Source organism: Arctopsyche grandis, chromosome 6 (genome assembly GCF_051622035.1).
Source record: "Arctopsyche grandis isolate Sample6627 chromosome 6, ASM5162203v2, whole genome shotgun sequence".
In the NCBI taxonomy this organism is placed as follows: Eukaryota; Metazoa; Arthropoda; class Insecta; order Trichoptera; family Hydropsychidae; genus Arctopsyche; species Arctopsyche grandis.
Window position 1 is genome coordinate 1,947,480 of NC_135360.1, and position 140,197 is coordinate 2,087,676.

General features: G+C 32.9%; 2 protein-coding genes across 2 annotated transcripts; both read left to right on the forward strand.

Annotated features, from left to right (window-relative positions):
- The first annotated feature begins 19,044 nt into the window (after positions 1-19,044).
- On the forward strand, positions 19,045-83,625 carry LOC143913794 (RYamide receptor-like). Its single transcript, XM_077433794.1, has 6 exons — positions 19,045-19,643; positions 59,239-59,437; positions 78,154-78,222; positions 80,044-80,202; positions 81,958-82,045; positions 83,159-83,625. Exons 1-6 carry the CDS (start codon positions 19,045-19,047, stop codon positions 83,623-83,625), a joined length of 1,581 nt encoding a protein of 526 aa, XP_077289920.1.
- A 36,663-nt stretch (positions 83,626-120,288) lies between these two features.
- Positions 120,289-128,846, forward strand: LOC143913687 (uncharacterized). Its single transcript, XM_077433648.1, has 2 exons — positions 120,289-120,536; positions 126,128-128,846. The coding sequence occupies exons 1-2, from the start codon at positions 120,431-120,433 to the stop codon at positions 126,607-126,609; spliced, it is 588 nt and encodes a 195-aa protein (XP_077289774.1). The 5' UTR covers positions 120,289-120,430; the 3' UTR covers positions 126,610-128,846.
- The last annotated feature ends 11,351 nt before the right edge of the window (positions 128,847-140,197 follow it).

Here is a 140,197-nt window from a genome sequence, read left to right on the forward strand (position 1 = left end):
ATATTAAGTTTCAGATTGATACGTTTAGGGGTGTGGACAGAGTTGTGGCGACAACATTTTTGACCTTTCTAAAAGGAAAAAATGCCACTTCCGGTTTATAAAATTTAATAATTTTTTTTTATTTTCATCACATTAATACAAGAATTACACTTGAATTTTTTCGTGAAGATCACACATGTTTAAGAGGTCGAAAAAAATAGTGGAATAAAAATTGAACAAGAGTAAACTGCCACTTTCGGTAGACGGATGCTTACCAAATTTTATACATAACTTTATATTAAGCTTAAACTGATAGATATGAAATTTCAGTTCAATAAAATAAAAGGTTTCTGAGAAAAACATAAAAAAACCTCGATTCTCTAGAGTAAAAGTACTATTTCCGGTTCAGATAAAAATATTAGGTTATAAAATTTGTAATTTCTAATACATGTAAAAAAATTTCAGTTCGATTCAGTTAGCGGCTTGGGAGATAATTTAATTCAAAAACTTAAAAAAAAGGTTGCCAGGATACATATAGTGAAAAAATAGTTTTTGTATCCCTTTTTTGGATGACGTCACTATCCATACCTACATACATATATACCATTATATAAATTATACATTCTTAATAGTGTATATCTACATATGTGTACATATGTACCTTTCGGGGCTAGTAAACTCGTAAATGGAAATTTCTGCATGACATTCAAAACATGATGACGAGTTTGCTAGCCCCAGTCAATATAAATTTATGCATGTGCATAAACTTACCTAGAATAGTGTTAATGTTTATGTCAACTCACTAATTTTTTTCTTGCATTTGCTTACAAAAAAAAAAAACACTGTAACTATACACATACATAACACTGTTCGACAAATGACGACTTTTTTTTGGTTATGCCCAGTACATGCCCAGTAAATACGAATCTGATAATAAAAAATGTTGATTTGCTCGAGATTCGGAGATATATGCGTTTTTTAAATGGCGCAATTTTTCTATATCTTCGTGTTGTTCGGTCGACGTCGGAAAATCTGTCAATTTCCAGTTCAAAATGAATATTGCAATCTATAGTCGGGTATTTTATCTTCCATTTGTAGTACTTTTCAACTTTCAAATCTCTCTAAGTAGTCATCCAGTTCAAATCAAAAGTCAAAAGTACGTATTTTCACTTGGGATTTTTTCCCACTGTTATTACTATTTTATATTGAGTATTTTCAATTGAAACATGTTTATTTGGATAGTTATTATTTTGTTTTCGTTTAAAAGAGTTAATTGGATGTGTGCATAATTTTAAATTGGTAAAATTTCGAGCTAAAAGCTCGTACTAGTGTTTACTCGTATTTACACGAATCTGAATTGAATATCTACGAATCTCGAGTCAATCAACATTTTTTATTGCCAGATTTGTGTTTACTGGGCATAGTTCTATAAGAAAAGTCATATCTCGTCTCTGAACCATTTTTCGTGTCGAAAAGTGTAATTAAAACGAAATATAAATTATTTCATACTACCTACTAAAATTGAGTAAATAAATTCCGCGATTCATTCACTCAGTTAATAAAAGCAGAAAACGGATAAAATGAAAGCATTGATTTGATGTTCAAAAGATTTTATTTGAATTGAAAAATATTTTTCAATAAGCATCGGCGTCTAATTATTCAAATTAAAAAAAATGGATTTTTCTTTATATACCGACTCGTAATAGGGTCAAAGTACATACATATAACAAAAATTGGTTCCGTTATTCTGTATATATTTTATTTAAAAAATATATATATACATATATTTATACATATGTATATATGTACCTATATATGTGTGTACATACATATATATTAATACGAATATTTTTTTCACGTACATATCTTCTAAGCTTTCTACAGCGTCGGCTTATTTTAATGGTTTATTTAACACGGGCGATGGGAAAGCTTTATATTTATAATACGAAATCCTCAGACATTCGGAAATATATTTTTTTAACATATAAATATTATATTTCTCTATTGGTAATTTGAAAGGCGTGTACGTATAAAACACGAAAAACCACTGTGAGATTTATACATAATTGAAAATTACGAGACGAGTGCTCGTTATGATGACGAGTACGTTTCGCAATCATTTAATTTTACATGCGGGTGGAAAAGATTATTTTAGAAATAAAATCAAACATGTTTTTTCATTTTTTCAGTGCCTTTTATACGTAATATATGTATACTATACTCGTTTTTTTTCATAATTTTCTTCTCCTGTAGCACGTACCAATTTGTTGGTTTCGTCGCCTGTCGCAAGGGGCATTAAGCTTCTTAACCAGATTTCTGTGAAAATAAGCTGATTGTTTAGTTCTAGATCGTAACATCTATTTTTGTATTTTTTTATACATAGGGGTTCCAAAAAACCACCCAAAAGAAAAAGCCGGTTCACCGGCTTTCACCGGTTTCAGAAAATTAAGTTTTAAATTTTTATATCGAAAAAGAAAATTGTAAATAAATATATAAATTGTAATAAATTACATTGAGTTAAAAAAATTATGAACTTTCTTAAGATCATTATTAATTATTATTAATACAAATACTACAAATAATAAAATTTGTATTATGCATATATCACAGCCGTAAAATGGTAGATCCTGAATACGCACAAATAATTAAATGATTTAAATAAGCTACTATCAAGAATATATTAAAAAAATAACGTCTTACCTCGTAGGAAAACTGTAATCGTGGAATCGTGAATAAGTACACTCCTGAGATGAATTTGTGTTCGAAAACGTAATGAATTTTTCCATCTATCAAAGTTATTTTACACATCTGTTTTAGCTTACAACGACAACGAATTCTTACTTACGATAGCGTTTTCTATACTTTTATACCTGAACACGCAAAAACTACAAATTATGGAAAACCCAATTTGCCGAATTTTTGAAAGGCCTCGTGTAGGTTATTGAAGCTACTTTCAATAATATTTTATTGGTTTATGACCTGGTCTTTGTCCATTGCTAAATCTCAAAACCACCGCTAAGTGCTGTACCTTTTTTTGTTTCATTGAAATATACGGCTATTCCCGAAGAAAGTTTGGATGTACACATTTATTTTGATCTTTCATAGAAATTTGAAATTCATAATTGTTAGTTTTGAGGACAAAAACATTAATCAAAGAAAACCTTAAAAAGCCGGTTGATCGAGCCAAAAAATCCGGTTTTTGGTTTTTTGAAAGATGGTCAAAAAGCCGGCTTTTTGGTTTCGGATTTAACCAGCTTGGAAGCCCTATTTTATACACACATTGACGACTTGATACTACTATTTAATGTCACTATGGAAAAATTGTAAAATCTATTATACACTAACTGAACCCGGCATGTGTTGCAATGCCACAGTAACGCATGCAATTCCCGTTCCCGTTCCCGTTTCAAGTGATAGTTGGAGCTCTACTAACGTCTTTTCAACGCCCTGTCTTCATAAACCAACTGGTAACGTGGTTACCAACGAACACATTTCCTTGACTACACAATGGCGCTTCAAACTTTCGCGTCGGTAAAATCGTAATTACGAATATTATAATTAAGAGGTTTTTTCACAGTAAGCTTCCCGGACATGCATACAACAAATCGCGAAAGTTCCATCGTAATCGATTGAGTGGTTAAAGAGCCTATACGAGACAGACAAACAGACATTAATTTTTATATACATATATATATATATGTAGATTATAAAAGGACAAATAGGCAAAATGTGCGCAAACTAGGTACATAACATACATATGTATATATGTATGTACATATGGGCAAAGGTCAATTGGGCGCAAAACTTGAGACACTTTGAGAATCTCTGCATTTTGCAACGACGCGGTCGCGATATGTGGAATATTTGAATTTTCGATGCAACAAATACTTTTATTTTCACAGTGCTTTCAAAGTTTAAAAAAAATCGATTCTTAAATCATGTATATACATGTAAGTCATAGAATATATTCAAACGAAATGAAAAGCTCAAAAAATTTTTTTTTATATAGCACTAAGAAATACCCAAGTGTTAGAATTGTTAGTAAAAATTGGTTTAATTATAAACAAAATTTTTGTTTTTAAACTATTGTATATGTATGTACATATATGTATACATGTGCTCTTTCAAGTCAATTGACGTCACCATTTTCGAAAACGGAAATCATTTAATATAGAACGCAATAAAGCGATCGTTAATTACTTGCCTGGGATGTGGCGCTGTGTTCTTGAAACCAGAGAGAGCAGTTTAAATACAATATTTAAGCAAAACCTTACTGGTCATATAAACGATATTTTGCTTCACGTAAAATTGTCAAAAATCAAGCTTTCAGATACAATTATAATCTCGTGTTCGATCATAAAATATCTACTTAACAAAACTTCCCCTATAGCCTTAAACATCACCCGTTATATCGACCGAATACATATTTTAATAAATATCTATCCCGTCAAAGATGGGTCGAAAGGGGTTTGATATTTTTTACAAGAATTTTTCTATATATTGATATGAAATATCTACATTATATATTTTATATGAGGTAAATCAATCTTTTTTTTTTAAGAATTTTCTCATAACAATACGAATTTCCTAAAAGGTATTATAATGTTACATGTTTCAATTTGGAACTAAACTCCTATATATTATGTATTCGAACTCCCCTTGGTTGTATTACTTCATTAAATTGTCGATAAAAGTATAATATATCACTTTTTTTAACCATATCTTCATGTTTTCGTTATTGACATTTTCAAAGCTTTGTAAATTTACCACTAGCCTCAAACTCGTTAAAATCCAATTAATCTCGTTTTACATCAGGAAAATTTTTAGTCTGCACAATAGAACGGATATTACTGGCTTTATATATATTTTTTTTAACAAAATCGACAAGCGATGGAATAAAGCCAACGATGGAGGCACATTGTTAAAAAACTTCGTTGTTATTTATATGAATACTAAATTTTTTAAATTGTTGTCCTTTTTTGGATGATCTATGTATGTATATTAAGTTATTTATTATTGTGGTTGAAAAACGATTGTTTTGTTTCCGTAATATCATAGTATATATGTAATATACTCGTGGTTTTACCCGGCTTCGCTCTCGTTATTTATTATATAAACCGATTAAACATGGTTAATCTGATATTAAAATTAATTTGTATTTAATTAAAGAATGGAAATAAAATAATATTTAATGATAGCCAATCAGTAATGAATGGTTTTTTTTATATAAAAGTGAACCGGAACTGAAAAAATAATCCTGATCCAGAACTGAAACAGGAATCTGGATCTGGAACCGGAACTGAAAAAGAAATTGGGATCTGAAACTGAAACAGGAATCCGGATTTAGAACTGATAAAGGATTCCGGATCCGGAACTGAAAAAGGAATCGGGATACGGAACTGAAACAGGAATCCGGATCAGGAACTGAAAAATATAATGTATTTTAACTCACACATGACATGTCATATTTTGGTAAGCTTCTGCCTAACACCGAGAGGCGTCGGGTTCGATCCCATGAGCTGACCTCGATTGAAAAGATCTGTAGTGCTGCTGGTTAGACCTGGATATTTGCGACTTCAGGTCGATCGCTTCCTATCAGAGTTTGTCAATTTTGTCTGATTTCATTGTTGAAACGGTTCGCGATTGGCTGAAAACCTTCCTACCTACTACGTATGTCACCACTGTTTGAGTATGATTAATTTAAAATAAAATTTATGTACAATTCATAGATGTCTCGTTAATTTGCGAGTTTTCAGTAAATACTTAATTGTTTGTAATTGGCCAGTTGGTGATAAAATAAATAAATAAATACGTGACAAACAACCCAGGACCGAGGTCAGTTCTCTCACATTAAATTTATTTTTATAACGATTAATTCCAATGGTTATACTCATTTGATGTATTTCAACTTTGTATAAAAAACTTAAAGTTTCCATAATTAAATGCTTATTATTACAAATAGAAAAATAGAAAAATGATAAAGTAACTAGTGTGACTAGGCCCGGTTGAGCTCTATTACGGTAACGATATTTGATTAATATAATACTTAAAATGAAATATAATTAATGTATGCAAAGATAAGGCAGTCATACACGGACAGTCTACATACATATGTACATATAGATAATCGAGAGTATACTGTATTTACACATCAAAGGATATTTAACGATGCATGATACATTGTTGTCACATACACGCGTATTTGGCTTTTAGTAAATATGTGAATGCATGTATACATATGTATAATATAATACAAATGATAGCATAATGTATTGTATGGTATCTCCTCGTATATACTAAAAGACAAATTACATATGATTAAGTGTTCGTCATGAGAATACACGTGTCTTTGATAAAGGAAAGGTCTCTTACACAGTCGTATTTCATTGGCCAAATTATAATAAACAAATTGGATACAGAACATACATATGTACACATGTATGTATAGAGTGATCCAATATAATAGATCAAAAGTTTTTCTCAAATAAAATACATATTATATTACTGAACATCGTAAATGTTTATTGTGTTTGAAAGTTCGATTTTTGCCAATCGCATGTGGAATGCAAAATCGTTCATTGCATTAATATGACCATCGTGGTTATTCATGTTTGATGACTTTTTGTAATATACATACATAAATACGTACCTGGAATTCGGTAATGGCATTTGGCCATAATTATCGGTAATGAATGCCCTAATATGTACTTTTTTTTTTTCAATTAATCATGTACATTTTTTTCAATTAACAGATTGCTCCAAAGCAGTGAATGTGCTAAACAGATTAAGAATCTAAATTATATAATACATATATTATTTAATACATAATTAAACATACAAACAAATCGAAAACACACCTGACATCTATGTTCAGACATTATAAACATTGTAAATATTTATATTTCAATAATCATCCATAGAGGCATCTATGGAGAAAATCTGGCGAAACCTAAGAGATAATTAATAACTCAAGGTTTTTCGCAATATAGCATGTGCATAGAATGATATATTGTTTCCAATTAGGGCTAAAACAAACATGCTCATGAACTCCCCCCTCTCGAGAGCTGTTTGACTCCTCAACTTACTGGCACATTCCTTGGATCTCTTCAATGCCAGTTATTTTGAGTTGGTTGAACACATCTTACATAGCACGATATAATTATCTTTATTATTTACTTGTTTTTACATATTTCATATTACATATTTCTTATTTACTTTTAATTTTGTTTATTATTTTTGTTATTCTTGTTTTATGTATACTAGTATTGAAACTACAGTGACGCTTTGGGGCTACTTGTCAAGTCTCTGTTGTATTGATTTTTAAAATAAAATAAAAAAATATATGTATGTATTATATAGTAAAGATTTTAGATCATCCTTTACATATACATATGTATGTAACTAAAATCCGTATAAATGCTTCATTAGATGATAAAAAGTCTATTGTTATATTATTGAATGTAATACACTTACGAACGCAATAATTTGAAAAGTTACTATTGTATTACAAATATGGATATCTATACATATGCAGTAGTATTATATTGTGTTGGGCTTTTGTGAGCTTATTTCATAAACTTTAAGCGCGAGTAAATATAAAGGGAAGGAAAGAAAAGCCTTAAAAGTGACGGAATCACAATTTAGCTACTTTGAAAAATTGCCAAAGTTTTTCGTCGACTTCTCGAGTCACGCGCAACATGAAAAAGATTCCCAATTTACATACTTCATCGAATTGTGTCATAAATAATAAAACGATCGATAAGATATAAACAACAGATAAGATTTAAGGAAAATTACATTAACATTTTCTCCAATATGCCAGGTACAAATTAATGTGCTAATTGGGGAAACACGCGAGTCATGAAATATGTTGGGTTATTAGATCCTAGGACGACTCTTTTCGATGTTTCGTAAATCCTCAATGTTATCATAACCAAAATAATTTACAAATAAAAACATTCGGATCAAAATAATAACAAAGACTGGATCTTTGGATCTTTTTTACAAGGTTTTTATAAGTTTCACTTCGCCAATTGGTGTGACGAACTTCCTACATTCTTCCGATCGCTTTGAAACTTTGCCATTTTGCGAGGTTCGGCCACCGATAGAGATTTCAATTGCTTCCGCTGGTTCGGTGGTGAAATATAATCGTAATAAACACATTGAAGAATCCAAAAATTTTGGAGAACGTGAAAGCTCATCTACTGTCTCATCCACATTTAAACGCCTATAAAATTGTTTAAACGCCTATAACTTTTCATTTTCTCACTATATCTTATAATAATTATAATAATAATAACTTTTATTCCAGACGATAGGGAGAATAGTGCAATCCCCATCACCCATATAAATAATATGGTGTCCAGTCAAAACCGCGTGGTCAATAAGCGCCCCGACATAAGCGCGCCGACGTTACTGCGCCGCGACAAAACCGCGAGAGCCAAAACCGCGACAGGCATAACCGCGCGCCGACAAAACGGTGACAGACATAACCACGCACCGACAAAACCGCGCCAGTAAAAACCACTCGACGACAAAACAGCGCAGGAATCCGCTAACAGATGCAAGTTGCGCTCGCGCGTTATCTCGGTAGTTTCACAATTTATATTCAGACTTATCAAGTCAACAGTTTTTATAGTTATTTTTAATGTCGGGGCGCTTATTGACCGCGCTAAAAAGTCGGGGTATGCAAATTTTAAAATTTAAAAAAATAAATAATAAATTTGCATTATACATATGTATTTAGGCTCTCTTTATCTCTCCTTACATTTTCACTTTACTAATAGGTTTAATTTTATTAATATTATTTTTATTATATATGTACATATATACCAGGAAGGCCTAACAGGTAAACTCCAGTGCACCTTCCTGGCCTATTACAAACAATGCAGCACATTTAATACATTAATCTCTGAATTTCGAGACTGAAAAACTCGAAATCAACGAGACATCTATGAATTTTAAACCTGTACATAAATCTTATCGTACATACAATAATCATACTCAAATAGTGGTGACATAGTAGGAAGGATGGTTTTAGCCAATTACAAGCAGGAACCGTTTCAACAATGAAATCAAAAAAATTGGCCAGGAGAAGCTCGACCTGGTATCACATATATACAAGTCTGACCAGCAGCATTACAGATATAGTCAGAATAAATTCTTTTCAATCGAGGTCTACTCATTATTAGCCCAGTTACACCAATCTGAATTGAATTAATAGGGATAATATATTAAATTGTCTTTATATGAGAATTAAATAAAATTCTATTTAGAAAAATCAAATTTCGACTATTCTTATGGATTAATAACAAAAATTTATTTTATCGAGAAAAGCCAGTTATCAATAGAATTTTTGTTATTAATTGGAGTGGAATTTCATTTAATTGTCATATAAAGACGATTTTATATATTATCCCTATTAATTCAATTAAGATTCGTGTAAATACGAGTAAATTTACGAGTACGAGCTTTTAGCTCGCAATTTTAACAATTTTACCGATTTAAAATTCAGCACACTTCCAACTAACTCTCTTAAACGAAAACAAAAAATAGTGTGGCCAGAACACTATCTCAATAAACATTTTTCAATAGAAAATACTCAATATAAAATAGTATTAACAGTGGGAAAAAATCCCAAGTAAAAATACGTACTTTTGACTTTTGATTTCAACTGGACGACTACTTAGAGAGATTTGAAAGCTGAAAAGTATTACAAATGAAAGATAAAATACCCGACTATAGATTCCAATATTCATTTTGAACAGGAAACTGTACATATTTTGAGACATCGACCGAGCAACACCAAGATATAGAAAAATCGCGCGATTTAAAAAACGCATAAATCTCCGAATCTCGAGCCAATCAACTTTTTTTATTACCAGATTCGTGTTCACTGGGCATAGATCTATGTATAATAAAAGTCATATCTCGTCTCTGAACCAAAAAAAAGTCGAACAGTGTTATTTACATACAAACATACATAAATATTAAATAATAAAAAAAAAATTATTAAAAAGGCACACTTGAATGCGGAACGAACGAGATACATATGTATATGATAATAATATATTATTACATGTATAAATATCGTACGAACGTTTGATATGCGATCCGTAAATAATTTTCAGCTCTTTAAACCTATTAATAATATAATATAATATTTAAAGTATTATAAGTATGTGTTAAACATATTGTGTTAGTGAATGCTTTTGACAGGCTAACGACGCGACGCGACGCGACGCATGAATGTATAAAATTACAAAGGATCTCTTTATTAAGTACATATAATATTATACGTAGGTACGCGACTAATATGTTAAAGGTGATGTGCAAAAATTAAAATACAAATATGTAACAGGTGTATGAACATATGTATAGGCATATACATTACATCGAACGAGATCCAATTAGCGCTTGCTTTGGTGACTTCGTAAAACCTATAAGGATACTTGTCTAAGTTAATTCATTAAAACCGCGCACTTTTCATTCCTTTTTTTACTTTATCTATGTACGTAGTAACAGTAGATGAAGTTTTGTGATCAAGCGAAAATTTGAACTCGATATTTTGACTGATTCGAACTCAGAATCGATCACTGATCACGTTTTAATTATCTAGAAAAAATGTGTGTGTATTTTGGGGATTTTTTGAACACCGTTAGTCCTATCAAACTGAAACTTAGTATCGGTCACTGAAATTTTTATCGATATGACGTAAATTTTTTTCAAATTTTTAAGTTGACCGGAAATGGTACCTCCCCTTATAGGTGTCCTCTTTTTTTTAAGTTTTTGAAATCAATTATTTCCCAAACCGCTAATTGAATCAAACTGAATTTTTTTATTATGTAATAGAAATTATAAATTTTATACTCCAATATTTTTTAAATATTTTTACCTGAACCAGAAGTAGTACTTTTACTCTAGAGAATCGAAGTTAATTATATTTTTCTCAGAAACCTTTTAGTTTATTGAACTGAAATTTCATATCTAAAAGTTTAAGCTTCATATCAAGTTATTTATAAAATTTGGTAAGTATCCGTCAACCGGAAGTGGAAGTTTACTCTTGTTCGATTTTTCTTCCACTATTTTTTTCGACCCCTTAAACATGTCTGCTCTTCACGAAAAAATGCAAGTATTATTCTTTTATCAATGTGATGAAAATAAAAAAAAATCATTAAATTTTATAAACCTGAAGTGGGATTTTTTCCTCTTAAAAAAGTCAAAAATGTTGTGAGCCCACGGTTTTTTCCACACCCCTGAACGTATCAATATGAAAATTTATATTTGTATTCTTTATGTACTAACTTAGAGCTGATAAGCTTTTGGTCATAATTCGTAAACCGAAAGTGGTATTTTTTTTTTTAACAATATTTCATTATTTTATTTCGACCTTTCAAATTATTTCTGTTTTCTTGATATTTATTGTGTATAATACGGAAGTAGAACTTTTGTCTTGTGCATGTTTCCATACATTTGCGCTCAATTTGTATCGAAAATGCTCTATGTACATATGTTCAATTATCGAATTTGTTTTTTGACATTCTGATATTCTTCAAAAACATAGATAAAGTCATGGGTTGGCCACATCCGAATTTTTTCATTTTCATACCGAGTTTCAGATTTGATTTATTTATTACGGGACACTTTTTGCGTATCTACATATATATGAAAGTGTAAGCGTACATATGTAAATGTAAGCGTACCTACACGCAGATGGTTGGTTTCCTTTTCCTTACATCTAATTTGACAAACAAATTGCAATGTCAAATATAGTTGAAATTGATAGACGAACGCAAATGGAAAAAAAAACGCCACAAAATATCAAATTTACATTATAATTTGATCTAACCTTTATTTTTTATTTCTATCCTTTCATATGTTATTATTATGTTATTGTATACTCGTACATCATCTTTCTTCTTACATTAGTATCTATACATATAAGGGATTGCAACTTATCGTCAAATTTCATAAACTGGTAAACGGCAAATGAAAAAAAATCGTGGATTAGATATCTGTATGTGGTTACTTTTCCTAAAAACGTAAACCTACATAGATTGAATCGTAAATAATTAAAAATAAATCTCAGGTGAAAAATGTCCTATAAATGCATCAAATTAAATTCGTACGCGACGCGAAAGTTTGAAGCGCCATTGTGTAGTCGAGGTAATGTGTTCGTTGGTAACCACGTTACCAGTTGGTTTATGACATGGCTTTGAAGAGATACGATTTGAGCTCCAACCATCACTTGAATCGGAAACAGGAATTGCATGCCTTATTCTGGCATTGCAACGCATGTCGGGTTCAGCTAGTCTATAATGAAATGTATATGTTATATGTGTACACCTTTTGCTGAATTTGATGACAAAGCATTCCAAATCTCTCATTTTTTAACCTGTTTGCTTCTGTCTAGTTTTATTTTATATACAACCGAAGATTCGTTCTTACTCTTGCGTGTATTTTCTTAGAATTTCAACAACAGAATACAACTTCATGAGGCATGAAAGTCAATAAAAACTCACGACCGAATAAATTAACATTAATGGCACGGCACTATCGCAATGAAACAAAATGATATAATAAAGACTCTTACATCGGTTCCAAGCTTTCGGTTCCAGGCACTTTGAGGATTATATAGGTAATTCGCACCTCCCGCATACAATGTGTTAAATTTCCACTTGCTGGTTTGGAAGGAAATGATAAAGCGATTGAAAGTGTGTATGAAATATACTAGACATATATTTCATACTCAAAATCAATCGCTTTATATACATATCTACATTTAAATATATAAGTATATAATATAATAATGTATAAATATATAAGAAATTTCAGTGCCACTTTAGTATGCGGTCTACTTTCACATATCCACTTTAGTATGCGATCTCACTGTCTCAGTTCTCGCGTATTACAGTGATACTGAATAATACCGACCCTAACAATCTAATCTTAAATTAATAGGGCCAACCCTAACTTAACCTAACCTAACCTGAGCCTTAAATAAATATGTTTTTTTTGTGAAAATACAGATGAAATTAAACTTATCTTAGCAGCCAACACCTATTTATTTAAGGGTCAGGTTAGGTTAGGTTAAGTTAGGATTGGCCCTATTAATTTAAAATCAGGTTGTTAGGTCGGTATTTTCTTCACTGCTGACGATGCTTCGACAATATTATGGGGTGGCAGGAAAAAACAAAAATTATAATAAACAGGTCGTAGATTGCATGCTAAAGTAGCACCGAAATTTCGATGTAAAATTAATAAAATGCTTAATAATAAATTAGGTCAGACTGCCTAATTTCACAAATCTCAAAGTTTAAAATTTCAAAGGGAGTCATGCAATCAGTACCATAATATAATTGACTTTCTCTCTTAAGAAGAAGTGTCAAAAAGTTTCGCTTGAATCTATGTACTTCTGCTCGTTTTGATGGAAATATTTCATTGAGTTCAAATATTCAATTTTCCTTTGAAACTTTCCGCATAAAAATACAGTCAACAGTGATATTGTCAATATAACGTACATCCAAAGTCGATTTCAAATAAAATACGCGTGATAGATTTTAGATTGGCATCAGATAAATATGTAATTCGGCTATACTAAATGTACGTACAATGTACATATTTAGTATGCACGCATGTTTATTTATGAGAAGATTTTATGACGCGTGTTTATATCAAAGAATGATATCTAAATTAAAAGCGTAAAAACAAGGGATTGTAATTAAAAGACGGGGCGAGGGTTGTAACGATTATTTCCCCGCTTCTTTGCGCGCGCTCTTCGCGTTTGGCGAAAATTTGAATTTTTATTGCACACCAAAAATTAAACATCGAAATTTTATTACACGTACCATAGTATATAATAAAATTCACCGTAAAAATAGATTTAACGAGTGACACGTACTCGTACTTACAAATTGCATTACATTCCTTATCGCGTGAAATGTCTAGTTGTCGTGCAAATATTTACATTGCGAAATCACACACACGTATAGCCGGGAATAATCCGTTCTCTCGTCTTAGGGGAAAAACAATAAATTAAATTGTATACCTACGAAATCGTATAAACACACACACGTAAGATTGAAAGCCTACAAAACGTGATATCTCGTCATTCAATCTGTTTTCCCTCTTAAGAAATTATATTATATATCATATATCATTTTGTGTCGAATTCAAGCTGACTTTCATACGTATATAAACGAGCTATTTCATGTGTGTGTGTTTTTTTTTACTTCATCTTGAAAAGTGTGTAGTGATTTTGATGAAATGTCTATTTATGGTTTAAATTTCGATTGAAATCGGTCTCTTTTTTTTATTACTCTATGAAAGATAAGTCTACCTAGAGTTACCAAGTGTCATGGACAAAAAAAAGAGAACTTTTAACAAAAAAATATTTATTTTCTACAATTTTCTTTATAATTGTACCTGTTATCATTAAAGTGAAATAAGTCATTTAAGTTACCAAAAATACCAGTATTTTACAAGGTTATCGTGAAATTCCACCAGTACAGGAAATATTATATCTTTAAGGCTAAGAGTCATATTTTTTTTCTACACACACATACCAGGAAGGCCTCACAGGCAACCCCAATGCGCCTTCTCGGCCTAGTACAAATATTGCAGAATTTTTTACTCATTATACAAGTCACTGATTTACGTGACACTGAAAAACTCGCAAATCAATGAGACATCTATTAAATTGTACACAAACTTATTTATTGCACACTAATCAAACACAAATATTGATGACATATTGTATATAGGAAGGATTTTTAGCCAATTTTTACCGGGAACCGTTTCAACAATGAAATCAGAGAAAAATGGCAAACTCTGATAGGAAACGATCAACCTGGAGTCACAAATCCAGGTCTGACCAGCAGCATACTCTGAAAAATTCATTTTTCACTCGAGGTCAGCTCATGGGATCGAACCCGGCACCTCACGACGCTAAGTAGAAGCTTAACAACCGAGCTATGCTGCTGGCTATATAATAGAATCTATGATATATATGTATGTAATATATGTACATGTATCAAAATAATTTTTAACCCTCCCTCACTGAAATGGGGTATGCAAGTGCCCCAATTTTTACGTTTTTCGTAATAACTATGTGGTTTTCAAAGCTATATACACCCTCTATGAGATTGAAGAACCCTGTTCGCAGGACCATGTTTGGAATTGTAACAGGATTATGTTCGGGATCCAGAATGTTGTAATGAAGTCTTCTCTCTCTCTCTTTGTCTTACATTTATTGTAATTTAAAATACACTTTCCTTTATTGCGCTATAAGACTGCCGTGCGTATGAGTCGGTCTCGAGTGACTTTTTTCACGTGTCCAACTGACTGTGCGTGAGCATTGCAACTTAAAGAGCATTACATTGAATGGAAGGGGAAATAGGTCGTAACAGTTATAAACACAAGTCTGTCCACACCCTATATTTCTTGTATTCCTAGAATGAACTACAAGAAATGTATTTTAATAGATTATGTTTGATTTAGAAAAAGGGTACATCGTAAACAGATACAATAAAACATTTCTACTTTCCAAAGTATGATTTAAAGGCGGTAGCGATAAGTCATGTTTTTGAATGTTCGCTTGCATATTATTGTTGATCGATGAATCAATGCGAGAGAAAGAGACGGCTATATTTTCGTAAGCTATTGTTTTCGTCGCTTTTGGCGCGTGGCTATTGAGTCATGCAGTCGGCCTTACCTATGTGCGTTTGCATGTCGATGGTTGTCGTTATTTTTTAATACAAAAATAGTCTAAAACATACTATATGACTAAAACTTTTTTATGTTGATGTATAAAATGATTAATAAGATTAACCAATTTGTATTGAGAAAAGCTATAATTTGATTTAAAAATACTGGGGTCTTACTCAACCCCAGTTCGGGACACTCGTTCGATCTCGACGCTCCGTCCTTCAAAGGTTAAAAAGAGACCTGTTGGCAACCTTAAGTCTACCAAGCAAACAATATTAAATGAGAATGAAATTTAGACTTTTTTGTTCGAGCTATTTAGAAACTATTCACACTAAGTAACTTAAATATGACATAAAATGAATGTGAATTAAAGCCAAAATATGGAACCGTTAAAATTAACTGCATATCTGACCGCAGTGCTGAATACCGAATGTTGTAATTTGCAATTATTGATTGTGTATTGAAAGCGACGCAACTGGGCGCTTAAAATACGGCCACTAATTAGGACCAATAATTTGTTTAATTAATTACAATTTGCGTTTTGAATGGATGAACTAATATTCACATTATACTGACGCTGTACAATTATAGAATTTGTACATATGTATATGTATGTAACAGTAAAACAAAATTAATATCGATATAAAAGGTAGTTGAGAAGCAAGTGGGTAGTAAAGGTCGCCTAATATCTAATTAGGATGTTTCGTTTTTCCATAATTTAAAATAGAAAATTTGCGAATAGCCCACAAACTCTAAATATAGACGTTCCAATTAGCAGAATTCGATTTTGGGAATAATAGCAATTAAATTTGAGCTCCACGCTTACCCTTCTCATTAGTGGTTATTAGCTTATCCTTCTCATTTTATTGACATTATTTTCGTGCAGTTTCAATTGATACATATTTGTATTTATTGATTTTAGCAGGGCTTCAAAATTTACCGATTCCAACTTGGACAATTTTAAATTCAGATTTCGACTTCTCTTGCAAACGTATAGAATCGTTAGAAATAAAATAATATCGATAAAAAATTAAGGAATTAGACCGCTAAAGATTGACGTATAACCCAATTTATTGAATTATTGGTAATTAAATACATAGGTATAGGTAAATAAAATGAATTTCAGAGAGTTAAAATGTGAATAAAAAAGTATAAAATGGAGGAAACAGTACTAAATACGTACAATTCATCGATTTCATGTATGTATATGTTGGAGTCGGTTGATTTTTTACGACTCCGACTCCCTTGAAATGCTCCGACCCTGCGACTCTTTAGTTGAAAAAATATTTTTGTTAATATATGTAAATTATAGTATACTAGTGCTTTTACCCGGCTTCGCTCGGTATTTTTAATATAAACCACTTAAACATGGCTCATGTAATAGTAAACATTTTATTTAATTTATTTGAATAGTTTTATTTTATTTAAATTTCTTTGAAAATTCGTTTGTTTTTTTATTAAATTTATTATTGAGTCACGGATTTAACTAACCAAAAAAATATACATACATACAAAGTCTCTTTCGAAATTATATATTAAAAGAAGATGTACATATATTACATATGATTTTTAATAATATAATATGCGGTGCTCACTGTACATGGAACATTATATTTTTATTTTTGTCTCACTGTACTGCTTTCTTGTTTATATATTATTCTGTATGTTTGCCAATTTAAATAAATAAAATAAAATAAAATAAATAAAAATTATATACTCACATATGTTTATATTTTTAAGCCACTACATACATATATACATATTTACGTATGTATAACGTTGAAATTTTTACAATTTTTTGGCATCAGAGGTTCTATAAAAGTGTCCTGTAGCCGCACTTAATTTTCTTCGATATGATTTAAAACTAAATCTATTTTTTTATTTTACTATATTAGAATGTATATTCAATGCAAAATGCATACCCTCAATGTACATTTAAGATATTTTTGTAAATGATAAAAAACATGTCTAAACACAAGTACTTAATAAGTCAATTTATTTATATAATTTTTTTATTTTTTATTATGTTGTAGAAGAATATTTATGCTCGTGATTAAATTCAAAGTGCAATCAGTTGCTAAGCTACTTCATAACTATGAAGGTACATAGTTTAGTTTCGGTCGTCCATTATTCCGGTTATATTATACTACATATGTTCCCGGAAGAATACACTGAATAGTGGCGCAGTTTCGAGAAATCCTAATTTTCAAAGGTGCTCAAGAAGAACTTACGCAATAGGATTCCACAAATAAAAAGGGTTAGCACCCTCGTATAACATACAAATACCACTTGACGCTTTTTTGTGGAATTCTATTGAGTTAGTCCTTCTTTGAATGTTTGGATGTCTCAAGAGTGCGGTTCTCTTGAGTGCATTTATCCGATCATCAATAATATGAAAAGTGTTTGCATATATGTACATATGTATGTACAATTCTGATATCGGCTATCTTCATTAAAATTATGTTGATCAAAACTTTTTTTTGTTTGAAATACATACATACATATGTACTATACATAGTGAAACGGTATTTTTACTAAGAAGATTCAGGTGATACTTTAGTATACGGTCTACCTTCACATATATACTTTAGTATGCGATCTACCTTCACGTCTTTACTTTAATATGCAGTCTCACTATCTCAGTTCTTGCGTGTGACACTGAGACTGAATAATACCGACCCTGACAACCTAATCTTAAATGAATAGGGCCAACCTAACCTATCCTGACCCTTAAATTAAGTGTTGGCTGTTAAGATATGTTTTTTTTTCTGAAAATATTGATGAAATAATACCGACAGCGTATATGCGTCAGCAGCGAAGAAAAAACCGACCCTAACAACTTATCTTAAATTAATAGGGCCAACCCTAACTTAACCTAACCTAACCTGACCCTTAAGTAAATATGTAGATGTTGGCTGCTAATATATCTTTTATTTCATCAATATTTTCACAAAAAAAACATTTCTTATCAACCAACACCTATTTATTTAAGGGTCAGGATAGGTTAGGTTAAGTTAAGGTTGGCCCTATTCATTTAAGATTTTATTAAGAGATATGTATCTGCGGACGATATTTTTATAGAAATGCTTCGTCAACATTATGGTGCGGCAGGAAAAAACAAAAATTGTAATAAACATTTCATAAAAGTAGTGGACTGCGATTCAAAGGTAGATCGAATGCTAAGGTAGACCGCATACTATAGTAGCACCAAGATTCATTTGTTTTTTCATGTAAAAAATAAAATTTGTATCGTTCGTTTAAAATATCAATAGTGTTTTGGATTGTAATGAATGAAATGGTGTTTCCAGATTGAAAAAATAGGTTGATTTGCAATGAAACGCAAGGGGAGAAAGTGAAAAGATGGAGGAAGAAGAGGCATTAGTCGAAATGGAGGGATGTCACAACTGCTCATGGAACGATGGGAATTCAACGGAGGGGGGGAGCTACTATGACTGCTCGGACCAATCGGCCGGCCCTGGAATCCTCAGCTCTCCATATTTCCAATCGCTGGTGACCATCATGTACTCGGCCATCTTTTTCGTGGCGCTCATCGGAAACGGGGCCGTCTGTTTCATAGTGAGGGCTTTCCCTCGGATGAGGACCGTGACCAACTACTTCATAGCCAACCTGGCCCTCGGGGACATCCTCATGTCCGTGTTCTGCGTGCCCTTCACCTTCGTGCCCCAGCTGGTGCTGAACCACTGGCCGTTCGGATCCGTGCTCTGCAGACTCGTCAACTACTCTCAAATCGTGTCCGTGCTGGTGTCGGCCTACACTTTGGTGGCTCTGGCCGCAGATCGCTACAGAGCCATCACTTCTCCGCTCAGACCAAGGCTGACCAAGCCCAAGGCCAAAGCTGCGATCGCTGCTGTCTGGGGTGGAGCTCTAGCCACAGCTCTGCCCACCTCCTTGGTCTCGGCTTTGGATGCTCCCACTGAATGGCACGTCATTTGTAATAAGTAAGTACATAAATACACACATACAATGTTTAATCATATTATATTTAGCTCTTTGAGATCATTTTTATTTTTTTTATTCTGTGAATGTGTGTGTGTGTGTGTGTGTGTGTGTGTGTGTGTGCGTGCATTCGCACGGCACATTTCAGGTATTATTTCTTAACGCATGCGCGCTTTATGTGTCCATGCGTTGTTGTTTATTTTGTACTTGGTTATGTACAGTGTGGTTTTTTTTATGCGTTGCCTTGTTTTTTTTTATGCCAAAATGCGTTCATCAGTAGCATGTGGTGTGTCTATCGAGGCCAGACCTTGTAATTGTGACTCCAGGTCGATCATTTCCTTTCAGAATTTGCCAATTTATCTGATTCTCATTAAAACGGTTCCAACAAATTGGCAACTTTACCCATTTTATCGCAAATATCGAGTTTTCAGCAATCTCAAATTTCAGCAGTTGCAAATTTACAAATTTGACCATAGATATCTCTGTGGATGTTAATTGATATGTATTTATTTTGTACTAGCTTTATTACCCGGTTTCGCTCGGCATTTGTAATATAAACCGCTTAAACATGAAACTCTTTCGTTTTTTTATTAAATTGACTGTCACGAACAAACAAACTCAGTAAGTCTCGTATAAAAAATTATATGTACACCCCCAGGGTCTGCGCCCCCTAGGGGGGCGAAGCCCTAGGACTTCGCCCTCGGCGCCTACACCCCCGGAACTTCGAACCCTTTGAATCGGAAATGTGTTCAAATTATTTGTTCGATGACGTCAGAACAATAAACTGTTGACGAAAAATACGTAGGTACATAAATACATACATATACGAACAAACTTTAGTGTTTTATATAGTAGATTATATAATACTACCAATACTTGTATCAAATGTACAATGTTTCTGGCAATAATAATCGATAAGAATCGCAATTTTAAATTTTGCATATTTTAGAAAGGTTCATAATAAGACTTTTCGACCGATCAGAATCGAAATTTCGCTACAAAGTGAAATCAAATTTGCTCACTGCAAAGACTTTTCAATGAAATATATGAACATACGTGTATAACTTTTCAATGAAATATAAATGCATATTCGTATAGCAAATTTTCTCGTGCACCTCTTTTGCATCGCTCCAGTGTGCACAGAAATGTTTACTTGGCTTTGAATTATCCTTATAAAACATTCGATACTGCTTTCTATAAAATTTAATGAGTTTCCTCTGAACTCTCTTAATTTTAAATATTTTTAATGTACCTCTCATAAAAATTTCAATCTAAAAATAAACACTTTCGTTATTTTTCAAAAATAAATAAACACTTTGTTGGTCAATGTGGTTAATGAACAACGGTTACAATTATACGAGTTATTGTCGATTCTACAATGTTTTGACCGTTAAAATTTTCATTGCGAATTAATGAAAAGGCCTCGCTGTAAGCTTCTACGTCCGTTATCCGAAAGTCATTAAGAGGGAAATTAAAAAATGAGAAAAGCCTTACAAAGGAAAACAACTTGAAAGGATTTGTGTTTTCTTTTTTTTTTTTCGCTTCGCAACAAATTGCCAAAGCGATCGGAATAATTATTATTGAACGGAAACTTTCACATTTTCCATCAGGAAACGTCGTTTTTATTTTTCCACCATTTCTGCACATAAAAAACAAAAGTTTCGAATGCCGCTGATCCTATCTCTCCATTTGGAATTTGAATGCATGAAGGATGAGCAAAATTCATTTACACTTTGAAACTGTTTGCTTTTTGTTCTTGAATTATACCGCATATAGCGGTTTGAATCATTGTTCCGTTTGAAATAGATATCTCGCAAATCCTATCTCTTATTTACAATACATATGGGAAACTCTCAAAAAGTCCCTGGAAAGTGGTTATAATTCGCCAACAGAATACAATGGTATGTTTATAATTAACTTTACGAAGTGGAGTATTCGAAAGTTGGGGTAAAAAACCTTCTATTCCGAAACCCGTCTGCGGTCTAAATTACAGTAGATAGTATGCAAAATTTTATTGCTCTATTATGTATGTACATATATCATGTACGTATATTGAAAACGATAGAATTACATTTTTTTTACGCCCACATTTTTACCGATTCGTACTCAGTATCAATCATTGATCAAATTTTCATATTTTTTAGTACATGTACATATATGTTGATATGTAAAATTTTAAATTGGATAGTCTCCTACTCTAGTCGACCGGCTATGGCGCAAAAATCCGCACCTCCAGCTTTACATGTTTGTGCCTTAAGGCTCGTGCAAAGTGAAACGTTTTATACTGTCAAACAACTAGAATTTTAACATACTTTTATTATAGTATGTAGTTTGAACTGCAACGATACTTAAACACTTCATCGCCATATGCGCATCGGTGCGCGCTCCTTCGTATTTAAGGTTATGACTTGAAATTAATTTTGGTTTTTTCTCAGCGACATCTAAAAATACCCTGTGATACTAATGAAATTGTAAAAAGTCAATACTTTTAGTTCTTCTTCTTCTTCTTGTTAATGCCTTGTCCGCATCCAGACGTTGGCGACCACCTCGTCAATTATTTGAAGATATCCGCATCGGTCTTCAGCGGCTTGGAACAGCTCTTTGGCGCTCATATCGGTCCACATGCGCATGTTTCGAAGCCAAGATAACTTTAATATCTTTAATATCTTTTTGGTCCACGGAATCTTCAGCATACATCTCAAAAGCTTCGATACGGCTGATCATCTTGGTCTTCATAGTCCACGTCTCACATCCGTGTAGTAATACTGTCCAGAAGTATGTAGCTCTTCGCGAATCTCAACCGCGTATGAAGATTGAGATGCTTGTTTGTAAGCGCTGCCTTCATTTTAATAAATGCTGTTCTAGCCATCTCGATACGGATTCTTAGATATTCATCTGGGTCCATCTCTTCATTCAACCAGGTATCCAGGTATTTGAATCTTTTTACTCTTTCTATCACCTCTCCATCCAACGTAAGATCACCTGTGTCTGTTTGCATTCTATCTACTATCATTTTTAGTTAGTTTGTGATATATTCAAGAGGTAGTGTCAAGGGTTGGCAATAAACACATATAATAAAATAATCGAATCGGTTTCTACAAATGCGTGGCGATTAAGTGGTTAAATCGTTTGATTGTATGCAAAAGCATATACTTAATTATAAAATCCCCCCCCCCCCCCCACAACAAGAAACGTAATAAATTAAATTTTGCATGTGCTGTTTGCTCGAGTTCAATTTATAAAGGGAGATTTATGTATCAATTGGTGGAATTTATTTCAAATCCATTTAAACCAAAGTACATATGTAACTGGAATCATTGTGGGAATTATTTGTCGGCACATTTACCGAGCATAATATTAAGTAAAACGTCTTAACAAGCTTATACATATGTATGTATAAAAATAATATAGTAAAAATGTATTTATAGCCAATGTTTGTTTTCAAATTTCAAGCTCATGAATGGAATTTATGAACGGCTTCTATTCGACGGCCGTCGCTTGAAGTATTTCGTGCGGAAAAATCAAAAGGTTTTCCCACCTCTCGGAAAAGCAAATCATTTTGATTTATGAATATCTTCCATTGGTGCTCGCGATTAATTAATTTTCAATGAATGCGTTGAAAATATCTAATAATGTGCTCGTCGTGTGAAACGTTTCGTGCAGATTAAATTGGAAAATTGTTTTCGTGGAAATGGAGAGCGCATCTCGAATTACCGAGGCTATTTGCTCAATCTGTCGAATAAATCATCGAGTACTTTTAACCATCGATGCTTTCGTTGTTTTGCGTGTAAATACCCGAACCCACTCACCACACAAATATAATACAATGCATACATACATATATAATAACAAATAAATGCTTTAAATCGATCGATAAAACGCAAAATAAAATGGGTTCGATTTGACTGTGCGTTGAGAAAAATACTTTGTATCTTTAAAAAATTTTTTGTGCATTAAAAATTTGCATTATTTTCGGTGCATTAAACGATCTCGTATTGTGCATCGAATAAAATATTTTGGCATTATAAAGTGACCATTAAAAATATTAAATGATCATTCGAAAAAATAGATTTTAGCTTTGGAATAGATACAAAAAGCGGCAACGTTGTAGTATACCGCTATTGACAACAGTCAACTGTCAAAAGTGTTTTTTGTTTACGTATTACGTATGAATATGAATGATGATATCAGGTCATAGAGTCGAAGCTAAGGTCGTAGTTGTCGAAGGTCGCAAGCCGAAGAGTAAAAAAGAATGAATCCAGTAGATAGAAGCGTTGGTCGTTGTCGGTTTCGTATTTTGGTCATTGTAATACACATTTAAGTAGCAAACATCCGCTTTTTAAGTAGGAAATTTTTTTTCAATGATCGAAACAAAGTTTCTATTGCAATTTGAATCCATCATTTAGCATTAAATGCACACATTTTTGTTGTAATGTACAGAAACTTTTTTTTAAGTACAAATTTTTTTTAAATTCACATTTATTTTATAAAATGGACGTTCATATTGTTCCCAAGTAAAACAAATCGAAATTTGTTGAATTCAGCCACGAATTTTGACGGGGTGTTTTCAATATTGTTGTCATGCACACATACCGCTTTGTTTGGCGACGGGAGGGTAAATGTTTGCGAAATGTATGGCGAATACTATTCCAATTGAAATTGTGGAATAATGACACGGCAAAAATTCTGTTTTCACCACACACACACACACATATACTTGGATGATACTTTATAATACAGTTCGAGCACTAAATCTATGATAGAATTCATTTTTGTATAAAAATTTTCATCTTTTCTATCGATACAAACTTCAGGCTTTTTCATTTACTACTATTGCGTAAATTGTATGATTCATTTTTAGCCTTTCACTCATTCTGTTGTTAGAGTGGTGAGCGAGTTTGCATTCAATACAAGCGCGTTCGCAAACAATTTAATAAATATAAAAACGGACGCGATGTGGATACGTGGCTCTGTGGATATGTGGGTATGTGGTAGACGCGTCAAACAATATGAGAATTTAAAAAAAAAAACAAATTTTAGAACAACAGAAGTATGTATAAGTTGTACGAGTACCTAAAGATATAAAATAAATACACGCGAACAAGACGCACAGCCAATTAGAGTGAAGTGGTCCACGTGGACTAAAACCATTGACCAATAGGTGCATTTTAAGCATCCGCTATTTTTATGACGATAATTTATGCGCTTCCATTAAATTCGATGAACGCGACTTAATTAATTTATGCGCATATATTATTTCGAACACGATTTTGCATACGGTTGTTTAATAATAATAATAATAGAGATGCCTAATATAGACATTAAATTATTATTATTAGACTTATTAGTATTATTATTTATTATTATTATTATTTATTATTATTATTATTATTTATTATCAGTAATATTTATATATTTATTTATTTATTTTTTGTTTACTATTTTTCAATACTTTTTTTTTTATTATCTTTATATTATTTATATGGGCGTTGGGGATTGCACTATTCTCCTCATCGTCTGGAATAAAAGCTATTATTATTATTATTATTAATAATTGAGAGCCGAGCGACGTCGGGCCGAGAGACGAGTGACGTTATCGTCAGATGCGCTGCGCGGGACGGACCTTACACTACATATATTTATATATAACATATAACTTGAACCGTTCAAATCAACGGGCAAAACACTAGTTCAGTATAATTAAATATAAGTATTTTTATGATATTTTTGTTCGATATTTTATATTGACATCAAATTAATATCACGTGGGTGACCGACCGAAATATTCATTCCTTTGCAAAAATACCCGTTGATATATACATATGTATATCAACGAGCAAAACACCAGTGTATAATATTAAGTAATCGATCACATAATAGTACATATATAATGAAAGAGAGTTGAATCGAGGCAATGTCGGGAGATTATATTAAACATTTCCTTTCAGCAGTTTCCCGACGTCAGAACCGAATTAAAAAAACTTATTTAATATTTGATGGAACAATACCTATGTACGTGTAAAGCTTCATAATTCGACTATCGATTAATCATCCATCGCTAGGAATGAAAAGTTATGCAAAGGTCCAAAAAACTTTTGTTTCTTACAAGCAACCATAAAACATGTACATACATACATATATATGTACCTATCTTAAGCCAGTGGATAGCGAATTATTCCTTACTAGGTGGCTTCGGAAAGAAATTGTATGAAAAGTATGTTATACTATCTTTATTACCCGGCTTCGCTCGTTATTTGTAATATAAACCGCTTAAACATGATTAATCTAGTAAAAATTTTATTAAATTTATTTGAATAGTTTTATTTTATATAATTTTATTTGAATACTCTTTTGTTTTTTTTTATTAAATTGACTGTCACGAACAAACAAACATATAAAGTAAATCTCTTATAAAAAATTATATGTACATCCCCGGCGTCTGCGCCCCCTAGGGGGCGAAGCCCTAGCGCTTCGCCCTCGGCGGCTATGCCCCCGGGAACTTCAAATCCTTTGAATCGGAAAAAAGCGAATTATTTGTTTGATGACGTCAGAACTGTCGACTGTATTAAAATTAAATTAAAAATGCTCACGGACATTTTTTTGTTTGCGTTCTTTTAATAAAAATTGGCTCGCGAGCGCATTACAAGTATATCTTCGCCTTTATATACATATATATGAATATATCTATTTGTGATATGTATGTATGTATGTATGTAGATAAGAGAGTCGATCGAAGTTAAAATAACAGTGAGTTGAATAAATAATTAGGAGAGTGGCGCCAAAAGTCCTGGGGGCGACTAATTTCGGTGATGTGACGGAAATTAATGTTGTTTGGTGACTTGACGCAAATTTCGAGGTGCCTTACAGAACAACATCTGCCTATCTATCTATCCATCTATCCATCTATCCATCTATCCATCTATGTATATCATATGCTCTCAAACGTCCGCTTTAATGGCACCCCAAGACGAATTTTGCAGATAACATCGCGTTATCTCGATCCATCAAACCTCATCTGGCTTTATTATACCGATGTAGTATACCTCTACCTTACGTATTATTATACATTTTATATACACAAGTGGATACATACATATATATATCATATATTATTTATGGAAGGCGAAAATATTTGCGAAACCGCACCCCCGGTCGAACCTTTTTCACGCTTCCAATTGAGTTTTGTGAAATGTGCCAACGGACATCGAGACCCCTCTCATTTTTCATATAGAGTATTATATTAACTATTTACTTTTTCCTTTTTTTTTTACTTTATCTGTATGTCAAGTGTCAATAGATAAAGTATTATTTACGTGACGAATTTCGACCTTTCGAGATTTTGATACTTACTGATCCATTATTGATCCTTTTCTGGAAAATTCTCCTTGTGTGTGTGTATGTGTATTTTGAGGATAACTCGAGCACTGGCAGCCCTGTCAATTTTAAATTTAGCATTTATTTATTTATTTTATTTATTTATTTATATAATAAACAGAGAGAAACTTACAGCTAAAACCAAGATAATAAAATAAATAGTTCAACATAAGCCAATTAAAAGTTTCTTCAAATAGCATAAAAATAAAAAATGGAACTTGCTATGAAGGCCAATAAAAAAGAAAAAAAATAGCAATACAAAAAGAAAATAGTCACAAATTTGTAAATAAAAGTAGAAATTAATAATAGATTATGGTGTATAACAGTAGAAAATTAATCAAAAAGGATTAAGGTAAAAAAAAAAAACAAAACAAAAAAACGAAATAACGGGTTAAAAAAAAAACAATCTTGCAAATAAGTTCCTAATAGTAATTGAAGTATCGTGAAATAGGTCAATATTCACATCTAAGCCATTGTAAAAATTGCACACTCTGGCGATATAAGAGTTTCGACGATAATTAATTAATAATTTATTATATACTAGTTGTTTTTTCCGGCTTCGCTCAGTGTTTCTAATCTAAAAAATCGAAATTTTAATCGAAAAAATATATACCGAATCGAAACCATATCGAATCGTCATCATAGAAACTTTGATTTGTTTTCGATGTTACAAATTATATATTAGAAATGTCAATTCAGCCAAATTCAGTTTTTTTTCTGTTTATATATGTAGATATTATAATATGTATATACTAGTGGTTTTACCCGGCTTCGCTCGGTATTTGTAATATAAACAGCTTAAACATGACAAAACAATATAATAGTAAACATTAATTTGTTTCTTTATTAAATTTATTTTAATCGAAATAAATTTAATAAAAATTAATAAGTAATAAAAAAAGTAATATTCAACGATATCGATATCGTCGTCATAGAAACTTTTATTTGCTGTCGATGTTCCCTACAAACCTTCCATATATTTATTTTGTTGGGAAAATTAACAGTTATTATTTTAAGAAAAAATATTAGGAATTTTCGCATAGGTAAAAAAAGAAAATTTTAAACATTTAAAATAAAAAATAAAAATAACAAAATAATAAAACGATAACAGTATGATAAAAATAATAAAATAATCAAAAATAATAAAATAATAAATAATAAAAACAATAACATAATAAAAATTCATAATCATAATTATAAATTTTCAATAAAGTTAATCATCGAAAAACAAATTTGCAGTATCAAAAAACAAATTTGCAAATCACTCTAGCTTGTATAGCATTAATATTAAATAAGTCAAAAATAAAAATTGTAGAAATGAGTGTGTTTATGGTGGAGCTTGCACGCCAGACGAATGAGCTTCTTCCATAATTAGAAAATATAATATATTAGGCACGTAAAGAAGCTCATTACATCTGGTCGTTCTATATATGTAGTTACATTAAACCTTACATACAAAGTCTCTTTCAAAATAACATATTGTTGCGTAGGGGTGAGTGGAGGATCCAAGTAAAAGGCCAACAGTCGTTTCACAGCATTTATTGATGATTAAGGAGATACACGCACTGTCACTGCTCAGTCCAGAATGACATGATATCGCCTACGTACCGCCTCATAAAGGGTAGATCGCTCAGGACGTCTAATCTGTTTACCTGTTGTATAGTCACGTATTCGGATATGTATTTCCACGACATTGGGTGTCCCTATACCGATTCTGAGAAATAACTAATAACGGTCATTGTTTAGCATAAATGCACTTAGAGTCCAGATATAATCCTTGGAAGTAAGTGCAAGCATTTAGTCAATCCGATAACAGATATCCGTTGGTCTAAGTGCAATTCGCTCAATCCGCGGCGTACGTAACAATATACATATATTAGATACCAGGTAAACCCCAATGCGCCATCCTAGCCAATTACAAACACTGCAGCATTTTTTATTACATAAATCGCTGAATTTTGAGATGCTGAAGAACAAGAAACTAACTATTAATTAATTCATGGATTAATCCATAGAGACATATATGGATTTAGACTTATAATATTTTTTTACATACTGTGCCGAAATCAAATTCAGATATTGATGACAACGATCGATTTGACCAGCAGCATTAAAGATTAGCACGGGATCGAACCCGATAACCTATCAGTACTTACTACAGGATAGTTTGATGAAGATATGTACATATTTTCAATGACATACAATGGTATAACAATAGAACCGTTCCATAAAAGTATTTTAATAGAATGTTTAAAGTTGAAAACGTTTTCTCGCGATTTTCCTTTTCATTATCTGCAAGTATTTCGGCAATGGAAATTTATTTGAGGAAAAATCTTATATCAAAATTAAGTGGGGACAGTTTTCCCTAATGGTTGGTCCCATTTATGTGTTTGTCCCATTAATAGAATAAATACTCGACTGTCTGTTATACTCGATAAACCGTTTTGTATTAATGCGCACATTTCCCAGATATGAGTGTCCTCACACGTACTGTAATGTAAAATATAAAGCAAAATATTATAGGGAAACTTTTCTAGCAAAATTCTTTTTCGAACATGCATCTCGAATCTAGTTTGATGAAAAATATACAATGCGATGTTTTCATAATGTGGAATGAACGTGTGAATGTTATTTATATAAGGAATAAATTTCGTCTCGAGAAGATATTTCTTACATGACATCGCTTCGTATTTTCCGAAAATAGTAAATGGAAGAAAAGGAAAATATTATGTGGTCTCCAAGTCATTGGAAAACTCAAACAAAACATATTTTCGTATGCATGGTCAAAATAGACATGTGCTGATTCTAAGTTAATACATAAATAAATAGGGTTAAATAATTAAATGTGAACGGTTTAGGACTTTTTATATACATATGTGCATATACATATATGTACATATGTGTATAAAAGAAAACGTTATAAAACAAACCCACCCAGCCATAAATTTTATGACCGCATATTGCCATGCCATATAGACTCGTACATTTGAAAAGTGTTGCGACTTTGAATTGAATTTATATAAATTCATTCTCTTATACATATATGTATTTGTATGTACATATGTAGAAATTATATTTTAAATTCGGGGCTGTGTTTTTTTTTAACTAATCCAAGGAGTCCAGATTAGGGCTTCCAAGCCGGGTTAAACCGAAACGGAAAAACCGGCTTTTTGACAATTTTTCGAAAACCGGATGTTTTGGCTCGATCGACCGGTTTTTTAAGGTTTTCTTTAATAAGCGTTTTTTTCCTCAAAACTAACAATTATGAATTTCAAATTTCTATGAAAGATATAAAAAAAAGTATATATCCAAACTTCCTTCTGGAATAGGCGTATATTTCTTTGAGCAACAATAAAGGTACAGCACTTAGCGGTGGCTTTTAGATTTATTAATGAACGAAGACCAGGTCACAAACCAATAAAATACTATTGGAATTTATTTTCTATATCCTACACAAGGCCTTTCAGAATTTCGGGAAAATGGGTTTTCTATAAAATGTAATTATTACGCGTTCAGGTATAAAAGTATAGAAAACGTTATCGTTAAACGAAAACTTTCTTATGGTATTTTCGTATATTTATTTGAACGACAAAAAAGGTTTTCGAACACAAATTCATCTCGGCAGTGTTCTTATTCACAATTCCACGATCACAGTTTTTCTACCAGGTAAAACATTTTTTTTTTTTTGTAATATTTGTAATAATAATATGTAATAATGATCTTATGGAAGTTCATAATGTTCATAACTCAATTTAATTTATAAGAAATTCCTTTTTGCATAATATAATATGTATATTTACAATTTTTTTTATATAAAAATCTTAATTTTCTGAAACCGGTAAAAGCCGGTCAACCGGCTTTTTACATGTAAAAAAACCGAAAACCGGCTTTTTCTTTTGGGCGGTTTTTTGGAACCCCTACCAAGGAATAATACCCACTTTGTATTAAAAATGTTCTTATATTATTGGGGATATACATAGATACATAAAGTATTAAAATTTTATTCGAATTTATTCAATGACCCTAAAATGAACTGTGCTAGATTTTAACACAGACACATGATTTCAACTTTTTGAATTTATGGCTCGAGTAAATTGAAACGAACGAGTATAATATAATATAAGCAGAAAAGAAAAAGCAATAACCGGTAGTTGTAAAGGTAGCAGTTAGCATTAGCAGAACTCTGTTGAAACTATAATAGTACTTAAATACATGAAAAGTAAATTAGCTACACTAAACTCCCCTTACTGTGATTTATTTTTGTTCATTTTATGAATGGTTTTAATGTACGAACTTTAAATTTGTTTCGGGGAGGTGTTAAAAACTTCTCAATTTATATTCATGTTTCAACACATATTTTACATAAGAAAAATATTAACAATGCTCTACGTTTATCAAATATAAATTTTAGTACGATTTCATTCATCCATTTTTGTTCAAATTTTATATTAATTTATATCATTATCAATATTTTGTCTTAGATAACACTGTTCGACAAATGACGACTTTTTTTTAGTCCAGAGACGAGATATGACTTTTCTTAGAGATCTAAGCCCAGTAAACACGAATATGGTAATAAAAAGTGTTGATTGACTCGAGATTCGGAGATATATGTGTTTTTTAAATCGCGCGATTTTTCTATATCTTGGTGTTGTTCAGTCGATGTCTCAAAATCTGTCAATTTTCTGTTCAAAATGAATATTGGAATCTATAGTCGGGTATTTTATCTTTCATTTGTAGTACTTTTCAGCTTTCAAATCTCTCTATATAGTCGTCCAGTCCTAATCAAAAGTCAAAAGTACGATTTTTTCCCACTGTTAATACTATCTTATATTGAGTATTTTCTATTGAAACATGTTTATTGAGATGGGGCCACACTATTTTTTTTCGTTTCAAAGGTTTAATTGGAAGCGTGCTAAATTGAAATCGGTAAAATTGCGAGCTAAAAACTCGTACTATTATGTACTCGTATTTACACGAATCTGAATTGAATTAATAACTGTTTTATTTTATTTTACATAACCCAATCCTAGACAATTGATTATATACATTGCAGCATTTTGATAACATAAATTGCTGTTTTCGAAAGGCTGAAGACCATGAAATTAACAATTAATTGATTAATGAAATAATCCATAGAGACATAAATCAAATTCAGATATTTGTGACAGCGGGTAGGATGAGTTTTGTCAATTTGAAGAACCGTTTCAACAATGAAAATCAGATAAATTTGGTCTCTGATAAGAAAATAAATAATAAATAACTCTGATAAGAAACGGTCGACTTGCAGTCACAATTATCCAAGTCTGACCAGCAGCATTGAAAATTAGCGTGGGATCGAACCGGGTAACCTCTGGGTTCTACGCATAAACGCAACCACCGAGCCATTCTGCTGGCGTGTACATATAATATGTACATTGGAGTTTATCTGGAAACCGATAGTCGTTAATTAAAGCGGTGAAAAATGTAGCACCATTAGATAAATCGGAAGCACATTAGTTTGGTTGTTCGGTCGTTGTTTGGTTGTGATTTACGGACGGTTTTAATATGATAGGTATTAAGTTGCAAATGAACAGATTTACGTATGCTGTGCAAAGATGGAAACAAATAAATTAGCTCACGGGGTGGGGATAAATCCGCTCAAAGGTTTCCCTAATTTATGAGCTTAATCGAATCGTTAGTCTCAAACAAATCAAATTACTCTGTTCGCCACGATCAACAAGTTGCCATAAAATTCGGTCATTCTCCGACAAAACGACCGCAAACTCAATCAATATTATAATCCATGCTATTTTAACTTGTACACATGTGTACCATATTTACAGCATATTGCAAAATATATCGCTATTCCCCCATGAATTTTGTATGCAATCTTGAAATTGGATGGAAATTCTCCGTATGCTTGAATTGTTGCATTTTTCGTTTACATACAAACTCGCTTTGAACTTTAAAAACAGCATACCTACGCTTCTTCAACTCTCATATATGTACATACATACATACGCATACACATGTTTGTGAAATGTTTTGCAATAAAAATTCACAATATGTACATTCGATAAAAGCATTCAAAATTTTTAAATAATTTATCTCGCCTTCCTCTCGTCTCACATAGTGTGTTTGGGAAAAAACAGAATTTCAGACAAACACTTCGTAAATGGTTTTTATTTATTTAAAAATACATGGGGAAGGTGACAAAGCCGATAGACCAACGGGGTTTGACTTATCTAGTATATAATTTCGAAAGAGATTTTGTAAGGTTTGTTGGGAGCATCAAAGTTTCTATGACGACGATATTGATTCCGCTTTCGATTTCGATTCCGTATCCGGATTACTTTGTCAGTTGCGTTTCCGGATTATTTTATTATTTCCGGATCCTGATGCCTTTTTCAATTCCGGATCCTGCTTGCTCTTTCAGTTCCGGATCCCGATTACTGTTTCAGTTCCGGATCCCAATTACTGTTTCAGTTCCGGATCCCAATTACTGTTTCAGTTCTGGATGTCGATAACTGTTTCAGTTCCGGATCCGGATGACTTTTTCAATTCCGGGTCCCGCTTACTGTTTCAGTTCCGGATCCCGATAAATGTTTCAGTTCCGGATCCCAATTACTGTTTCGGTTCTGGATCTCGATTATTGTTTATGTTCCAGATCCCAATAACTTTTTCAGTTCCAGTTCCGGATGTCTTTTTCAATTCTGGGTCTCGCTTACTGTTTCAATTCCGGATCCCAATTACTGTTTCAATTCAGGATCCGATTACTGTTTCAGTTCCCGATCCTGTTAACTGTTACAGTACCGGATCCGGATGCCTTTTTCCATTCCGGATTACTATTTCAGTTCCGGTTCCGAATTCCTATTCCAGTTCCGGATCAGAATTCCTTTTTCAGTTCCGGATCCTTTTTTAATTCCTTTTTTATATACCTATACAAAAAACAATTCATTGATTGTGTGGGTCCCCCCTAATAGAATAGATATTGAAAAGGAAGAATTACAAAAATCCTTTCAGTTTAAGAAAAACATCTAGCTTGTTTTTAAAAATAGTAAGCTTTTCAGAACTTATTAAATTATTGGTAAGATTATTCTAAGCTGTAACCATTTTGTGAAAAGAAGGAATCTCTGAGTCTGTGAGTGTGACCTCAAAGATAAGTGTTTTGTTGAACGTATCGAGTTTGGACATAGGACATTTGGACATTTTGTTCAATTAATTTACATATACCCAATCATTTTTTCTTATTATATAGGCTTTTAGTCAGCATAATATTTGCACAGTTGGTCTCTTCAGCCAGTGCTCTGTAACCAATGTCCCACGGGGCAATTTTTCCAAGAGAAGAAAAAAATCACAAGTTTTATCTGAAAGTTAAATATACACCGTAATAAAAAAATTTCCTGCAGCTCTTTTTGATTTTGATAATCTATTTTGATTATCAAAAATACTACTAACGCTCTTTCTTAAGAAATGAGTTCAGTTTCATCTGCGAATTATTTTGTGTACATTGCATATTATTTTTGACGTATAAACCAACCTACATACATATAAATAATATATGTATCAATTCTTCAAACATTTGTATTATATGCATATTTATTGTATGTATTCTAATTAAAGAAAATCATCTGCAACGCATGATTTTATGTCATCTATACATGTATGCATATAAAATTGAATGTCTGTCTGTCTCGTATAGGCTCCTAAACCACTCAACCGATTACGATGGAACTTTCAGGATTTGTTGTATGCATGTCCGGGAAGCTTACTATGAAAAAAAAGGGGAAAAACCCTTAATAATAATATTCGTAATTACGATGCGAAAGTTTGAAGCGCCATTGTGTAGTCAAGGAAATGTGTTCGTTGGTAACCACGTTACCAGCTGGGTTATGACGACACGCGTTGAAGAGACGTTAGTTTAACTCTAACCATCACTTGAAACGGGAATTGGAATTGCATGCGTTATTTTGGTATTGCAACTCATGCCGGGTTCATCTAGTAGTACATAAGCAAACTTTCTCCACTAGCCAACTTTTTGCATATATACATATTTCAGTTCAGTAGTCTTTGGATTGGGTAAACTCTAAATCTCGGTGGATCTATTGATGGAAAAGTTTCGGTTATGAATTGAACGCTAACGTGAATTTGTTTTTGTGATAAAAAGTAAGGGACCACTGACCTTAACTTGGTTGGTTGAATATAATAAATTAGCCCCCTAAATGAGTTTTTCCAAAGTTCATACCTATTTAAATCGTTTTTTTTTTCGATCAGGAAAGGGTATGAAGGATAATTTCATCAAAATCATTTTCAGATAGAATTGACGGAAATGAAATAATAAATTGTATACCTATGTATGTAGGATTATAATGATACAGACCGAGAAAAATAAATCACTTTCCGTTGTATTGCATTTTATCAATCTACAATAATAATAAATTGTGAGAATTTTACGCGTTCGCTCACTTCAAATAAATCATCGTCGAGATTCCATCTGAAGCCTCCTCTCTTGGTAAAATAATTCCGAGTAAATTTTTCGGAAAAACCTTTGAGAGCGTGATCGATCTGGAAAATGTATATTTCGCATGGTGCTTTTTTTATTTCGTTAAGTTTTCAAATAAATCTCCATATCAAAGGTTGGAATAAAAACAAAGCGAAAACATTCCGGTTAGGATATTTCTAATAGCCTATTTACAATATTTATTTTGACGTCGAATTTTATTATATATGTACTAGCTGAACCCGGCATGCGTTGCAATGCCACAATAACGCATGCAATTCCCGTTCCCATTCCCGTACTCGTTCCCGTTACCGTTCTCGTTCCCATATGTCGGAAAAACGCTGACAGCGAACACGTTTGAAATTATTCAATTATTTGTTTATTTTACCCCAACAACGCATGTCGCGACTAGGGTTTCTGACCCGGGTCGACCCGGAACAGACATTCCCGGGAATTTACGGAATTTTTACTGTCCCGTGTCCCGGGAATTCTTATCTCGAATCCCGGGACTTGAATTTAAAAAAAAAATCTTGAAAATATACAACATTTTCACGACTGCACGAAGGGAAAGAATAAATCAAATACACAAAGAATCGTAAAATATTCTCAAAGGTTTGTTGTTTAGCAGTAAGTACAGCGCATTCCCTGAACGTGGAAGTTCTTGTAATTCTGTTTTAGGAAAATCTCAATACCGAAGGACTTGAAAATTAAAATCTAAGAAAGAAGAAGACTTAAACTGGTTTTTTTAACACAAATTTTAAATAATTCTATTTTTATATCTAATTAAACAAAATATTCTTAAAATGTTGAAATAAAGCGAATGTATATCCTACGGTGAAACTATTATGAATCGAGAATATCCTTCTTGTATGGAAGACACTCCTTTAGATTCGGATGAAGATGAAAAAATTGTTTGTTTGACGATGAATGAAGAATTAAATAAGGATTTATCAAAGACAAATATACAAAATAACGTAAATAAAAATAGCCTCGACTTTAAAATATACATGCTGACAGGAGAAAAAACCGATAATTAAAAAAAATTGTCTTCGTCCCTTTTAACAATAAAACCAAATTCGACTGAAACTGAAAGAGTTTTTTCCATTGCTGGAAATTTTTGTACCAAATCTAGAAATAAGCTTTCGGACTCTCATTTAAATATTTTATTATTCTTAAGAAGCTACTTTAAATAAGTTAACTTTTATAATTATTTTTTTCCAGTTAATAGATATATTATATATTGTTTACTTTTTTATATTTTGTAAATAAATAATTATTTTTTTTATTAATAAAAAATACATTAAATTGAAAAAAAAAAGTTTTTTTACATGTGTCCCGGAATCCCGGGATTCCCGGAACCGATCCCGGGCTCCGTCCCGTCTCCCGGGAATTGAAAAAGTCCGGGAATACAGAAACCCTAACCGCGACGCGAAAACATTTGAAATTATTGCGTTGTAATGCCACTCATTCCCGTTTTTCCCGTTTCCGTTCCCGCTTTTGGCCGATTTTTTTTCACAGTAATCTTCCCGGACATGCATACAACAAATTCTGAAAGTTCCATCGTAATCGGTTCAGTGGTTTAGGAGCCTATTCGAGACACACAGACAGACAGACAGACAAACATTGATTTTTATATACATAGACTAGTTGTTTTACCCGGCTTCGCTCGGTATTTGTAATATAAACAGCTTAAACATGGCGAAACTAATAGTAAATATTCATTTTTTTTTTTATTAAATTTATTTGAATCGAAAAAAAAATATATTCAACCAATCGAATCGTCATAGAAACTGACTTGTTTTCGATTTCCCACCAACTATAGGTACAAACTTACAAAGTCTCTTTCGAAATTATATATTAGATGTATTATATATTATACCAGAATCCCCCGGCGCCCTTCGCCCCCGGTGCCCCCCGTCCCCCGTTCCCATGTCGTCATGGAAATTTTGACTTGTTTTCGAAGTTCCCAACCATTTTCCAACCAAATATTTACTTACATACAAAGTCTCTTTCGAAATTATATATTATATAGATGAACATATACAATGGCTGGAGAATTATTTTCGATGTGCAATGTGCAAGTGTATTGGGTTCGATTTATTCAACGTTGCGGGGTAGTAACATTTTATAAGCAAACCAAAGGTTTCGCTTTGGTTCTAAATCGTTTTAAGGTAAGACAGGACTTATTACGATATATGGAAAAACCCTTGGGCCAAATATAAACCTACGAGTATGTATGCACAAGAATTGTCAAGTGGATTTTACTCCCGATTTATTTTATTTCATATACGAGTATATATGTATATGTACACACATATAATACGCACGGTTCAATTTGTTTATAAACAAAACAACGAAATAATAAAGGTAAAAAACACCTTTTTACATTTTAGTACATTTTGAGTTTTTCGCAGGGAAAATTTAATAAAGAGATTTTTCACGTTTTTCATTGTACGTGCTAAATAGGTAGGAAAACTTTGCAAACGGTATGCGAGTTAGTTATTCAAGACTTGTTTATATTCGTATATAAAAAAAATGGTTTACAAAATGCATAATTTATTTTCAAATTTGACAGGTACATGTGTACAATAAAAGTAGAATATATATATATATATATATATATATATATATATATATATATATATATATATATATATATATATATATATATATATATATATATATATATATATATATATATATAAGGAAATTTCATGCAATAAGTGTGTTGATTCAGTAAATGTGTGTATATGTACATACGTACACTTACTAGTCGATGTTTACAAATACTAATTTGTTAAGTAAATATATTCACAAGCAATGAAATGTAAACTATAATATTACAATAATATATACTATAATATTACATATATTGTACGCATACTTTCGTATGAGATTTAATAAAAGTAAACAGAAACGAAAATGCTCGGATAGAAATGAACACTTTCACTACATATGTAAGTATTTATGTACATACATGGTGTATTTATTTATGGGAACTAATTATTTGGTGGGTCAAAAATAACTAAAATGATCAGTTAAAAATTAAGATTATTGATCAGTAATTTATTAAATTAGTGATTAGTTAAATAAGCAGCCAACACTTATTTATTTAAGGGTCAGGTTAGGTTAGGTTAAGTTAGGGTTGGTCCTATTCATTTAAGATTAGGTTGTTAGGGTCGGTATTATTCAGTCTCACTGTCATACTCGAGAACTGAGACAGTAAGACTGAAATGAACCTGAACCTGGAGGGGGTCAATATTTGTTTATGAACGATGTTCAAATTGTTAAAGTCTGGGTTTAAACACATATCCGAGAAAAAATCAGTCCAAGTGAAAAAACAAAAATCAGGAAGCCAGTAGAGACATATGTATACGGACAAATTTTGCGGCATTTTTTAATATTAATATATTATGAGATGCTGTTTAATCAAATTTTGCGAGAAATAGGACAGGTTTTCTAATTTCTTTGAACCATTTCAAATGAAATCAGATAAATCGGTAAACTCTAAAAGGAAACAATAGACCCTGGAGTCACATATTCAATGTCTGGCCAACAAAATTTTACTAAGAGAAACATTTTTTTTTATAATTTTATTTTAGTGATCATATTAATTAACTTTTAAATAGAATAGTAGAATTTTATATTTAAATTTAAAACCATCTTTTACTAAAATTAAACTAATTTTCATAAACGTTTGATATTTTTTTCCGGATTCTTCTGTGACATACATACATTAATTATATATATTTTTTACAATATTGAAATTTTTTGCATCGTAGTAGGATCAAATCAGGTTTGACAACGTCACACAAGTTCACGGTAATGGATTGGAAAATCGACGGCAGAGGAATTTTTCATACTTTTTCATATACCTATGTATGTATATATTCGCCGAGTGACTCCCGCGAATAAATATTTTAAGAAAAGTTACATTTATGAATACTTCAACATTTCGCAGAATAAACGAAAGTGTGTATTTTGATCGCAAATTTCAGTCGTATTAAGCAATTTCATAATTAAATTTTAATTTAGGACTTCAAATAATAAACAAAATTTTAATACATTTCGCATATTGCTTCCATTGAAATTTTTTTATGTGTGTTGTGTAAATAGTATATAATTATATAAAATAATATAAATAAACTTGAAATTTATACCTGACCTGAATTTATATCAAAGACAAAATATTGAAGTTGAGAATTGCATGTGTTAAATTAAAATGTTAAAATTTTAAATTAATTCGTCAAGCCTCTGCCGTGGTATCGAACCCGTGACCTCAAAATAGCTTGTTATAGGTATACCTGAGTTCAACGGTCTGAACGACGACGCCAAAGTCGATTCGTGAATTGGCCTTTTTTTTAAACATTAATTGAATTTTTCATTCTCGCCATATAAAAATACACAATTATAATTATATATTTTATTTAGCGAAGTTTTGAACCAATATTTTTTTGTTTTCATGTTAAACAATTAAATATATATTTTTTAATTCAAATTAATTATATATTAATGATATTCGAAAAAGAAAATTAATTTTAATTTTCGCGGGCACGATCAGGTATCGAACCTAGGTACCACAACTCTCGGCGTGAACGCGGCTATCGTCTTCCCCGGGAAACGTGTGCTAAATGCACATCATATATGTATGTAATTTGTTATGTGTAATAATAAATAATATTCAACGTTACGAGGTCAATGACCGTTTGTTTATAATCGGAAAGTATTACATTTTGCAAACTAAACTTTTGTATGCATTTTGTATCTATTTCATTTCCGATTCTCAATTTCTTTTTCAGTTCCGATTCTCAATTCCTGTTTCAGTTCTGAATCCTGATTCTTGTTTCAGTTCGTATTTCCGATCCCTGTTTCAGTTCCGATTCCCGATACCCGATTTCTGTTTCAGTTCCAGTTCCGATTAATTACACTGAGCAACAAAAAATCACGTTTTTGAGTTACCAGAGCGGAGACTAACCAATCTTTACTAAGTTTGACCCACTGAATTTGAATATGATATTGATTTTTGTTCGTGGGTGATCGTTTACGAGATATGAGCGTTTAAAAAAATCCGCGATTTTTACAGTTTTTTGGCTTTTGCGGTCTTTAACTCAAAATTTAGGATTGTCACGCTCAAAGTGAGTATTGGAATCAATAGTCAGATATTTTTCCTATTAATTATTATATTTCATTGCTTTAAAATACTTCTAACTAATTGTCTAGCGAATTTTAAAGGTCAAAAATATATTTTTTTACGGATTTTTTTTCCGTCCTATTTTTCATTTATTTGGCAATTTTTTTATTTCACCACGTTTATAAGGATTGGTTTTCTATCTCAAACTTAGTAAAGATTGGCTAGTCTCCGCTCTGGTATTTTTTTTTTTTTGTTGCTCAGTGTTATTACTATTCGTATTGTAGCTTTTTTTAATCATATCAATTTCTTTCCGAAACCACCCGTTGAATTTTCAACGGGCATAAAACTAGTAAAATATATTGATTATTTAAAATGAATACGTTATTTTATGTATGTAAAACGTCAATTTAGACCTATCGTTTTTCAACAGTCTATAAAATCGTAATTTGAAAATACTTGAACGTAAAAAGAGACAGTGGCGAAAGCCCTAGAGATACGTCATCGTGTCGTCTAATAAATTGATCATTATTTCCTTAATTTAATTGAGGCGAAATACCTACGACGTCTACCTATTATTATTATTAATTAATATAATTCTCGAAGACGAGCATCCTTGAGGGATCGTTGCCAAAAAGATATCGCTTTCCATAATCTATTACGTCGATTCTCCTTTTCGTTTTAAATTAATATTATTATCTTAAGCAATATTCCGGCTGGTGTTTTCAGGCATCCTATATATATATACGTACGTATGTATGTATATGTATGTATGTATGTATACATATAATTGGGTATATGGGTGTGGCGTTGAGTGGAACAAATCCCACTAAGGTAGTTCAAAAAGAAAAACGGACAAGTTGGTCTCGGAGTTGTTGAGGCAGATATTAAATCCGGGCGTTTGCTCTCGTTGTTTTTGCAATTTTCAGCATTCAACGGTTCGCCGACTAAGCTCAAGATTTATTAACGGACGCATGAAAATTGTTTTCATATCAATTATACGCTCTCGGATTATTTTCATTTGTGTAACCTCTCACAATATCGTCTATGTTAACAAAATTTGTATGTTATGCATGTGTGCTATTTTTACTCTATCTACATACATATGTACGTAGTAACAATAGATGAAGTTTTGTGATCATGCAAAAAATTCCAACTCGTGATTTTGACTGATTCCAACTCAGAATCGATCACTGATCACGTTTTCATGATCTAGAAAAAATGCGTGTGTGTGTCTGTGTATTTTGGGGATTTTTACAGACACAGTTAGTCCTATCGATCTGAAACTTAGTATCGGCTACTAAAATCTTTATCGATACGATGTAAATTTTTTTCAAAATTTTAAGTTGACCAAAAATGGTACCTCTCCTTATACATAGATGTCCTCTTTTTCTTAAGTTTTTGAACTGAATCAATATGTAATATAAATTATAAATTTTATGCCCTTATATTTTTTGAATATTTTTACCTGAACCGGAATTAGTACTTACACTAGAGAATCAATATGTTTTTCGCAGAAACCTCTTGGTTTATTGAATTTAAATTTGATATCTACAAGTTTAAGCTTAATGCCAAGTTACATATGTCTAAAATTTGGTAAGCATCCGTCAACCGAAAGTGGCAGTTTGCTCTTGTTCGGATTTTCTTTCACTATTTTTTTCAACCCCTTAAACATGTGTGCTCTTCATGAAAAAATTAAAGTATAATTCTTGTAGTAATATGATGGTAATAAAAAAAATCACTAAATTTAATAAACCGGAAAATTTTCATTATTTTATTTTGACTTTTTAAATTATTTATATTTTCTTGATATTTAATTTCTCGCTCTTATTAAGCGCTCAATTTGTATCGAAAATGCTGTCATAATCGGTATATGGGAACGTGTATTTATGTTTAGTTATCGAATTTTGTTTTGTGACATTCTTCTATTCCTCAAATACATAGATAAAGTCATGAGTTGGTCACAACCGGTTTTTTTACAATAATAAACATAAAATTATACAATGCATATCCCTTATTTCAGCGGCTCCTGGTCTTTTACTCAAGTATGTAGGTACCTATGTATTTCAAAGAACTATAATATAACCTTCATATTATATTATTTATAATTTAAAACCACACCCGGGTCAACACAAAAGTCGGTCTGAAGACCACAAAACAAAATCATTCTTTCTCTGATATACTCTTTATTATATTGATTAATCTAAGATCGACTTAATCAATGTAATTAATCATATGCATAAAGCGTATGAATGAGCATGTTGGGGTTTTAAATACACTGTAATGAATTTTTCGTGACAATTTAAATGAATAAAATATAAATCATTTGCAAATTTTAATCTCACTTAAAGTTTCTAATTTGAGGCTCTATGTAGGCATCTTTGAAACGGAAGACATGTGATTGATTGTTATCATTACAAAGGCTTTACTTTACAACAAGACAGATAGTATTATGGCACGGATACAAACACATTTATTCCGAGTACCTTCTACTTATTTATTTTATATCTTAAATGAAATGAAATTAAATTAAATTTAGACTAGTGCTAGGGGAAGCCTTTTGAACGTTTTGAAATATGTATGTGATTTTGTGTACCTTTATTACCATCATTATTATTATAGAATTTTCCGACTATACTTATATTCGGTCAAGAATAAAACTGATTTTTTTAAGAGAATTACAAGAAATAATTAAAATAAAGTAATTACCGTTAACGAAATCGGGTATGATGATGATGCTGATAATGTTGAAACGATGCTTACACACTAAAGTCTTACAGTAGTCTAAAGCAAAATTGTAAAAATATGTTCACTGTATATGGGTGAAATTCTAATTTTAGCCAAATTTCAGTACGCTGAATCGTTTTCGGTATTTATTTTGATTATTTGCAAAATCCCTTCCATTGTTCGCAGAAGTTCAGAACTCTCAAGTTCTCGAACAAATAAGGTCATATATGAATCATGTACACGCAGAATCAATAACACATACACATTTGGATGTTTTCAATGTATCGATTGAAAATCATTTTGAATTTTTACGTTAATATTCGAAATTTTATTTATTTATTTATTTTTACATATATACCAGGAAGGCCTTACAGGTAACCCCAATGCGCCTTACTGGCCAATTACGAACATTGCAGCATTTTTTTTAATATATTCAAGTCTCTGAATTACGAGACACTGAAAAAATCGCAAATTAATGAGACATGAATTGTACATAAATTTTATTGTGACTTCAAATAGTGGTGACATAGTAGGTAGGAAGGATATTTAACCAATTTTACCGGGAACCGTTTCAACAATGAAATCAGAGAAAATTGACAAACTATGATAGGAAACGATCGACCTGGAGTCGATCGTTTCCTCGACGCTAGACAGAAGCTTAACAACCGAGCTGTGCTGCTAGCTATATATTTATTTTAAATACTCGGATCCCGAATCCGGGTTTTAAGTCATTACCCGGCCGGATCGGGTCCGGGTCGAGTCGAGTCCAGAAACCCTAGCTCGAACGTCCGGAAATGCCCGGGCAATTTTAAAATATAAGCTAACAACCTACAAAGTGAATTTTGAACAATCGAGGTCGACTTTGTATATCAATGATTCATTTGAAAACGACAAATTGATATTGAAAATGGAATATCCGCGATGTATTTGCGTCGGTTTGTTGCGGATGCTGCGTATCGAATATTAAGCGATAAAGTGAATTTTGTCGGGTGCGTTGGCTCGACAAATTGGATGATAATATACTATGTATGTGTATGTATATCTATGTAATATTTACATATGTATGTACGGAGGTAGTTTTTACATAGCGGCATTTAGGGCTCTGCCTCGATACAAATGCTCGTTTGCGTGCATGTGCGAATTTTCAGATTTCCGCTTTCAATAAATGAATATTCAGAAACAAAAGGGGACGATTCTTTTTTCTTTTTCAATTCGCCATATTAGTTGTCACTAACAGGATTCCGGGGACTTGTTCTCTTCACGCTTCTGTTTCATCTTTATATGTATATGTACGTACAAACATACACACTGGCAATATATAAGTAAGTATTTTTTTGTCACAATATATATTAACCAGCAGAATCAGAGAAATGTTATAATAATAGAAGTGCCTTTAAAAATAAATAAATTGTGTCAACAATACGCGGTACGTCTCCATAACTACGCTACAACGCACAGAGTATATTATCAGGGTCATCAGTAGTCACCGGAGCCTGAGGGGGCCGTGTATTGTTCAAAGGTTGTAAATGCATTGTTAAAGGTTTGCCGAACAATGGATAGCACTGTGACTATCCTACCTCTAGTCATCAGATATTCACTACAGAAATAAAAGTTTTATTTTGATAAAAATTCATATATATATATATATATATATATATATATATATATATATATATATATATATATATATATATATATATATATATATATATATATATATATATATATATATATATATATATATATATATATATATATATATATATATATATATATATATATATATATATATATATATATATCATATATATAACGACGGTAATCTGTGTGTGTGTGGGTGTGTGGGTGTGTGTGTGGGTGTGTGTGTGTGTCCTAACTCTCGCCGAACATAATGAACGAATCGATAAAAATCGATTAATTCATTTTTCGACGAGACGACTTTGTCGCGACTCGAACCGATCACCCCAAATAGCCTGAATATGGGTCTAATGAGGTAATGGTCTCGGACATCGTGCCAAATCCAATTTTTCATTTCGCCTTTTTTTTTTAAACATTAATTGAAATATTCCTTCTCGCCATATAAAAATACGTAATTTTAATAATTTAATTTAGCGAGGTTTTGAACCATTTTTTTTCTTTTCATATAAAACAATTAAATATATATTTTTAATTGAAATTATTGAAATTAATTTATATTTTAGCGATATTTGAAAAATAAAATTAATTCCAAAACGCGGGATCGAGCTGGGGTCCCCGCGTTCAGAACATTCACGCTAACCACTTCACTGCCGTCTCGATAGAAAAAATGCTCTAAATTACGTACATAATATTCGATTACCCTTTACAAGTATGGGGAACCAATCATTCGCGTATCTTCGGCTTTCGTCGACAATCGACAATTGACTTCGGCTTTCGTCGACAATCGACAATCGACTTCGGCTTTCGTCGACAATCGACAATCGACTTCGGCTTTCGTCGACAATCGAAAAAAAAATTTTTTTTCATTTTTTTCATTTTTTTCATATTTTTCATTATTTTCATATTTTTCATTATTTTCAGTTTTTACAGTTTTTTTCAGTTTTTTTCATTTTTTTTCATTTTTTTCAAATTTTTCATCTTTTTCATTGTTTCCATTTTTTTCAGTTTTTTTCATATTTTTCATTTTTTTCATATTTTTAATTATTTTAATATTTTTCATTTTTTTCATAATTTTCATTTTTTTCTGCCTTTGTCTTTCCGAAACCAGTCAATTCCATATCTTTAACTTTATTTTTATTCGAGTTTCAATTTCTTTTCGAAATCACCCGTTGAAATCAACGGGCCCTACACTAGTATATATATATATATATATATATATATATATATATATATATATATATATATATATATATATATATATATCGTATAGTTTCAACAAAAATATGTATAATATAAAATAAACGATGTTCATATTAATTAAACTTAAACAATTTGTTATTAATATAATTGAGTATTCTTCGCCACCAAGAGAAATATATTTTAAATTTATTTAAAAATAATTTTTACATTTCTCTGGTGCCACCTCTGAAGTTTTATGTAGATTGCGCGAGTTAAGAGGGCTGTACACCCGAAACCTTAATTTTGATACCGTTCCTTTCTTCGATATATATATTGAGTGTATGTATATGTTGAGTGAATGCGACAATATATATCAATATATATATATTGAGTGAATGCGACAGTTGCGCTTCGACCAGATAAAACGTATTTTAAATTGACAAAATCGAGGTTTCGTATTCTCCTATTTTCTCCTCCAAAACTGGACCAATTTTTAAAAAAATTGTCATCATCGGTATGAGAAAGATACTTTCTGTGCACCTTTCGGCATATTTTTTTTTAAATCGACCGTTAAATAAGCACGCTGGACTCATTTCGTGGGTGTAAAAAAGAGGCGATTTTATAGATGTTTGGCGGCTCCTATAAAAAATAATTAATCAAAAAAATAAAACGATAGATGCACCCCAATGGTGGATTTCCATAGCATATTAAAAAATAATTTCTCTAGTGCCATAATTGAGGAAGGGAGAAGTATAGTACGTTTGTTTGGACAAGGCGCTGCTTTCCAGCCCTCTTAAAGGCTGAAGATAACCCTCTACCATTGTACTCATGTACTCGCAAATTCTTCATTTCTACGACGCCATCATATGACTCCTTCGTTGTCATATGATTAATATAAAGAACAAACGACTAACCAGTAGAGATAAGACACACCTAATTTTATAAATGCACCATTGATTAATGACACACGTATGAATTACTGATTATTGATTACTGACACACATTGATTAATGAATAATACTATTATATCCACCACACCCATGCACTGACTAACCAAGATTGTACAACACGTGTCTTCAACACATTCATTGTTTGCTAAAGAGTATATAAACTCAATATTGTTAGAATTTAAGTCAGTCCGTAATCAACTCTTGTACCGAATATTAAAATAAATTGTTTTTTTATTCAAACCGTTCGTCTGCAATTCTTTATTCGCGCGATGGCCATGAGACTTTTAAAAACTTCCAAACTACGATGTTAATTGAATAATATGTTACTTAAATGATTAATTTACTTATAAAAATGTATCCCATGGTGTTTATTGTGTGTTTTTGAATGCATTGTGCAATTTTTAACTATCTTGCGAGTAATATAAACAAACAATCGGACATACGTTTTGCACCAAGCATCAAATACGACTGCCGGGTAAAGTATTATGAAATGTTCACAGACCTTTGCCACTTGACAACAATACGAAGCCTAAGGCCACTTCTATTATTATAACATTTCTCTGAGTGGAAGGCATACAATGCTTTGAACAGAGTGGTCACGGATACAACCTTACCCATTTTCTCACAAAATCTCGAGTTTTCAGCAATCTCAAATTTGTCTTAATTGTATAAAATTCTGCAAATTTGACAATAAATATCTCTGTGGATGTTAATTGATATGTATTTATATACTTTATATAATATTTGATTCAAATGTACAATATTTCTGGCCAGGGAGGCGCATTGGGGTTTCCTGTTAGGCCTTCTTGGTATAAAATTAAAAATAAAAAAATATAACTAGGCATTTCGTTAATTTTCATTTCAACCACAGTGCCACTACGAGTTGCCTTATACAATTTCAAATATAAAATTATCAGATAAAATTGGCAAACTCTGATAAGAAACGATCGATTTGGAGTCACAAATACCTCCAAATCTAACCAGCAGTATGGTGGATCGAACCCACTGATCACTTGGTGCTAAATATATGTATGTACACGCTACCATTAAGCCGTACTGCATATGATATAGATACATACATATATTGCTTGCAACGATCAACAGATTCAACTGTATTTGCAAGATAGAGAGGAGGTGCGAATTTATAGGAACCGGCACAGCAATTAAGTCGAATAGAGGTGTCATTGCGTACGAAACACACGTGTTTCGTTTATTGCTAACACATGTTAACGATAATCGGTTGATTTGTTGTGATTATAACTAGTTTGTCTCGAGCTTTCTTCGTGACTTGTTGTATACAGTGGCGTACGTTGAATTATTAACCAGAGGATGCTGCCCAAAACACGATCAGTTTATTTTTTTAAATTTTATTTTATTCTTCCAAACATTGTAATATTGATATTTATTAAAATTAAAATGTCTTTGATATGTTTTCGTTTTTGAATAAATATTCAATATTGGTGTGGGTTTTGGGCTCTGAACAATAATTTATTTTTCATTATATGTATTGTAGATGTCCTTTTTAGTACATTTTTAACTAAACAATTGCAATTATTATTAACGACCGCGATAAATCCACTTGCATTGTTACTTTGTCTATTTATATTTAGGGCCATAATAAATAAAAATTTAGGACGTCATAAATAATAAAAGTAAATAACTTGGGATGCAACGTACGAAATATCAATCAACGAATCAACCGAAAGTCCATACATAAAAAAGCGAACCAAGTCCATACATGCAAAGGAGATTTTGCTTCTAGATCAAGTGTCGCGCGAGCGAGACGACTGTAGAGTCGCCTCTCTCATGCGCATACGCAAGAGTGACAGCTCACTTGTGCGCATGCGCATAGGATTTGTAGAGAACTTCAGCATCTATGTAATCAAAAACAAATGAAAAAGAAATAAAACTAAGAAATTCAGAAAACAAACGGTATGAACATATTTTTGACGTAAATTTTAAGGGATGCGCAGCATCCACAGCATCCATGGATGGCACGCTATACATTTTTACATACCTCCTTTACGTTTCACATGGCTTTCGTGTCAGTGGTCATTTTTATCTCTTATCCGATCGTTTTCATACTTTGCCATATTGCTCATTTTGGTCATCAATACACGTTAATGTATCGCTGCCATTACGTTGGAGATAAAATATCGTATACAACGCGTTTTAAACACGCGGAAAGTAAATCTCCCTGACGTTTAATAAGCGTTCGTCCCGTATCTTCCAACCTGTTCGCCTTGATATGGCGATATAAGATTTTAATTGTTTAAACGCCTATAATTCACTCTATATTTTATGAAATTTGCTCTATTGGTTCTCGTTATCTCTAATATATAAATATTTATAGTTTTAACTCTCATATGTATATATAAATTTCAAATTTGGCGTGTAGCTTCTTGTAGGGTAATACACGATATATATTGATTTATGGTCAAATCTGACATTTCACGGCTAAAAGTATATCTCTTCACGGAGTTTTATCTGCGAGATAAGTATTCAATAAGAAGTTATGTTGTATCTAATTGTTAATATGATTTACAATAAGCTTACATACATTTGGTTTTTTAAAATAAACTTATTTATTGATCTATTGTGCGGCAGCCCTAGTGAAAAAAATGTGTCTTTTTACTATGAAATTTTTTGTTGTATCGATTGCGGCTCATCAATTATGTCAGTTAAAAATATTAATATAATTGCATTATTAGTAAAAGTACGCTTTTTTTAAATTGAAAATACGTGGCGCTGAGGTACGCGCTTTCTACAAACGTGTGGCGATTAAGTGGTTAAGTATGTATGTAGGCACGTAGGTACATATGTACATTTATATATGTATATACGTTCAGAGAAATAAGTAATTGAGGGCGTATGTGTGTAGATAGAGATTATCTTTATTGAATTACTTAGCCGAATTCTGTGAAATTCACTCCAGCTCCTTATTAATTACATTAGAATGAAACATCTCGAAAACTAAATTTCATTTGACTGAATTAAACGTCCTCTTCCTGAATTTAAACGCTGCATTATAATATATTATGTAATCTATACGGGTTTTATTCTTTGTTTGACGACTGATTTTTGAATGAAAGGTTTCATTGTCCGCTTAAATTCTAAGTAAGAGCTTTTTTCGAACTTTTCAACACACAAAAAGCTTGCCTCCCCTTAATATTATATATTATAATGAAAGGTTCTTTTGAGGCGAGGCTTATATAAGGAAACCTCACCAGGAAGTAATTTCCATAGCTGATTGACACGGTGACGTGTATGACAACTTGCGTGTTTTTATTTTATTTTTTCTCACACTGGTCGTGAATTGGTCGTTTTATTAAACGGTCATTTTTATTGTTCTATAACAACCAATGACACGCGTGTAGAGTTTCCAATGCGAGTATTCGAATATATTCGGCCTATTTTGAACTATTCGATATGCGAATATTTGGCCAGTTATTCGAATAATATTCGTAAATTTTTTTAATGAAATTTTAATAAAATATTTAAGAAAATTTGAATTTTCTTAACATAATACAATTTTACTTTTAACTCGAAATGTGTAACGCAACAGTGTATTGTGTGAAAGACGTATTAGTCATCGACTCGGAGTCATTTTATTGCCTCAGTGCACTGGATTCGTGGAACTTGACATTGGAGTTCCTCGCTTTAGAAATTGAACTTATCTATTTTACGAAAGAGAACTTATTGCATCGTTTATTTGAAACGGAAACAAAAATACAATCGGAAGGGGGTATGCAATTTTTGTGGATAAGCAGATATATTTCGTTTCATTTATGTGGTTCAAATCAAATTAAATAAATTGAATAAAAACGCGTGCACGTCATAAAAGTACGTTTTTCAAATTCCAAGATAATTCCAAAAGGTTAAAAAAAGGTTTCAAGCACTTGGATAACTTTAAAAAACGAACCATAGCTTTAGATATCCTTCTAAAAACTTTATTAAAAATTAAACCAGTGTCAACTGCTACTGATTGAGTGTTCTCTACAGCAGGAATAATAAACACAAAATTAAGGGCGAGATTAAATTTTGAAACATTTAACGCATTGTTATTTTTTAAATTAAAATAAAGTTTACGAATTTACTTTCCCTTTTTAATATTTGTGGACCAACTCATTTTAATTATTTTGAATTAATATTTCACACTTTTTTCTATTGTTTAATACTATTCGAATATATTCCGATATTCGAATATTTCGAATTTTACTATTCGATAATCGAATAGTTGATTCGAATAGTCGAATAATTGGAAACTCTACACGCGTGCCAAAAACGGGAAACGTTAGTAAATATAATCTCACAAAATGCAAATGAAAAACAGTAGTAATGTATATATAATACACTCTCGAATAATCGAGTTAATATCTTGAATCTCGAATAATCGAGTAACTTGCATAAGCGAGTTCTCGGTAATCTCATTGTTGGCATGTTTTTTAATTTATTTATTTTTAAATAAAAATATGTTGAAAACTGCTTTATGCTATCTACATATATAGTTATATGAGGGACAACTTTAAAATAAAAGGAAAAGAAATGGAGAAATCTAAGATTATCATCCGAATCGTTAGGGAAATCTCCGACGCTCACAATGCATCCATTTCCAGCTATTTTTGAAGCTCAATATACGTATTTTTTCCACTCTGTATTATTTTTATGAGTACATATGTACATACATACAAATTCCTACGTATGTTTTCAATTGAGGAGAAATCTAGATGTCTCAAAGCTACACAATTGGATTATATCCTTAGGTTGAACGTATGTATGTACATAAAGTAAAGAAAGCAACGAGGCGCGTATGTGCTTCTATCTATCGCAGAAATGTAAGCTTTCGTATAAGAAACTTCTTAAAATCCAATTTAGTACATTTTATACTCGTCAGAATACACACATATAAACTTCCGCTATATTTTTATTTTTTATTTTACCTTCCTAGACAATTAATTACAAACATAGCAGCATTTTCATTACATACAAAGAGGCTGAATAACACGAAATTAACAATTAATTAATCCATTGAGACATCTATGGATTTCAGATTTTAGCATAAATTTTATATAATCAAATTCAGATATTTGTACCAGCGGGTATGATGATTTTTGCCAATTTGATGGAGGAACCGTTTCAACAATGAAATCAGATAAGTTGGCAAACTCTGATAGGAAACGATCGACTTGGAGGCACAAATATTCAAGCCTGACCAACAGTATTAAAGATTAGCACGGGATCGAACCCGATCGAACCTCTCGGTGCTAAACATAAATGCAACCACCGAGCCATACAGCTGGCTACATATATACAGAGAAATGTTATAATAATAGAAGTGGCTTTAGGCGTCATATTGTTGTCAAGTGAGGAATATCCACAGTCCTTTTCAAATAATTTTGGCGTCAGTCGTATTTGATGCTTGGTGCTCGACGTAACATATGTCCGATAAAAACTTCTGTTTGTTTATATTACTTGCAAGATGGGCAAGTGCATAGATAAAAATTGCACAATGCATTCAAAAACACACAATAAACAATATGGGATACATTTTTATAAGTAAATTGATCATTTAAGTAACATATTATTCAATTAACATCGTAATTTGATAGTTTTTAAAAGTGTCATGGCGATCGCTCGCCATCTACATAGAATTTCAGGGGTGGCACCAGAGAAATGTAAAAATTATTTTTAAATAAATGTAAAAACATTTCTCTTGGTGGCACCGAATACTCAATTAGATAAATAACCTATTATTTAAGTTTAATTGATATAAACATGGTTAATTTTATATTATACATATTTTTGTTGAAACTATACATTACACGTTAATTTAAAAGTTCCCAAGAACTGACAAATACAAAAAAGTGGATAAAAATAATCCGCCAACTGATGGGCCACCAACGCTCAACACCACCATATACTCAAATTGTAAATAAATCTATATCAAAATAAAACTTTTATTTCTGTAGTGAATATGTGATGACCCTGATTATATTCTGTGCGTTGTAGCGTTGTTATGGAGACGTACCGCGTATTATTGACACAATTTATTTATTCGTAAAGGCACTTATATTATTATAACATTTCTCTGCATATACATACATATATGTATATGTGTACATAAATGCGAATTTTTCGATCGGATTTTTTCCACAGATGGAAGTTTTTTTGTGGTTTGGTCACGTTCAAAGCAAATCTTGGGATTTATCGGCGAGAATACGATTCTGCGAAAGGATGATTGCAATCCTTTTTAGATCTATCTGTATATGTATGTACATACAATGTATTTATTCGTTATAATATATACGAGCATGTCCGTATTTCTATCGTTTAATTTGAATAAAAAAAAGACGACTACTTAGATTTGAATATTCATAAATAGATACATCATATCTGCAATTGACTTTGACGTATCAAATTTGACGTACTTTGTATGTATGAAATTCAATTATAATTAATTATTTACATAACAGTCACTTCCAATTCTAATTTAAATAAATAGTCTATTTGAATATTGATTGACGACTTCTTCGTTACATTATGTATGTAAATACTAATTTGAAAATGAATACAAAGTATGATTTTAATTTAAATGTAGCTAAATTGGTAATGGGTATCATATCATATCACATACATAGTTATGCATAATGAAATAGTATTCATTATTCTGTAGGGGTTTTATCTGCAGGGTACGACGAACGATTTCACTCGAAAATGGATGTTTAACAGTGTTGTTTTCAAACAAAACAAGGTCAAAACCCCAGGGTATTCTTAAAACTCTATCAGACAACTTAGTTTTAAGTGTGTTGAAAAGTTATCACACACCATATAAAATCATTTCAGATATTAGCTCAATAATTATAAAATATACTTGCTATTTTATCGAAAAATAAAAACTGCGTTTCGATAGCCACATAATGTACATATGGTAAAAGAGCTAACTTTAACCTTTTAAATGTGAAAGAATAAATATTATATTCAATACTTAACACACACAAATGCCAAATGCGCGTCGAAACGTCATAGATATTGAACTGACAGTCTGAAGCGTTTTACGTCCAGTTTAGACTGACATTTTTTGTTAAATAAAACAGTATACGTTTGTTCTGAATTATTTAAATTTAATATATACATATGTATATATTATTTAAAAAAATTTTTTTTTTTTAAATTCTATTATCTCACTCTAATCAAATATGTATTTGTCCTTGCACTTTATGTTTTCTATTACCTTACTTTATGTTTTCTAATCGAAAATTTTGACTAACCATCTTTGACAAGTATACATATATAACATACATACATATAACTAAAATTACGGTTTGACAGTATAATGCGAACATAATATAATTTTTTGCTACCGTGGAAGAATATGATTATTTATTTTTATTATGCTTTCAGTCTGTGCAGTATATATAATACAAAAATATGTACATATTCATACGTCATTTAAATATAATATTTTCCGTTAAAAAATTTTATATTTAAAGTATTATATTGTTGCGTATGGTGGTGGGTGGAGGGTCCAAGTAAAAGGTCAAAGTCGTTTCACAGCATTTATTGGTGATTGAGGAGATACACGCAACGCCAGTGCTCCGACCAGAATGCCTTGATATCGCCTAAGTACCCGTTTATAAAGGATAGGTCGCTCGCTGCATCTTCGACGTCCGGTTACTTCCCTATTATTTAGGCGTGTACCCGGATATGTATTCCCACGGCACTCAGTCCCACGCTATCGCTGTTAGTTCTGAGAAGGGACCGGGTGCCGTTATTCAATTAAGTTAAGCCAATTCGGTGGTCATTGTTTAGCCTACTTGCACTTAGCCTGGAGATAATCCTTGAAAAGCAATTATAACGGCGGCTACTTTTAGCATATGCTACAATATTAAGAATGAATCGCCTACATATTAGTTGAACCCAAAAATTAATCCCGTTCCTGTAAAGTTAACGTTTTTACATACCTCCTTTACGTTTCACATGGCTTTCGTGTCAGTGGTCATTTTTATTTATTATCCGATCGTTTTCATACTTTGCCATATTGCTCATTTTGGTCATCAATACACGTTAATGTATCGTCTGCCATTACGTTGGAGATAAAGTAATAATACAACTAATAATAATACAACGCGTTTTAAACACGCGGAAAGTAAATCTCCCTGACGTTTAATAAGCGTTCGTCCCGTATCTTCCAACCTGTTCGCCTTGATATGGCGATATAAGATTTTAATTGTTTAAACGCCTATAATTCACTCTATATTTTATGAAATTTGCTCTATTGGTTCTCGTTATGTCTAATATATAAATATTTATAGTTTTAACTCTCATATGTTTATATAAATTTCAAATTTGGCGTGTAGCTTCTTGTAGGGTAATACACGATATATATTGATTTATGGCCAAAGATGTCAAATCTGACATTTCACGGCTAAAAGTATATCTCTTCACGGAGTTTTATCTGCGAGATAAGTATTCAATAAGAAGTTATGTTGTATCTAATTGTTAATATGATTTACAATAAGCTTACATACATTTAGTTTTTTACAATAAGCTTACATACATACAATTAGTTCAACAGCTACCCATAACCTCAAATTGCATTGTTTATTTCTTCAAAACAAACTTTCTAACCAATACAAGCTACACATGTACACAGATCAAACAGTGATAGGTTTATTTTTAGTTATCAGCTGATTTAATTTATTTAAAGATTACAAACATTAATTATACTAAACACAGTGAAAGCTATTATTGGTCGAATAGTCGCAAATCCTGATCGTTGATTGGACGATGAGTGCTCGTCACCCATTGGTCGACGAACACTGATCAACCATTCTCCAACTTACGATATACATATATTCAACAGTAAAGCACTAAATTAAATTATTTGTATTTTCCGGGAATGTTTTGAACACGCCCCACCCCACCCACTGTATTTAATATAATATATTACAAAATTGAGTCGATTGATATAAAATCGATTATGAATCAAATATACTTTGAAAATGTATTTAATAATATAATAATATTATATGTATACGTAAATAATAATGAAATTGGTTTCATGTGGTTTTGATTGCGTTGAGTGGCGTTTCGCATTTTCATCACCTGTGCCTTATATCATATTATATGAGTACAATGTTTTCAATAATTACGTGTATTATAATAACGACGTCAAAAATAAAATTGATGGAGGTGATTTGATTTGAAGTTGGTGAGACTCCATTAAAGCCCTCGTCGTCGTCACTGCCTCTAATTGGGTTTGCTTCAGAGCCTCCTATATACATATGTTCATATCTATGCATATGTGTATGTACATACATATGTATGTACCTATATGTATTTGATGCATACTCCTTTTTCGCAATTCATCCACGTTCACGTCTCACTTCAGACCCAAATTATATTATCCATTTTTATATTCGAACCGGCAAAAGTATCATGGCAGGATTTTCCATTTATTCAACCCGCGTCATTGTATATTATAAAATATGTGATCTGCTTTTTTTCATTAAATATTTTATTTTCTACAATACATCATTTCTACGTTTGATTATTACTAAATTTTCATATTGATTTAATGCGTAAAATATTTGAAATTAAAATGAAAATGAAAATTTTAAAGCAAGATTATGTTGCGAAAATAGATCCAATTTTTATTTAAGCTTCTTTTCGCAAATTTGTAGTTTCGACGGTAAATTTCTAAAGTTTCCGACAAACTCATAAACTCACAAATCATTAAAAAACGTATCTCACTTCCATTTTCTTTAGACTTTGTTATTAATTTACAACTCTCCTATTAAAATTATCTTTTAAAACAATCTAACAAAAAGCGCTAGTTTATCCATAAAACCAACCATTTTATTTTACGCCATCTATGTATATAACTAAAGACTGCATAGACGTCACCCAGATTTCTAATTTGCAAACTTCAAACGAGTCTTAAACGATATTTTATCTCTTAATTATCTTGTTTAATTGTTATTTTGTTTTTTTTTTTTTTTTTTTTATTATATTTTTGACCATTGTGGCGCTTTATGAATTCCTGTTATGCCACAATGGTCTGTTTAGAATAAATAAATAAATAAATCTCTATCGTAATGGCGGAGGATCCATTTACTTTTATTGATGACCAAAATGAGCAATATGGCAAAGTATGAAAACGATCGAATAAGAGGCAAATCTTTTCCTGAATTGTAATCGTAAGTGAAACGTAAAGGAGGTTTGTAAAAATAGGCAAATCTAAAGTTGTAAATCAATTCTAGCTCCTAATCTTAAGTGCAGAAAAAATGCTTATGTAAATGAAATTTTTCAAGTAAGAATATTACAAGTTGTGAAAAATTACGAAATTTGAATCCTGAAATCTTTAGAAATTAATATATGTACATACTTAACCTTTTTTTTAAAGCAAAATAAGATCAACTCTGTTAAATACATTTTTGAGATTTTATTTTTTTTATACCAGGAAGGCCTAACAGGTAAATCCCAATGCGCCATCCTGACCAAATACAATAATCGATGTTCAATTTTTTATAATAATATTAACAAAGCGTCATAGAGACATTGATAAATTTTTATAAACTTAAATTTTAGGTGCATTTTTTTAAAATATAAATCGTTAAATTTTGAGATGCTGTAAAACTAAATTTTTTTGTGACATATTTATGGACAAATTGGGAGCATTTTTATGCGAACCAATGAAATCCGAGATGCTGAGAACTCGAAAATTGCGAGAAATGGATAATGATTGCCAATTTGTTGAAACCGTTTCAATAAAAATCAGATGAAGTCTCAAACCAGGGTGTGGCCAGCATCAACCAGTGGGATTTGAACCCGTGACCACTATGTTCGAAAGCATATATATGCCAACCAACTAGTCCATGCTGCTGCTTAAGGTGTTAAGATGTGTGAATAAATAGTTATTTTTATCTGAATGAGCGCAATCTGCTGAAATGGTTACGGAAGTAGTAACGAAAAGTATGTGAATGTGTACTGGCTCCATCTCTTTCGCACTAAAAAAAATCTCAGCTAGAGACCCTACGGTAGCCTTCAAATTTTGAAACATGTGTTATATTGATTTATTTATTTTAATACCGCGTGACTTTTTGAAATATTGAAATATTGAAGAAGCTTCTATGTGTTGCAAAATAATAATGCGAAAACAGTCAATTGACACATATGTATGTGTGTATGTACCTTTTGATTGGCAGGTACACTTTTTCACACACCTCTTATGATTTTGAAGCGTGTGTTCACGGCTTGACAAACGTCAGTTCAAATGTATTTTATCGAAGCCATAAATCATTAAAGATTTACTCATGTATACTCCGAGGGACAAATTGACATAAAACACTTGAATCTAGGGGCTCCAAAACACGCCCGAAAGAAAAAGCCGGTTTTCGTTTTTTTTACAAATAAAAAGCCTGTTGACCGGCTTTCACCGGTTTCAGAAAATTAGGATTTTTTTGAAGTTTTAAATTTTTATATCGAAAAAAAAATTCTATATTTTACGCACAAATAATTAAATGATTTAAATCAGCTACTATCAAGAAAAATGACTACAAATTATGGAAAAGCCAATTTGCCGAAATTCTGAAAAGCTTTGTGTAGCTTATTGAAACTACTTTCAATAATATTTTATTGGTTTATGACTTCGTCCATTTCTATATCTTAAAGCCACCGCTAAGTGCCTGACCTTTTTTTTGTTGTTCAAAGAAATTTTGAATCCAATACACATTTTTTTGATCTTTCATACAAATTTGAAATTCGTAATTGTTAGTTTTGAGGAAAAAAACATTAATTACAGGAAACCTTAAAAAGCCGATTGATCGAGCCAAAAAAACCGGTTTTCGGTTTTTTGAAAGATGTTCAAAAAGCCGGTTTTTCGGTTTCCGTCTAAGCCAGTTTGGAAGCCCTAACTTGAATCAATCCAATTGTGGTTGTAGTTTATATGAAATAACAAGTTGGGAAACGTTCTCAATAGTTTGCCGCACATTGAAAAGTACGAGTATAATTCACGAGTTCCTACAACTGTCACACATGTGAAAGTTTGTCGAGACACGCTCCGAATTGTCTGAAACCTATTTTTAACTTTTGTGTTTTTGTTTAATGAAACATTACAGAAGCATATGTCGAGAAATGTGGCCTCACCCGCAGCAGTCGTACTACTATTCGATGGCCCTGATGACTTTGCAGTTTGCTGCACCACTTTCGGTGCTCATCTTCACTTATGCCAGGATTGCTCTCGCAGTTTGGGGTGGCCGCCCCCCGGGAGAAGCTGAAAACTCCAGAGATAGAAGGATGGCCAAGTCAAAGAGAAAGGTAAAAAACCACTTTCCAGTACCTAGCTATTGTTAAGCAATATATGTATGTACGGTGTCCAGTCAAAACCGCTCGGTACATTAGCGCCCCGACATAACCACCCCCACATTACCACCCCAACATTACTACTCCGACATAACCGCCCCAACATTACCGCACTGACATAACCTCCCCACATTACCCCCCCCCCCCCGACAATACCGCCCCGATATTACCGCCCCGACATGACCACCCCAACATTACCGCCCCGACAATACCACCCCGACAATACCACCCCGACAATACCACCCCGATATTACCGCCCCGACATTACCGCCCCGAACACCGCCCCGACATTACCGCCCCGACATTACCGCCCCGACATTACCGCCCCGACATTACCGCCCCGACATTACCGCCCCGACATTACCGCCCCGACATTACCGCCCCGACTTTACCGCCTTGACATTACCGCCCCGACATTACCGCCCCGACATTACCGCCCCGACTTTACCGCCTTGACATTACCGCCCCGACATTACCGCCCCGAAATTACCGCGCCGACATTACCGCCCCGACATTACCGCCCCGACATTACCGCCCCGACATTACCACGCGGTCACAAAACCGCGGAAGACAAAACCGCGCCAGAATATATGAAAAAATTAAAATATCAATTTTGATTTGATTAATATAAATGAATCCATTACCGATTTCAACGTGTTCTGAAACAACGCATCGGGACGCATGTTCTTGTATCCTACAAGCTGTGCAACAACAAAAGAAAAATTTCCACCGCACGCAATATGTATCAGTAATATATAGTTAAGGATTGCAAAAATACCGGAATTTCCGATACCGGTATTATCGAAATAAAAAAGAACGATACCATTATTATCGGTACATTCGGTATTTTTTTTAATTAATTAATTTTTAGTAAAAAAAATTGAAAAGATTTGCGAACTTGAGACACATTTTAAGGGGGGCGCGATACCGAAAATGTTGCCGAACATTGTATTTAACGATATGTAACGGAAAATAGTAAAAATTAAAACATTTTTACATGCGTGTTTCGTGATAAAATAAAGAGAGATCGAAAACAATTTATAAAATAATAACTCGCTCAATATCGCGCATGCAAAATATATATATACACATCGTTTTCGTAGTTTTTAGCCATGGAAATATTGTTTTCGACAAATAAAATGTACGAATATGAAAAAAATCGATACTAACGGTATTTCTTATTTTTAATACCGATATTACCAAAGGCGTATTTTCGGTCAAATACCAAAACTTCCGGTATCGGTACTTTCGGTGTTGCAATCCCTATACTTTATGTTTAACCTAAGTTTATGGAATCAATGTATGTACATACATTGATTTATTTTGATCATACAAAGATTTTATTTTGATCATTCCCAAGAAACTTAAAGTTGAAATTGATATTTTAATTTTTCATTAATTCTGGCGCGGTTTTGTCGCCACGCGCTTTTTAGTGGGGCGGTTTTGTCTCTCGCTATTTTGTCGCCGCGGTTTTATCTCTCGCTTTTGTCTATCGCACAAAATTTCGGCTACCGCAATATACATATGTATACAGGGTGGGGCGGAAGCAATTAGACCAGAATTCCTCAACCGGGTGTATGCGAGAGATCGTTTAAGGGTACACGACAAAAAAGTAACGATAGCGAAAAAACCGACCATTTCGACTCTCATTTCGGCCCCTTCATTATTATTTGACATTATTTTGCCAAACGTTACATTGGACTACTTCTTCGTTTAAAGCTACTTAGGTAAATACATTTTTTTCGTTCGAATTATAAGAAATGTTTCATATATAAAATATTAAATTTTGAGTTATCATAGTTAATTTAATCTGGTAGTTCGTATAGTCAGCAGTATGGCTCACTATGGTTGCGTTTATGTTTATCACCAAAAGATTATTGATTTTGATCCCGGGATAATCTTTAATACTGCTGGTTAGACTTGGATATTTGTGACTCCAAGTCGATCTTTTCTTATCAGAGAGTTTGTCAATTTTATCTGATCATTGTTGAAACGGTTCCTCAAAATTGGCAAAGAAAATAATCCTACCTGCTGTCACAAATCTTCTGTATTTAATGTACATATGTACAATTTTTAAAAATTTATGTACAATTCTAAATCCATAGATTTATTTATTTATTTGTTTATTATTAAATAGCAAATTGCCAATGAATTATTTCACAATTAACAATTTTAAATTAAAACTAACAACTATAATATAACATAGCTAACAAAATTAACAAAACTATAATTAGTAACCGTAAAATAATACAATATGAATCCAAACATAGCATTTTATTAAACTTACATATATGTATACATAATTGCGTCATCTTCCACTTATCTAATATCCATTAACACCCCTCAATAAAGCAACAATGTTACTAGCACCTCTAATGCTCTCAGGAAGGGCATTTTATCATTAATTAATTTTTTAATTCCGCGTTCTTCAGCCTCTCGAAATACAGTGATTTGTGTAATAAAAATGCTGCAGTGTTTGTAATTAATTGTCTAGAAAGGCGTATTGGGGTCTTCCTGTCAAGCCTACCTGGTATATATCTACGTATGTAAAATAAAATAAAATAAAATACATATATACAAAGAATTATGGTAATACACTGTCGGGAAGATCGAGATTCGCATGATATAGAAATATTTAAATGCAAAGATTTATTTCGTGGACTTGTGACAAAGCCCTAGTGACAACGTGAGCGTGCCTTGCAGTGAGTGCTAAATGAGTCTTTCCAAAGTTTTCAAAGACCCTTTCTATTTGAAATCTCAAGCTGGAAACATGGAGATAAAAGTTTTCAATAAAACCGTCAGTCTAGTTTTCAAAATAAAATTTACAAATTATATACATACATATATAAAGACGGTAATCTGTGTGTGTGTGTGTTCGCCGAGTGACTCCCGCGAATTAATATTTTAAGAAAAGTTACATTTATGAATACTTCAACATTTCGCAGAATAAACAAAAGTGTGTATTTTTATCGTAAATTTCAGTCGTATTAAGCAATTTCATAATTAAATTTTTTTTTCAACACTTACATAAATATTTTTGTAACTTCTTCGCTATTATGTCTTGACGAGACGATTGTTAATTTGGGACTTCAAATAATTGTTATAAAATAATATAAATAAACTTGAAATTTACACCTGACCTGAATTTATATCAAAGACAAAATATTGAGGTTGAGGTTTGCATGTAAATGAATCAATAAACAATTATATCATATATATATAAAGACGGTAATCTGTGTGTGTGTGTCCTAACTCTCGCCGAACATAATGAACGAATCGATAAAAATCGATTAATTCATTTTTCGACGAGACGACTTTGTCGCAACTCGAACCGATCACCCCAAATAGCCTGAATATGGATCTAAATTGAGCTAATGGTCTCGGACATCACGCCAAATCCAATTTTTCATTTCGCCTTTTTTTTTTAAACATTAATTGAAATATTCCTTCTCGCCATATAAAAATACGTAATTTTAATAATTTCATTTGGCGAGGTTTTGAACCATTTTTTTTATAGATTTATTTTTAATTAAATTTAAATTTAAATTATTTATATTTTGACGATATTCGAGAAAAAAATTGATTTCATTCACCGCGGGCGCCAGGAATCGAACCTCGGATCCTCCAATCCAAACGCAATGGCCCTCACGAGCTCGCGTCGCACGCCATATCCTCGCCCAGAATACGTGTTGTAAATACACATCATATGTATATGCACGTCATTTGTTATGTGTAATAATAATATTCAACGTAATGAGGTCAATAACCGTTTGTATATAATCGGAAAATATTACATTTTGTTAACGTTAACTTTAAGAATTGAAAATTATTACAAATAAAGAATTGAAAACTATCTATGAGAGTCTACGAAAATAACGGTTCCGGTTCCGGATTTTTTTTTAGTTTTATACGGGTATATAATAATTTTATACCCATGCGATAATATTTCATCGGGCTATTCACTAGTATACGTATAAAGACGCTAATCTGTGTGTGTGTCCTAACGCTAGCCGAACATAATGAATCGATATAAAGCCTAAACTTGGTATAAATTCATTCGTCAACGCTTTGCCGCGGTATCGAACCCGAGACCTCAAAATAGCCTCTTATAGGTATACCTGGGCTCAACGGTCTCAACGACAACGCCAAAGTCGATTCTTGAATTGGCCTTTTTTTTAAACATTAATTGAATTTTTCGTTCTCGCCATATAAAAAGACGCAATTATAATAATTTTATTCAGCGAGGTTTTAAACCATTTTTTTGTTTTCATATTAAACAATTAAAAATATATTTTTTAATTAAAATTAATTATATTTTAACGATATTCGAAAAATAAAATTAATTTAATTTTTCGAAACGAGGCATCGAACCTGGCACCAACAATTCTTACCGCGAGCGCTAAATGCACATCATATATGTATGTAAATTTTATGCGTAATAATAATATTCAACGTTACGAGGTCAATGACCGTTTGTTTATAATCGGAAAGTATTACATTTTGTAAACTTGTTATTAGAGTACGGACCCAAAGCGCGCCGCTCATTGTTCAAAACTTTAAAATTAAATATTATTTTTTTAATTAATTAATCTTATTTTATATTCAAATATCAATATTTGTGTAAATATATACACAATATTTTAATTAAATTTCTAAATATTATAATTTTATTTCGGCAAATATTTAATTTTTATTTTATTTCTAAATATTTAATTTTAGTTCGGCAAACCTTTAACAATGCATTTACAAAATTTGAACAATGAACGGCACCCTGGTTATCCGGGCTTTACTTATTATAATAGCTAAACTTTTGTATGCATTAAATTAAAAATTAGAAAACAGCGGCTTTACAATATTGTCTTCGATCTAACACTTGAATTATTTAGTTTACTTTTAGAATTGCTGTTTCAGTTCCGATTCCGATTAATAATTACTATTCATATTGTAACTTTATTTTAAATCATGTATCAATCCGAAAGCACCCGTTGAAATTTCGACGGCCATAAAACTAGTATCAATATAAATACTGTAACATATTTATTCGTTAAATTTGGTATGGGATATAGTATTAAATTCCAATTCAATTCGTCACAAAATTCCTTGCAAATCGTCCGAGAAATGGTCCCTTATCATGTCATGTCTTGCTTAGGAGATGTTATCTGATTTATCAGCGAGCGATTTCTTTCTATGTGACTATTTGAAGAAGACAGTTTATGGTAATCGACCCAAACTATCCAGCAGGATGGAAATTTAACAGTTTTCAATGATAATGCTTAAGTGATGGAAAATTTACAATGATGTCACGTGGGTGTTTCCCACTAGTCCTGCACTTCATACATAACCATTCTATGAGTAAATACACAAGATACTATTTATAATTACGTGATCTCATATGTAGATGTCCACCATTGTTATTGGCTCGACGTTTGCTTTCTCAGTAAACAACCCTTCAGGACATCACATACATAATATTATATAATGTACGTCTGTATCCACAATATCAAATATTATATAATACGTTCGTGTAATTTTGTTTACATGACGCTTTTACTTGTGGTATTTGTATTGCTATTACAATTTTGACACCAAGTCCGAAAATAGTACGCCTTGATCGATGTAACATTAGTGGATAAGATTTGTGCTGAAAGCCAAACCACTTTGAAAAAGCTTTTAATTTCAGTGAGTTTAAAGAGATACTCCCTAGTGGCGCCTCGTCCTAATGGGTTTTCGGACTGCAGCCCCTCCTCTAAAATTATAAAATATATGTTTAATAATACATATATTTTATTTATTAACGATACTATTTTTATTAGTTGGATGGCCTTTGACAGAATAAATATTACTTACAATATTACCCGTATCCAAAATGGTAATATTGTTAGTAATATTGACTGTTTCGAAGACCCCACTAACTTGAATTACCACCAATAAATTAAAATGTTGCTGTGCTGGCTGTAAAGTATTACTGTGTCTGCTGGAACGCGACACAACCCAGAGAAGCCGTGAAAGAGATTTAGGGCGAAATCACACAGCGCGGGATGTGGTATGTGGAACGTCGACAAGTTCTCCTACATTTTTTAAAACCGTTATCGATCACTGTCAAGCAAGGATAAATACAAGGATACAATTTTACCGAACACACCTTGGGGGTCTTTTTTTTAGACGTTTTGAAAGTACTATAACCTTGTACGCATCCTATGAACGCGACATTTTTTCTATATGTTTAAAACTATGTAAAAAAAACCTACGTCCCACATTCACCGCTGTGAATAATATTAATACTTAAATCAACATGTATGTAAGTGGTCGTACGCCAAAAACTGTGATTATCTTGTCCTGTTATGACATTATTTATGATGACATTTATGGTGACATTTTTTCAGTGCAGCCCTTCCACTAAAAATTGTCACGAGCCGCCACTGGATACTCCACGACTAATTTAAAATTATTGCAAATCATCCGAACGGAAATTAATCACACTCTCCGTACATTTGGCACTTAACTTTTAATTGTGTTTGAATAACCAGATTTAAATTTTGAAAAAAGGCAGCTGTTTGTTTTCGCGGAAAATTGAGCCAATATTTATCACAATCTGCGAGTAATCAGCTTAAAACAGGGGCGTTCACTTAATTTCGGATGGCATTTGTTCCGCAAATAAGTTTTAAATCCTTTAAGCGACTTTTAATGAATTTTAATGTCGCCCTTCTTCTTGGACTTTCACTTCTTATTTATCGACTTTGAAAAGAAACAAATCTGAGAGACTTTGAGCTACAATGAAAATTTATAGCATTTTAAACTCGAGTTTTGTTTACATCGTTTTGACGTGAAACTACAGTCAGGGTACATGTTGAATATATATAAATGGTCAAAAATTGAAACACTCACTAGAGCAGCGTTTCCAAGTGCGACCAATAAATTTTACGTAAAGTTGAAAATTCAAATCTATTTATTTAATTAACATACTTGGGGGAGGCGGCAAAACCGATAGACCCTAAGGGTTTAAATTACACCGTACGAATTCGAATTACAGCGTACTACCAACCATAACAACCTAATCTTAAATAAATAAAACCAACCCTAACATAACCTAACCTAACCTAACCTTAAATAAATAAGCGTTGGCTGCTAAGATATTATAATGTGTTTGCTTCCGCGTATATTCTAGTCCCACGTATGCGGCATCTAAAAAAGCCAAATCAAAATAGATAATGGACCATGTGGAGAGTGGGGATGGAGCAGGAGCAGGGCTGTGACGTGGGGTGGCGCGATTCGTATCGGCAACGCACTATCATCCAACTGTCATAAATTATAATTTCACTGATAGGGGCAGTGAAAATGTAATTGAGAATGATTTCACTGAACTATACCCAGTGAAAATGAAATTGGGTATGATTTCACAGAAACATATTGGGAAGACTATTTCAAACTTTGACCACTCTGTTAGAAAAGAAGGAATCTCCGATCAATTTGTTCGATTTTTCTTTTAAGAGTGACCTCTAATGGTGCTTACGGACTAAACCAACGACGATTTTGGGCCAACTTTTTAACCAGCAGGATAAAACCAGTAGCGTACAAAATATCGAAATAAAAATTATATTTCAAAATTAAAACTATTATTATTATATTAAAATTAAATTCAAATATCAAAATAAAATTATAATCATTATATTAAAATTAAAATTAAATATTGAAAGTTAAAACAGAACATGCCCAATTTAAATAAATTTTCGAGATTGACCTAAAATTAGATCATCAACAATCACATACAGGTAATCCTCGACTTTTGTCTGTCGAAGATGTTTTGTTTTGACGAAGATACGCACTAAGATCGAAAAAAAATCAAAGAATTATTATTTTTACTTCCCCGTAATGCACAGTTACTGAGAATATATCATGTATTAGTATGGATGATCCAGCGATCTTCGCCAATCCGTTGCGTTGTCGGTACATCAATCGAAATTTTTTTAGTATTCAATTGTTTCTCTCGTCGAAATAAATCAAATAATTAAATCCATCTCAGAGGTAAAATTTATCGGATAATGTGTGATTATTAATTTTATTTCGACGAAAGAAAAAAAACCCTTTGACAAATCACCGACGTCCGACACCGACGGTTTTTTTGTTAAATATTTCATCGACGGCCGAATAACAGTAGTATATCGTGACGACTTTTAAGAAATAATAACCAGGTTTTTTTTCGCTCGTAATCAGAGAAATTATAATATTTCTCTGGTTGTAAATGCGTATCTTCGTAATTCAAAACATTGTTGTAATTCAAAACATCAACGATGATCTAATTTTAGCTCAATCTCGCTCTTTAGCTTAATTTTGATATTTAATTTCAATTTTTTAATTTAATTTTTATTTCGATATTTTGTACGCTACTGGTTTTAAAAGTTGGCCCAAAATCGTCGTTGGTTTGGTCCGTACGCAGCATAAGATGAGCGTTGTCATTGAAAATAGGATTTGAGGATTTTATTTATTTGATTTTTACACCTTTTTTTCTTATGTATTATTTTTCTTTTTTTTTCATTTATCATGTTTTTCTGCCTTTGCATTTTTGCTTTTTATTTTTTGTATTTTATTTTTTGTTTTTCTTCATCAAATGAAGGCCATTGTGGTGCATTAGTTTCTTCCTGTAATGCCACAATGGTCCAAAACTAATTATAAATAAATAAATAAATAGGTTGGACATAAGACAATTGTAGAGATTATTTAATATTTTAAAGACTTCAATTAAGTCGCATCTAATTCTTTTTGTCTCCAGTGTGGTGAGATTCATTATTTTCAACCTCTCATTATAAGAAAGTGATTTAATTTCGGGTGGTATTTAAGCAATTCTCTTTACCCATTAAAACATAAACTTACCTTCAGCGCATCTGAAAGTTATAAAACGGTGTTATTTTTGACATTAAAACGTACATTTAGCGGCTATTCATTTTAAGCCGCTAAAATGCAAATAAATTAGCTTTATTTCAAATCACACCGAAGAAAATATTTATTTGATACAGATTGAAACCACAATTTTAAAAATCATTTTGGTCGTGTATTTTGACGCAATTTCTCATATAAGATGTGGGACGAACCTAGTCAAATATTTACTAGTAGTGAAGATAGATATGTATAAAGTATTTGAACGGTCATCACGCCTCTCGATCACGTCCCTTACGTATGACTTGAGCAACAATATTGTATGCACATATGTACATACATATCTAAAATATAATATATATGTATATACGAAATATAATATAATATGGGTAAAATCCATTTTGTATTATTGGCAAAGTTTCCGCTTATACCCGAGGACAAATTTTCCGAAAGAGAAACTTTTCCGTTCACACACGCGCTTTTCCTTGCACTCGCTTTTCAGCGACTCACTTTTGATTTAATTAAACTCCTTATATAATATGTATGTATGCATATACTTTTTCTCAACCTTCAATTATCCTTATATATATTTTTTTAATTTTATTTCAATTAATCATGCACACTCGCCTAACAGATTGCTCCAAAGCGCCGAATGTGCTAAACAGATTAAGACTCGTGAAATTATATATTACAAATATTAAATACATAATACATACTCATGTAACACCTGACATCTATGGTCAGACATTACAAACATCGTAAACAATACAAACAATAGCATTTTTCATGTAACAATACGAATTTTTACATTCAATAATCATCCACAGAGACATCTATGGAGAAAAATCTGGTGAAACCTGACATATAACAATATCTCAAGGTTTGCAATAGAAAATTGGGTACGAAAAGCCAATTTTACAGGAACCGTTTCAATTAAAATCAGAAAAATTGGCAAACTCTGATATGAAACTCCATTGGCAAACTCTAATGGGAAAAAATTGGCAAACTCTAGTGGGAATCAAAACCGTGAGATCTTGCACGAAAGAATACAACACGCACCACTAGACCACGCTGCTGGTTAATATCTAAAAATAAAAAACCGGGTTCAATCCCGTTCTAATCTTTAATAATTGATTATTATAAAAATAATTTTTACATTTCTGTGGTGATCGCCATGACACTTTTAAAAACTATCAATAGGGTTAAACTTAAATGATCAATAGGGTTCGATCCCGTGCTAATTTTTAATACCGCTGACCAGACTTGGATATTTGTGGCTCCAAGTTGATCGTTTCTTATCAGAGTTTGCCAATTTATACGATTTCATTATTGAAACGGATCCTCCATCAAATTGAGCAAAATCGTCTTACCCGCTGTCAAAAATATCTGAATGTACAATACGTAAAAATTTATTGACAAGTCAAAATCCATAGATGTCTCAATTGATTAACTAATTAATTGTTAATTTGGTGTTCTTCAGCCTCTCGAAATACAACTATTTATGTAATAAAAATGCTGGAATGTTTGTAATTAATTGTCTAGGAAGGCGCACTGGGGTTTACCTGGTAGGCCTTCCTGGTATAAATCTATATATATCGTTTGTTTGTATATTTTAAATGAACGATCCTTTTTTTCGTGAATTCTATATATATAATATATTTAAAACTGACCTAATGATTTTGATAAACTTCTGCAATTCCATCCATTTCCTAGCCAAAAAAAATGATTGGAATAGATCTCGACTTTTTCTCGATTTGGTTAAATTATTTTAATTCGGAAAATTTTTATGGAATCAAAGTAGTCAATTTTTTATTACCAAATAAAAAAGCATTGGTTGGGCTAATTAAATTCAAATCACTATTAAATCTCTCAAATATATATACAAAAACCTTTACCTATATTTAATACTCGTACTACATTTATCGTAAAATTGATATAATCGTAAAACTGGAACGAAAGGTAATTAACAAAACATTAATAAATCTAATGAAGCTTATTTATGTGTGTTAACCATAACATGCTATCGGTAACATGCTAAAGCTGAAAATAAATCAATTATTTTATAATTCTGTCCCATATCGGGTGAAATTCGGCCTTTGAGATATTATATCACATGTATGATATATGTATGTATGTATCTAAGCAAGAATTTGGTATCATAATATTGAATTTAATATGCAAAATATCTAGAACAATATTCTCCTATGTGCCCAGTTTTGTTTATCAAAGCATGCGATACTGGAATTTGATATCAAAGCAATATTTCTAGGATGTGATTTTCGCCAACCGTCAGAATGCAATTTAACGAGCCGATGTGATTTTATGTATATTATTTTTACATATGCTAATCTCAAATATACTATATCATATATGTAGATAATACGTGTACTAATAAAACTCACAGATTGAACTTTTCGGCTAAATGCGTTGTAAGCGTGACATGGGAATATTGCGAAGCTCATTTTAATTATCTGGCAACTTGACGTGTACATAATTTATTTTGAGAATGTGACAAGTTTAGCGTTGAGACAAAATATATAGTAAATTTAAATATAATACATACGTATAGAATTGTAGCGAATTTGTTGCGAATTTAAAAAAAAAAGACATTTGCCGATTTTTCGCGCGTAATCAATGTCGATTGTTCTTTAATGTTATCAATTTTTCCACCGCACAATATTCGCAAATGATGTCGAAAATCGTATAAGTTAAATAAAATATGCAGAATGATAGGAAATTCGCGCGCGTAAATGTGGAAAATTATTTTCCTCTCTTCTATACGTTTCTATATATACCTATAAATATATGCATTCACAGTAGGCAAAATTTTCCACGAATTCACACTCACGTATGTATGTAATTACCTTTATTGTATTACTAGATGTATTACCCGGCTTCGCTCGGTATTTGTAATATAAACCGCTTAAACATGACTAATCTAATATTAAACATTTTATTAAATTTATTTGAATAGTTTTATTTTTTATAAATTTATTTGAATACTATTTTTTTTTTTTTTTTTATTGACTGTCACGAATAAACAAACATATATATTAAGTCTCTTATAAAAAATTATATGTACACCCCCGGGGTCTGCGCCCCCTAGGGGGCAAAGCTCTAGGGATTCGCCCTCGGCGCCTCCTAGAGAACGGAGCCCTAGGGCTTCGCTCTCGGCACCTACGCTCCCGGGAACTTTGAATCCTTTGAATCGGAAAAAAGCGAATTATTTGTTCGATACTTATTTGTTTTTTTTTTATTAAATTGACTGTCAAGAACAAACAAACATATATAGTAAGTCTCTTTCGAAATTATACGTATACCAGAATCCGACGCCTGCGCGCTCAGCCCGAAGGCGACTTCGCCCTCGGCCCCTTCGCCCCCAGGGATATTAGAATTGAAAAAAATTGAATCAGCGCCTATGAATCGAAAAAAAATAAATCGAACGTGTCGTCTACGAACCAACATACAAAGTCTCTTTCAAAATTATATATTAGATTATTAGTGTTGTGACCAATGAAATATCATCACATGGGTTATGGTATATTAAGCTTTTAATTAAAAAAAAATTAAAAGAAATGTGTCGGTTCTGTGTTCGATCCGAACTTTTTTTTTTTACTTACCTCCTTTACGTTTCACATGGCTTTCGTGTTAGTGGTCATTTTTCTCTTATCCGATCGTTTTCATACTTTGCCATATTGCTCATTTTGGTCATCAATATACATACGTTAATGTATCGTCTGCTATTACGTTAGAGATAAAATATCGTATATAATGCGTATCAAATATCCAGAATCTCGGATACGGTGACGTCTATGACGGTACGTAAGGCTACCATAATCTATCTTCAACCTTTTCGCCTTGATATGCCCATTTCAGATTTTAATTGTTTAAACGCCTATAATTCACTCTATATTTTATAAAATTTGCTCTATAGGTTCTCGTTATCTCTAATATTTAAATATTTATAGTTTTAACTCTCATATGTATATATAAATTTCAAATTTGGCGTCTAGCTTCATGTAATGTAATACACGATATATATTGATTTTTGGCCAAATATGTCAAATCTGACATTTCACGGCTAAAAGTATATCTCTTCACGGAGTTTTATCTGCGAGATAAGTATTCAATAAGAAGTTATGTTGTATCTAATTGTTAATATGATTTACAATAAGCTTACATACATTTAGTTTTTTACAATAAGCTTACATACATACATCACATACAATTATTTTTAGTTATCAGCTGATTTTTTCAAATACCTTTTACATGTATTTAATATTTATATTTAATTGTTAAATATGAAAAAATAATCCTAACTATCTACCTACCTACATATAAATAACTAGTGTTGTGCCCGATGAAATATCATCGTATGGATGTTGGCATATTAGGTTATTGAATAAAAAAAATTAAAAGAAATGTGTTGTCGGTCATCTTTTCGATCCCCAACGTGGTCGAATTTTTTCAAATACCTTTTAAATATATTTAATTTAATATTTATATTTAATTTTTTATTATGAAAATAATGGTAAAAATTACCTGTACCTACCTACATACATATAAACAATATATAACACCGATATAAAAATTAAATAATTAAATAAGCGGAAACATTAGTAGCGATCAGTATATATAGAAGTTTTTTTTCTTTTGTTTTTGTATTGAATCGAAATGACTATTATAGTACGGCGTGCGTTATCTGACAGACACACAGAATAGCGATATTATATATTGTATATGTTTTTACCCGGCTTCTATAAATTATATATTAGATAAAACACTAATAAAAAAATTGATTAATTAATTAAATAATTTTTCAATAAATGGCGCTAAATGCTCAGAGACTTACCTAGAGGAAAAATTAGGTAGCAAACAGTATATTTTTCTTTTGTTATTATATTCGTACATTTTGTTGGCATACACACAGAGACACAGAAAGACGATATTATATATATACATATGATGATAATTTATTATATGTATGTATAATAGCGCTATTCTATACGTGTGTTTGTTTGTTTTGGTAAAAGTCGAACTTATCGAAACTCATTTTTTTTTCAACAAAAGTTTGCGCTTATAACGCTCGAATTGGTCGAAAGGTGGATTTATTTTTTCGCTTTTTCAACAAACATGATTTATTAATCAAATTTAATTAAACAAAAATAAAATACAGCTAGTATACATATATTGTATACTAGCTGTATTACCCGGCTTCGCTCGGTATTTGTAATATAAACTGCTTAAACATGACTAATCTAATAGTAATCATTTTATTAAATTTATTTGAATAGTTTTATTTTATGAAAAATTTATTTGAATACTCTTTTTTTTATTAAATTGACTGTCACGAACAAACAAATATATATAGTAAGTCTCTTTCGAGCCTTCGCATCTTGCGTGCTTCGGGCCTTCGCCCCCGGCCCCCGGCCTCGGTCCTTCGCCCCCGGCAACCCCCCGGGCCTTTGCCCCTGGCGTGCCTCGAGCCTTCGCATCTTGCGTGCTTCGGGCCTTCGCCCCCGGCCCCCGGCTTCGATCCTTCGCCCCCGGCAACCTCCCGGGCCTCCGCCCCTGGTGTGCTTCGGGCCTTTGCCCCCAGCATCCCCCGGGCCCTCGCCCCCGGCATACCCCCGGGCCTTCGCACCTTGCGCGCCTCGGGCTTTCGCCCCCGGCCCCCCGCCTCGGTCCTTCGCCCCCGGCATCCCTCCGGGCCTTCGCCCCCGACATTCCCCCGGGCCTTCGCCCCCGGCCCCCAGCCTTGGTCTTTCGCCCATGGTGTCCCCCAATAGAAATTTTGACTTGTTTATAAAGCTACGAACCAACAGTACAAAGTCTCTTTCGAAATTATATATTAGATTCATAAATGGGCATTTATGCTACTACTAATTATTAGAAATGCTTATATATTTCGTGAACAATGCCGACTTTTTGTTTTATTGTTCTCATGAAATATAATATGTAGGCACAAATCGTTTAAGCTTATTTAATAAATTAATAAACGTACAACAGCTTTAGTGGTTTTTCAAAACCAAATTTCACCATTAAACAATCTGTCTTTTAATAATAGTGGTTAATAGACAGAGTGATCAATAATACTTACATATGTATATGTATTTATATAATTGTAGCGATCCCAATCGACATTAACTATGTGAAATCAATTAGCGGTTGATCAATGTATTCAAAAGACATTTCCGTCGTAATCAATGAAAATTTCGACTGGCAAATATGGTCGAAGATAATTAAGGTTCCGTGTACTATTTACAGGGTAAATATTATATTTCGCAACCGTTGCCAAATAGCCCTCGGAAAGCCACTAATTAATATAATAGAGAACTTTTCACCGAACAAATAATGATACCAGCGGAAATTAATCGAAAACACCTCTATAACATTCTCATTGAATTTTACACGAAAATTGAAATACGCACACGCGAATGTGTCGCAAACAAAAATTTCATTAATTAACTTTGAGAACGGGGGTTTGGCACAGTAATTATAACACAATCTGCGCTATTGTGGTGTAGTCACGATTTTTTTATTTAAACGCAAAACTGAAATTAAAGTCGTTCGAAAACCCTCTTATAAAGCAGTATATGTATGTAAATACGAACTACACCGTATTATACGCAAAGTGTTGCGAAATCACTTTTTCCAACTGGAAAATGTGTTCCGCTTACACTGCAATGTGCAATTTATATAATAACACTCCACTAACCCTTTTTAATAAATACATACATATGTATATTTTTTGTATGACATTGCTTTTTTGAACCAAATAAATTTATTTATTCTCGTTATAAACAAATAGTAGTTTTACCTGGCTTCGCACGGTATTTAATAAAGTAATTTAATTTAATAGTATAAAAAAGTAATATTTAGCAACAGACAATCAGAAATAAATTACACACACACAACGATTTTTTTTATATAGGTACATAAAGAAACCGGAACTGAAAAAATCATCCTAATCCGGAACTAAAAATGGAATCCGCGTCTGGAACTGAAAAAGAAATCAGGATCTAGAATCTGAAACAAGAACTCGGACCTGGAAATTTAAAAGGAATCCGGATCCGGAATTGGAAAAGGAATCAAAATCGATAACAGAATCAAAATCGATATTGTTCGTCGTCATAGAAAATTTGATTTTTTCGATATCGTCACGGATTCTCCCACTCAAAACTTACATACAAAGTCTCTTTCGAAATTATATATTAGATATAAAAAAATATAACATACATATGTACATATGTATATCAATTGTTGGGAAATTAAAGGGTAACAATTGATAAAGGGTTTGTGTGGAAAACGCACAGTATTCCCACGTAGGTACCTAGGAAAACGCGCGACCTTTTACAATGAAAAATCCTTAGCTACGTCCCTGACATTCACACGTGTTGAAAAGAAACTGTTGAACTATTTTGTTTGGAAAAACTCCAGATGGTCTCCGTCTTCATTTTCTTCGACTTTTCTTTGTTATAAATGGTGTAGAGAAATGGCTGCAGGGCTTATGTTATCGTCTGGTCGTATAAATGCCTTGTAACAATACCATGTACAAACATGTGTATGTATGTATGTAATACACATGTACTACTCGTAGTTCGTGTGAAGGGGAGAACAGCCATAACACTTATAATTTTAAGCATATACATACATATGTATATTCAAACTTTGTCCAGAAACAACACGCACTTTCCATCTTCAATCACACCCAAGGAAGTTTATACTTCAGAAATAAAATTAAATCACCAACCGTCACATGACGACTTACCCATTTCAATTTCATTTCAGTAGTTTTGTTTATAACATTAATTATAGTATATGTAATTAGTAACTCTTACTTACAGACTGGAAGTCGCATGGTTTTTTATTGCTAAAATAAAATATAACAATAAGTGATAAAACTCACAAATGTCTAATGACACTAGCAAAGCACGTACCGGCAACCAGTAGTACGCAAAGTATTCTTTGAAATGTTTTACATGGAAATATTCATATCTAACGTAGCGTAGACGTAACAGCTAGTAACAGCAGTAGCCGACAATAGCTATTCATAATATACAGCAGTACATATCACCGTAATGTAGCAAGCAAACCCGGATTTCTTTGGTAACTGTGGAAATATTCATACACGACGTCCTTGTCTGAACGTGCCGCGAGGTGCATGATAGTATGAATAGAAACTGTCGTTTATGTGAGGTTCTGTGCTGTAACCGTGAACTGCTGGATATACCTTAGAAATATACCTTAATACGTTTGATGCATCATTTTTCTTTGTGCAAATTATACTTGCAACCCAAAATACACGTTCATAATGACAAGCTTTAAATATATTGACTTTCAAAAACTAATGTCAAATACCATCCGCTACACTTGCACTTGCAGATCGCTTCAATGCGATACTACGTACTATAAACATCAAGATATTATATATACTTTAATACATAATTATTACATAATTCAAAACCATACATGACATCTATGGTCAGACATTGCAAACATCGTATACAATGCGATCAATAAACATCACATACAATACATTCAATAAACATTTTTATACAACAATACGAATTTTATATAATACAATAAACATCCGCAGAGACATTTGTGGAGAGAAAACCGGCGAATCCTGAGATATAATACAATAACTCAAGATTTCGCGAGAGAAATGTGGAGGGAAAGCTAATTTTTCAGGAATCGTTTCAATAAAAATCAGAAATATTGGCAAACTCTCATAGGAAACGACCAAGTCACAAACCAAGGTCTGGCCTGCAGCAATCAGTGTGACTCTAACTCATAACCAACCTGACCATAGCAAGATATGCTAATCACTAGTCCATGCTGCTGGTTATAGTCATAGGTCTGTTACCGAGAGTTGGTGCGAACCAATGCGCCTGTGTAGTGTCAGTGAATAGTGCGAGTACGAGAACGCGCCAACTCTCAGTAACAGACCTGTAGTTATAAGTAACTTCATATCTATGTATATTCATATCTATGTACATACATTAACCAGCAGTACATACATGGACTAGTGGTTAGCATATGTATATGCTTTCGAACATAGTAGTCACGGTCTCGAGTCTCACTGGCTAATGCTGGCCAAATCTTGGTTTGTGACTCCAGGTCAATCGTTTCAAATACACTGAGCAACAAAAAAATCACGTTTTTGAGTTACCAGAGCGGAGACTAACCAATCTTTACTAAGTGTGGCCCACTGAATTCGAATATGGTAATACGCTCACGGGAACTGAACGAAAGTCTTTCTAACGCAATTACCGCTTGAGTTTAAAAATTCTGAATTCTGAAAAATTTTGAATTTAAAAATTCGCTAGACAATTAATTATAAGTATTTTAAAATAATAAAAAAACATTTTACTATTGATTCCAATACAGTGATTAATGAGCACATTAATACTAGATTTTGAGTTAAAGACCGCAAAAGCCAAAAAACTATAAAAATCGCGCATTTTTTTAAATGCTCATATCTCGTAAACAATCACTAACCAACAAAAATCATTATCATATTCAAACTTAGTAAAGATTTGTCTCCGCTCTGGTATTTTTTTTTTGTTGCTCAGTGTTATCAGAGTTTGCCATTTTTTCTGATTATCATTGAAACGGTTCCAACAAGTTGGCCAACCTTTACCCATTTCTCACAATTTTTGAGTTATCGGCATCTCGGATTTTGCTGATTCATATAAATTTATCCATAAATGTCTCGAAAATTTTGAGTTTATATTGTATATATGCATGTAAAAAATATAATCCTACAGTATAATAATATTTATTTTTGTTCACAGATGATAAAAATGATGGTGACAGTCGTGATAGTTTTCATAGTTTGCTGGCTGCCTCTCAACATACTGATCGTAAGTGAAAATACTTGTACATACAATTTAAAAAGTAATCCTAGTAAAAGTTTTCACTCATACATAAATACATACATACATACATATAGCAAGCGGGTCGAGATTGGTCATTCTAAGCCATTTACCTCTCATTGAGTAAATTCTCTAGGGTCAAGTCATTCGGACACTTCCGGCGAATGGACGGATGAGTTGAACCCATTTCAGTTTACCTTTGTTTCGTATTATATTTTATTATATACATATTTATATATTATTTCACCAAACGCTGCGAAAAAGAAAACTCGCTGAATAATTCATGAACAACAGAGAGAGAGAGAGAGAAAGAGACAGACAAAGACAGACCTCTGAAAAAATTCCTCAATCGCTCTCATTAAGTGGAACATTCCCTTCATTTATCATAGATATGATCTTCAGACTGACTTTGATCTTTACAAAGTGCCGCGCTTACTTAAAATAATGACTCACAGAACAATTTAATTTAAAATACAGCGAAAAAGTACGACAAAAGGTTAAATTTTGAAACAAAAATCAAAAACCGAATTTGAAACAAATACAAAAGAGATTAGAAAGAAAGGGGGTGGGACGGTGGGACGCCTTTCTCATTATCCCACTTTAAATAGGTTCGTGCAATGTTTCAGCCTTGCAAATTGTCGTGATGGTGACGTCACACAAAGCAATTTATTCTACCGTCTGTAAAGAAGATTTCCGATATTTGGAGTCAAAATGGCGCAACGTGTCAAATAACGGGCCTCTCCTCCAATTTGACCTAAGCATGAGAAAAAGGCAAAAATAGAATTTTTTACGAATATAATCTTTAATGCTGCTGGTCAGACTTGGAGATTTGAGACTCCAAGTCGATCGTTTCCTATCATATTATGTCAATTTATTAAGATAAATTGACAATTTCATGGATGGATTAACCGCTTCAACAATTTCATTGTTGAAGCGGTTAATCCATCATATTGGCAAAAACCATCCTACCCACTATGTCACCACTATTTGAATGTGATTTCAAAAATGTATTATCTATAACATAGATGTCTCGCTATTTTTTTTTTTATATATAGTATTATATTTTTTTATATATATACACTCGCCTACCAGACTGCTCCAATGCGACGAGTGGCTAAACAGATTAAGAACAGAAGAATAAATTCTTACATAAAAGTCAACAGTTGACAATTAAAATTGTCAACTATTAACAGCTCCAGTTGGTTGCGACCCCCGTATCCGAAGAAGCGGTGCAGCGAATGAAAAGAGATATGACAAATGGCACAATCCAGTGAATTTAAGAAACGGAATCCTCGAAGAATAGGAGAATTAAAATATTCCACAGTTCTTCCCAGAGGAATATGAAATTGTGGACCATGACGGGTCCATATCAAAATCTCCGGAGCATTTCCTCTAGAATAGACTGGCATGAGAAACCTCTAAATATAGGAAACAAGAACTTGACGAGGGCAACATTCCTCCTGGGTTCAAGAGAAGTGTATCCGACCATACCCATGACAAATCTAGAAGGAAATAAATATGTTTAAATCTCATATTGCTACTAATAAAGAAGCCGGGGAAAACGTCTTTGGATAAGCTTAATAGTTTTATGCTTATACCTATATGTCTGGTAACAGTGACGCGTTAGAGTATTCTGTAATGTCGATGGTGGCGAATATGTAAATAAATAAATAAATACATAAAAATTGTCTAGACGAAAAAATTGTCTAGACGAATTATTTTACAATACATAAAATATTACTAATATACATACATAAATATTAAATTTTCAACTGTGATTTAAATACACTCTGTGATGTCTTTGTTTAGTTGTTGTGGACTTTGGATGACACCGACACATCTTGGGACACTTGGCAACCCCTGCCGTACGTTTGGTTCGCTTTCCACTGGTTGGCCATGTCTCACTCCTGCTACAATCCAATTATCTACTGTTACATGAATGCTCGTTTTCGTTACAGTTTTATTCAGGTGAATATTTCATTCTTATTTATCTACTATGCGTGACAATCGCACTCAACATACATATACATATGTTACATTGTATAGTTAACTTATACCCTCACTAGTCAATTAGTAGTTGATACATATGTATGCAGTGGTGTCACCCCAATTTTAGAACAACGGGCTTCCAATTTTTTTTTTCAATTTATATATGTACATAAATTTAATTTAAATTACGTGAAAATTAAAATTAAAATTAAAATAAATATAAATTTCAATTTTTACATAATAATTTTTTCTTATATATTATTATTCATTTTAATTTTTGACTCTAAAAAAATTGTGTTCGCAGTCTTCCAAAGAGCTTGAAACTTTAAAATCTCAAATATAAAGTAAAATGAATTTTAAAAACCTAAACTCATTACATACATACATATATACATTAAATAACCTTTAGAAGCATAGAACATGGAAATATGTATGTATAAAATTAATATTTTAAATTAATTAAATTCAAATATATAGATAATATATAATTTATTAATTATATTATTTACAATTTGGTGTAAATCTACGTCTATTTTTACAAACCTCCTTTTAGCTTCACTTACGATTACAATTCTGAAAAAAATTTGCCTCTTATCCGATCGTTTTCATACTTTGCCATATTGCTCATTTTGGTCATCAATAAAAGTTAATGGATCCTCCTCCATTACGATGGTGCAAAAATTTCGCGTTAGACGCGTTTGAAACTTCTCTCACAAAATGTGCCTGACGTTGATCGCCCAAAATGTTCAATGGCATTGTTCGCCTACTGCGCTCGCCTTGACGTTCTCTTGGTGAATATCCGTTTTCGCCGTCATCTAACTTTAATTGCTTAAACGTCTATAACATATTTTATTTATCAAGCTTCTCTCTGACTTTTACTAGAAAGAATGATTCCAAGACTGCAGAGACATTGAACAGTTAATTTTGCTTGTGCATAACGGAAAAAAGGTATTTTCTCTTTACCTGCCATCTAATCGACTATGACCTTTTCGAAGTGGAAAACAATTTCCAAAATGGAGTTGTATAATTTTTGACAAATATTATATGAATTTTGAGATTCTTAACAACGGACTTCCAGAAACCTTTGATTTTTAACAACGGATTTCCGGAAACACATGGAAACCATTAGGGTGACACCACTGTAACATATGTATAGTATATCATACCCAATTCGTGAAATCACTCATATCCATAAATTATCAAAATAATACTCGGTTCACGAACGGTGAAAGCCTGTTGCTTTTTTTTCGTGAATTGAAGTTGAACTATACATATATCACGATGGTGAATGGAAAAATGAAATATTGTGACATAATATATTTTGTCAATATGACACAATACATATTTTACATAATCATGAATGTATACATATAGGTATACGTATGTATATTACTTACGCATGCGGAAATTATCGTCAGTATTGGGGTGTGCTTTTGACATCTCCCATAAGAGTCAAATAGGAAGTTGCCAAAACTTCACAGGTATAATATGTTATACCTATATATGTACATAGTATGTGTACATATAATATATTCCAAGTTTCCATAATGCGATAACAAGTTTGGGAAGGGGTGGATTAACCTTTGTTAATTTACGACAGCGTAAGCCGTCGATAGGTTTTGCTAACACGAAAACAACTCGTCATCGACTTGTCTTCGAGCCAAAACATTTTCAATATAAAATTTAACCAAAATAATGCTGATAGATGTAATTCTGTTTCTATGCATAAATTAGGTAGCTGCGAAGGTGCCATGTTTGGGATATTGCTTGGGAGCAGCCGTTCAAAGGGCTGCTCGTGCCGATTTGCATAATGGCGTTTCTGGTAAATTACTTCATATTTTTTATTTTCATTATTAATGCTTTTTGTCATATTTCGGAATTTTTGAATAATGTGAATGGTTAGAATTGTATATCGTATAATAATTGTCTAATGCGCACCCGTGCGCTGCGTGTGAATGTCGTTAACATGCTGCGTCTCTCTTTCTTTCCTTGGAATCGTATATCGTGGAAAGAGACGCGGCATATCACTTCGTTCACCAAATCGGCCAACAAAAACAAGATATTTTTTTTCAAAATAAATGATTAAATTTTAAATTATAATATTAATTCCGTTGATCCGAATTGCGATATTTTACCGAGTGCACAATTATATGCACACAGGTCACAAGTATTAAGTAATACAATTAATATATTTGGTGTTGGCATTGCCAACTAATACCACAGTTCGTTTCAAAAGCGCTTTTCGTTCAATAATGACAAAGTCACTTTATCACCTCTACTCCGTGTCCCATACGGAGATATAAAATGGTGTTTGTAAAAAAGTAAGCGTATCTTTGGATCATTTTCTTTTCGGGATGCTGAAATAATATTAAAAATGGAAAGAAAGAGAAAGGGGGGTGCGGTTGACTCCCAAAAGAATCGTTTTTATTTTGAAAATCCAATTTCAAGTGGAAATCGTCGAATTTTCCAAAGACACTAACCTGCCTCATTAGACGAATGTTTCATTGCATTCGCTTATTTGTACTTATATATACAAAGATAGTCACTATAAAAGTACCATTTAACCCATCACATAAAATCATTTTATTGTGTATCTTTTTCGAATTATTTTAGGCTGGTGCCCCGGCCAAACCGCGCGGGACAAAATCGCCGGGACAAAATCGCCGGGACAAAATCGCTTGGACAAATACATACATATATAAAGAAATATAAGCAAGAAAATAAATACAAAAACAAGTAACATAAATATTAAAAACAGGTCTAACGTATACGTATTCTTGTTTATATATGCGTTGCGCGATTTTGTCAATGCGCTATTTTGATTTGCGCGATTTTGGAGCTGCGCGGTTTTGTCTATGCGATTTCGTCCCCGCGATTTTGTGACGGCACTTTTTATGCAAGTATCCGAATGATAAAACATGTTTCTGCTCCACAGGTGTCGGAATGACTGAAAATACTCTACACAGAGTGAACACTTCTACTTCGTACGTGAGCATCAGAAAGCGGGCATGCTCCTGCTCCTCCAGGAGCAGTTGCTCCCCGGCTAGGAGCACATGCTCCCAAACCAGGAGCACATGCTCCTCCAACATCAGCATGTCCCCGGCCAAAATTCTGAGCAGTCCTTGCGGACACAAGAGAGTCAACTGTAATAGCCTGTCACCCCACATGAACACTTGCGTTTCGGACGTTTGCGTCAATAGAAGGGATTGTGACAGCTCAACGGAAGGCGACACCCTACAGAAACCCAGAAACCGCTCGTTCAGGAACAACGGATGCCTCTCGGAGAGGAGCAGTTTGATCAACAGGGACAGTCCGGCAAGGGCAGCTTCCTTAGTCACCACCCAAGGAACTATTTGCACCACAGACAGACGACATGTCACCTATTTGGAAGATCAAATTTAACCGCTTTTCTGAGACGACAGTTTATTTGGCATGGTTGTGACCCCATCTGTATGCAAAGTGTTCCGCAAGTCGCCAACACGATATCGTCGATACAAATCGCTGCAAAACACGCGGCTGCATGCTCATTTCGATTTCGGTATTTTTCGTCTCGGCGAAATTCGCGACTGTTTGACCGCATGTTCACTCGAACTTGTATCGATGTCGAACGTATGGATGTCTCTTTCGCACGCATATATTTTGCCGCGAGTACCGCTCGCACTTATGCGAACTCTATGTCAGATTCTGATTATATACCTCTCCACTCGTCTTGTGATCCTGATACTTTTGTCTCGACTTTTGCCTTTTTAAACTTGCCAGAAAGATCCAACTCAATTTTAATAATTGCCAATCATCAATGCACATCAAAATGTCATCTGCGCGACCCAATGAACATCTTGTCTTTCTTACATACTTAAATTCAAACAGTCGCGAATTTCGTCGAGACGTCAAATACCGAAATCGAAATGAGCATGCAGCCGCGTCGTTTGCAACGATTTGTAGCAAACCCCGATATCGCATCAACAAACAAATCATATGCAGGGTTGCTAGAAGTTTCGTTTGCGAAAGCCTACGTTCCGTCTCTTCAAGTCAATGGCAGCGTTCACACCAACGATATTACTTACGATATTTTCCATAACCAGTTCCTAAATAGCAACCACAGGTTACAATATGGGAACTGGATATAGAAAATATTGCAAGTAATATCGTTGATGTGGACGGCCCCAATGTCAACCAGGGTTGCCAGACGTTCCTATTTGAGCGGAACTATCCCGAGTTCAACAGACAAATCCCGAGTCCCGAATTGCCTCTGAAAATCCCGAATTTGTATATGTACAAAAATGTACGTTAATAGAAATAGTAAATTTCAAAAGTAACAAATTTCAATTCATTATAGTCTTGTCCTTACACCAAACATGAAAATCGATTTTTTTCTTCAATTGAAGAATAACAAAATTATTTTATATTTTTTGCAATGTTGACCGTCTATAGTCCAGTGGTTCTTAACCTTTTCAGTGAGCCGCACCCCTTTGAATCTGAAAATATGTTTCCGCAGCCCCTTGTTTTAAAAAATGAGTTTTAAAATCTTTAATTTAGAAAAATACATTTATTGCAAGATATATTGTTTATTTGAAAACACATATGTACATTTACATATTACATATATTTACATTACATACATATGTACATTTACATATTACATAAAAAATATAAATTCTTCCATTATTTATTTTCCTTTTATATTATACATATATCGCACAAATGCCAGAAGCTTAAGAAAATTTTTATCAAGCAAAACTGACGAACGTATTTTGAAACAAGCTAAAAGCTAGGAAAAATCTTTTAGTAAAACTGTTTTGATTTTATAAATTTTTGCATTTAAACCAAAACGTAATTCCTGTTATTGTATCCAATAGTTTAATATTTTAATAACTGATTTCTATGGATCATTAAGTGACTCTTTTTATATGTTCTCATATATGTACATATATACATACTTATGTAGGTATGTACTTATTTACATTCATTATAATTTAATTAAAAATATATTTCTTAATTTTTAAACTTACTTTTTTTTTGATCGTTCAAAATATGGATTTACGCACATCTAGTCTTTCTCTCTCCAACTACTAAACGGATTAAGTTAAAATTTTATAAACATTATTGATTCATCAAATTTCACAATATTTACAGTATTTTTTCGTTATATGGACCATTTGTAAAACGGAAAATTAATCAATGGCCGATTCATCAAACCGACGATTCGTCAAATAAAATAGTAAAATGCAAAATATATTATTGCTGAGAAGTCACGGTCATTTTATTAATATAATATTTGGGTGCTAATTTAGTATGCGGTCTACCTTAGCATGCAATCTGCCTTTTAATCGCAGTTGACTATTTTTTTTTTTATCGTAGCAACGAAATGTTTATTACAATTTTTGTTTTTTCCTGCCGCCCCATAATTTTAACGAAGCATTTCTAGCAAAATATCGTCAGCAGATACATATTTCTTAAACAAATCTTAAATAAATAGGGCCAACCTTAACTTAACCTAACCTATCCTGAACCTTAAATAAATAGGTGTTGACTGCTAAGATGTGTTTTTTTTTTGTGAAAATATTGATGAAATAAAACTAAAAAAAATATATATATCTTGGCAGCCAATACCTATTTATTTAAGGGTCAGGATAGGTTAGGTTAGGTTAGGTTGGCCTTATTAATGTAGTCTCAGTTTCACACGCGAGAACTGAACTGACAGTGAGACCGTATTCTAAAGTAAAAACGTGAAGGTAGATCGCATACTAAAGTAGCACCAATATTTTTTTTATTGAATGGGATTTTATGCTCGTATAATACATATGAATCAGTAGTAAAAAGTTGTCAATGAATTTCACTCATATATGTAAAAAGTTGGGTCAACCCTGATTACATAATGCACTTTGGAAAATTTTTAATGTAATGTACGCAATCACAGGTGGTGAAAATGGCACGGTGATTTTCGGTCCACGCTGTATATGAAAGGAAATTTTAATTAAGGACAACACGCGTCAAGTACACACTAAAAATGGAATGTCGCTATGAATATATTTAATTTTCGCAAACTGTGATCATTATTATTAGGCTTAAAATTGAAATTCTTTATCATCCTATTATCCTTTTAATTAATTGCGACGCACAGTGGGAGATATTACATACACACATACATTTGTACATTAGCTAATTTTATTACAAATATATATATATATATATATATATATATATATATATATATATATATATATATATATATATATATATATATATATACATATATATATATATATATATATTATATATATATATATATATATATATATATATATATATATATATATATATATATATATATATATATATATATATATATATATATATTATTGTTTCTATGAATAGTTTTATATGATTTCAGTACAACATATTTATGCTTAAAATAAGAGTGATATTTGTTTATTTCTTGATCAATTTGTAAATAATAATGTATGGAAAAGTACTGATTTCGAGGTAAGATTACATATGCATAAAATATATTCAATGTATTATTACGATATTATATTATGCTATATGTATATAAAATGTGTGATAAGCATACCAAATATTTACGAATGTTGTATTATTAATATAATTTTAAAATAAATGTGTATAATATTTCGTCGAATTTTAATTCCCCATATAAATTTCAACCTTTCTATAAAATATGTATGTATAGGAAAATTGATTGAAAAATGTTCCCTTGCGAATATTACAAATAATAGTTTACTTTACCACATTGGGAAGCAATTTAAGTTTATGATTAAATAATCCAATAAAATACACTCGAGATTTCCTTTTCATAAAACGAAAAACAATACACGATGACTATTAAAATGTACTTGATGTGTTGTCGAAGACATAATGTTAGCATTGAAAATAAATTAATCAATATAAAATTAACTGTGCTTTTGAAAATATAATATATTAATTACTAGTGGTTTAACCCGGCTTCGCTCCGTATTTGTAATATAAACCGCTTAAACATGACTAATATAATAGTAAACATTTTATTAAATTTATTTGAATAGTTTTATTTTATATAAATTTATTATTTGAATACTCTTTTTTTTTATTAAATTGACTGTCACGAACAAACAAACATATATACTGAATCTCTTTCGAAATTATATGCATACCAGAATCCGGCGGCCCCACCGGCGCAAAGGCGCCTTCGCCCGAAATTATATATTAGATTTTTAAATTTTGTGTTCCATTAATCCCTCCTAATTGAATTAAGTCTTCCAGACAGTATCGTATAATATTATAAATATACGTATCATTACAATGAAAAAAAAAGGATAAAAAGACCGCTCTTCGGAAAAAAAATGCTTTCATTAAAATTTTGACAAAATTCAATTGCATTGAAACGAGTTCATTAATATTTCAATAAGATTATTTTTAAATTTAAAAAAAAATTATTCCGAATTCGAATGCGATAAAATTTTTCATGTAGAAAAATGTAGAATTTTTCCCGAACGAAAATCATTCGAGTAGTATTATCGAATTAAAAGCCGGGTAATTAAAGTCGACTTTCCTTCATTTCCCCAGGGGTTCCAAACTAGATTAGCATTCGATTGATTCCTGTTTATATACAACCTCCTTTTCATTTCACGGACAGATGCCTGAAAGCACATCAATCGGAAAATTGAGGCATATTGAAAAGTTTCAGCCCAGTTTCACTATATATGTGTGTGTATATATATATATATATATATATATATATATATATATATATATATATATATATATATATATATATATATATATATATACATACATACATATGTGTAATACAACTTTCAGACATCACACACGAAACAACCACACCGTTCTAAATTATTTAATACTCCGGTTGGGAAATCATCATAGGGAAGGAACCTAAGACAAAGCTCTCAATTACATATTTTTAAATGTTATTTCATATTCATATTTACTAGTGTTACACCCGATGAAATATCATATTTAGTTATTAAATAATAAAAAAAATCAAAGAAATGTGTCGGTCCTATGTTCGATCCACACGTGGTCGAAATTTTTTCAGATCCTTTTTCAATATATTTAATTTAATATTTATATTTGATTGTTTAGTATAAAAAAACTTAAAAATTACCTACCTTCATATAAACAATATAAAACACCAATAGAAAAAATAAATTAATTAATTTACTAATTAAATTTTCAATAGATGGCGCTAAATGTTCCGAAACTAATTTGCCTAGAGAAAAAGTACATATGTATATATAAAACTTTTTTTCTTTCGTTATTATATTGTACGTTTTGTTGGCAGTGTTTTAGCTGTGACGTACATATGTATGTTAACTCGAAACGACTATTATAGTAAGGCGAGCGTTATCTTACACAGACACACAGAATAACGATATTATATAATATATATGATACATTTTGAGTCCCTGAAAGACAGCGTCAACTGCAAATAGTATCACCCGACCGATTGTGATGTGTTTAATTGCGGAAGACAAGTCGAGAATTGCTAAAGACGTACATATGCTGACCAAATCTCACTTTAGAGTTAGTGGGTCAGAGATTCGGGAGAAGAGATCGGATCGTTTAATCTTTTCCAGGGTTGTGCACTAATCCGCACCCGTTATAAAGCTTTTACAGGGTTGCGATAAAACCTTTGTGTTGTAAATCGTTGTCGTGATTGCACGCACGGCACGGCACTACTCCTTTGGATCTTTTTCAATTCCACACTATGGACTTCGTCAATCCCGTTTTATTTACTCCACATATAAGCTTTCCTATGCTATCAATGAATAGCACATACATTTATCTATATATATATATATATATATATATATATATATATATATATATATATATATATATATATATATATATATATATATATATATATATATATATATATATATATATATATATATATATATATATATATATATACATATTAGCCTAATATTATTAGGCTAAATTCCCAAAGAATGGGTCGCAATAACCAGGGGGAGGGCAAAAGGTTTTCTAAAATTTGAAATAATTTACAGCTCAAATTAGTATATTGAGCTTAGACACCATTTTTTAAATGAATCATATATGTATATAATATCGCTATTCTTTGTGCCTGTGTGTCTGTGTAAGATAACGCTCGGCATACTAAAATATTCGTTTCGATTCAACATACATACATATGTAGGTCACAGCTAAAACACTGTCATTAAAACGTATGAATATAATAACAAAAGAAAAAGAAAAGAAAAAAACTTGTGTACACATATACTGTTTGCTACCAATGTTAGCTACTATTGAGTATTTAGCGACATCTTTTGAAAAATTATTTAATTCATTATTTTTTTCTATTGGTCTTTATATTGTTTATGTGTAATTAGGTAGGTAGTTTTTACCTTTTTTATATTAAACAATTAAATATAAATATTAAATTAAATATATTTAAAAGGTATTTGAAAAAAATTCGACCGCGCGCGGACCAAACACAGGACCGACACATTTCTTTTATTTTTTTTTTATTTATTTAATAACTTAATATGTCAGCGCTAAAATTTCATTGGGTACAACACTAGTAAGCTAATAATTTTGCGGAGAAAAAATTGAGAAAAGAATGACTTTTAAAATTCTCTAGAGATAATTAATTATAAATATTTTAAAGCAATAAAGATCACAACCAATAGAAAAAAATCCGAATATTGATTCCAATATGCACTTTTGGCATAGCAATACTAGATTTTTAGTTTTAAAGACTGCAAATTCCAACAATTTGTAAAATTTGCTTATTTTCTTAAACGCTCATACCTCATAATCGATAACAAACCAACAAAAGTCATTGTCATATTCGAATTAAGTGGGTCAAATTTAATAAGCATTGATAATTTTCCGCTCGGGTGATTTTTTTTTTTTGTCACTCAATGCAATCTATAGAAAAAAAATATAGAACATCATAGAGACATCTATGGATAAACTTGATAAACATTTTATAAATCAGAAAATACGAGGTGCTGAAAACTCGAATTTTGTGAAAAATAAGACAAGGTTGCCGTTTCAATGAAATAAAATAAATTGGCCAATTCTGACAGGAAACGAACGACCTGGAGTCACATATTCAAGATCTTGCCAGCAGCACCGGACCTGAGATTGAACCCATGACCACTCAGTTGAAAGCATTACACGCTAACTACTGATCTATGCTGCTGAATTATGTATTAACAACATCAAACTTGTACATAGCGTCAACTATCAATTCATTAAACAACAATCAACTCCTTTCCAAAAACCACCTGTTGATACATATGTACGTATGTATTTATGTATGTATGTATCAAAGGCAAAACACAAGCTATGTCTATAATTAGGAAAATTGTGTATTTTCCCACATTTTAACACAATTAAATCTTGATCGAATTCAATTATATAAATTAGATTTGAAATATAAATAGATAATTTTATATAACATTAATAAAACTTTTATAATTTATTTCAACTAAATATCCAATATTCATGTCACGAAAATGCGAAATAAATTTGATTACGCTTCCAAGTTTAGATCCTTATTAAAATACAAATACATACATATAAAGAGAAGTAAGTAAATATTCTCAATTTTATGTTATTTCAATACAATTTGATAGCTCTTATATACTTACATACATTCATATATACATATATTTACATATGTATATACATATATGTACATATAATATAATGTATACTATACATTTGTAGTTTGAATAATGAAAAATTAAATTATTAAATTAAAGATTATATGCAGTAAAAGTTTCATAAGTACATACGTGGCTTTGCGTAATAACCCTCAAATAATATAACAATAATGAAAATCAAATTCAACTTCAACTACAGACATGTCACAGAAATGAGAACCACAATCAAATTCAATGTATTTTATTTCATTTTATTTCAAACGAACATGTACACTCGCCTTTACAAATCGCTCCAAAGCAACATAAATATAAATAATACAATCAATACAAACAATGCGAACTCATACAAACATCATCCACAGTGACATCTATGGAGACATTTTTGCAGCATTTAATTGACGCTGAATAACTTGAGATTTGTAAGAGAGATTGGAAAGGAGATGCCAATTTACAGAAACTGTTTCATTGAAAATCAGAAAAATTGGCAAACTCTGATAGGAAACGATCGACTTGGTTTCACAAATCAAGGTCTGGTCAGCAGCTACTAGTGGGAATTGAACCGTGACCACTCTGCTTGAAAGCATATTATTCGAACCACTAGTCCACGCTGCTGGTTGTACTTACATGCATATGTATGTTTGTTTATATGTATATGTATAGAAAGATAAAGGTTCAATATAACAACTGCTACCGTACTCTCTTCAGGCTACCAAGGGGTTCATGGAAGGTCACGTGCCTCACTTTGAGGCCATTCTCAGGATAAGAGCGGCCTCTCTACGTCTTCGTTTATTTTATCGTCTAATTTTCTTCATACTGCCGCGTCTTCTCATTTGCACTCTTCACTGTATATTGGATGAATGAAACTACTCCACCGACCGCCTTTAATGGACATTAAATTGATTAATTAATTAATTATTCTTCCTATCATTATTATTATTTATTATAATTATTATTTATTATTATTATTATTTATTATAATTATTATTTATTATTATTATTATTATTATTATTGCATTTATTATCTATACATATATATATATATATATATATATATATATATATATATATATATATATATATATATATATATATATTATTATATGGACGATGGGGATTGTACTATTCTCCCTTTCGTCTGGAGAAAAAAAGTTATTATTATTATTATTATTATATGTACATATAAATACATATCTAGGTAGTAAAAATAAAATTTAGTCATTTGAAATTATTGAATATGTTTATGGAGAGCTCGGATGAAAAGCTCCAAGAAATATTTGTTTGTATAGTTTCCAATCCGAATATTCGAATTTTCGATATTCGAATATATTCGGCCTATTTTGAACCATTTGTTATTAATTTTAATAAAATGTTTTGCAAATTTAGAATTTTTTTAACTTAATGAAATTTTATTTTTTAGTTCGAAATGTGTAACGCAACAGTATATTGTGTGAAAGACGTATTAGTCGTCGACTCGGAGTCATTTTATCGCCTCAGTGCAATGGATTCGTGGAACTTGACATTGGAATTCCTCTCTTTAGAAATTGAACATAAGTACATATGTATTTTACGAAAGAGAACTTATTGCAGCGTTTATTTTTAATGTATGTGGAACCCACTCATTTTAATTATTTTGAATTAATATTTCACATTGTTTTCTATTGAATATTTCGAATTTTACTATTTGATATCCGAATATTTGATGAAGTCGAATAATTAGAAACTACTTGTATGTCATTTGATTTGTTTCCAATAAAATATCTCAGCGTCCTGAATAAAAAAGACACATATGAGTATTAATCATGAGAAAAAAAACGAAACAAGGAATAACAAACGGTCGATACTAACAAACCAGAGTGGGAATAAAAAAAATGGAGATAAATGGTAGAAACAAGATGTATGACCCTATTGAGCAACCGAAGGAAAATCGAATTTCCTTTCAGAATACTTGAACACCACTTTCACATGCAACCAGCCGTACCCGAACAACTCAGAACATCTATCACGGATATATACATATGTTTATTATGTTTAAATACCTACGTATCTATGTATATATGTATGTTATTATATATAGTATCATAATGTTGCCAAAAATGGGTTAAGAACCCGCTTAACTACGTCACTGTCAAATAAAGTAACACATCAATCAATCCAATGTCGTCAATACCGGATTGAACCGACTCAAAGTCGAAATCATAAAATGTCGCAAATTGTTTCTACTAAATTTTATCACGCTTTTATTATTTCAATCAATTTTGATTCGAATTTCATCCACAAACATCGCAAAGAATAAAAATAAAGCGTAATTAGACACGATCCCAGTAAGCAAAACCCCTACTCTTATATTCACACCGTCTTTCTTTCTTAGTCAAGGTGAAATACTAGGGATTGAAATTTACCGTAAAATTTCATAAACCAGTAAACGGTAAATAATTTTTCCTACTAACGGTATACCGGTATTTACCGGTAAATTAAAAAAATGTTTTTCTTGGATTAGATAACTGTATGGGGTTACGTTACATTGAATCATAAATATTTAAAAATAAATCTCAGGTGAATAATAAAAAATAATTTTAATTTTTTATTTTTAACAAATCATGTTTATTCGTTTAAAGTTAGGACCATTTGAAAATTCGATCATAATTGAAACAACCATCTGATCGTATTTATTATTAGCCAGCAGTATGGCTCGGTGGTTGCGTTTATGTTTAGAACCGAGAGGTTACCGGGATCGAACCCGTGCTAATCTTTAATGCCGCTGGTCAGACTTGGATATTTGTGTCGAAACCAAGTCGATCGTTTCTTATCAGAGTTTGCCAATTTATCTGATTTCATTGTTGAAACGGTTCCTTCATCGAACTGGCAAAAATCATCCTACCCACTGTCAGAAATATCTGAATTTGATTTATGTACAATATGTAAAAATTTATGTACAAGTCTCAATCCATAGATGTCTCTATGGATTAATTAATTAATTAATTAATTGTTAATTTCGTGTTCTTCAGCCTCTCGAAATACAGCGAATTATTTAATAAAAATCCTGCAATGTTTGTAATTAATGGCGCATTGGGGTCTACCTGGCCTTCCTGGTATATTTGTATGTAAAATAAAATAAATAATTACGATTTGGTTAGTCTAGATTCGTGATTTTTCGACTATGAAATCTTTCGTATACTGAGACCTTACGGGAGATTTTTCTTCTGAATAATCTATCTATTAACGAACGACCTAACACAAAAATGATTCATCTGTACTGCGAGAAATCGTGTTAAAAAGAGTGATCCCCACTTTATATAAAAAAAATTCGGGTGACCAACCCCATGATTTTATCTATGTATTTGAGGAATATAAGAAGGTTACAAAACAAAATTCGATATTGAACCGTACAGACAGATTACGAAATACTAATAACTATGACAGCATTTTCGATACAAATTGATCGCAAATGTATGGAAACTTGCACAAGACAAAAGTTCTACTTCCGGTTGTTGGATTTTGTTTAAAATTTTTTTTTTACTTAAAATCACTATCAGTATTATACACATCAAATATCAAGAAGATTAAAATAATTTAAAAGGTCAAAATAAAATAATGAAATATTGTTTTAAAAAAAAATACTACTTCCGGTTTACGAATTCTGACCAAAACTTTATCAGCTCTAAGTTCGTACATAAATAATACAAATTTTCAGCTTGATACGTTAAGGGGTGTGGACAGAGTAGTGGGCACAACATTTTTGACCTTTCTAAGAAGAAAAAATCCCACTTCCGGTTCATTAAATATTTTTTATTTTTACTTAAAACCACTATCTTTATTATACATAATAAATATCAAGAAGATTAAAATAATTTAAAAGGTCAAAATAAAACAATGAAAAAATAATTAAATATTGTTTAAAAAAAAAAAACATTACTTCCGGTTTACGAGTTCTGACCAAAACCTAATGTGCTCTAAGTTAGTACATAAAGCATACATACATATGTACATAAATTTTCAACTTGATACGTTTAGGGGTGTGGACTGAATAGTGGGCACAACATTTTTGACCTTTTGGCCTAAGGGGAAAATAGAGGACACCTACATATAAGGCGAGGTACCATTTCCGGTCAACTAAAAATGTTGAAAAAAAATTACGTCATATCGATAAGAATTTCAGTAACCGATACTAAGTTTCAGTTCGATAGGACTAACGGTATTCAAAAAATCCCCAAAATACACACATACACAGACACATTTTTTCTAGATCATAAAAACGTGATCAGTGATTGATTCCGAGTTCGAATCAATCAAAATCTCGAGTTTGAATTTTCGCATGATCACAAAACTTCATCTATTGTTACTACGTACATAGATAAAGTAATTTATACCATTCGATTATCTCAATAGAACACTTCTTACAATTTTATCTTAAGAAAACTTCCCATTAATCCGATTACACTTGGACGTTTAAGCACTGCGTCCTTCTATCTGGACGTGGAACGTAAATCTTTAAAAAAAATACAAAATAAAATTTTTCCATCAGTAGAAAGCAGAATAATTCGTATATACGAACTTATGATGAAATAATCTGATAATAAAATAAAATAGACGATTCGAATTGAATTATTTATATACCCACTTGAAGAATTATTTACCTTGTATTATTTAATAACAAAGCATTTCCAATTTCAGTAACATGATAAATACTCGTAGAAGTATTTAATTTGTGTTCACTTTATCGCGTGTTTAATACACTATAAAAGCTCTAAGCGAACGTTGTAAAAACTCTAGTTTATGTCCAATAAAATACATTGACGTACACACAAATAAAAAAAAAACTGACAAACAGTTACGTTTAATCAATATAATATTCAATAGAACATTCGCTCATATGTACGTTTTTTCACAATTTAATTTGAAAAATCACAACAAAACATTCTACATATTTTCTATTATGCAATCTTATCTGAAAAAGCTTGACATCACCTAACTCAAGATAAATCCGAGACTCTCAGTTGACAAAACCTTTTTTTAAGCACGTCGGATTAAATTTATACAATTTTTTTATTCCAACATATGTACATACATGTGTCTTACAACATACAAGTAAAATTTATTTTAAGAAAATAAATTGAGCGTTTGCACGATAAAAGTGAAACTTCTGAAATTGGCAGAAAGGTCAAGTGTCTCTTTTCCAATTCATTATACATACTCTATTTAACCGTTCAGTAAAAAAAAACATTTAGTAGGTAAAAATAATGAATTGATCAGTGAATATAATAAATCTGTAATAAAATAGTATTTAAATAATATGAGCAGTAGTGAAACCAAAATGATCGGTATACATATAAACGAAATGATAAGGTTTTTAAAATAAATGATTAATTATTAAATGAAACGATCAGTTTAACGCATTCTGACTGATGAAGTAGAGCCAATGTTGCCATATCGGATCGTTTTCGGTAGTGTATAGAAATATTGTCAATAGCAACATCTTCTCCACCCGCGTGCGTTTCTTTGTTTACGCCGGACCACGCGTTGATAAAATCTGACATTCACTGGTGTTTCTCGCTTTTCTACTGGCTTTCTTTCACTTGCTGACGCTGCTGGTTTGCTGATTTTTGTTTTTTCTCTTGGACTGACTTTTTTTTCGGATATGCGTACCGTCCTAACAATCTAATCTTAATTAAATAGGGCCAACCCTAACTTAACCTAACCTAACCTGACCCTTAAATAAATAAGTGTTGGCTGCTAAGATCTAAGATGGGCGACGCGCTATCATCGAACTGTCAAAAATTATTATTTATTTATTTATCTGATCACTTATTTATTAAATTACTGATCATTAAACCCACCAAATAATTAGTTCCCTTATATATACCTATAGTCGATATAACAACAGCGTTCGTAAAATATGACTGAAAACGTTTACCTTTCGACGGAAGCATCCTGTATTTACGAAACATATGTACATACACTGAAACATACGTATATATATATAATAATATATCTAATTTAGCAATGTGAGGGATCCTATGCGAAGATAAATGAACAGCAGCTACCTTCATAAATCAAAGCTTTCTTCACAATATAACCCATTGTCTAATAACAACTAAACATACACTCGTAGATACATACATACACACATGCCTAATATTAATAACAAGCGTGTGTTTTGTTTTCACCATCGTCCATCACACAAATAAATAATATTAAACATACCTACATACAAAGGTGTAGCCAAATGTAACCCGGATTTCCCCCAAATGTAAGTCGTCTATTTAATAAAAATGTAATGTGCACTTTTGTCACAACGTTTTATCCAGTCCTAAAAGCAATTATGGAACCCTTTCTTTGTCGTTTTTTTTTTTTATTTTACCCCTTCTAAATCTTCAATGAGTTTTCCTTTCAATTCTGTTTTCATTCGAGGGAAAAGTACAAATGATAAACCGATGAGAAGCAAGGTTCATGTCTATTTTTGTCAAAACGTGTTGCATATTCAACGCGGTGTGTGTTTTTTGCCTATTTTAATGCCAATTTTAAAGCCCAAAAGAAATTAATTCCTTTTGGGCATTAAAATTTTCATAACCTGAAACTTGATTGTGACGAAACCTTCTTGAGGCATCACTACGGTTTCCGTCAAAAAGTATATATGTTACAGGGAAACTGTTATTTTCTCAAGCAGTGAGTACGGATATAATATTAAAATTACAAATTCACTTCTCAATGTTAGTGAATTTGTAATTCGAATTACAACGTAAAAATTCGAATTACAACGTACGAATTCGAATTACAACGTATGAATTCGAATTATAACGTACTGCCAAACCTTGCAACCTAACCTTAAATAAATAAAACCAACCCTAACTTAACCTAACACCTAACCTTAAATAAATAAAACCAACCCTAACTTAACCTAACCTAACCTTAAATAAATAAGTGTTGGCTGTTAAGATATTATGATTTGTTTGCTTCCGCATCTAGTCCCACGTATGCGGCATCAAAAAAAGCCAAATTGAAACAGATAGTGGATCGTGAGGAAAGTGGGAATGGACAGGAATGGGGTTGTGGAGTTGGGGGGAGGGCGTGTGAGCGTGAGTTCAGCATCGGAATGGGGATGGAGAGGATCGGGGCTGTGACGTGGGGTGGCGCGATTCGTATCGGCGACGCACTATCATCCAACTGTCAAAAATTATAATTTCACTGATAGGGACCAGTGAAAATGTAATTGGATAGGGAACTATGCACAGTGAATATGTAACTGGTTATTTATTTATTTATTTTATTTTTTATTTATTAATAGTTTTGGACCATTGTGGCATTACAGGAAGAACCTAATGCACCACAATGGCCTACATTTAACAAAGATATAAATACAAGTAAAATAAGTAAAAAACAGAAAAATTAAGAAGCAGAAAACATGTTAAAATAAAATAATAATAAAAAGTAACAAAAGAAAAATAATAATACAATTAAAATAGTACATAAAAATGTACCAAGAAGAAAGAAAAAGTAATATAAATAAAACAAAATATGAATAAAAAAAATAAAATCACAGCGAGGCCCAAATGGAAGAGGATTTCACTGAAACGTCAGTGAAATTATAATTTCACTATTTTATTAAATTATAGAAACTTTCGATGAAATAGGTGATACTCCGGCTACTTTTGGCTACTCCTGTAAATCAGATCTGTTACTTGATTACGGTAATTCAATTAATGGACCGACCCCGATTGAAACTCGTCGAGTTTTGGAAACCGCCGCTTCTAGTTTTCGGGTTACAAATAACTTTGGATGATTAACGACAAACGGCCATTTCATTTAAAACACTATTACGAAGCGAAAATTCACAGTTCGAAATTTTATATGTACATTTTCTTCGATAAATGATTCAGCGCCTTTCACCCGAAATTTCAACCCTCTAAATAATATAATAGCAAAATCCTTTGGCATTCACGATAGATTGGAATTTAAATATAAATAAGTAAAAACCATTAAACGAAATATCGTTTTAAAACATTTACATACATAAATGAATCTAAAAAATATATAAAATATATCTTATACATATGTATGCAGTGTTGTTCAATTCTCAGGAATATTCTCTAAACAGAAAATTTCGTTTTTCCAAACGTCTAAGGAGCTTTTATACCATTACGTTCCAATTGAACTTCGGTTTCTGTGAAGGACGAGTTTATTGGGCCAGGAAATTAAATAAGCGCCAATACATATGGATGGTGTTATTTTTTGTGATAAAATCCAATTTTCTGGATAAACATCACATCTACATAAAGAATAAAGTAGAATTTTTATTATACATCAAATTTTCAGCTTAAAATGAATTATTCAACAAAAGTTCGAATGTGTGTAACGACTAGTAAAAACAACATACATAAATACATAGTTTCATTTTATAATATTTGATTCAATATGCATATGTACATTACATAATACCTATGTACATATGTACATACTGTTATGTACCTCGCTTATCAATGTAGTCGACTAACCAGTAGGGATAAGACACACCGTTGATTTGTGGCACACCTAATTTAATAAGTAGCACCATTGATTAATAGCACACCTTAAACACTGACTAACTAAAATTGTACGAGATGTGTCTTCAACACTTAATTGTTTTAAAGAATAGTATATAAACTCATGTTCTGTTAGAATTTAAGTTAGTCATCACTAAAGCCCGGACCCAGAAGGTGCCGCGTATTGTTCAAATGTTGTAAATGCATTGTTAAAGGTTTGCTGAACCTTTTTTACAAAGGATTTACAACAATGGAACAATGAGCGGCCCCTTGGCTATCCTACCTCTAGTCATCACCATTAAGACTCTGAGAGTGGTAGTCATCAGCATTGAGACTCCGAGAGTAGCAGTCAACACATCAGCAGCAGGACATAGTTAAATAGTGAAGCAAAGTTGAAGTGAAACAGTTCTTCGTATCTCATTTAAATTCTCCGTTCCATAATTAAATTCTACCAATTAGATAAATGTAACGTTACTTTAATAATAATAAATAAATCTTGGTTAGTTAACCAAGTAGTTTAAAAAAAAGAAAAATTATTTAATCTTTCATTGGAACGTGACAATACATTTTTTTTTTTTTTTTTTTTTTTTATTATTACGAAATTATGTTCACAATACATCTTATATCTATTTTAATAGCTACTGATCTACTGATCATTTTCTATTTTACAATTTTAATTTAATTTGGTTAGTAATCACAGTATTATATTATTCTAATGTTAATCTAAAGCATAATAGGAAAAAGAGCTCAAAAACCTATTTACAATCCTTATAAATGTTCATAATACATCTAATACATAATATTAATTAAAGACTATCTAAAGTCGATGACCTAAAGCAGATTGTGTTTAGGTAATCTGTGTTTATACCTGAAGGGTATAGACATTTTATTGTAATCACCGAGACTCTTCACAAGTGTGTTAGTATGGTTATTAGTGATTCTTTCATAGAATCTACTGGTTAGTTTGTTAGTAATGTCTGTAACAAACGGAATATTATATATAGCATGCAGTTTTTTCAGGTTAGTATATATGGGTGTATTATAAATTATTTTAAGGGATTTATTTTGTATTACTTGGAGCTTGGAAAGGTTAGTATTCGAGGCGTTATTCCATACAGGTGAAGCATAGGTTAATAATGGTAATATGAGCGCGCGATATAATTTTATTTTATTTTGCGTTGATAAAGAACTATGGCGATTAAATATTGGATATATTGAGGATATACCCCGCATCGCCTTGCATTTCGCTGCCTCAATGTGAGGTGCCCATCTCATTCTTTTATCAAACGTTACTCCTAAATATTTTATTACTGACTGCCATTTCAGACTTTCTCCAGAGGGGATTTTCAGATCTGAACTTGGCTTATGTTTTCTAACACTAAAGAATATGGCGTCTGTTTTGGTTTGATTAATTTGAATTTTCCACTTAGTGAAGTGTTCAGTCATTGTTTTAATTGCAAATTCAAGATTTTAAGAATAGTGTCTGGTTTTTTGCTACTTGTGAAGCAAGCTGTATCATCTGCATATAGGGCTATGTGACAGTTTTTTGGAATAGGTATGTCATTTATATATATGGAGAACAAGAGTGGGCCAAGCAAGCTCCCCTGCGGAACGCCAGCTGCGATTATTTTTGGAGACGATAATTCATTATTTACGCTAACCACTAGCTTTCTACGAGTTAAGTACGATTTGATGATGAGAATTAGGTAGTTTGGTATTTTGTTAATAAGGAGCTTATGAATGAGTCCATCGTGCCAAACCGTGTCGAAGGCCTTTTCTATGTCGAGACATACCATTCCGGTACTTCTCTTCATATTAAAGTTCTTCGTCACGTGTTCAGTTAGTCTTGTTAGTTGTTGGGTCGTGGAATGTCCAGTGCGAAATCCAAATTGTTCATTTATTAATTTCTTATTTACGACTTTAAGTAAACGTGTGTAGATTATTTTTTCCAGAATTTTTGAAAGCGTGCAAAGTAAGCTAATGGGTCGATAATTGGCCGGGTTTTTTGAGCTTTTATCGGGCTTAAGTATGGGAATTACGTTGGCTGTTTTCCAGTATTCTGGGAAATACCCGGTGAGTAAACATGCGTTGAATATTTTAGATAGTGAGACTAAAGCTTTAAATGGAAGTTGTTTGATTGTGATGTTATCTATTGAATCTCGCCCAGGTGCCTTTTTATTTTTTAAATTACGTATTATATTTTGGATTTCACACGGATGCACCAATTTTATATTTTTAGTACTGTTAGTGGGAGTTTTTGTGATGATTTTAATGGACCGGTTGACTTTATTATGCGTTGGTATGTGATTGTAATGTTGTGTGAGTGTGTGATGTTTTTGGAAGGATTTTGATAATAGTTCTGCTTTGTCGCAATCACGCGTCACTGAGATTGCTGCATCATCTAATGGAGGAATCGAGTTTTTTGTCCTGCGAATCGCTTTAGCTAATTTCCATAGAGAGCCATCAACTGAGCTCAATTTTTCTAATTTTTTAGACCAAGCTTCATTTTTGATTTCTTTGATTCTAATTTTAATTTGATATGTGAGCTTATTAATTAATGTTTTCAATGCTGGATTTTTTGATGTTTGCCAAATTTTACGGAGTTTATTTTTACTTTTAATTAGATTTGCAACAAAGTCAGTTATCTCTAATTTGTGTTCAATGTATTGTGTCTTAGGTATGTGAAGGTGTTTGGATCGAGTTATTGATTCCGTTAGGTGTATTATGGAGCTGTCGATTACATACAATACATACATAACATATATAATATACATATGTTATGTATATAGTATGTATATTATATACGTTACAGTAAAAACGTCAAATCTCGAATTAGTATACACTGACTAGTAAGTATGTACACTAGCTTTGGTTTTTAACAAAAGCTTACTACGATAGATTCCGCAGATACTCTTACTAGACAAAGTATACATTGGCGCGTGAATTCATACACTTGCTGCTGTGCACTAGTAAACCTACTAACGAATAAAATTTGAGTGGTTCGACAGCTATGAATTTTATTCTAAAGAATAAAACTGATTGTGTTCATATAACTAATTTATTGTTGGATCACACCTATGATTTTAGGCTACATTTTATTTTGTTTATTAGTAATATGTTCTTTAATATAATATCTCATTCTTTCAGTTTTTAGTTTAATTCGTCATAGGCCGACTATATACTTGTTAAGAATGTAAACTTGTTATTTCTTTAGTATTTATATTCAGTATTAAGTATTAGTATTATTTATATTTAGTATTGTATAAATATAATTATATTTGTAATGTCAAAATGGATTTACCTGTAATCTATATATACATATATATATATATATATATATATATATATATATATATATATATATATATATATATATATATACATATATCATCATCATCATCATCATCATCATTTACAGCCATTCGCCATCCACTGCTGGATGAAGGCCTCTCCAACACGCTTCCACTCGTCTCTGTTTTGCGCAACACTCATCCATCTCATTCCGCACATTTTCCTAATTTCGTTCACCCATCTTCCTTGCGGTCTTCCTTTTACTCTTTTGCCTTCTCTCGGGTACCATTCAAGCACTTCTTTTGTCCACCTTTCGTCCATCCTCCTAGCTACGTGACTCGCCCATTGCCATTTCAATCTCTTCACTCTATCCACTATGTCCACTACCCTTGTCATATTTCTCACCCACGTGTTCCGCTTCCTGTCTTTCCTCGTTATGCCAAGCATACAGCGTTCCATACTTCTTTGAGTGCATTGGATTTTATTTTGCATCTTGGCGTTCAGTGTCCAAGTTTCACATCCATACGTCATCACTGGCAAAACGCATTGATCAAAGATCCTTTTCTTCAGGCAGAGTGGCATTTTTGATTTAAAAACAGCATTCATCCGTCCAAATGCACTCCATCCTAATTTCATACGTCTCTTTATCTCTTCATTTTTACTACCAGACATGTCAATTATTTGACCTAAATATAAATAATTATTTACTACTTCTACTGGTTTATCATCTAAGGGGATGCTATCAGGCATGCAATAACTATTGAACATTAGTTTAGTCTTATCTACGCTAATTTTTAATCCTACTTTTCTACTTTCCCTGTCCAGCTGTGTTAGTCTGATAAGTAGGTCAGCTGAATCACGAGCTACTAAAACTATATCGTCTGCGAACCGAAGGTGACTCAAAAAGCGACCATTGATGCTTACTCCGGCTGTATCCCAATCCAAGTTCCTGAAAACTCCCTCAAGCACCGCATTGAATAACTTGGGCGAGATTGTATCTCCTTGTCTTACTCCTTTTCCTATGCTAAATCTATCTGTACCTGAAAAAATTTTAACCGAAGCTGTGGCATTCTTATATATTGCAGCTAACAGTCCCACATAGGGTTCCGGCACTCCCTGTGTTTTTAGAGCGTTAAGTACTGCATTATGACTAACTGTATCGAAGGCTTTCTCATAATCGACGAAACCTAGGCACAATGGCCGTTGATATTCGTTGGCGCACTCGATTAGTTCGCCAACTACTTGGAGGTGGTCCATTGTGCTGAAATTTGCCCTAAACCCTGCCTGCTCTATAGGTTGGTTCTCGTCGAGGATATTCTTCAGCCTTTCTTTAATAACCTTCGTGAAGAGCTTGTAGACCGCTGAAAGTAGACTAATGGGTCGGTAGTTCTTGATATCGCTTTTGTCGCCTTTTTTGTGTATTAAAATGATAGTTGCGTTATTCCATCCTTCTGGTATAGCTTGGTTCTGGATGCATTTGCTGAAAAGCCTAGCTAAGATATTAATTAGGGGGGGGCCGCCACATTTTAGTAAGTCAATGGGAATATTATCTTCCCCTGGGGTTTTACCGTTCTTTGCAGTTTTTAGCGCGGCCTCTACTTCGCTAGGCAATACTGCAGGAACCCTTTGGCCGTGTGTCGATTCCGGAACGGGAAATTGACCGTTGTTGTTCTCTTAAAGTTTTGCATAGAACGTATAAACTCTGTCTATGATCTCTTCTCTATTCCTAATTATTACTCCGCTCTCTGATCTGATTGCGATCATTTGGTTTTTGCCTAAGAAAAGATCTTGTTTGCACTTTTTCAGGCTACGGTTATTCTTAATGGTATTTTCTATTAGCTTGCTGTTAAAATCCCTGACATCCCTGACTATTCTCTTCTTAATTTCCTTATTTACTAGATTGTATTCTTGCTTATTATTATCCCTATCTAACTTCCTTTTATGCTTAATTAGATTTTTGGTTTCCTCTAAAATTTTGCTTAGCTTAATCTGTTTCCTGAGTCCAACTAATTTCTTACCTGTTGAGGTTAGAACCGAACTAATTACAGTGTTCAATTCCTCGATGTCTGCTTCTGGGTTTAATTTCCCGTATCGATTTCCAAGTTCGAGTTCGAATTCCTTTTTCCTAGACCTTAGTTGAGCGAAATCTGGAGAGTTACTGCATCCTTTTATTAATTTCCTACGTTCGCAATTTATATTAATGGCCATCTTGGCACGGACTAATCTGTGATCGCTACCTATATCTACTTTACTTAAAACACTAACGTCTTTAACGGAGTGCAGGGCATTTGTTAGGATGAAATCGATCTCGTTTCTGTCTCCTTTAGGACTCTCCCAAGTCCACTTATTGTTGGTGTTTTTCCTGAAAAATGAATTAGTGATAAAGAGCCTGTTGTGTTATGCGAATTCTATGAGGCGATCGCCTCTGTCGTTTCTTTGGCCGGTACCAAAATTGCCTACTGCTCTTTCTGTATTTGCCTTTTGTCCTATTTTTGCGTTAAAGTCGCCCATGATTATTTTAAAGTGGTGACGGCTATTATCGTATGCGCCCTGTATTTTTTCGTAGAAGTCTTCTATTTCCTCGTCTGGGTGGCTAGATGTGGGGGCGTACACTTGGAAGATTTGACAAGTGTACCTGCTCGAGATTCTTAATACTATATAGCATATACGTTCCGATATGTCGCTTATTTCTATAATATTTCTTTCTATTCTCTTATTGATAAGAAACCCTACTCCTCGTATTCTACCATTTGGTAGCCCTCTCCAGTAGAGACAGTTACCACTTTTTAGGATTATTTGGTTTTGCTGTTTTCGTCTTACTTCACTAAGTCCTACTATATCCCATTTGATATTTTCTAATTCATTCTCTAATGCAAGCACACTTCCTTCACTCGATAACGTTCTTACATTGTATGTAGCTACATACAGATTTCTATTAGCTAAGCTATCATCCATCGTCACTCTTACCTTGTTGGAGGTTTGGATATTAGTTTTCTCGCATTTATCCAAGATGTGTTGAGAAAAAGGCGGTACTTGAGAGAGAGTTCCATTCAAGGATTGAGTCATAACCGCCGTAGACTCTTCTCTGTATTCAGGTCAGGTGTCGGATTTTCATCCTAGGTATCACTTGGATCACTTATGGGTTATTACATGCCATTTAACAGGGTTACTTTGTAAGTGGAAGTAGTTAGTTATGATAATAATAGATTAGCAATTGTTATACTACTTTTAAAAATCTTTATCGTGAGACGCCTCTTTGGAGACAACGGATTTATATATGTGAGTGCGGTTTGCAATTTAATATTTTAATAATAACTTTAGTAAAGAATATAAAATTACACGAATTACTTTAATATAATTTAAATATGAAAAAGAACATAGACAGTTGGGAAACACCGTTTCTGTTTGCTATTATTCTATTAAGTAAAGTTCGTTAAAAATTTTTTGGCTGGAAGCAATTATGTGGAAGATTTATTGCTTCTGTGGGACCGAACAATGACTGACGAAGGACCCTTTTTTTTGTATTCAGGTAAGAAGATGTATCTCGTTCGTATATGCTTTTGCTCAGATTCGACACAAAAATTAGCACAAAGTTTTTCGAAATAACTGATATAAAACCGCTTTTTACGACCGATTTGCTGTTTATTTTTACACTTAAATTATACTAGGATTCAATTAGTAAAATAAGTGAGTAGATGGTTAAGTTTTTAGATTAAATTTCGTGCAATAGCCGGGTTTAAGCGAGTAATAGCGGGGATAACGCAGAAGCACGTCTTCCCCGCATGACACGAAAGACCGAACTCCATATATATATATATATATAAACCTCTTAACCGCTTAGCTGCCCAAAGCGCCTTAAGGCGCAAACAGCCGTATCTATTATACGCTCAGCGCGTCGGCTGGGCGTCTAAGTGGTTAATAATAATATTCGTAATTAAGATTTTACCGACGCGAAAGTTTGAAGCGCCATTGTGTAGTCAAGGAAATGTGTTCGTTGGTAACCAAGATAGCAGGTTGGTTTATGACGGCATGGCGTTGAAGAGACGTTACACCACGACGTTGAGCTCCAACCATCACTTGAAACGGGAACGGGTACGAAACGGGAATGGGAATTGCATGCGTTATTGTGGCAGTGCAACGCATGCCGGGTTCAGCTATACATTATAAGTGCTATCACTCGAGCGTCTCGCACAGAACAACTCACAGGTCAAGCTTCACTTGCGCGCATGCATGCCAACCCTTACATTACGTACCACTCATACCAACCTTACATTACGTACCACTCATAACAATCCTACATATACATATATACATATAAAATCAATGTTTGTATATTCCAATCATCACTTGAAACGGGAACGGGAACGGGAATCGGAAAGGGAACGGGAATTGCATGCCTTATTCCGGCATTGCAACGCATGCCGGGTTCAGCTAGTAAAATATAATTGTTTTTTATATTTTTATGTAAAATATAATTTTTGATACCCAATTATAAAATAAGCCCAAATATGTATCAATCATCGTGTAAGCTTGACGGCTAACAACAACGATCCACGCATACACACTTCAAAGCAAAAGTTGAAACACTCTGTATGCAGAGTTTGTGCAAAATTTCGAAATATAATCTTCAGCAAAGTGCAAAGAGCACGATCACCATTACACGACGACGTACATGCATACATATATACAAACATATATGCATATTACGTACATATATTATAATATAATGTCTCATTCTAGATAAAGTTTCATCCATAAATTTAACCCCTCCGTAAGAGCTTTCTTTCTCCGTAGGAGTTTTATTTCTCACGACAATTATTCAACACAGTGTTATCTCGAGCGGGAGTTGGAACTGTGTACATTCTGGGATATTTTCTTGTAGGTATAATACCTATACTTAATTTAAGCCTTTAATCCTGGGCTGGCATTCTGGCTCTATTTTGCCCTACAATGAAGACAAATTAGGAGTCGTGTCGTACTTAGCGCGAAATATTCACTCCAACCGTGCTCATTTTAATTAATAAAAAATTACACATAATATTCTAACAAATTTAACTGCATAAAAACGCACATATATCTCCATATCCATATATCTATGTATATAAAAATAAAAATTAATATTTCCATATTTGTCCGCCATGCAAATTCACACCTTTCAACTTAAGACCAGCAAATATAATATTTGCACACCACTTGATTTATTCAAAAAAAAAAACGAGTCGCTATTGAACAAATACTGTGATTGAAGTATGTATTTGCACATTTGATGTGACTATTGATTGATTGAAAGAATTTCCAAATATTGAATTCGAATTGCTCTATCTACTATATAAAACACTATAGTTTGTTCGTATATTCATGTATTTATGTATCTTGTACCTTATATTTTTCGTCAACTAAAACACTAAAGTTTGTTCGTATAAGTATGTATTTATGAACCTACGTATTTTTCGTCAACAGTCTATTGTTCTGACGTCATCGAACAAATAATTCGCTTTTTTCCGATTCAAAGGATTTGAAGTTCCCGGGGGCGTATGCGCCAAGAGCGAAGCCCTAGGGCTCTGCCCTCTAGGAGTCGCCGAGGGCGAATCCCTAGAGCTTTGCCCCCTAGGGGGCGCAGACCCCGGGGGTGTACATATAATTTTTTATAAGAGGCTTAATATATATGTTTGTTTATTTGTGACAGTCAATTTAATAAAAAAAAAAGAAAAGAGTATTCAAATAATAAATTTATATAAAATAAATCTAATAAAATGTTTACTATTAGATATGTCATGTTTAAGCGGTTTATATTACAAATACCGAGTGAAGCCGGGTAATAAAGCTAGTATAATATGAAATGATTTGATTTATATTAAAAAAAACACGATATATTGATCGAACACGCCAAATTAGCATAACTTTTTTTATCATAATGGAACAATCGAAAGGATTCTTTCTGTTTTTCTTGATAAAGAAAAAATTGAAATAGCCGAAAAAACACCTCAGACCTTTTGAAGTTTTTACGTCCGCTCAAACTCAACCTTTGTGTCGACTTTCCAAAATTTGCTATTTTGGTGAAAGCAAACATTTTTTTTGTACCTTTCTTAATATATACGAAATGTGCTCAGTCAGGTGAGGGGAAACGTACGTTTAGGTATGTACGTATATTTACAGTTTGAGATACACGGGAAACGTTTACTTTAGTCTAGCTAAGGTAAATATTTACGACTGCCATTCATCTATTAATATAAAGGGTGTATCTATCCTGTAAACGAGTTAAATTTCTTTCTCAGTAAGTGGACAGCAATATTTTAATTTCAGATAAATCGAGCACACACAGTCATTTAAAATTGTTTAAAAAATATTTTAAATTATTATTTTTAAATAAAAGGAAACCATCCTGTATACACGGGTGCTGTTGAAGGATGAAAAATTGTTGAAAATTTTCTCGCTGGATTTTTCCCGTTTGTTCTGAGCACAAGAAGACGAGAACGTTAAGCGAGTCACTCGTGTGAGTGGGAGTGCGCTCGCTTCGCTCAACAAACACTAGTGGATTTCCAGGTGAAAAGCGTTTTCGGAAAAATTACACGCGGAAAGCGGAAAAGCGAGTGCATTGAAATTCACAACGCTAAAATAATTCACAAAGTCGAAGCCGCTCAAAAACAAACATAATAATGGTAACGAGGGGGGAAATTATAACGATGGAAAACAGTACGAAGTTGGATGTCATGTAAGACGTGACGACTCGAACAAAAGTGCACTGACTTATGTACGGACTACTTACATATGTATGTATGTATGTACATATATAGCAGACCAGTGATGCACGACCCATGGCTCTAATGACCAAAATATACCACGACTGCTTGATATGGGACTTTAGATATTGAAAATTGGTGAAAAACAAATAAATATTCATTTAAAAAAGTGATGTGTGTGAGTCACGCACAATATAATTTGCATCCGTATGGAATAATATATACATATTTACCTTTTTTTGCACATTCATTAATATTAATACCAATATTAATATCAGCTAGAAGAAGAGAGGCTTGCGTCTCATCCTTGACATAAAAGAATAATTTGACATCGTCAGCAAAAAAGAAACATGATGCATTGGATAAAACTCTAGGGAGGTTATTTATAAGAATGTTAAATAGGAAGGGGCCTAAATCTGACCCCTGAGTTACACCAGATATAGTTAAAATGGAAGAGATTCAAAAATACTGTTGCATAGAGGTAGGTTGATCCAAATGAAAGGCCAAAGTTGCTTCACAGCATTTATTGGATTCAGCATTATTCAGGAGGCAGAGCACATTCCAGAATGCCCTAATATGGCATAAGTACATCCTTAAAAAATATGTACTTATGGCTCACTACAGCTTTCCCGATCCGTTTGTTTCTCCACTGTCTCCGAACGTACAGTTTTAAGTGAGTCTCACGCTTTCGCAGTCTCACGCTATCAGGGCTCTAGGAATTCTAGCGACCCTGCCCACCATTGTTCATTTTTATGATGAACCTTTTTTTTGCACTCTAGCTTTGTAGTTTGCTCTATTTCCTGGAAAATAGACACAAAACGCACTGTTTCCTGGAAAAAGCACGCTTCCGCGCCTACCTCTACTCATCACACAACAATCTTTTGAACTATATAAGAATCAAACGGTGAAGGATGATGTCAAAATTTTTGGGAATAGCCGAGATGATAGCTATAGGTGTATAATTATCAACCTCGTTTTTAGAGCCACTTTTATGAATAGGAATGATTAGGTTAAAAGGTTAAAAATAAACTGAAGAGGCTCTAAGAGCGAGTTAAAGCATGCCTTTAGCACGTCAGGGGGCACACCTTCAGCTTCATGATTTCCTTCATAATATCTAACGTCATTATTGAAATTGTATTTGTAGAAATGGTTGATGGTCGCTGATATGTAGTATAGGTAGTACACCAGAGTGGGGCGAGAATAATGAAAAAGGGTCGAATGGGCGGAACGTGGGAGACAAAACCTCCGAACACAAAAAAGTAGGGAGAGCTTGTGAAGCTAAACGACCGAAACGACAATGCGAAAGACGTAAATAAAAAAAATATACGTACACAAAACGAGGAAAAAACGGACAGAAGAAATCCTGAAACAATACCTACATATCGAGACGGGATGAAAATTCCTTATCGAAAATATAAACATACATGCATTAACTTTTACTATTATACATGCGTATATACATATATCTCTCAATATTTGAAATAGAAACGAGTACATATATTGATATTTCGCATATTGTACGTACAATATCTGAATAGGGATGGCAAAACCGGTATACCGGTATAACTTCACTCAAAACGCAGAGCAAACAAATTGTAATAAAGGCAATCAGACGATTGTTTCAATTGTGATCGAAACTTTCGAATGGTCCAAACTGTCAATAAATTAATATGATTGGTTGAAAATAAAACATAAAAAAATAATGAATTTGTTCTTACAAATTTAAATTTAATGATATTAGGTCACCTGAGATTTGTTCTTAATTATTTATGATTCGATCTAGGTTAATGTTTTTGAGAAAAGTCACTACTACCGGTTTACCGGTAAATACCGGTAGACCGGTATTGGGAAGAATCGTTTACCGTTTACCGGTAATGAAATTTTACGGTAAATTGCAATCTCTATATTTGAATGACTGAGCTTTACTTGAGGCATACAAAAGCCGAGAGCATTCAAAACTTTAAAATAAATTTATTTTTTACATCAAAATCAGACGGGTTACTTATTTATGTATTACTGCTACTTAAATTAAAAAGCTTTTTTTCTATAGTTTATATGATGCATTTCATTTATAAAGGTTAGTATAACTGTAAACTTTTATTTATTTGCAAAAGCACGGGATTTCACAGTTTGCCAAACCCAAATCGAGTTTCCTTATAATTGAGATATACATACATATATAATTCAATAGACTTTTTTAGACCCGAAAGCGTTATTGTCAATTGTCAAATCAACTACCCAGTTTTATCATAAAACGACAAGCAAATTGTATACAAATTATATTTATTTTATATTTTATTACATTTATTACATACCAGGAAGGCCTTACAGGTGCCCAATGCGCCTTCTTGGCCAATTACAAACAATACAGCATTTTTATTATACAAGTCGCTGAATTACGAGACACTGAAAACTTGCAAATTAACGAGACATCTATGAATTGTACATACATTTTATTGTACATTAATCATACTCAAATAGTGGTGACAGAGTAGGTAGAAAGGTTTTTAGCCGTTTCAACAATGAAATCAGAGAAAATTGGCAAACTTTGATAGGAAACGATCAACCTGGAGTCACAAATATCCAGGTCTGACCAGCAGCACTATATATAAAATTCTTTTCAATCGAAGTCCGCTCATGGGATCGAACCCGGCGCCTCTCGGTGTTAGGCAGAAGCTTAACGACCGAGCTATGCTGCTAGCTATATGTATAATAATGTAGCGTGGACGTGTAGAGGGGTTTCTGAGATCGGAGTGAAAGATGCAGCAGTATTGTTAGACTTATTTTATTGTTGTTCGGTCGATGATCTAGCTCTGAATGAATGGACGGAACAAATCCGCCGAGTATTTATACATAGCGTATACTCAGCACAGAGAGAGAGATCATTGGTCGATGGGTCGCGAGATCTCATTGGCTGTTGTATACAGCTCTCTCATACGTCTAGGACTTTTGGCGCGGACACATGATCAGGTGATCAGCGCTAATAAACCAAAGGTCGACAAGCACTAATCTCTACGTTACAATACATTGTAAAATATCGGGAAGATCAGGGATAGGATGACTTACATACTTATATACAATGTCCAATTACATACCAATTTATTACAGGTGATTCTACAGGTACATTTGAGTGCCAAACGTCAAAAACCCGAATCTATTTATAGATCGAGTTAATTCCTTTATTTCGGATGCTATCAAAAGACCGTAATTGGAAACGTATACGACGAAAGGAAACGTGAGTAGGTATAATATAGTGGCACAGGAATTAGAAGCGACGGTCCGATTTGCTTTTAACGATGGCAATCGATAGCCTCGAACGAAATTGACCCAAAAGGAAATTCGAGAAAAGAGATCCCTCAATCTAACACCACTTAACGGTAGGCTATTTCAATCGTCAAACTCAAATTAAAATTCCCTACTGTGCATGTGTACCATACCATAAAATTCCCCACTGTGCATGTGTACAGTACCATACATAGCTTAAAAACAAATTATATAATACAAACATACCAGATATGTACATAGATACCAGCGGCATGCGGTTACTTTTGAAATAGGGTATGCGGTCAGGAGAAAATACAAACACATTGTAGAGATGTCACGCTACGAGATCATTTCCATGAAAATTTCCACTTGAAAACTCAAATCCGAACAAAGAATGTCCGCTCGTAAATCCAGAACCCCACCATTAATGTTTTTTTCATATACATATGACAGGTCACCCTAAATTGACACTATGGCACACATTTACACAAGTACACATTTAAAGGGATAATATTTTTGGCACGGCTGTAAAATAAATTACACGACATATGTCAAAACATCTCTAAATTTAATGTCGAATTAACATTTAATGTCAAATTAGTATTTAATGTCAGATTAACATTTAATGTCAAATTAACATCTCTGAAATAGCTCGCACGACCCAATCGGTGTCCGCCCGGCAAATAAAACGTCAAATGGGTTGTCAGTAATAAAAATAAAATTTCAGTGAAATCATATCCAAATATATTTTCACAGGCCAATATCAGTGAAATTATAATTTTTGACAGTTTTTCGGCATAAATATATGTAGAGTTTTTGATTAATATTATGACATATTTACCAGAATGTATATACAGACAAATAGCATTGTAAATAGGCAACAAATTATAGTAATTAATTATAAACTTGATCAGTAACTTATTCTAAATGATCAGTAGAATATAATAAATTATTCATTTTTATTCAGTAAATTATTGAAATACTGACCAATAAGGATTTTCTATCAGTAAAATTATCATTTTTGACAGTTGGGTGACAGCGCGTCACCCCGCTCCTGTCCATTCCCACTCTTCTCATGATCCGCACATTGTTATATCCATCCAAACACATCGTAATATCTTAGCAGCCAACACTTCTTTATTTAAGGGTTAGGTTAGGTTAGGTTAAGTTATGGTTGTTATTTATTTTTGTTACTGGCAACCCATTTGACGTTTAATTTGCCGGGTGGACACCGATTGGGTCGTGTGAGCTATTTTAAAGAGGGGCATTATTTTTATTTGCAGGACGAAATGCTTTAGAGATGGTCATTTGCATATAATGTCGTAATAAATACCTAATTTTTCTGGAAATAGGGCTATTTTGCCGGGCCAATAAATGGTACCCATATCTAAGCACGTAAGTACATATGTATATACATATATTAATGTCAAACATCAAGCAAATGTATTCTTGCGGTTTGACAAATTTTTAAGAATCGTCACAACAATTATGTAAGTTAGATAAATTGGCAAATTTTGATCTTGTGATAGATATGCTCGTAATCATCAAATAAATGTTGGATATATAATAATTTTAATAAACTTCAATAAAATTTTTAGTAAAAGTGGTCTCGATTTGAGAATCTGTGGGCTACAATTACTGTGAAGAAGTCGTTGTAATGAACCCGCATCCTCTTCATCTTAGATTATATGGATCCCCTTTAAAGTTCAGAAGTTAGATTGTCTTTACCTAAGTCAAAGTTCAAATATGAAAATTATAATATGATGATAAATGTAGATATGTACGTATAATATACATATATAGCAAATTTTAACTTTTTTGGTGGAAAAACTTTCCATTGAATTTTCCAAAATTTTCCTATAATTTTCCCGAATATTTAAAATGTATTATATTGAAAATTGAAAAGAGACATCTTTTGTAATTTTTATTTAATTTATATCATTTTGGATAACCACGTTTTATTTTTAATATAATTTTAATACCAGTCTATTGATGTTTTAAATTGTTTTTAATTGTTTCAAAACTACCGAAACTTTGACTTTACTCCAGACAAGTTGAAGTATTTCATTGAAAATAAAAAAACAATTCTGAAATATACTTAATTATCCAAAAACACATTAAATAAAAAGGGTTTTCTATTGAAGACATAAATCGAACTACAAAATAAGAAAAACCATTTTTTTACTTATTATAAAAATAAATAATACTCTTAATTTGAATAAAATAGATACATAATAATACAGAACATATTAATATTTGCATTATGATTTTTTCAAATTTCCAAAAATTACTTATACAAAAAAGTGTATAGATGTCACTTTAATTAAAATTTTTGCTAATGAAATTAATAAAATATCACTCGGAAGCGAGTTTTTTAAATAAGACGAACCAACGACTCGCAGATAATGATATAAAAAAATTAACTGATATCCAAAAATAAAACAGTATGTCTCAAAATGTTCAACACGTTCGTGTGGCTATATTTAACCAACAAAGGGGTTGCAAAAAGTAAGGTGGGTGGGTGGTTGGGTAGGAATCAACCGCCCCTACGTTGTAGTAGCCTTCGTTTTTTTTTTTTAACAAGAATACGATTTTAAGCTCGATTAATCATTTTAGATAGGTGCTTAATTTGAGCCGATACATGTGACGTAGGTTGTACACTAAGGTCAATGTGCGAAATATCATATGTGATTACTTTACGTAAAATTGATCAGCAAGAACGGAACGGAACACCTTTTTGTAATATGAGGGCTACAATTTATGGTAATGAGCCTCCAAGTGGTACACGAGTCAAAATATTGTTGCCCGGCATTCCTCGGGCGAATGGGAGTTTAAATAAAACCCTTGCACTCGTTCAAAAATGGTCCACAGTCTTAGTTTACTGTACTATGAGATAATATACGTTGCATTTGTATAGCAGACAAACAAGCATAATATATGTACAAACATGAACAAATGTAATAATGCTACTTACCTAAAATAACGCTAATGCTAATCGATAAAATAAACGAATTTTTCTTATTGATCCACAAGAATAGTCGGAATATGATTTTTCTAAGTGGAATTTTATTTAATTTTCTCATATAAAGACAATTTATTATATTATTCCTATTAATTCAATTCAGATTCGTATAAATACAAGTAAATACTAGTACGAGCTTTTAGCTCGCAATTTTTCCGATTTAAAATTCAGCACACTTCCAATTAACCCTTTTCAATGAAAACAAAAAATAGTGTAGCCAGAACGCTATCCCAATAAACATGTTTCAATAGAAAATATTCAACATAAAATAGTATTGTTGCGTAGGGGTGGGTGGAGGATCCAAGTAAAAGGCCAACAGTCGTTTCACAGCATTTATTGATAATTAAGGAGATACACGCACTGGCAGTGCTCAGTCCAGAATGACATGATATCGCCTACGTACCGCCTTATAAAGGGTAGATCTATCAGGACGTCTAATCTGTTTACCTGTTGTATAGTAACGTATTCGGTTATGTATTTCCACGACATTGGGTCTCCCCGACTAATAACGGTCATTGTTTAGCCTAAATGCACTTAGAGTCCAGATATAATCCTGGAAGTAAGTACAAGCACTTAGTTAATCCGATAACCGATATCCATTGGTCTAAGTGCAAGCACTTAGTTAATCCGTTAACAGATAACCCTTGAACGGTCACATAGTCTCTGGGATTCTATTCGCTTAACCCATTTGAACCCAGAGCTCGCGTGAAAACACATGTCCCATGTGCCCAGGACTATTTTTTCGTTTATTTTCCAAAATCATTGAGTTATTTCATGGGAAATATTTTTTATAGGATAGGGATGGATAATTAATTGATTTTTCAACATTTTTAATTTTTTTCAAGGTGGTGTGAACGACCTTTGAGGCTAATGAAACTTTTTTTTTAAAATAAAACAAAAATCACAATGGAGTCACATAATCAGTTATAATACTCTCTCACTGGTTATTTGTAATTTTATTGTTAAGAAATTTATAAAATTTATTTTAAAAATAACAAACACGCATCTCTTCGATAAAATGATATTTTCAAATCGCATAACATAACACACGTAGGTACATATATTGTGACATATACACATCGTCAACAAAAAAAAGGGTGCACCCTTTTAAAAGAAGAAATGTCATAAACGAGATTTTGGGTTCAAAAGTCGTAAAAACAAAATACATGAAGACAAAATAATTAATTATTATGATACGGTACAAAACATTTGTCATGCAATGGAATTTCACAGTTATCACAAGCGGAAAACGTTTTATTTTTACAGTGTCCACAATTTCTCCTTTTCTGTTTGACCAATATCAAATGTCTTCCAACTTCCTTTTGATTTTGATTAGCTTTGCCGGGTCTGAATGGGACCAATTGTTTTCGTTTTTGACCACAACACTTGCACAACGTCTCTGTTACCTGTCTGATAAATCCTAATTTATCAAATTTACAACCAAAACTTTTGCTTAGAATCCAAGCGTTATTCACAGCTACATCGATGTTCCAAAACAGAATAGGCATGTACCATTTTTTTCCTCTAATACTTATATTATAGTTAGAAATATGGTTATCCATTTGATCAACCCCACCCATATATTTATTATACATATTTATACTAAATGGTTGATTGATTTCCACCCTAAATTTTTCTTTAACCGAATATCAGTTTCCAGGGGTGGTAATATGTATGTATGTGGAATCCGGAAGTTGAGACTCGTCCCAATTATCAATTTCTTCCCGTATCTCTGCAGTAGTAAAATTGCATTCTCTGGAAAAAAATATGTGTCATTATCCCAAGGAGTCATATACGACTCCGTCGACTTTTGATTTTTTTTTTCAGGAATATGAGATATATAAACGCAATTTCTCTTATGCATATTATACAATAAGTCCTACTGTATTAGAAACATAAAGATAAATACAAAATATGTAAAAATAAAAAACTTACGTATGTTTTCTCTTCGACATATCTGCAAGTCGAAAAGCGCTCGATGTTATTCCCTCAAAACTCCAAAAGGAACTGATTTAATTTCGTGTGACTTTCTTAAAATTCATCACCAACATCTAACCAAGCGTAACGAAAGGTTTTACGGCCAGCCTGAGTGATCCCTTTATTTTACGACGCAAAATTGTAAAATGCCGTGAATGACCGCGCTGGCATACATCGTGTAAGTTCATAACTGACCGCGTGGGTTCAAATGGGTTAATCCGCGGCGTACGTAACAGTATCAACAGTGAGAAAAAGTCCCAAATAAAAACACGTATTTTTGACTTTTGATTTGAACTGAACGACTACTCAGAGATATTTGAAAGCTAAAAAGTACTACAAATGAAAGATAAAATACCCGAAAATAGATTCCAATATTCATTTTGAACAGAAAATTGACAAGCTTTGAGACATCGACCGAAGACATACAAAAATCGCGTATATATCTCTGAATTTCGAGCCAATCAACATTTTTTATTACCAGATTCGTGTTTACTAGGCATAGATCTATAAGAGAAGTCATATCTTATCTCTGAACCATTTTTCACGTAGAACAGTGTAATATAATAGATTACTTCTGATCAGTGATCAGCAGAGATTGGCGCGGAAGTGTGATTTTTAATTTTTCCGTTTTGGGTCTATTTTCCAGGAAAAATGGCAAACTACAAAGCTAGAGAGCAAAAAAAAAGGTTCACCATAAAAATGAACAATACACGGCGAACAATGAACAATGAACGGCGCAAAGTCGCGCCGGCCTATAGTGATCAGAGAACTCCTAAAGTCTTTCCACAGACCCCTAGGGGATTCATGATTACTCATTTCATGAACTTATGCTCGTGAGCGGTGCAGGTCTGTTGCTTTTTTTTATTTCACGAATTGGTTAGGTGCATTTTCTTCTTATAAAAATACCATCAACTGTCATTATCATATTTAAACTTTTTGGGTTCTGACGTCTTTTCTGTTGAAAGCCCGCCACGCTGAAAATTTCGCCAACATTTCCAACTAGAATTATTTAGAAATACAATAGAGAGCAGATATAAAAATTGTACATAATTCAAACAAACCCTAGATAACTACTGCCGAGGATTTCGAGTTTTGTAAAGGTGTGTTTAGACTCTCTAATATATCTTGCAACAATATAAAACAAACAAAAGAAGTCTATTAATTAGTGTATTTTTCCAAAACTAGTTCCATCTTCTTCAACGTAGTTAAAATGTAATGCTCACAATCTAAATGCCAAGCTACAATCTAAAATACTCAGCAGTTAGGAATTTCCACTGGGAAATTCTGCTATGGTTATAAATTCAGAAATTCCGGTTTTAACCAGTATTAACAAACGTTGGCAAATGAATGACTAGTATTCTTGTTTACTTTTTACATGCTCAAAATACAACGCCTATAGGCTTTTTTCAGGCCCATGGACATGAATTTAATAAAAACTTCGATAATTTAAACATTTGTAGACAAGTTAGTGTATATGTTACAGTAAAACATATGGAGTTTTCGAATTTCGCTGAATTGTATAAAATTCTGGAAATTTACAAATTTGACCATAGATGTCTCTGTGGTTTTTAATTTATTTGTATTTACTTTGTATAATACTGTTGCGTACGGGTGGGTGGAGGATCCATATAAAAGGCCAAAGTCGCTTCACAGCATTTATTGGGTGATTAAGGAGATCCACGCACTGCCAGTGCTCCGTCCAGAATGCCTTCATATGGCCTAAGTACCTGCTTATAAACAGCAGGTCGCTCACTGCATCTTCCTCGACGCGTTTTTTTACCTATTGTTATAGTCACGTACCAGATACGCAGTCCCACGGTCTCTTCATGCAGTCCCACGCTTTTGCGCTGTCAGTTCTGAGAACTCTAGCGGGAAGTGACCAAATGCCGTTACCGACCACTAAGTCAATTCGGGAGTCTCCATTGTTAGCTGAGTGCACTTAATCCTGGAGATAATCCCGGAAAACTAATTAAAACGACGGCTTCTTTTAGTATATGCTACAATACTAATAGTACTTGTATCAAATGTGCAATTTTTCTGGCCAAGAAGGCGCATTGGGGTTACCTGTTGGGCTTTCCTGGTATAAATTTAAAAAATATATTTTTGTTTTTTTTCGCAAATGAACGACCTTGTACGGGTAAAATCCGCTAAATAAATCATAGCGTCCATTAGTCGTACGTACTCGTATCTCAATAGCCAAGTTTTTGGAATACCACGCAAACGGGGAAAAAAAGTGAGTTGTTATAAAGCACAGGGTAAAACAAAGAAAATGAAATATATGTATATTTAATATAATATAAAAGAAAAAAGGTAAAAAGCGAATTGTAATACATTAGTGTTGGCGCTTTTGATCGTGTGTACGCTGAGGAATTTTTATAACACATAGTATAAAGATTGCAGATTTCGTGACTTCTTGCATGCGTGCCGAGGTAAGGTCGCCTTTTGACCGGCCATTCCTCACACCCATTCCTTACAACCCCGTGGAAACCCCATACCTACCCCTCTCCTATTCTCCTTCTCGACACCCCTTTTATATGGGAAGCGAGAACGAGAACGAGAACAAGAACGAGAAGGGTCATTGTTGCCACACGACGGTCAGTCGGAATTTGACTACGCGAACGGTTGGTTTTGCAGTTGACGTCTTTTTTTGAACTTTGAACACTCGAATGATTCTCGGTAATTCTGAGATCTGTCTCGTCTGTCTATCTATCTCGTCGCACCGTTGATAGACTTTTTTAAATGGGGTGTGCCAGCAGTGCCCCTTTCATGGGGGAGGGAGGAGCTTTAGGGGAAATCAAAGAAGTGGCCAACGATTTAGTGGAAAGTGGTGAAAATGCCCTTCACGGTGAGATTTCATTTTCTTCCTTTTTTCGAATAATTTTTTCCATGTTCATTTTAATTAATTTTTAGTGACTTTTCATTTTTATGCAGATTTATCGCCTTCAAATCAATTAATAACATTTCAAATTTACGTCATAAAATTCCAAACAATATTTATTTGAAAATTCCTTCCAAAAAAAATTGAAAAGCCTACATATTTAAATGAAATGTGTGGTAGACCACATATGTAAATTAAGCAAAGGAACAAAAGATTTCAAATATTTTACAGATTAATTGACTTAAAAATCAATTAATTAAAATTGAAAATTTTGTAATAAATACAACATCTGACAAATTTTGATAAAAAAATCATCATAAATTCTTGAATACAATGTTTGTAAGCGTTTGTTTCAGCTTATGAACCACTTTGAAGTGAAATTTATTAATAAAATAAAAAAAAAATTTAAGCAATTTCTTACTGAAAACTAAAAAATTATAATTCAAACCATTTAAATTCGCCACAGAATAAATCAAAAAATAAAATATGTACATAATATTATCATTATACAGAAATTTTTATCTCTTAAGATTTCTAAAGTGTGCGTGGACCACAGATTAAAAACCACTGCCATAAATGAGTAGAAACTTGCATTATCTCCTTTAAAATACATCCTTCCTTCAAAGAATCGTTTTTTCAGAATTTTAGACAAAAATATTTTTTTTTTCAGAATTTTTATCTATCAAAGATACAGCAATAATCTTTTAAAAAGAAAGTGAAAAACAATAATAATTATCCTTCAAATTTTTATACGGGAAAATCCAAGTTTTCCACGGCGTTTTCGACTATCAAGCCCTATTGTATTAAATGTAATCATATTTAAATATCCAACAGTACAATGTAATGAACCAACCTGCACTCTTACAGGTGTAATGAAATTTATACATATTTGTAGAAGCAAATCGTGCAAGTAATGTGTGTAATTAAATTTACATGTAAATCGAAAGTAAGTATTAATTTTAACAATGTACCTACGATTTGGAACCTTCCAACCTTGAGGTCTTCTTTGTTTAAATAAGTTGAAAGAGAGAAAAAGCAATTTTTTCACTTATTATGTAAATGCGTTATTAAATTTTCCCCACAGTCACGGTGAAAAACTGCTAATAATAGTCAAGAGCTTTTTTAACGGTCGTAAGGTCGAAATCGATCCACAATGCTTAATCCATTATTCATGTAAGTTTGACCGGTGAAATCAAAAGCACGAAGAACCTGTGTTAAACCATTTTCCAAGAAAGCCGCTTCGTTAACCCTCTAAATACCACGCGAAACCCAAAAATAAATAAAATCTTAGTCATTACTAAATGCCAGCGCAAAAATTCCCATCAGTCAAACTGTTAAAGCAATAATCTACGCTATCGCAATCTAATCTTAATACTTTAAAGACCATTGCACTCCAACACGATACATTTAACATATTAAATTTTAATTCTTTCACATTTTACAATTTTATATTATATTTAGTATCACTAATATTGAATACTAGTTGTATTACCCGGCTTCGCTCGGTATTTGTAATATAAACCGCTTAAAAATGACTAATCTAATAGTAAACATTTTATTAAATTTATTTGAATAGTTTTATTTTATATAAGTTTATTTGAATACTCTTTTGTTTTTTTATTAAATTGACTGTCACGAACAAACAAACATATATACTGTCTCTTTCGAAATTATATGTATACCAGAATCCGGCGCCAGCGCCAACGGGGCCTTCGCCCCCAGAGGCTTCGCCCTCGGTGGCTGCGCCCCCGGGGACTTCGAATCTTTTGAATCGAAAAAAATCGAATCGGCGCCTATGAATCAAAAAAAAAAGAAATCGAACGTGTCGTCTACGACCCAACGAACGACTTTTACATACATACATACAAAGTCTCTTTCCAAATTATACATTAGATTAAAAGATTAATACAGTTGCTTTGAAACTAAAATATTTACTACTTATCAGCATTTCGAAGGTGAGAAAAATCCTTCAAAAGACTATGACCTCTTTCAAAAAGCTAGGATTCAATTAGATAGTATACCAAATAAACTCTGAAATTGCATGGCAAATAAACACATATGCCCGGGCTTTTTTATAGAAGCCCTTCGATCCCGGGCTCCGAGATCTTCCAAAACCCGTTTACAAGTAGAGGTTGCAGTCTTTAGTAACTTTTACATATAATACTAGTGGTTTTACCCGGCTTCGCTCCATATTTGTAATATAAACCGCTTAAACATGACTAATCCAATAGTAAACATTTTATTAAACTTATTTTTGTATAGTTTTATTTTATATAAATTTATTATTTGAATACTCATTTTTTTTATTAAATTGACTGTCGCGAACAAACAAACATATATACTAAGTCTCTTTCGAAATTATATGTGTACCAGAATCTGGTGGCCCCCCCGGCACCCGAATCATTTGAATCGAAAAAAATCGAATCGGCGCCTATGAATCGAAAAATATATAAATCGAATGTTTTGTCTACGAACCAACCAACCAAGGTTACATACATATATGCAAAGTCTCTTTCGAAATTATACATACATATATTAGATAGTATCATACTAATGTAAATATTTCAATTTTAGAAAATTTTTCAAAAGTTTTTTTACTTTCTTTTTTTTAACAAGTTGATACACTTATATACCCACATTTGATGCAATACTTACATATATACAAACATTAATTTTTTATTTATTATTCATATAAAAAAAAAGTTTGAGAAACTGTTTTAATCCACGTATTGGATAGAGTGCATACTATTTTCTAATAATAGCCAGTCGCTTTCTAATTTACCATCAATATTCATAAGCAAGGTCGTAAATATTAATTTTTACTGTACAGCAAAACCCTTGCATACGTGCCAGCAAGCCTCAATAGAATTATCGACTAATGGTCAAGATCAAAATGTTTCATTCAGACCTTCAACGTGCGATCTTAAATTCTTAATATTCATTTAAAAACCACGAATATTTTTATTATTAGAAGAATCGGAGATAACGCTCGCGTGATTCGGTGGTCCTTGAGCGATAGGGATCTAAGCCGTAGCGCAAAAACCCAACACGCGCATTTCCAAAGACTCACGGCTGGGTGTTTGATGTGTATGTGAGATATCTGGAAGATTCATGGCCAACCTCGAGCCACACGTTCTTGCAAGGCTGTAAGAAATTTTTCAACACAAGGAATAAGGGAAATAACAAAGCAGTCGTAGCACGTGTGAACAAAGGAAATTCGAACGTGTTACAATTAGTGTGACGTGTTATGGTAATGAAGTCTCGTATATTTTTTCGGGGCGGTTGACCGCAGAAACAAAGGTCGAATTGGCATGATCGTTAGCTGCCACTTTACATGTATTTGCCCTATATGGGAATTTTCCGATTGTGGGCCTTCCTGCTTTTAAAGTGCATCGTTATGTTTCTTTTTATATTCTGACCTACGTGCCAACACCGTGTTACATTTATATGTTAAATATAATCGTACTCATACCAACTCCAACTCCATCACTCAGTTCAGAAAGTGTACATACAGTGCCGGTTTTAGGGGGGGGGCTGGGTCGGGTGGTGGCCGAGGGCGCCAAATAAGTTAGGGCACTGCTCGATGCGCCAAAAGCGCTTTAAAATTAAAATTAGAGCGCCAAAGGCCCTACATTTGTACTCGTCAAATTATATTCAAACAATCTGCTGGAAAAAGCAAATCTTCAAATTAAGCTCACCGTGAATTCAAAATCTGATATTATTAGCAATGAACTTCATCAATTTAAAAGCCTTTAAAATCCGCCCCAGCGAAAATCACTCGGCGACAAAACCGCGCGAGAATATATGAAAAAATTTAAATATCAATTTCGACTTGAAATCGATTTCTATTTTAAATTTATTAAGTTTATATTCTTAAATATTTATATTTATATTCAATAAAATCAATTTTATTTCCTGTAAATAATGTAGATGCAAAAAGATTTTCTAGTAAATATAATTTAGCGATAACTGATCATCACAACTTTAAAGAGTCGTCATTATAAACGTTTTCAATGCTTAATTTTAATTTAAAGTCGTATTTAATTTAAAATTCGTGTCCCCCCCCCCCCCCAAAATATTAATGATAAACACCAATGGCAAGGTATGATGGTTCAACTGCTAGTCCACTCTCTATTATTATCAATAGCACGTGTTGACACGTGTTCAATGCATCTGGATGTGGTCTAATATGTACAACAATTATAATGAGAGCAATATCATTATTTTTTGATAAAACAAAACTTCAAGTAGGTATTTATTTTCGCATGTTGTCAAATATAGTGTGTCATGTTTTGTGCACGTTTACTGTACATATAAAGTCGCGCACAGACGTGTGCGTTCACAATTTTGTGACGTTTGTATTGTATATGTAATTAGTTTACACTTGTCTGTTCTCGGCTTGAAAAAACTTTTGGTAAATCTCACGTTTACAACGAGTGTCATTAAATTTTATTTTACTGCATATGTTTACTGATATGATCATCATTTCAAATCATCATATGTATTATATAAGTACATATGTACGTATGTGATAACTAATCATTTTTATTTTGAATGTATCATTCCACTCTTTTCATGGAGCTTTCACATATCATCAAATTGCTTATATATGTTACAGTGAAAGCATATTTCAAGTGAAAATATACTTTCACCATTGAAAATATATTTTCACCAATTCGAACAGTTAAAATGTATCAAACAATGAATTTACAACGTTTAACTCTATAAAATTTAACCCTAACAACCCAATCTTAAATGAATATGGCCAAACCTTACTTAACCTAGCCTATCCTAACCCTTAAATAATACCAACCCTAATCTTAAATGAATAAAACCAACCCTGAAAATGTAACTGGTTATGATTTCACTGAAACGTCAGTGAAAATATATTTTCACTTGAAATATAATTTCCCTGTGACACATATACATACATACATAAAAACTCAATTCAAACATTTTTATAAAATATTCTATTCAAAATTGACATCTGTTCATTTAGTCAGTACTTAAAAATGTATATATATTAAGTATTTATACAAATTCACATTATTTATGTACATAGGATTCAATTCGTGAAGGGACACGTGGTAAAGGCTTGTTAAGCCATGTTTATTACTCGATGCGCTAAAACCGACTATCTTTCGGTCATGGCGTTACGCAACATACCAACTTAATCATTTATGCATGGACTCCTTACAATATGCCGTAGTACATATATATTATATAATGAATATTCAAATCAGAAAATCTCAGCAGAATTATAAATGATAAACATAAACTCCAATAAAATTCTGTTAATAAAACTGTGAAAATCTGTCGACAAAATTTTCACAGTCAGGCTTTTAACGATTGCGTGTCAAACATTGTGTGTCTCAAATTGTATTGCATGCTCACGGATTGAATTGCAACTTGACAGCTTAGTGGTCAATAAGCGTTACAATCAAATGATCTGTCCTAGGCGTTGCATGCTACGATGCTTGCATGGTGTCGACAAGCGGTTGCATCGTTTATGACCCACGTGCGATTGTTTCAATTAATATATTTATTTGTACCTGTAGATGTGGGCGAAATGGCTGGCAAAGCGGTCCACAGTGCGGTGGACCACGTGAAGGAAGCCGTTTCTACAGCCACACATGGAATAAAGGATGCTGTGGACCACCTAGGTGCAGCCGTGCACGACTCGACGAACGCTGCGGAAGCAGAAGCAGAAGCTGTAGCCAAATCCGTCTCGGAAGCCAAGTTCATCCCCCTCAAGTCCATGACGGAGGAAGCAGACGAAGACCTGATGAAGACGCCACCTCATTCAGCGTCCTCAGAGATGGCAGTGCCACCTGACGGGCTGTTCAAGCCGACCCCAGCTCCGAGCTTCGATAAGCCACCAACACCGTGCGCCACGGTGCTTTCCATGTCAGACATGGTGGACAAGCCCATGGAAAAGATAGACGAAGCCATAGCCAGCGCGACGATCGAGCAACTAGCCAACGACTTGATAAACGAGGCTGCCGAAGAAGCTAAAGAAGAGCGAGACGAATCAGAGTGAGTATGACGTCACTCCCGATGAGTTGCATTATATGTAAATACATAAAAAAATAAATATATCGACGTATTCACACACACACACTGTTTAACGTTTCGATGCAGCTGAGACTTCGATTTGTAAATAAATGTAAGTTTAAAAATCAAATTTTATCTAATCCAAATCCGCTTTTAGTAGATGTAATTTAGGCCTAGATTGAAGTATCGTACAAAATAGATTTTGAAACTACTGAAAACGGGAAAGCAGAGAGAGAGCGAGCGAGCGAGCTTTAGCTTGTTGTAAATACGCGTTCATGAAATCACAGCCGCATTTTGTTGGTAGAGCGAGGTAGAGAGCTAGGCGGCATGGCGGGTGACTGCCAAGTAAATGACCAGGTGAATGTGATTGGTGTGCAGGTGCGACGACGACCTTCCGCCGACCAAGTGGGAGGCTCTGGCAGACGTCATGGTGGAGCTGCCTCCGAGGATGTCCATCGACTTGGGCACCGGTCAGCTCTACGCCGTCGTGGAAGACGACCCGCCCAAGAGTTTCAAGAGCTACGCCAAACCGGCCGTGCTCAAGGGAGCTCTGTCTGCGGAGACCTCGTAATCTCGTGTGTGTGTGTCCCCTCACCACTTGGACTTGCCGCGCACGCTCAGCCATGGACATGGCCATACACTCGACTCTACTCTTAAACCACAACCACCACCACTGACTGCTTGACAATGAACATTAGTCGAAGGCCCACCCCCACTCTGCGGAAAAGATGCGCACGCCTGGCTCGTGTACTGACCTTTGCTTTCGCGCACCTTCTCCGCGGAGGGGGGGTGGCTACTCTCGAAACGGTAAATTAATCCAAATCCCTATACTCATCTCTTCTGTCAACTAAAGAGTGTGGTTATCAGTGAGAACAATAGATTAAGAACGACTTTATTTAATGAAGGACCAGACGTGAGTTTGGCGGACGTAGCCAACAAGTATGAATGTTGTCAGTATCAACCTTATATAAGCTATGTATGTACATATACTCCATTAATGGAATGAAAAGACAACATTTAGGGCGAAATCACGCAGGAAGGAACGCGGCACATGGTTTTTTTTTTTTAGATACTTTTAAACAATGTGGCCTTGCACATAGTTTTCGCTAAAAGTTTATCCTTGATTGACAGTGATCGATAACGGTCCTATATTTGAAGAAATGTAGGAGAACCCCACAGCGGGGAGCCAAGCACACGACGTTCCGTTCTTCCCTGTGTGATTTCGCCGCTAGGCATTGCATCGCACGCTGCGTCATATTGTGTCGTACCACTGTGCACGCTGCCTTAGACTCGGATTCGCTCTCAAATTATGTTATGTTCTAGATTTTTGCCACAAATTTTGTACCAAAACATCCATCGTGTAAAGAACGAGTCCGAGTCTTTACATATTTAATAATCGAATTTTGTTTTTTCTTTGCTTCATAGCAGTTTTAACTTTGTTTAGAAATGTTGCTCGGTATAAGTAATCGAGTGTGAGCGAGCCTTGATGTTTGACTAATTGTCGTTATGAACCATTGTGCGGTATGACGCACGGTAGTACACATACAATGTATAAATCTGCTTTTATTAGCAGGTGTACGTTATTAATTTGTCGCCTATTTCAGCGCTTGCATATTGCACGCAAACAATAAATTACAATGCTGTACATATTATGGAATTTGTATATCTTAAAAAGAAACAAAGTTGCAAAAAGAAATCTGAAGTAATTAAAAACATTTGTCGACTGTTTTACGAATATATTTGCATAACATATACCAATTTAAATAAAAATAATCACACGTACATTTTATGGATTAAATATTGATCAGAATATTCATTTTGGCAATAGAATTTGAATTCATTCGGCATTGAATAGTCAGAAAAATAAGCAATTGTTATTAATCTGAGATATGTTTACTCATGATATAACTTTCAACAACTCAAAGAGTATAAACCTAGATAAAAAAAGCTGTGTAATATGTTTATTCTTTTTGCGCAAGCACTTTTGATCCATGGGGTAGGCGCTCCCACAGTATGCACATCATCATTAACCCTTTGAGTGCTGACGTCTTTTCTGTTGAAAGTCCGACACGCTGAAAATGTCGCCAACATTTCCAACTAGAATTATTTAGAAATCCAATAGAAAGCAGGTATAAAAATTGAAGCTAATCCAAACAAACTACCGCCGAGGATTTTGAGTTTTGTAAAGGTGTGTTTAGACTCTAATATATCTTGCAACAATATAAAATAAACAAAAGAAGTCAATTATAATGAATATATTTTTCCAAAACGAGTTCCATCTTCTGCATTGTTATTAAAATAAAGCTCACATTCTAAATGCCAAGCCACAATCTAAAATACAGTTAGGGATTTCCATCGTGAAATTCTGCTATGGTTATAAATTCAGAAATTCCGGTGTAAACCAGTCTTTATAAACGTTGACAAATGAATGACATGGATTACACAATCCATGTTCAATGCAGTTTTTTAATGTTACCTGGAAAGGCTTAGCGGGTAGTACTCTTGTTTACTTTGTACATGCTCAAAATACAACACCTATCGACGTTTTTTCAGGCCCGTGGACTTGTTGGCAAAACGCCGATCGGCGTTGGTCAGCATTCAAAGGGTCAACTTCGATATTTATTTACAATTTATTTTCTCGCAATAATAATTCGAATACGTGTACCATTTAAAAATTTACATGTTATATGAATACTTTTCTTTTTTTTACAGTCGATTTAAATCCTTTGAATGTACAAAATTGTAATTTGCCATTTACATGCAATATCGTGAGCTACGACAAAATCGATTCACTTATTGAGTTACATTCTTTGTTTATTTTAAATCAACATATTTACGATGCAATATCAATCACTGTACGTAAGAATGAAATCGAATAATTCCAACTTGTATTAAACATTACAGTATACAATACATTACATTACACTGTGTAACTGTGGCTGTGCGTGCGTTCGCTCCTAACTACATATGTATTTGAAACATTATGGTTTATTTTTGTCGTTAAGTTTGTGAATGTTTTTTGTATATTTTTGTAATGTGAAAAAAATATATTGCGGCCAACGTGTGTGTATATGGGTCGTTTATAATAATTTGGAAATACACCAATAATGGCAAATTTACATCGGCGACCATTGTGCCATTTATATCTGACACAATCATAATGATGTAAAATATGTACGTATACAATGTACATATGTACATTTTTACATTTTTTTTTCTCTTTGTAATGCTAGTGTCTGACGTTCGCCGGTGTAAACGGGTCTTGATATCCCGCCTTTTTTGCGATTGCAGTGGCCCCTACAGATGTCTTCCAGGGATACTAAATAATAATTTGCAATATTGTGCAGTCTGATAGGGCACTTGATAGGATTGTTTCAATGGGCTGATTGTTAGAAATAAATAAAAAATGACGATTGGTACATGTCCGAGCCAAAAACCCACATGGCCGTGTTTTGGGCTCTTACGGGCGCGCGCTCATCTGACGAGGCACGCGACCTGTCAAATCAGACGGCTAGCCGCCGACCGAGAAGGTCTTGGCGTGGCTGGTCTACCCTTCCTGACCAGCCAGCCACAGCCTACTCAATCCACAGCCCCCACCATAAAGGGGCAGAGGCGCCGAGAAACTCCCCGGCTCGCCATCAAATCAATAAACGAGGATATAACTCAAACCTGACGTGACTAATTCCCCACCCCGCCCTGTTCCAGCACGTGCTCCAGAGCGAGCTGAACGAGACGACAACGCATACACAGCCACTGGTCATCCACACATACACACACATACATACAGCCCCTGCAGCTATCGTTCATGGTCCTTCGAGCCGGATTATGAACGATAGCTGCAGGGGCTGTATGTGTGGATGACCAGTGGCTGTGTATGCGTTGTCGTCTCGTTCAGCTCGCTCTGGAGCACGTGCTGGAACAGGGCGGGGTGGGGAATTAGACACGTCAGGTTTGAGTTATATCCTCGTTTATTGACTTGATGGCGAGACGGGGAGTTTCTCGGCGCCTCTGCCCCTTTATGGTGGGGGCTGTGGATTGAGTAGGCTGTGGCTGGCTGGTCAGGAAGGGTAGACCAGCCACGCCAAGACCTTCTCGGTCGGCGGCTAGCGGGCGTCTGATTTGACAGGTCACGTGCCTCGTCAGATGAGCGCGCGCCCGTAAGAGCCCAAAACACGGCCATGTGGGTTTTTGGCTCGGATAGTACAAAAGAGTAAGGCATGAGACACACAGGCATACAGTCTGTATGCCAAAGTCTTGAGCAAGAATCACACCATTTAATTTTCTGGATATATTTGGAGTAATGCTGAGAGGGTAGTCGTGATATTTTATATTAAAAAAAATAAATAATTTTGCAACCAAGTCATAATATTATTCTAAATATATAAATCGAGAAAATTATATGGTGAGATTCCTATATAACCCTATTTGTATACGCTCCGTTTTTTTTGTTTTGTTCGGATAATTCATTTTAAATCAAAACAATTTTATTTATTGATTTTTTCATGTGTTATATATTGTTTGGTCAATATTTTAATTCAACTTTTGGTCAGAAATCGTAATAAATGCGGTTCGGTGATTACTGGTCACAAAGTCACTAAAATCTCTATAACGGAACATCTGGCAGCCGAAAAGTTAATCATACTAACGAGAACTTGAGTGCCAAATATTGTGTATTCGCGATTTTCATGGCAAAAATTGTCTTTGTGACCACCGCAATGTGACGAATAATCCAATTACCAATAAATGCATATATACATTACACCAGCCAGTAAAAATTATAAATGATCAGTAAATGTCACTATTTATATCAAATTGTCAGTATTTTATTTAACCTAACCTTAAAACATATTTGAACTGACCAAATATGATATGTATGCTGACCAAAATCAATATACTACATAAATATTGTATGATTGAATAAGTTCGGGCCTGATTTTCAGACATTGCTATAAAAGGGGTACGAACTTATGCAATCGTCTAATATTTACCATTTAAGACAGTTTATTTGATGTCACTTACATATATCATTTTGATACCCATTAAACAAACAAAAAAAAACGAAGCGTATAAGTACGGGTTAAATGGGAAAAGTTCCTACTTTTAAGGGACTCCATCAAAATGAAAAATGAATGAATATTTATAATACAGTTATATTTTTATGAAATAGTATAATAATAAATTTATACGATGATCTTATAATTTTTTTCGGAATATAATTATCAGTTTTCATTTTATTACTCATTTAATAAATATCTGTACAATATAAAATGAAGGAACAGAGAGAAAAAATAAAATTGGGAACGATGTGTATCTGTACGAAACGTTCACACAAATTTATATGTATGCACAAAAGCGTAATATTTTTTTATTTGCACATTTGGACTTGGCCGAGCTGGTCTCAGTGCAGAGCCAGGCCTGATAATAGTTGACAATCATATGGTTAATAGTACTCAAACAAACAGCTGATCGGTGATGCAATCGTGTTTGTATATAAATACATATGCACATATTGTCATGCGTCAGAAATCAAACTTCAAATATACAACTGTGCAATGTGAGTCCAATTAATCATATGTCCTTAAACTGGCAGCTCTACAATTTGGCCTATCTTACTTGGTACTCTATGGCGTCGGCTACGAATAGGCCAATTGTAATAAACTCCCGTGTATTTTATTATAAATTTAATACCTTTTCCAATGAAGAATAATGACTTATTATTAATTTAAAAAAAAACGTTTTTATAAATTTTGTTCATTAGTTTTTATTATGATATAGATTAATATTTGAAATTCAAAAAGGAATGTTACATATTATAATATTTAAAAATTAACACGAAATGAATGTAAATAAAGTATTTTACCGATGGATTTTTTTTTTTCAAATTTAAAACTCACACCAATTGTCCTCTGCATACTTACATATGTTCAGGGGCGGCTTGTGACTTTAAGCACAGGTGGGGCACGAGGAAGCTAAAGCCCCCCCCCCCCCTCAATTTTATTTTAAATGTTGAAAAAAAATGACGGTGTCGGGTATTTTTCGAATCGCATAGAAAATATAGACAACCGGGGCTAGCTTAATCTTCCCCTAAAGGTCTGACCGCACTATACGACAACCGAACGATCCGACACTTCACAACAGTGTGCGACAATATTAGGTAAACCGCACTTGAACGACAGCGATGCGACACTGCAGTAAATTATGTCAATCATTCGTTCGGTACCTCGGAGCAAAATGGACGAAACGGACGCTATTATAGTATCTTTGATATGCGAGGAAGAAGAACAATCGAGAAAAACCAAAAGATTGTGGCTACATGCTATTTCAAAGTCACGATATGAAGGAGAATAATTGTCGCAAGGCAACCCCCACTCAACGACACTACGTCACGTCGCAAATGACACCTTGCGTCAAAGTTGGTCGAAAAGTCAACTTTGACGCAAGGTGTCGTTCTACGTCATGCGACTGTCGTGCAGTGCGTTATGTTTCATACAATTTCATACAAACAATATTTGGTCGCGTACTGTTGTGAAGTGTCGGATCGTTCGGGTGTCGCATAGTGCGGTCAGAGCTTAAATATACTAAAAGCTACCCTCTGTATATATAAATACAGATAATTTTTCTCTGCCTCGACTGACTGTCTATACACTCCACACAGTACCACTCGCAAATGCGAGAGTAGCAGGCAAACCGAAGCTGGCGACCACGGGATCACGGCAGATAAACGAAGAATTACGAAACCCTCCACGACTATTGACGAGTCACAAACAATACAAAATTTCTTTTATTTTTTGGCTATTAGAAATTTGTATGGGGCAGTGCCCCGGTTGCCCTTGAAGACGAGCCGCCCCTGCATATGTTTATACATACATACATACATACGTAAGTACTCCTTTTTATAAAAACACCTACAAAATGAGAGTACACACACTTATAAATCAAAAAGTAATTGACTGGTATGTATACATATACATACATTCATGTGACCATTTTACATGTTTTTAGGTTATGTGACAAAACCAAGACATATTGTTCAAAATAATGTTTCTAAATACTTGAATTATTAAAAACGTTAATGTAAATTAAAAAATCGATTTCAATTTTTATAAATAGACCCATCCAGTGGCGTAACTAGAAAAATTTGTCCGGCATGCAAAATTTACCAAAGTACCCCCCATTTTTTTAAATGAAATCAATACACTTTAAAAGTCCTTCTTAGCTTTTTATATGTAAATTTGAAAATTCTGCAATCACATATTGTAAAGAAATTTTATGAACTTATTCATGCTATTTTTGGAAGTTCGCAGAACGAATAGAATTTTTGTTTTCAATTAGGGCTAATTGATTTTCCTGTATTTATTTATTTATAACTTTGTTTTTTTTTATCTATTTTTAATATACATACATACATATGTATTAATATTTGAAGATCCTCCCAAAGGCCCTATTGATCCCAAGGGCTCGCATGCACCGCATACCCCCGCGTCATAGTAATTACGCCCATCCCAAAGATTCTGCCAAGACACCCAAAAAACCAGTACTGTACTGGTAAAACCAGTACGAATGGTCACCTTAATATATATCTAGTTGTTGGCCACTTTCAAATTAAATTTTTATGTTTATTTATACTAAACGGTCGACATACAGCAGTCACTATATATAATGATCAGTATCTAAATCAAATAATTAGCATTTTAAGTAAATTTACTCTCAAAGTATAAACAGACCTAAAATAATATTTACACTAACCATTTCATAAAATAAAAATTGACCATTAACTTGTTTAAATACTGACTAATTACTTGAGTAAAAGCCGATTTAAAAGCTTAAGGTGATTGTGTGTTTCCAAAACTCCTGCTAATGCTTAAATAATTCCAGTTTTTTGTGGCCAAATATTGTACCATGAACCGGCCAATTACTGTAATTTCTCCCCTGTCTAAAATAGATAAGTATAATTTGGAAAAATATATATACATAAATAAACTCATCGTGTATCATCCGAGTCGACTCGGCTTAGATAGTTCGACCGGTGTATCTCGACACGCATCAGTCGTATCCTTTCTAAACGCAGGGAAAATTTGAAGTTTACGTGGCGTATACGCTAATTTTGACATCCCTTCCGATTTTTAAGGGCTGTAAATGTCCGTAATTGGGTACGAAAGATAGGGACAGGGTCGCGGACAAGAGTGACCTTTTGGTGTTTGGAAAAGTGTGTGCGTGTCGGAGCCGCCCCACTTATCCGCGCCTTATCCGACTTCAATCTTTATAACAATTTATAACCAACCCCGTATAAAAAATGTATAAATATATGCATATCTAAATCTGAAAGGGAAATATCGATCGTACCATTTTTGCGTCGAGCGTGCGTGGATGTGTACATGTGTTTGTGTACAGATTATGCACACGTTTGCATATATAATACGTACCGGTCTCCGTGACGAGCCAGAATGTTAAATTACAGAAAACGCAAATATCGGAAGGCAAAGATCGAAAATCGAAAGATTTTAAGTCGAAAGATCAAAAAAAGGGGTGCATGGTAAACGGTACATACTCACTTAATTTGCGCGAGCAGGATACAACAGGAACAAGAGGAACAGGCTTTTCCTCCCGTATTAATGTGCACCTTTTTTTTTTGATCTTTCGACTTAAGATCTTTCGATTTTCGATCTTTGCCTTCCGATATTTGTGTTTTCTGTAATTTACCATTCTGGCTCGTCACGTAAATACGTACATATATACGTTTACAAACTGCTCCAAAAACCGACATTAAAAAAAAAATCGGGTGTGACTAACCCATGACATTTTGTATGTATTTGAGGAATATAAGAAAGTCACAAAACAAAATTCTATATTAAACCGTACAGACACATTCACACATACCGGCAGCATTATGAAATACTAATAGCTAAGACAGCATTTTCGATACAAATTGAGCACAAATGTATGGAAACTTGCACAAGACAAAAGTTCTACTTCCGGTCGTCGGATTTTGTTCAATTTTTTTTTATTACTTAAAATCACTATCAGTATTATACACATTAAATATTGAGAAATTTAAAATAGTTTAAAAGGTCAAAATAAAATAATAACTTCCGGTTTACAAATTCTGACCAAAACGTTAGCAGCTCAAATTTAGTACATAAAGAATACAAATATAAATTTTCAGCTTAATACGTTTAGGGGTGTGGACAGGATCCAGGCGACAACATTTTTGACATTTCTAAGAAGAGAAAATCCCACTTCCGGTTTATTAAATTTAATGATTTTTTTTTATTTTCATTAAATTGATACAAGAATTATACTTGAATTTTTTAGTGAAGATCACACATGTTTAAGGGGTCGAAAAAAATAGTGGAAGAAAAATCGAACAAGAGTAAACTGCCACTTCCGGTTGAGGAATGGTTACCAAATTTTATACATAACTTTCTATTATACTTAAACTTCTAGATATGAAATTTCAGTTGAATTAACCAAAAGGTTTCTGAGAAAAACATAAAAAACCTCGATTCTTTAGAGTAAAACTACTACTTCCGGTTCAGATAAAAATATTTAAAATATATAAAGTTATAAAAATTATTATTTCTAGTATATGTAAAAAAATTTCAGTCCGATTCAGTTAACAGTTTGGGAGATAATTGAATTCAAAAACTTAAAAAAAAGAGGACACCTACATATAAGGGGAGGTACCATTTCCAATCAACTTAAAAATTTGAAAAAAATTTACGTCGTGTCGATAAAAATTTCAGTAACCGATACTAAGTTTCAGTTCGATAAGACTAACGGTGTTCAAAATATCCCCAAAATACACAGACACACACACACACACACATTTTTTTCTAGATCATGAAAACGTGATCAGTAATCGATTCTGAGTTCGAATCAGTCAAAATCTCGATTTCGAATTTTCGCATGATCACAAAACTTCATCTATTGTATTACTACGTACATATGTAGATAAAGTAAAAATACGACAAAAAGGTTCATCGACTGATTCCTGATCATCTAATACATTCAAGATCAAGGAACTCATCCAAATTGAAATACACAAATTTTTTGAATTTTTAATTCCCACATTGCTTTTAATTTTTCATTCCTCTGCAAATAATATATGTAAGGGAGACTGGGGACAAAATTAATATTTTTTTCTAATTAACCTATAACATTTACAATAAAACAAATGTTGCTATAGTTGAACCATATATTCAGGGACATATAAGTTTATTTTATTTATTTCTTGTGGCCAGTACAAAAATAAATAATAGAGCTAATATCAAGATTGATAAATTGTTACAAACCAGCTCGCTCCATGCTCCGCTCCATGCTCCGAGCAAAAACTCTGCAACGCTGTGATACGCCATTTACTTTTTGTTCGACGTTGCAAATTGTTGACTTTTTCTTATTGTTCTCAAATTTAAATGTAAAGCTCTCATATAAATCTACTTCCGTAAATCGATCATCAATCATAGATCCCTCGCATTTTTTTATTCATTGACGCCATGCCATGGCTGTGTTTCAATTATGTTTACTAAAATATTTATAAATTGATAAAATAAATTATAAATAAACAGATAATATAAATTTAACAAAACTTAAGTCAAAATAAAGAGTGAGAATCAGCAAAAAACTAATCTTTCCCTCATTAACATTTGAAATCCAGAATCCAGTCGATGTCTCCAAAGGGAGGTTATCTCTACGCGCGGCAGTGTTGCTATGTGTCAAAATAATTCCATTGTTGAATTATCATATTTAATATTTGTTAATGGCAACACTATGAAACATTTATACAGTTCGTCAGAAAAACGGCATAGGTAGGCTTAAAATAAAAATATATTCGGAGCAGTGGAGCACTACAAAATTTTATATGCTCCGCTCCGCTCCTGCTCCGGGCGAAATATCATCACTCCACTGTTCCGTGCTCCTGCTCTGCTCCAATTCTCTGGTTACAACTGTCCCTTATCCGGGGACAATTGTAACAGAAGCATGGGACAATTGTAACAGAAGCATGGGACAATTGTAACAGAAGCATGGGACAATTGTAACAAACTGTTATTATAGAAATATTTGGAGCCTAATTTGGTAATATATTTTTTCTTTGTTTTAGTTTTAATTTTCAGTTGTTTTTATTTTCATTTTGTTTTTTTTTTTTCATAAAATTTAGCATGTATAGCTATCTGGTGTGTTTCAATTTTTTTTTTCGGATTGTTGCTGTTCAATCTAAAAGGTACTCTGGGAAATGATCTGGCAATTACCGGTAAAAATGTTTAACTGGATTTGCTGAGCTGTAGTATCATATCTTCTTCAGTAATTTCATGGCGTGGATATACTGTTTCTAGAGTTTCTGTCTCACCATAGTAACAATCTGTTACAATTGTCCCCAACCCACCATGCACATTTAAATTCTAAATTATACGGACTTACATACATATATGTAGGTCTAAATTAAAATTTACAAATTCAAAATTGAAGCTTTATAATATGACTATATGAAAAATTATAGCATATACATAGAGGTCCTCGTTCAGAAATTATTACTTTTCACAAATATAAGTCATATGGGTATCCAAAAAGCGATAAACTTGCGTAGACATGAAAATGTTCTAGCAATGCCGTCAGGCGACTGATTGACAGGTTGAAGCTTATTTAGCGGTCATTTGATTCTTATTCTCAACTTCGTATGTACATATATCAGAAACCGACATATCACGACTATTGTCCCCTGTTACGTTTGTCCCCGGTCTACCCTATAGTAAAATAACTCCTGGGAGTGATAAAAACGGGATCAATCAACCGATTACTTCAGTCCGATTTTTCATATTCTTCCAAGTAGTCTCAAGTCCATAAATCTACATACATTCATATACATATGTATATGTATATACAAACATATAAATTTTCCAATTTAAAATAGTTCGCGTGACGTCACTTCTCTTTGGATTAAGAGCCTATTATAAAACGTGGCTAATTGAAATATTTTGAAATAAATGTTCTCGTTTCTATTTTTAGAAGTTTTTTTTTTCAATTTCCACTTTCCCTCGTTTCCAATTGTCGGTGATTCATCACCGCGAGCTGTGCTATGCTATCGCGAAAATCAAAAAATTCTCTAAGAGTCTAAAAATACACGTTTACGTTCGCCTCATACTTATTAACGTCTATATATATAGGGGGGGGAGTATAATTGTTATTGAACGTGCGCACAATCGCAAAATCGTGCCAAAGGACGTCAAAACGTTAGGGCCCAATAAAAACGAGTGCATTATATTTACTAAACTGATTGAGTGATTGCGATCGCCTTTAATCGGAGAATACAATGTAAGGACTCCTTGGCGTTTATTTTCAATTTGTGTATAAAAAATATTAAATTTATTTTAGTTGCCCTTTATTTGGAAATCATTTAAGCGTAGAGGGCGTTTATTTTAAAAATAGTTCATTGCCCCTTGAAAAAATATATACGTAGGGTATAAACATATGAGTACCATAAGCGTAGTCTGGAGGGGTCGAGACTAACTTAAAATTTATAATATTTTCGATATAAAAAGTATAAGATTTATTTAAAAAATGATTTTGTGACTTACGTATAATGGCATCCTACATAATTTTCTTTTATGTAGCTATAAAATATATTCCCTTTTAGTAAATTTGTCTTTATTACTTGATCCATATTATAAATAATTGCGCAAAAGAGAGGTAAGTCAGCTTATATGTACATAATGCAAAGAGGTAAGTCAGGTTAATATGTCAGTTGGAACTTTCTGTGATGCTATTGTCCAGCTTTATTGCGTCCAGCTACACATTACAAAGCAGAGAGCTTTCAGAGCGTCGTAATAAAATAAAAGTTTTTGTCGCAGGTGGTTATTTCAATAACGAAACAAACTTTGACAATAAAGAAAACAGTGTTTTTCGACCAACACCAAGATGAATTTTCTATAGCGATGCGGTGCAAACGATCGACAAGCGCCAGACAGACTGAACCACAGATTAACTGTACGTGTACCTTATGCGTGCGCACTGCTCGCACTTACACTAAGCGAAATCTACCCGAAGTCTCGACATACCTACCCTGTATACGTTCTGTGCTTCTGATACTTTAGTTCCGAATTTTGCCTTATTAAACTCGCCAGAAAGATCCAACTCAATTTTAATAATTGCATCTGTGCACATCGAAAGGTTACTCGTCATCTGATGCGCAATCTATCATTCGTCAAGCGCGAGAATTGCGTTTAAAGCAGCCATCCAGTTAATGTGTGGTTCAGTCTGTCTGGCGCTTGTCGATCATTTTCACCAAACCCTTTCTATAGATTTCACTTCAATGCTGGGTGATTCTAAAGCTTAGCCCAAGATCTATCCATAAGTGGCGTAATTATAAAAATTGGACCCACATGCAAATGTTAAAAAAGGCCCCCTTTAGTATTTTTGTTATTAAAATTAAATTGGTAATTAACTCACATAATTAAAATGTTATTTTTCCTCGCCTTCAAAGTCGCAAAGTATGCAATTACATATTTAAAAGACATTTCATTTTAACATCGTTTTTATAGATAATTGCAGACAATTATTATTACTGTACCATAATGGAAAAC

Excerpts from the sequence above, each read along its gene's own strand:
- LOC143913794 (XM_077433794.1), top strand. The coding sequence starts at position 19,045 with ATGGAGGAAGAAGAGGCATTAGTCGAAATGGAGGGATGTCACAACTGC. Across the intron at positions 59,438-78,153 it reads TGGCCAAGTCAAAGAGAAAG|ATGATAAAAATGATGGTGAC; the intron begins GTAAAAAACCAC and ends TTTTGTTCACAG. Across the intron at positions 80,203-81,957 it reads TTCGTTACAGTTTTATTCAG|GTAGCTGCGAAGGTGCCATG; the intron begins GTGAATATTTCA and ends TGCATAAATTAG.
- LOC143913687 (XM_077433648.1), top strand. The coding sequence starts at position 120,431 with ATGGGGTGTGCCAGCAGTGCCCCTTTCATGGGGGAGGGAGGAGCTTTA. Across the intron at positions 120,537-126,127 it reads TGGTGAAAATGCCCTTCACG|ATGTGGGCGAAATGGCTGGC; the intron begins GTGAGATTTCAT and ends TTGTACCTGTAG.